Below are 127,352 nucleotides of genomic sequence, written 5' to 3' on the forward strand. Positions count from 1 at the left end.
TACCGGCTAAATACCTGATCTTTGTAATGTGTGTAATACTACCATTCATCTTCATGCCGATTTATAAACCCAAACAAACTATTGGCAGTCTAAAAGTTTGAAGTGTAGCTACGGTTATTCTAAATGATCTAAATAACCTAATAATATTTACCTGAAATGTTACGTAAATAATGAATAATTACGGTCCTCGCAAACAGTAACAATTTACCACCATCAATCAAAATATTCTAGCTAACAATTATCAATCTTATAAATGCGTACCTTCATGAGGATACTGCGTTCTGACTTAAGTGTATTCACATTGCGGAATTTGTAGAATATTAATATTAAGGAAAATAGTGACTTTATTCAATGCGGAGCACATGTCTTGCACACAGGCGCCGGGACTGTCAGAGTACCGTATTTAATCGTACGTGCTTTGTAGCATTATTATCAGACTAGCTGTTGCCCGCAACTTCGTCTGCGTGGGCAATATAGAATCGTCAAAATACTACTTATCCCGTAGGTGCATTCTTTCACGTGACAGTATAATTAGGATTAGCACTTAGCAGTCGCATAGATTCAATGATCAAGGTTGTGTTGTGGATGTGACCATTTATCTAAACAAAAGAAGTAAAGTTTGTGACGTTGTGAATATCTCTGGATCTAGTCAGCCAATTTGGAAAATTATTACGTATAGTGCGTAAGTAATTTTCACAGGAAACAGCTATAATCTATGTCTATATGCTTTGAGTCTGACAAAGCTGTCATTTGTACATTTTCTGCAGCTGCTGTGACTAATCAGAAGCCAGAAAGTCTGTCAGTCTTACCATGGATAATGTCTTGTAATGTGACTGGATTGAAGAGATCAGATAGGTAGTCGCTCCAAGCAAAATATTGGTACTCGAACAGATTCGGCGACTGGAAGCCAACACCAACATAGTTGGGGAATAGCTGGATGGATGATGAAATGAGTCATCATCATCAGCAGGCGCATAGGGTAGGATAGTTTCACTTACTCACTATGGTAAGGCTGACCCCACATTAGGCGTGCGCGATCCTCGGGCGTGTGAGTAGCGCGGGCGTCGCGAGCGCGCTGCGTGAACATCGCGTTTTGCTGCCCTACGGCATGTGTGAAGAGTGCAAGCGACGCGCTCGAGGCGAACACGCGGCGCTCGAGTTGCGTTCTTACCCCTTCGCCCGCTATCCCCGCCGCCCGCTAAACGCCTTAGCAGTTAAACGTCAAGGAGAGCGGCGCGTGCGCGCCGCGAGCGCGCTACAAATGCCGCAGGGCAGCAAAACGCGACGCTCACGCAACGCGCTCGCGACGCACGCGCGGCGCCCGCGCTACTCACACGCCCGAGGATTGCGCACGCCTAATGTGGTGGCCTAAGCCGGGACTCCACCGAAATGTTTGCATTAGTTCACGAATAGGCAAAATGTACGTATCTGAGAGAGTCCACTTCATGTGTTCGTACTTGAAACCTGCAGTTTTGCCAAGATTTTCAAAATGTACGCTCGCAATTTGTCATTTCTTGGTGGAGCCAGCAAATCAAAAGAAACATAAGTGTTGTATACTGTGCGTCACTACCGCACACTGGGAAAATTTCGCTCTTGCGGAGGACGTTTATATACCATATTTTGTGTCACACGTAAACAGGACGACAGTAAGTATCCACCGAAACACTTTCTGATCTGATGAACGAACAAATCAGACCTGACTTGGTCACCTGGGGCCAATCAGGGCTCTATGAAGCGATAATACGCTTTGGCTCCTACTGTTATTGTGGTTTCTGAAAATTTATTCACCTCATTCAACGATGAATGTAATTCTGATGGTACTATTAAGAACACTTGCTTAGCGCAGAAGCTGACGTTGGCAGGTCAACTCTTTTGACTTCTCGAATAGGATACCATTGGTTTTTGTGCAATGCACACCTGCAATACATTCTGGATTAGGATAGGATATAGGTGGATAGGATTTGCAACAGAGAACAATTCTGTCTTTGTAATTGAATGATATCAAACGTAGTTTTATATAAAAGGTGTTTTTTTAGACTTGGCTCGGGTCTAACTGAGACTGTTCGTAATCGTGAACAGTATATTAATTGCGATCGGAAGTTGAAAGTAAGCATGTCTCTGGTATGCGACGCGTATTTTGTACGTTTTCAGACGCGATAAGGCAGCTCCCATTACTTATCTGCACTTTGTATCTGGGCTGGTTTTTAAAGCTACAGAAGCCTACATTACCTCACGCTTAGCAGCGCTTGCGAGAGATAGATCCTGATTTCTTCTAGGATTAAGTTTTCATATTTTGCATCAGAAAAAATAATTAAGGTCTACTTAATACTACTCACTCAAAGTAATTTGTTTTAAGGCCACCACATTAGTGGAAGATAAGCTAAACTATGTTTATGAAAAAATCCTGATATGAACTCCATCTGTAACTTTAAATTATAATTAATTGTTCCACTAAAGTCATCATTTTTGACATAATGTTCAAAAAATAATTTAGATGGCACCGTTTTAAATTTGACTGAGATCTATTAATTTTCCTTTCATCAAGGTAATAATTATAGTTGGATTTTGATGTGGCACGGCAAACTGACAAACACTATTGAAATGTCTATCAAAAAATTACACTACGTGTTAAAATATGGTGAATTACGGAATATACACAACTCCATCTAATCTAATCTAATTGAAATAATAGTATATAAAGAATGTAAATGGTAATTCATTGTTATTTACCACCTCGCTTCTTGATGTATTTTATTTACCACAGATGGAGCTACTTTAACATGTACTGTTTTGTCAAACAGATTGCGTGTCGTAATATTTTACATCTTGAATTCACTAAATTAATCATATATTTTGATAGAGTGAACCGATTTCGATGAAACAAAGCCTAAGTAATACCCCAAGTTACGTAGAACTTTTGTATATAAGCATTGTCTGCATTAAATTCGTAGATTTTACGTGAATCCCGAACAAACAATCACTTTCTACAGATTTATTATATGTATAGATACTCGTACCTTCGTAACACCAGGAAAACTTTGTTTGTTTGTAATCGATAAACTCGATAAAAAGCTAAAATAAACATAGGTATATATACAATATGCGAATAACATAGGCTATAGTTCATCCCGCTACGAGCAGTAGGTCCCTCGGGACGCGGGTGAAATCGCGGGAAAACGGCTAGTAGGTAATAAAGATACAAAGATATTGTATGAACTTTATTTGCTAAGGTGTTAGGTAATATATGTTAGGTAATGCTTTCAAATAGCTCTCTGCATATGGCGGCTAAGCTTAAGACTAGATCTTAGCAGAGAAATAAAGTAGGAAATAAGATTCCTAAAAATATAAAATACCACATGAGTTTTGCGAATAGCCTTTTCTCAATTGTTGTAACGGACATGTAAAAAAAATATATTGATTATAGATGTGTATTATAATTGATTATAAATAATGCTTTTATTTAGTTTGGAGTGCGATTAACAGTTACGCAACGTAGGAAAGTACTTATCAAATGAAATACCTAACATTGACATGGTAAAATAATTTATTTGGCACATTAAAATAATTAATTAATTAATATCTGTTTGTACATAGGTATCTACACACAAATGTGTACCTAATTAATTTAGCAGAATTTCGAAACATATTTTAATTAATTACGAGTTTGTTGGTAGATTTCGTGTCCTGTGCCAATCACGCCAATTGCACTCAGCCCATGTTTCTGAAAATAATTGAAATTGAAAATTATTAAACATCCCTGTTTTGAAAATGGCAACTACTAGGTACTTATACTTAGAAAATTAAACCTCACTCGGTTTGAAAAGTTCTTAGTACTAAAGCAACGAGAGTCAACGTAAGTAAACTGTTTTGAGTTAAACTTAAGAGATCCATTAGGTAAATGTACGTTTAAATCTACATATAAAGAAATTCCTACAATCTGTCAAATCCATGCAACTGAAAGATTTCCTAACTAAATATCCTCTACATAACCCGTATAAGATGATTTTAATATTAATAAAATTACAAATGAAATCGGTACTCACAATAACTTTGCCGCCCTTCTTGAGCGCGCCTCCGATGCCCTTAGGACTGGCGCTGGCTCCCGACAGCAGCGCGAGCACGGCCATCATCAGCACCAACATACCGAACAGCTTCATGATGAGGAGAAACGATTGAAGATCGCGTGCTTAAAAAAACTGTGGTTGATGTCTCGAGGACCAGAAACAAGTGACGATCCTTCTTTGACACTTAACGCTTATATAAGGAATTATATTCATGTGGGAAAGTCGCTGCTGATCGTTCTCCATACGCCTACCGGGTTTTTTCGTACTACGTCACTGCAGCATTAGTTTCCTAGTAAGCACAATTTAATATACGTTGTGCGTGATAAAGCTCAACGAACAACGTAAACATTCGAAATAAGACCATTTAAATATGTAATCTATAGTCTGTTCTTTAATCTCGTAGACTAAACTGACATTACGAGTGTTGTTAGTTTATTGCAAATTCTTAAATAGTGATGTGGCACGACCGAAACTTAGCGTTAATAAAATCAGGTATCGTTTTTTTACAATAAGTCATCCTGAAATAATGGGCTTATTCTTGATGATTACGCATGGCATTGCGTGGTCAGGTATCCCTGGCAGTTTGTAACACGTCATGCAGCCGTGTATACGTACGTGAATTGTAAATATAAAACTTTGAATGAATATCTAATTCGTCTATTGGAGATAAAAACTTACGATTCAACAAACCGGTATCATAAATACAACACTGCACAAAAAAGCTTGCAACATTATTTGTATGTTTGACATTTTGCAAGTGTCAATTTAGTCTACGAGATTAAAAAACAGACTATATGTTTTTGGCGTTGTGGATGACGAGTGACACCCTAAAAATAAATTACCTACTATCTACTACTCCAAAAATAATGTGTACTTACTTTTATTTACCTAATGATTTACGTCGATGACATATTTTAGCCTAAGCGACATGCAATAAAATTCTCAATTTCAGTTCTTTTTCCCAGACCAAAACAATTATGGACACCGTTTCGTGACCCGGTATCGATGAACAATTGTGTTAAAATAATGCAAAGATTGATTGCTGAAAATCGATCTCAGTGGCGTGCACTTGGAGAGGCCTATGTCCAGCAGTGGACTGCGATAGGCTGATGATGATGATGATGAATGCAAAGATTTAAAATAAATAAGTAGGCACATATTCTAGGTAGAACATCTCAAATATTCTACCTAGAACCGTTTACTGATTGTTTTATCCGCTGCGTTTTATGAAATGCAGATTGTTTCCACAGATAATATTATCTTGGGAAGTAAAACAAAGTCCGAAAAAACGGAAAAAAATATTAATTATAAACAAACAACCCCTCTAACGTTGCATGAATATAAACATAAACCTTCTTGGCAGTCGAGTAAAAAAGGTACTTATGCCTCTCGTTATGAAAAATATATGTAAATTTTAAATATACAGCTCAATTTACGTGGCATTTTCGTGCAGAGGGGTTTTATTAGACCATCTGCTGAACCGGGTATGTTATTGTAATAGATTATTTTTTGATTTAAGGATATGCACTAGTATCTATAATAAATTACTTGTGTGAAATCAACAAATTGTGATTTAAAAGAACAATAACAATTTTGTGGTATTAATGGTAAGTACGCGTGACGTAAAACGTTCTGCGAAACTCCCGTAGCATTCTATTTTGATTATCCCTATTGTCCACGTGCTTCTTCATACACAGTTTTCTAAGCTTAGGTAAATGACTAAGACGAAAAACCCTCTCGCGACACTACAGACTGTGATATACTCGTATTAGTTTGATGACTATATAAAGGGAATTCGAATGTCAATCATACATCATTCGAAGTTTAAACTTCTTCTATTAAGCAATAGTCAATTGTTTTGATATTTTGTCATCATCATGAAGCTGTTCGGTATTTTGGTGCTGATGATGGCAGTGCTCGCGCTGCTGTCGGGAGCCAGCGCCAGTCCTAAGGGCATCGGAGGCGCGCTCAAGAAGGGCGGCAAAGTTATTGTGAGTACAAATGTTTATTATGCTGACGAACCTTGTTCTGATCAAGCTTGTTTCTTTTATGTAAAAATGAAGTCTTCAGGAAAACTTTGTAATAACACTTTTAATACTCCCAATTACGGAACAAATATTTAAGACATTAATTCGTCCCAACAGAACTGAAGCTTAGGAAAACTTTTCGACACTAATGAAAATTGGCTTTATTTACAGAAACATGGACTGGGCGTGATCGGCGTTATTGGAACTGGTCACGAGATCTACCAGCAAAACCACCAATAGAGAAGCTTCCAACTAGGTTTAACTTAACATAAGTGCAGTCCGTCGCGCCTGCCTCCATATTACCTCAAATATTCATTAAAATTGTGACTATTAATAAATTTTTAAATAAATGTTAATCCAAACACATTATGTTTCAACTTGAACAACAACATCTTCCTTTATATATAAGATAAACTTTCCGGCTTAGAAGCATATTTTACACAATTTATTGTTCCCTATTAGTGAGCACAGACATACTTATTATATACCTAGTTGCACTCAGCTAGGCTCATACTCATAAAATTGGTTTGTTATAATCTATACTAATATTATAAAGCTGAAGAGTTTGTTTGTTTGTTTGTTTGAACGCGCTAATCTCAGGAACTACTGGTCCGATTTGAAAATTTCTTTCAGTGTTAGATAGCCCATTTATCGAGGAAGGCTATGGGCTACTTATCCCGGCTTTTATCCCGGTACGGGAAGTAGTTCCCACGGGATGCGGGTGAAACCGCTGGTATATGATATGCGTAGTAAAGATTTTCTGAAAATCGATATTCCAGAAATACTTTCAATTTCTTTAAAGGAACACTTTGCTTATGAACTAGGTGATAGTATTTGCTTTATTTTCACTTAGCTGCACTGGATGCTTGGAGTAGTACCTAGAAGATTTTGAGAAGTTCATAAGTAGGTATTGTAGGATTACCCTATCTATTTTCGTGCTTGCCAAAATAAAGTGATGAAAAACGTAATCCAATAATCAGAATGTGAACAGTTTCAGTGGCTGATTCGTTTAGCTTCAGGCGTGCTGACCAACGCTGAACGTTCACATACAGTAATGGTATGACTACTAAGTAGCGCCTCCCCATAGCACTAACCAAGAAATTGAAAGAATTTCTGGAATATCGATTTTCTGAAAATCTGACACGTCCTGACAGGTGTTTCGTATTTCTGAACTAGATACCCATAATATAATATATTATATTAAAGCTATATCAAACGACCTTGAACTTAGGTACTTAAAACGACGTTGCGATGCATGCTTCAGAGACTTCCACTTTCACGTGGCTTTGCTCTAAACGTTAACACGATTTTAGAACTGATGAATATGGAAATATAACAAGCCCAGGTTTACCGAATGATTTTAAGAGCACACTGCAGTTTTTAGGCCGATAGTTTGTTTGGGCTCATAAATGAAGATGAATGGTACCTAATGCGCAGATAACAACGATCAGATTTGGCCGGTATCAGACTGACTAAAAACTTTGATTGATTGACGATTTTCTCATCGACCATGGGGCCAACCGTCGTTGGCCGACTGTTTAAGGGTACTCTAAAACTCAATGTAAAATAATATGAGTACAATAAAATCAATATGAATAACCAGGGTAGTCTACTCTCTTTTTGAATTCGAATCTGGTCTCAAATCCAGAATCCTGAAAATGTTGATATGAAATATGCTGCCTTGTTTGATTGTATATCAATAACATATAAAATTAAACTCCTCAGTGCGCAGTGTTAAGTTAGTGAATTCACTAACTTGAGGATAAATAACTAAGCATAATAATTACTATCAATTACAAGAATTCGTACCGGACAATATGGGAATTCCTTTATTTACAAACATTGCAGCTAGGTATGCCACATATTTATACATACTAAGTAGGACGGTCTAAAAACACAGATGCTTTGTTTCAATTTAACGGAAACGAACCCGGTGGGACTATCGGTCGGGTTGAGATAATCACCTACAGCTATCGTTTGATGCATGGCACAAAGGTAGGTAGGTACGTACGAGTAGGTAAAGGTACCCAAGTATCGACGTTTTACTTTGTGCGTTTGGATACAATTTGTAAATGCCAGTAGCAACATACTCACCTTATACCTATCCAACCAGTATTTTTTTACATATTCTCTGTTGGTTAGTCGTCCATCTATCTATCTACCAGCCTGCTCCTGACAAAACTAATGAACGCCCGACATGATGATGACAACTGATCGAGAGCTCGTATGTTATCTACATCTCAGCCGTCGCACTATTGATGTGAATCCAAGAATACATATAGGGAAATATAACCATAAGGAAAGAAAATTATTCAAACCAATTTTTTTTTTAAATAAATTAGGGTAAGAGATAAGTTAATGTCATTGTGTGTCTATTGATATTATGTAAGAAAAATAATGATTGAGTTTAAAATCAAAATCTTTTAGTAATTGTTTTTAAGTTATTCAATGTTGCAAAATTTAGCATGCCGACATTACGGCGGAAAATTGAAAACGACACCAATATGCAACACCTACATAAAAAATACCATGGAATTATAATTCATAGTTTATTTATTAAAAGAGGTAGATTCGCTGTACATAATAAGATGGTTTTTATTACACAATAAATGTAAAAATAATATATGTATAAATTACACAATAAATATGTAGGTTGTGGAGTAACATGGCTGTTAGTTTTGTCCATTTTCACTGCTGTTGGGACTGCTGATATATTTGATGGCCGGTTCCCACGACACCAATTGCGCTGAGGCCGTGTTTCTGAAAAGAAATATAAAGTATAAAGAAAAGTCTGTTACATTCTTAACACAAAATTATATTAACTTTATGCTTTGTATGGTACCTATATAAAAAACTTTGAAAAATATATTTGGCAAAAGTTAACATGCAAATTACTCACAATAACTTTGCCGCCCTTCCTGAGCGCGCCTCCGATGCCCTTAGGACTGGCGCTGGCTCCTGACAGCAGCGCGAGCACTGCCATCATCAGCACCAACATACCGAACAGCTTCATGATGATGAGAAGCAATTGAAGAGACAGTAGTCGATGTCTTGAAGACCAAGAACAAGTGACGATCCTCCTTTGACACTCTATGCTTATATAAGGAATTATATTCTATGGGAATGTCAGTCCTCAAACATCTTCAAATGCCTATAGGGTTTTTTCGTGCTTCGTCACTTTAGCAAGAGTTTCCTAGTAGCTAATCTCAATGAACCGCGCGTAGTAAACACGTTGAATGAATCGTTGTACTTATGTATTATTATTCTTTAGTGACGGGAGTAGAATATCTAATAATAAACTATTTTGTACTCATCATCATCTCCCGAGCCTTTTTCCCAACTATTTTGGGGCCGGCCTCCGGTCTAACCGGATTCAGCTGAGTATTTTGTACTCGTAAAATTTTATTTTTTATTTTTTCATAAGTTGTCATCTGAGGTACCGCTTGATTTTATTTACATACTTAATTAATGGGTTTCCATAATTAATGGTAGGTATAATTATACCGTTATAAACAAAACCACAACGTGTGGTGTTACAAGAATGGATAAAGTGAGGAATGATTACATTAGAGGAAGTCTGAAAGTAGCGCCAGTTACAGAAAAGATGAGAAGTAGAAGATTGTCGTGGTATGGACATGTAATGAGGAGGGATGATACGCATGCAACAAAGTGTGTGCTAAGTATGAATGTAGATGGATGGAGAGGAAGAGGAAGACCTAAGAAAAGATGGATGGATTGCCTGAAAGATGATATGAATAGGAAGGGAGTGAGTGTCAGTATGACGAGTGACAGGGGAAAATGGAAGAAAATGACATATTGCGCCGACCCCAAGTAATATTTGGGAACAGGGCAGGAGAAAGAAAAGATAAACAAAAAAAAAAATTTAGATTTTACAACTGAATAACATTTTACCCAAAAGTATTCAAAACACTGTGATGGGTAGGATTATCTCCGAACTTACCTACGAAATTCATGAAACTTTTATCACGGCTTTTACCCATTCCAATTAATAGATTTTTAATACAATTTTATAATACACTAGCCATTTTCCCGCGGTTTCACCCGCGTCCCGTGGGAGCTACTGCCCGCACTGGGATAAAATATAGCCTATGTTACTCGCGAATAATATAGCTTTCTAATAGTGAAAGAATATTTAAAATCGGTCCAGTAGTTTTTGAGTTTATCCATTTCAATCAAACAAACAAAGTTTTCTTCTTTATAATATTAGTATAGATAAACACACCTAGACAGAGAAAGAGACTACAAATTAAAATACTATGTACATATAAATAAGTAGTCCTGAGTTGATAGACTAAACATAGGTAGGAATTTTGAAAGTTGTGACTACAATATTCCCCCCTACCCGTTTAATTATCTCGCACATGCTGCGTGTTGTCGCAGTTGACGAAATTTCTACTGCAAATTAATTAATACAGCTCTATGTATTGCAAATAGGATGCAGACAGGGTTCTCGCCAAGTTCTATCGTTTGTAATTAACCGCATGAAGATAGCTTGCTAGAGTTGCAAGTTAACACCAAATTGCACGCAGCTGCAGCTGTATGCAACCACTGCCTACATACTTACATAGGTGCAGATCTACACAGGCGACTTACTGCCTTAGACAAAAATTCAAAAAACTGCGAGCCGATTGAAACCCATAATTTATGGATATCATGTCATTCTCAAGGTAATATATCCTTTTTATGCAGCGGGACCAGTCAGACTTTTACTAACTGGAAAATATACCTACTTAGAAAAATCTCAATGATAGGTATTGTAGACAATACCGCGGCCCTGGTACATAAACGGCCTATGACGGAACACGACGGTTTTTAGTCAGTAAGAGTCTGACACTCCCTCACTGCTGCTAACCCACAGCGGGAGGGGTCATTTGATGATTTTTGACGTCAGAAAAAAAAAAGGTATAGTAGGTAGGTACATTGTGATACTTTTTTATGTCTATCTTGGCAAATATTGGCAAATACTTGAAAATACTGCCTACCTATAAATTCTATGGGTAAAGAAAAGGATTGATAAGCAGTATATTTTAGTATTCATTATTATCATTTCTTTTCAAAAAAATATTTACAAAAATAAACAAATACTTAGGTTCAGTTGTTCCCGTACGTTAGAAGCTTTGAATTTTCCGCAAGTTTCACCAGAAGGCCATAAAATCGCAAGGGCCATGATGTTGGTCAGGAATACCCAACAGTTTCATGATGACACATTTTATTGTGACCTTTCCATTTATTAACCGCGTCACGCACTAAGAAATAATAAATTATTATTCTTTAGATATAGAATATGAGGAAAAAGACATAGACGAAGGAATTCAATCATTTGAGGGGTTTTTCACTGTGGTTTTTTAGAATTGTACCTCATATTATTTAATATCGGTTGTATTGATGAGCTTTAAGTATACTTAACTAAGAAATTTATATCGTCAATATGATAAGGAAATCGTGGCGTTTTTTAAAGATTTTATTAATTTAAAAAACACGCTTTTTGAAATCTATTAAAACGAGAAAATATTTTTGGATTTAAATTAAAAAGAAACCAATGACAAATGTAACAAAATTATTATAATAGGGTAAACTGTGGCCAATATTTGGCCATTATTTAACTGTGTGTAATTATTTTATTCAGGTGTTTGGTCTTTGTATGAAAGCCCACAAATCGAAACCTTCACGTTTACCTGCGATGGGACATTCGTGCGATGTAATCTATCAATGTAATGTCAAGCAAACACAGGTGCTTATATACGTAGTCATATTAAAGTTAATATAATAAAGAAGAAACATTTTTTATCTTTGTTTGTGCATATGGCATGGTCCGTGTACGGGTAGAAGGTGAAACCGCGGCAAACAGCCAGTGTTAAAGAAAATACTATGAAAATCTCGAAGGTGCATTCTCAGACCTACCTACGTTATAAACTGTAGGTACAAAGGACTCGAAAACATAAAATTCTTTTGTTATTTGCATGGCGCTGGCTTTTAGAATAAAATCAAATCTCACAAAAGGAACTACGGCTGCGAAAAGGTTTCTTTAGTCGCTGTTGGTTGAATAAGAATGAATGATGTAGGTTGTACTAAGTAGAATGCTTCCATTTATTTTATTCCACGTTCACAGCTTCGAGCGACGACGCTGGTACTCTGTATTTTGATATTTTAATTTATTATGACGAGTTTTTTCGATTCACATTTTCGGGTGCGAACTCACTTTTTCGTTCCCTCCGTTGTCAGCTTATCCACAAAATTATATCGTAGACTAACTTTGTTTGAACTACTTACTTCTCACACCCGAATTAAAAGTAGCTTAAATTACCTACTCTTAGTTAGGCACGTGTTTACTAAGTCCAGTCTTTGTCCAGTCCGATTACGTAAAAAATACCTAAGTATTTAAGAACCGAAGATTCGTGTTCCCATCTATAGCAGGGAATATACTTGGCAACGGACCAAAAAGTTCCTATACTCGTTTCAACATTCACAACTCGTTTGTCCACAAAAGCTTAAGTTTGAGGTAAACATCATGGGTTTTACAGCGGGCAAAATGATAATCATTGAAGCTTAGTCATCTGCGCGCTCTGTGGTATATAAGCTAGCTTAGGGAAGCGTAAGTTATCATTCGTTCATAGAGAAGAAGCAAGGCATCTCCATCAACATGAAACTGTTCGGCTTAGTTGTTCTTGTGCTGGCGGTTTTCGCCATGCTGATGGGCGGCGCGAGCGCAGCACCCAAGGGAACCGGCAGTGCACTCAGGAAGGGAGCTAAGGCTATTGTAAGTATTGTGAAATTTCCTATTATTTACTTAAAACTTACCTACGATGGAAACATCACTTTGATGAGCTTTATTCAAATGTATTAATTATTTTTTATTTTGTTTTACAGAAAGCTGGATTCGGAGCTATTAGTGCGATCGGCACTGGCCACGAAATCTACCAGCACGTGAAGAACAGGGGTTAATTAAACCACCAATTAGACAATTATGCCATTGTAAATCCATTCCATATTAAATTAATGTAAAACCGTATCACGTTTACCATTGTTATATAGAAAAATAAGCATCTCCTGTGATAAAAGTCAGTACAGTAAGTTTTAGCTCCTAATAAAAACATAAACATCAAACAACATAATTTTAATTTTTCATCCCTTGAATCGCTTACCTCTCGGTACGAAGTTCTACCGAGAGGTAAGCGATTAGGAATTTCATCAATAAACCAAACCTATTGCCGAGTTAGGTCGATACAGCAATAGAGTTATTTGCTACAGATAGTTACCTAATTGCTTAAGTTTACTAATACATTGTTGAAGTGAAGCCAGCAATGACTGAAAATAAATAAGTCTAGGAACTAAGGTCTAAGGTACTATCTTACTTTTCTCATACATACATTCAAAACCGATGTATAGTTTACCTATTGTACCAACCTAACTATTCATCGTCAAGGCACCAACCAATACTTACTGATATTATATATATATTATTCTTTATTGCACACATAAATACATTTGACACACTGAAAACGGAGACATTATGTACAACGGCGAGCTTAACCCAGTGTTGGGTTCTCTTACAGCCAACCTTAGAGTGAAAGAGTGATTTGATGGGGTAGGGCGAATGTGCAACGTTATACTAATAACAATAATATATATGTATAATATCTTAATAAATTAAATATATACCTTTTATAATTATATAAAATATATACAATATAATATATACAAATATATACACAGGTCATAATGATAAATAATGTTCCTTAACTCGTCTCTTAAACATATCCAATGATGAGCTCTCGCGTATAGAATGCGGAAGGGTATTCCACAGCCTAACAGCACGAACAGTGAATGATCCATCATAGCGACTTGAAGTGTGGGATGGGACACGAAGCAGAAGAGATAAGGAAGAGCGACAAGGTTTGCCTCTGGGAACGAGGAACTCAAAGCGTTCACGAAGGTAACTTGGAGTGACAGGATTGTGAAGAACAGAGTAAAGAAAAGAAAGAACGTGAGCGTCTCTACGCCGCCGAATAGGCAGCCACTTCAACTGGTTCCGAAATTCCGACACATGATCGTACTTTCGGAGGCCAAAAATGAAGCGGATGCACAAATTCTGCAGACCTAGACAAAAGATCCTAGACAAACGTGCGAAAATGGCACATATGTACCTACCTACACACAAATACGACCCTAATAACTAATCATCCCACCTTCAACCATCTGAAGACCGTTTAATCAGATACCGCTGAACCTGAAATTGGAAAACTACAGAGTGTGGCTATAACATATCAACTTTATATACCAACATATGTATTTGCTATGAAGACTCTTCGCAAAGAAATTTCATTCAGAACTAATGCAGCCCGCTTCCAACTGCAACTCGCCACATTCTTCAAATCGTTGATCCGCCGTGCCGCAAGGCGTTCCACACATGTCTATAAAGTACGTATGATGTTGATAGACGTACTATGTAGTAGTTATTGATAGTATAGGTATGTAGGTCTTGACTACGAAACTTACTGTTTGTGTTTGATAATTACCTATACCAGTCAAAGAGGAGTTTGTGGCGAAGTTACATCCGCACGGGTACATTGTAAAATACCATAATTCCCTACAACTGTGTTACTGTGTTAGATAGCCGATCAATTGAGAATGGCTACAATTATATAAGTTTTTATTCAGATGCAGGATTTCCTCGAGACGCAACTGAAACCACGGGAAACAGCTATCCAATCTCACTGACATCAATCACAATCATAAACACTACACCAATAGAAAAGTCAAAGCACTAGCTAAACAATCGATCAATTCACCAAAAGCTGATCATGACATCGATAGTGTGATCAACGCGAAGCTGATCGGATCAGCTCTCGACAATAAACATGAATCGTTCTAATCGACACTGATTGATGACGCCAATAACAACATTGATTAGCGTCATCAATAATGTCGATCGCACGATTGTAATATGATCCGAAGGCATTTCCTCGTCGACAAAAATGGGAATCAGTATGGAACACCATGAACGATATTAAGTTAAGAAGCTGCTAATTCTTACTGATATTGTAAATGCGAAAGAAACGATATTGCGATTTGACATTAGCTGTCATTTGTAAGGGAAGAATTTTTATTTAATTGAGAAATAGTATCGTGAAGAATTCCTCCACTAGCTGCTTGCCGAGGAATCCGTAGCCGCCTGTCACGAACACGCTGGCGCCGCAGTAGAACTGCTGCACGGCCGAGTCTCCGTGGTACTGAATGCATACGTGTCCGATTTTAACAGCCTCAGAATCATAAGCATCGGACCTTCTATATAAAACGCAGGCTACCGCCTGAGAAGCCGGGGCGCGGCACTGGCCGGCCGGGGCTGGCCAGTGAGTCCCGCGCCGAAATGTGCCGAAACCAGCGCGACTGCGTCAAATTGACATTTTGATTATTTGTGTTTTTGAGTGCTATTTTGATTTGTTACTTTTATTATTGTAAATATTCTTTTGTGGAAAATCAATAGTTATAAGTGTATACAAATAAGTAGCGAGGCACCCAGATGTACAGTAATGGTGATGGGAGTGTAAGTGCTTGTCAATCTTCAACATCTCTGGATGCCCTGAGATGTCCGCTGTGCCCCCAAGCACGTTTTTTTAAAGGTAAGCGGGGTTTGAACGTGCACATTGGGAAGACACATAAATCCCAAAGTGCAGTTCCTCCCACACTAACCCCGACAAACCCAGATACCGACACACCTTTGGAACCGTTTTGGAAAAGACTTTCAAAATTCAAAAACACAATTCCAATCCTAAAGCGGGTTCCCCGAGACGCCAGGACTTTAGTAGCTCAACATTTGGCAGGTTGTGTCCGCCTGGCTGCACGGGAGAACTCGCAACGTGCTTGGGAGAACTTACTCACTTTCCCTTATAGAATCTTACATATTCAAAAAAATTTGGCATCCAAAAAGTCCTTAACGACCCAAATTAAAGATAATTGTAATGTTTCGGTCAGAGATTTCGACACTAAATCACCGACAACAGGATCTACCTATTCGAGGAGCATCCCCCACCTGGTAGAATCCAAGTTAAGTGAAGGTGACATAAGTGGTGCAGCGAGGATCCTCTTCAGCAGTGATGTGGTGGCTCCGTGTTCTCCAGAAACACTTTCCGCTTTGGAGAGCAAACACCCTGCCCCATCCGATGACCTTTCTTTTCCCGACCCCCCTGATCCGGATTTACATACCCTCATCGTTACAGGTCGACAATTGATCACGGCAATAGGCTCCTTCAGGAGCGGTTCCGCAGGCGGCCTCGACGGCTTGAGTCCGCAACACCTTAAGGACCTTACCTGCCCAAGCGCCGGGGAAGCTGGTGAGTCACTCTTGAAGGAGCTTACAGCCCTGGTCAACCTAATGCTATCCGGCAAGGTGGACGAGGCCGTCATCGACGTCTTGTATGGAGCAAACCTCTGCGCTCTACGCAAGAGGGACGGCGGCATTCGTCCAATCGCCGTAGGCACTACTTACCGTCGTATGGCAGCCAAGATTTGCTGTAAATTTTATAACGAGGGTTGTTCGGAAAAATTTCAGCCCCTTCAGCTGGGTTACGGCTCAAAAGGGGGCTGCGAGGCTGCTGTACACGCGTTGTCGACCTATTTAAATTGTGGCAAAGGAGAGGTCATAATGAAGGTTGACATAAAGAATGCATTCAACTCAGTTAACAGGGACACCCTACTAGCAGAAACTAAAAAAGAGCTACCCCAAATTTATAGTTTTCTTTACCAATGCTACAGGCACCCATCTAAATTACTTTATCGGGACAACCTTTTAGAATCTTCTGTTGGCTGTCAGCAGGGTGACCCACTCGGGCCCGTGATTTTCAGTTTAGCCATAAACCCAATAATTCGGCAGCTAAATTCTAAATTCAATGTTTGGTACCTTGATGACGGAACCTTGGAGGGCAAAGTAGATACTGTTCTTAAAGACCTATCCTTTCTTCAAAATAAATTCCAAGCAATAGGACTTAATCTAAATTATTCCAAATGTGAACTCTTTGTAACGGACAATACAGACAGACAAGACATATTTTCCAATGTGCAATAGCCCCGGATATCAAATTAATTGACAAGAGTTCTCTTTGTCTCCTCGGTTCCCCAATATTTGAAAATTCATTCTCGAATTTTATTCATGATAAAATACAAAATTTCAATCATATTTCGGACAGGCTACTCCAAATTAAAATGCACTCAGCTATCACAATCATTAGATATTGTTGTTTTGGCCCAAAATTAACGTACTATTTGCGTGCTTCCAGTCTATGGAAGCACACAAATCTTTTGGAAAAACTTGACAAAATTATTAGACACACATTAACATCAATTTTAAATGTGGCCTTGGACGACCGAGCCTGGATTCAGGCTACTCTTCCCGTTCGCATGGGAGGGCTTGGCGTCCGCAAAATTTCAAGTATTAGCCTACCGGCCTTTATATCCTCCGTCCATGGTACTGAGCAATTGACCAGGAAAATTCTTCCTATCACACTGGCCAATTGCGAGGTACCATGTCTGACTGAGGCTGTAGAGGCTTGGAAAATCACCTGCCCGAATACTGATCCACCCGTCAACCCGTCCTCCCAGAGACAGTGGGATGAGCCGCTCTGCAGAGTTATACGGAATAATCTGCTAAATACGTCAATTTCTTCTGCAGAGCGAGCGCGCCTTCTGGCTGTGGGCGAATGGGAGTCGGGTCTATGGCTTCTGGCACTTCCGTCGTCAAACATAGGCACATTGTTTGACGACACCACTTTCCGGCTTGCTGTTTGCTTGCGTTTGGGTGCTCCGTGCTGCTCTCCTCACCGCTGCCACTGTGGTGAAGCTGTCAGCAGCCTTGGACACCACGGCTTGTCGTGCAGCCGCAGCGCGGGACGATTTGTACGGCATGCGAATATCAATGACATAATCCGTCGTGCTCTTGTTGCCGTAGGCGTTCCAGCCATATTAGAACCCAGTGGTCTGGCACGCGACGATGGCAAGAGACCAGACGGTATGTCGTTGTTCCCGTGGAAGATGGGTAGGTCTTTAGTATGGGACGCGACTTGTGTCGATACTCTTGCACCATCTCACCTTCCTAGCTCGGCGCGATGTGCTGGTTCCGCTGCTGCGGCTGCAGAGAACCTCAAACGGCGCAAATATAGCACCCTGGTTGGTAACTATACCTTTGAGCCGTTTGGGGTTGAAACCCTCGGGCCGTGGGGTCCAAGTGCTCATCTGCTTTTTAAAGATCTGGCAAAGCGACTTGCTGACACTTCAAGTGACCCAAAGGCTGGTTTTTATTTTGGTCAAAAATTAAGCATTGCCATCCAACGTGGCAATGCTGCCAGCCTCTTGGGTACACTCCCGGTGGGCAGCGATGAGGAGTTTTTTGATGCCATTTTTTAGTTGTATATATGTATAAATAAGGCTTTTTTTTACGTCATGTAAATATTTACATAAACTGAACCCGAAAGAAACTGTATGTCTGTCGCGTTTTCACATAAAATCTTGATCATTTTGATACCCTGACTGAAAAATGCGTTGGCTACTCTTTATCCGGCTGCAGGACGTAGAAGTAAAATACTTGCTGGATATAATAAGAACTCTATTTGCAAGTTCAATTACAGCGCACGGAGTACAGAGACCGATGTCCTGCATGCCTAGAAAATAGTTGGGTTTTTTATGAAGGCTTTTCTCGGAAGCACAGACGCTTGTTGTAAATACATATAACGCAAGTGGTATCCTTTGTACGTATATAGAATTATCCCCACTAAATTGTGGTGTGACTTGCTTTAGAGCACACAGGAAATCGTAAAGAAAATTTCACCAGAACTGAAAGCTCAGTACCCCAAAAGATAGATAGATAGAATAGATAGAATATTCTTTATTGTACCCCAAAACAAACAGACAAGGATATTACAAACAAATACATGTGAGTACAATAGGCGGTCTTATCGCTCAAAAGCAATCTCTTACAGACAACCTTTGGATGGAGTCGATTTTAAATAGATAGATTACGAAAGATTATCATTTCTTAAATTATTTGAATACCTAATTCGTAATTAAGTACCTACATGTTTTCATTGTGTATTCAAAAGAAATTTCGGCAGCTAACAAACAGTTGTAATTTTGTAATACAGACGCAATCACAAACGGGCAATGTTAAACAAGAAGGAAAATGTCTTATGGTATTCCACAAAGCACAGGATTAACCCCAAAGGTTAGTCATCATCATCATATTGGTATATAAGCCAGCTTAGGGAAGCGTAAGTTATCATTCGTTCGTAGAGAAGTAGCAACGCATCTCCATCAACATGAAACTGTTCGGCTTAGTAGTTCTCGCGCTGGCAGTGTTCGCTATGCTGATGGGCGGCACCAGCGCAGCGCCTAAGGGAACCGGCAGCGCGCTAAGGAAGGGAGCTAAGGCTATTGTAAGTATTGTTAATTTTCCTATTTCCTATCAATTTCCTTTACATACTTTACACTTTCGTCTTAACTTAAAAAAAAAGTAGTGGTTAAAGAACCAACCAACCTCTCTGACACCAGTCTAACCAAGGAGTATTGGGTTGCCCGGGTAACTAAGTTAAGGAGGTCAGATAAGCAGTAACCCTTGTAAAACACTGGTACTCAGGTGGTTAGACTCGAAGCCGACCCCACCATAGTTGGGTAATGGGTCGGGAGATCATGACACTTACCTACGATGGAAACATCACTTTGGTGAGTTTTATCCAAAAATAATTATTTTATATTTTGTTTTACAGAAAGCTGGATTCGGAGCTATTAGTGCGATCGGCACTGGCCACGAAATCTACCAGCACGTGAAGTACAGGGGTTAAATTAAAGCATTGTAAAATCATTCCATATTAAACTAATGTAAAATCATACCATGTTTACCTACCATTGTTAAAAAATAAGCATCTCCTGTGATAAAACAGTCATACCTACCTAAGTTTTAGCTCCTAATAAAAATATAAACATCAAACAACGTAATTTTAATTTTTCATCCCTTGAATAGCTTACCTGGAGGCAGAACTTCGACTAAGGAATTTCATCAATAAACCAAACCTATTGCCGAGGTAGTTCGATACAGATAGTTACCAAATTGCTTTAGTTTACTAATAAGTACATTGTTGAAGTGAAGCCAGCAATTACTGAAAATAAATAAGTCTAGGAACAGCACTAAGGTACTATCTTACTTTTCTCATACATAGGACATTCAAAACCGATGTAGTTTACCCAATGTGCCAATGTGACAGGTTACATACCTACTCCTAGGTAAGTGGAAGAAAATGGCACATAAGTATGTACATACAAATACGAGCCTAATAACTAATAATAATCAGACGTTCAACCATCTGGAGATCCTATAATCGGACACCGCTGAACCTGAAATTAGAAAACAAGAGGAGTTGGCTGTGGCAATAACTTAGGAACTTTATATACCAACATATGTATTTGCTATGGAGATTCTTCAAAAAGAAACATTCAGAACTAATGCAGCCCGCTTCCATCTGCAACTCGCCACATTCTTCAAATCGTCGATACGTCGTGCCGCAAGGCGTTCCACACATGTCTATAAAGTAGGTATGAGGTACATAGTCGTAGTATGTAGTAGTGCCTAGTTGATAATATTGTACGATACTTTTACCAGTCAAAGAGGAGCTTGTAGCTGAGTTCCATCCGTACGAGTCAATTGACCATAAGACCCCATTAGAAAAATACTGTTAATGAGTTAGGTAGTTAGTGATGATACCATGAATTAACCCATTCATTAAGAATGGCTTTAGTTGTATCGATTTATGTTCAATGCTCGCAGTAGTTTCGACAAGAATTAAACGAAACCACTAGAACCAGGGGCCCGATTCTCCTAAGTTAGTAATGTCAAAATCGAATAGAAATTGAATCGCAATATGATTGCAATAGCAGTTTTAACCATATCGGGCATTCTGCTACTAATATAAGACCAATCGTATTCCAACGACATTCGATTGGTTTGCGATTGGTCTGCTATTTTGGTGATTTTGGTCTATAGGTACGGTAGTTTGCTCTACAATCATATTGCAATCGTAAATCATTTGCAGACAAAATGATTCATTATTGAATGACAGAAAAGGATAAAAACGTTTATTTCAAAGAAAAAATAGCGGAATGCCATGAAATATGATCCGAAGGAATTTCCTCGTCGAATAAAGTGGGAATCAGCAAGAAACACCATGTACGCTATTAAGTTCAGAAGCTGCTAATTCTTATTAATATTAGTAATGCGAAAGTAACTGTGTCTGTCAGTTGCACTCTCATCTCTGAAACTACTAGACCGCTTGAAGTGAAAAGTAGGTACTCTAACAGCCTAAGAAAGGGCATAGTTTACTTTTCATTTTGGTGCGGAAAGTATGTAGATAATTCGCTCAGTAAGTGAGTAGAACTGTGGGGAAAATCTAGTCACACAATAAAAAATATACATAGGTATTATGTAGTAGAATATTCAATACACATACTGTTCAAATACAGGTACTAAGATTCTAGCATAGAGTACCTACCAGTGTTTTCATGCCTAGAAAACAGTTGTTCGTTCTTGGAAGCACAGATACCTACCTACGTTTTTAATTACTCATATTGTAGGAGAATTTTCGTCCCATGCCACATCCTGTTATATGTGTTAGAATGGTACCTTTCATAGGTAGGTAGTTTTCCTGACTAAAAATTCCCATCGCGACTTGCTGTAAAACACAGGAAATCGGAAAGAAAATTTCACCAAAACTGAAGCTCCACGAGATTATTATTTCCTAAATTATTTGCATACCTAATTTGTAAAAATGTAGGTACATGTTGTCATTGTGTATTCAAAAGAAGACGTCCGTTAAATTTCCATTACAGATCCCGCATTATTAAAGTTAATTACGACTCAAATTAGAAGTTACCCACGATTTGCATTTCGGCAGCCAACAAACAGTTCTAATACAGACATGCTTGGACTGTTTGTGAACAAAAACAAACGGGCTATGTTACACAAGAGCTTAAGGAAAATGTCTTATGGTGTTCCACAATGCGCAGGATTTGCACCAATGGTTAGTCATTATGTGTGGTATATAAGTTAGGTACCTTAGCGGTGCATGAGTTATCATTCGTTCGTAGAGAAGTAGCAAAGCATCTCTATCAACATGAAACTGTTCGGCTTAGTAGTTCTTGCTCTGGCGGTGTTCGCTATGCTGATGGGCGGCGTGAGCGCAAGCCCTAAGGGAGGCGGCAGTGCGCTCAGGACCGGAGCTAAGGTTGCTGTATTTCTTTTAATAATTATTCAATGGAGAATATAGTTCGAAGTAGGTATTTTATGTTTCTGCGACTTACTTGAAAATCTGTTTTCAGTATAGATATTTAAAAAAAATAATAATGTAATATTACTTCTCTACAAGAATCAGGGCCGGTGCCTGAACACCTAAGCTTTTTTTATCCTAGGGAAAATGAATAGATAAACATAAAGGTGCTCAGAAAACGGCCCTTATAATACAGTTCCTTTTATCTCATCAAAAAATCTTTCCAAATTTCTACTCCTCGCCCTGATCCACTTTTTGTTCACAATCATAAGCCCTCCTGAGTACCGCAGTTTTCAACTCTTTTATTTTTCCTATTCATCCCAGGAAGCCAAGGGGATATCACCTAATCTTGATTGACCCCAAAGTTAATAAAACACCCTTTCATGAAAATGTTTCTGTAGGTACATTTCCTTGTTAAAATCTACATTTATTTTTTGTTAAAAATACATGAAGGTATATACTTCGACAAAAAGTTCTTTCTTACAGTCAGTCAATCTATCAGTTTTGTGCATGAAAGGTCTCCTTTGTGATGGCCCGTACATTCTCGAGCCAATTACTCTTTACACACATCAGACCCATGCTGTTCACCGAAAAGGGTAGACAGGAGGTTCAAAACAGACTGTTGTACGCTTATGTACGTTGTTCCCATTATTTGAATTCACAATATTTTGTTACAGAAAGGCGGACTTGGAGCCGGGGCCGCCGCCGCGACCGCTCGCGAACTCTACGAAAAATTTAAGAACAGGAAAGGTTGATTCTTAACTTTTAAATAAACTCTTTATTTACATATTTTATTTTGTAAATGTATTAAATTGTTAATAAACAATCAATAAAATCGAATAAACTTTTTTCCTCAATACAAATGATAGCAGTCTGCTACATTATCCTGATTATAAAAATAATTAATTAAATTTTCGAGACCATTCTAGTAAACTGAATACCGAGAAACCTCTAAAGACACTCTCTCAAACTAAAAGAAATTCTTCGCACAAGAAACTCATTTTGCATTTCTTATTCGGATCGTAACAGCTGGGTATAGACTCCCTGAAAATCTGACTGCCTCAAAAATGTCATAGATGAGCAATGGGTAACATAAACTTCTTATCGGAAAGCTAGTCTGTATTGTAAAATGCAGTTCCATCGAGAGGGGACAGGTGAAACTGCGGGACCCAGCTTAAATTAAAAGTTTATGGTATTTGCTGGCAATGTTTGCTATTTTTTACATTAAATACAAGAAAATGCCACTCGTCTTAATTTTATTAGTATTTACATCGAATTTCCTCAATAATAAATTGTTTACCTGTTAATGTAATTATGTAACTTAAGACGTGCTCGCGTTAAAAACCCAGCATTGGCATAATCAATACCTACCTATAACGCTATACCGTTGGTCAACTGAACTAAAGCCTGAGTAGATGATTGATAGATATATAACCTACCTACTACAATTGCTGAGAATTGCTTGACATTTCGTGAGCAATAGCTACTTTTACAAGGAAAATATAAACATAATGGCGGCATATAAAATACTGTCAAGACTATATTTGTAGTAACCTACTTAAATTATTTTTATGAATCTCATCATATCAATGCGTGGATTCATTTACATATTTCAAAGATATAGCTAAAAAGAGAATAGAAAGCTATTGTCTAAAATGTGTCAAATTATTTTCTACTAGCTGTTGCCCGCAACTTCGTCTGCGTGGGCAATATAGAATAGTCAAAATACTACTTATCCCGTAGGTGCATTCTTTCACGTGACAGTATAATTAGGATTAGCACTTAGCAGTCGCAAAGATTCATTGATCAAGGTTGTGTTGTGGATGTGACCATTTATCTAAACAAAAGAAGTAAAGTTTGTGACGTTGTGAATATCTCTGGATCTAGTCAGCCAATTTGGAAAATTATTACGTAGGTATGGTGCGTAAGTAATTTTCACAGGAAACAGCTATAATCTATGTCTATATGTTTTGAGTCTGACAAAGCTGTCATTTGTACATTTTCTGCAGCTGCTGCGACTAACCAGAAGCCAGAAAGTCTGTCAGTCTTACCATGGATATCGTCTTGTGTAGTTGACTGGATTGAAGATAGGTAAATAGGTAGTCGCTCCAAGCAAAATATTGGTACTCAAACAGATTCGGTGACTGGAAGCCAACACCAACATAGTTGGGGAATAGCTGGATGGATAGGGTAGGATAGTTTCACTTACTCACTATGGTAAGGCTGACCCCACATTAGGCGTGCGCGATCCTCGGGCGTGTGAGTAGCGCGAGCGTCGCGAGCGCGCTGCGTGAACGTCGCGTTTTGCTGCCCTGCGGCATGTGTGAAGAGTGCAAGCGACGCGCTCGCGGCGAGCACGCGGCGCTCGAGTTGCGTTCTTACCCCTTCGCCCGCTATCCCCGCCGCCCGCTAAACACCTTAGCAGTTAAACATCAAGGAGAGCGGCGCGTGCGCGCCGCGAGCGCGCTGCAAATGCCGCAGGGCAGCAAAACGCGACGCTCACGCAACGCGCTCGCGACGCACGCGCGGCGCCCGCGCTACTCACACGCCCGAGGATCGCGCACGCCTAATATGGGGGAGGCCTAAGCCGGGACTCCACCGAAATGTTTGCATTAGTTCACGAATAGGCAAAATGTACGTATCTGTGAGAGTCCACTTCATGTGTTCGTACTTGAAACCTGCAGTTTTGCCAAGATTTTCAGAATGTACGCTCGCAATTTGTCATTTCTTGGTGGAGCCAGCAAATCAAAAGAAACATAAGTGTTGTATACTGTGCGTCACTACCGCACACCGGGAAATTTTCGCTCTTGCGGAGGACGTTTATATACCATATTTTGTGTCACACGTAAACAGGACGACAGTAAGTATCCACCGAAACACTTTCAAAGATCTGATGAACGAACAAATCAGACCTACCTGGGGCCAATCAGAGCTCTATGAAGCGATAATACGCTTTGGCTGGCCAATCAGAGCTCTATGAAGCGATAATACGCTTTGGCTCCTACTGTTATTGTGGTTTCTGAAAATTTATTCACCTCATTCAACGATGAATGTAATTCTGATGGTACTATTAAGAACACTTGCTTAGCGCAGAAGCTGACGTTGGCAGGTCAACTCTTTTGACTTCTCGAATAGGATACCATTGGTTTTTGAGCAATGCACACCTGCAATGCATTCTGGATTAGGATAGGATATAGGTGGATAGGATTTGCAACAGAGAACAATTCTGTCTTTGTGATTAAATTACATCAAACGGAGTTTTATATAAAAGGTGTTTTTTTAGACTTGGCTCGGGTCTTACTGAGACTGTTCGTAATCGTGAACAATGTATTTGCGATCAGAAGTTGAAAGTAAGCATGTCTCTGGTATGCGGCGCGTAATTTGTACGTTTTCAGACGCATAATAAAGCATTTTACGTGTGTATGGTATTAAATAGAGAAAGCTCCCATTTCTTATCTGCACTTTGTATCTGGGCTTGTTTTTAAAGCTACAGAATCCTACATTACCTACCTCACGCTTAGCAGCGCTTGCGAGAGATAGATCCTCATTTCTTCTAGGATTAAGTTTACATATTTTGCATCAGAAAAAAAAATTAAGGTCTACTTAATACTACTCACTCAAAGTAATTAGTAGTAAAATTTGTTTTAAGGCCAATTAGTGGAAGATAAGCTAAACTATGTTTATGAAAAAATCCTGATATGAACTCCATCTGTAACTTTAAATGATAATTAATTGTTCCACTAAAGCAGTGGTTCTTAACCTTTTTGACATGAGGGACCACTTTAACTAAAGTTTGTCTTGCCGGGGACCACCTCATCGGTTTACCTAAAATAGCACTCATTTCTTTATTATTAATCAAAAAAAAAAACTGAATTTTTTGGTAAGTTCTACTCGAAAGCAAAATAATGCAAATAAAGAAAATCTTGCCTATGTAGTTTCCAAATGCGCGAGCGAAGCGAGCGCGAAATTTTTATCGGACTTAAACCAAATATTACGTAAAATGTAGCCCAAACGTACTTAAGTTTTTGTTTGTTGACAAATGCAAAAATAAGGGCGTATAGTTTCTGAATACGCGAGCGAAGCGAGCGCGAAATTTTTATCGGACTTAAAACAAAAATTACGTAAAATTTAGCCCAAACGTACTTAACGTTTTGTTGGTTGACAAATGCAAAAACAAGGGCATATGGTTTCTGAATACGCGAGCGAAACGAGCGCGAAATTTTAATAATTTTTTACGACTCACATCCAAAATTACGTAAAACTAGGTACGACACACCCGATATACGTCCATGCCAAAACCCCCGCTCGCAATTATAAGTCGATAAAAATTAAGTTAGATAACGTATCGAACCGTCGCGAAGCTAAGCTTCGCGGACCTCTTGGAATGCCTCCAGGGACCACCAGTGGTCCGCGGACCACCGGTTAAGAACCACTGCACTAAAGTCATCATTTTTGACATAATGTTCAAAAAATAATTTAGATGGCACCGTTTTAAATTTGGCTGAGAACTATTAATTTTCTTTTCATCAAGGTAATAATTATAGTTGGATTTTGATGTGGCACGGCAAACTGACAAACACTATTGAAATGTCTATCGAAAAATTACACTACGTGTTAAAATATGGTGAATTACGGAAAATACACAACTCCATCTGTTGAAATAATAATCCTCTATAAAGAATGTGGTAATATTGTCATTTACCACCTCGCTCCTTTGACAAATTTGATGTATTTTATTTACCACAGATGGAGGTACTTTAACCTTGGCTAAACAAAATTTTCATTTTTTTTTCTTCCGAAGTTACTTATAAAGGTGTGATTTTCTGTGTAAAGATTGATAATAATAGGCCGATCAACTAATATAAGTACAACATTCAAATGTACAGTTTTGACAAATAGATTGCGTGTCGTAATATTTTACATCATAAAATTAATCATATCTTTTGATAGAGTGAATCGATTTCGATGAAACAAAAACTAAGTAATACCCCAAGTTACGTAGAATTTTTGTATATAAGCATTGTCTGCATTTAATTCGTAGATTTTACGTGAATCGCGAACAAACAAACAGATAAACAGACAAACAGACAAAAATGATGGAAATGGGTTCTGTTAGTTATCCTTTAAAATGCTGGCTATTTTTTTTGTCAATTTCTTCAATGTACAAAAATTACTTTTCTACAGATTTATTATAAGTATAGAGTATAGATTACGGAATGTAGTCACGATTACGGAAGACAGGTTCTTATATTATGTTATAGATTTTATTGTAGATCAATAAGTTGCGGTCCAAATAACACCTTAGTCTTCTATGAAGTTAATTACTCGTGGGATTTTGACAAAGATCCTCCCGATACTCAATAAGATCTTAGATCACTTTACAAGTTTTGAGTAGGTACCTATTTAAGTAGCGTGTGCGATCCACTTCGGCTACGTGACAACGAAAGGGTGCGTAACCCGATACGAACTCGTATTTTCCTCTTACTTCAACTTCAATACAATAAGATAAACGCGATTGGTAATACGGGTTATCTAATAATCATAAACTTTACGTAGGTACCAGTGATGATAAATGAAACTTTTTTATTTCGTTAAATATTTTATTTCAGGTGTAGAAAATGCAAAAAATATTTGATTGTAAGCTGACGTCTATGTATGTACCTATCCCTTATGAGAATGTTTACTTGGGAAAGCCTCAATGAGTCAGTGTATTGGCATTAACCATTTCATGGTACTGAATGAATGAATATGTCAAACATCGCAGTACCTATCCATATCTAGACATAAAATCTAAAGGTGGTCGTATTGAATCAATGAAATCTTGTAAACACAAACAATTGACACTAGGTGTTTTCGTTGTTATTTCAATGTGGCCCTGATACTCTGAGTCCTGGAAAGTAACTCTTTCAGAGTGTCGTTTGCGATGGTTGCTCAATGACCCGACATTGTGTATATTGATGTCGCTCGTGTTGTCGCATTGATCACAAGTCAAGTTGAAATCTTCTGAAAATGGTTTACTTTCTACTGACGTAGTTTTCTCTTGTAAGCAGGTTTCTTTCTCTGTTGATTTATCAGAGCTGAACATTGATGCCAACGTTTCCGATTCTTCGTCTTTAAGAACTTTGACAGTGCCGCCACGTAGCATATTAAAAGTCATGCAGCAAGAAGGGCAAACAGTATTGTTGAAGTTATTCTCTGGAATGTGCGATTGTGCGTCAATTGGATATCGGTCAGCTTGCACTTCGATATCCTTGGTGTGTTTCAGCTTTTCGCACAACGGTCTACAGGAAATGTAATTACAACTTCTGCATTGACAGTTCACATTAGCTAACTGTTCCTTCAACTTGCGAAGCTCTATAGGCTCTGTACAGTACTGAGGAGATAATATGGTCTGCCACATCATTTCCTGTATGCAGGTTGCTTGGTGCGCTTTTTTAAAACTCATATGGTGAAATGCCAGTACACGGATTCATCTTAATTTAATTGCAACTTATCAATTCATTATTACCAATTGAGCCAAATGTCGAACATCTGATGTGGCTTTTGTAGCCACTACAATTTCGCCAACTTTAAGATCACATTTCGTTTAAATATTGTTATAACAGCTATCAAGCTGACTTTTAACGACGTCTATTACAATTGTTTGTTAATGTCAGTGCGACAACTGAAACTCAACTTTACAAAACACAGAAGTGATGGGGCCATGCGGCCATGCAAGAACTTTGTTCCAAACTTCTTGGAGTCGTGGGCTCATGGAAGTCTCACTGTTGTACTCGCTTAAAATAACACTGAGCAAAAAAACAAATGCAAAAAACTGTTATCTACTTATACATTTTTTAAAATCAGTTTATAACACTTCTTAGAAGTCAAGTAAAAAATATAGGTAGGTAGTCGAATTGAGGATTTCCTCTATGATGTCCTCCTAGCCGATTATCGGCTACGGCGGCTGTTCTCAAGGAAGGAGATTAGGAGATTAGCCAACTGCGCAGGACATAATTATAGTGCACAAGCATTTACGCAGACACAGGTGCACTCACTATTTCTTCTCCGTCATAACCCGATGGGACGGTAATCCGAAACGACCGGAGAGAGATAAGGCGCAGGACCGACATTTACATGCTCTCCGATGCATGGGTGTATCAATCACAACTTCCAGGCTCCGGGCTGCTTTGCGAGTCTTCTAAAACCCACAAAGCGATTTCGGCCTGATTCGGGAATCGAACCCGAGACCTCGTGCTCAGCCGCGCTTGCAACAGCTAGACCAACGAGACAAACTAAACTAAGTATTGGTCCCTCGTTTTCTCGAAGACACCTCGATGGTATTTCTCATAGTGTTGCTGGCCGCTGGCATAAAATTTCTGTTTATGGTTTTAAAACGGTCTAGAAATAGTTTTTTTTTTCTATATGGTTCTACGGGTTCTCTGGTCTTTGCCATTTTGGACCTGTCACAAAGTTCAGCAAAGTCTGCCATTTTCTGTAAAATCAAGAAATATGTATTTCACCAATGCCATGATAATAGATTAAAATAAAGAATGTCGAAATATCACCAAGGCTGCACCGATTCCTGCGCATATAGGACGAAAACGAAAGAAAGGGATGTTGATACGACTCTGACGTCTAACGTGGGTAACCATATGAAATATCTTTAAATATTCAGTCTTGGTAAATAAAACTTAGAAAATATTAAAATTTTAGCCATTCTGCGATTGCCATAATTGTGCATGCAGTGAATGTCCAGACATTTTGGGAATGCTGGCTATTACTGTAACGGAAACAACGTGTGTGTTTGGTACAACAACCCCTAAAATAAGCGAAGAAGAGACGTACCGGTGCACCTCCATTCATAAAACCGCCGCCTGCATTCCAAAGCCAAGCAACCCTAATAAGAAAGAAAAAAAATGAAAGTGTTATTGATTCGTGAGAACAGCAACCCACAACCGACGAGTAAGATCGAATACAGAATTATAGCAGGTGAAATGATCGCGCGATCCTATGTTGGATCAGGAGGAAAATCTAGATTTATATGTGAATCAGACGTAGACATGTACTTGTGTACATGTATATACTAAGATACATTATCAGTCCACAGCACTAAAAAGTACACGGAATCAACGACTTTATTAGAACTCTCTAAAAGTTATGTATGTTGATTCATAGAAGCGGTCAAAACAGCCTCTAGAACTTCCCAGTTCATCTGAATTATAACTTCGTAAAGAAACTGCTGATATCAGATATACCTACCTACACTAAAACCCGAAACCTATTCATTTCAACATTCGAAATTACAAATATGTCAAAATTGCATTTGAATTGCGCAAACTGCAAACCGGAGGAAAAACAAAGCAAGGTACAAAATATATTTTTTTTGTTTGTTAGGTACCTATATCTTACACACTATGCTTATAACTTAGGTACCTAGTGGTTTTCTAGTGAGTAAAACACAAACCATTCAAGCGTTGGGTTCGATTCTAGGTCAGGCAAGTACCTACCAATGCAACTTTTATAACATTGTGTACTTTCTAAGTAGAGTTATAGTATATCGTGGACACCAACAATAAAAGATTTTTTTTAATTATCTCAGTCGGGCCCGACCCCATAAGGGGGTACAAACTAGCAAACAAAATTTCATCTTATAATATTAGATTAGATTGTGAATTGTAATAATTTTTGAGCATTATCTTTGAACGCTGTAAAGCTGAAAATCTGAAAAACTAGTAACACTAGCAGATATTTTGTTGTTTTTTTTTTAAGATTTGATTGACGCTGCTTTAAGTTTAATCACTGGTTGGTAAGTCGTTAGCAAGGCATTTTCTAGCCGTACCTGGCCGAGGCGACGATTTTTATTTTTATTTTTAGGATCAGGTTATGAAGTACCTCTTTTGATCTGTTCGCAGCAACCTGAAACAACTCCATGTAAGCATTGTCCGATAGAACCAGACCTGGAAACAGCCCGAACGTGTAAATGTGAAGCAACTGCGCGCGCCCTAAGCGATGATGTGCCCAGGTTTCTGGGTTTGAAAAACATACGCGATACAGTGCTGAGAGACCAGGAAAACGAAATTGTGCTCAGTCCAAGCGTGCTTAAACAGCGCAAAGACTCGAAGAAGACCAAAGACCTCAAGGAGACGAAAGAGCTCAAAAACCCCAAAGAGCCCAAAGCTCCTAAAGAGCCCAAAGACCCCAAATTCTGCAAACATCCATAAACCCTACCAGAAAATACAGAAATCTCAAACCCAGTGAAAGATGGTGGAAACACAGGCAGTGAAAAAATGCAGCCTGATATAGCAAAGTCCAAATAAAAAATACCAACATCTTTTACGTTCTTTTATTATGATGAAAATGTTAAATAATTACACAAAATATATAAAAGATATTTATAAAGACATCGTCTTTTGGTGTAAAGTATTTTTTAGAGGCAGATCCTTTTGGTATCGAGTGTTCAAACGATTAAAACGTAACAGGTTCGACGTTCGTTGGTTACGACTCTTCAAAACGGTAAACGATAACAGAAATAATGCTGAATGGTTTATCTATTTAATCATTATACTTTTTTTATCGGCTGTTACTTACAGTTTGTACAGATATACTTCATCAAACAGTGTTCGATAAAATAATACCACAGATTAAATTCATTGTAATATTTAACATAAAACATAAGCTTTTCCTTATTAAAATCATTCGTCAACGGTTTTCTCCTTATCTTTATTGCTTTCTTCCTGTTGAATCTTTTTGAATTTTTCAGCCATGTAATTCCAATATTTGCTACGAATTTTGTCGTATTTCCCCGCCAGCGCTTGACAAAGTTCTATGGCTCTAGTCGCATTATGTAAACAGCTGGTCTCCTCTTTTTTGATGGCTTCATTACAAATATCTATGAGGAATGCTAGCAAGTATGGAGAACGACACTTATTCTTGTAAAGTTCTTCACAGAACGAAGTGACGACGCCATTCCCGCTTACACCTTCACCTCTTTTGTCATGTATTAATACACCTCTAAGATAATTCCACGCACTTTCATTGTTTTTAATAAATTTAATTTTCTCCAATGCATAGCAAATTTCTTTCTGTACATTCAGGTCTGACCAGCCTAAGTAATTATTCATGACAAAGTACCTTTGGTTCCATGCGGAATTGTTACGCACGTCATCTGTGATAAGGTGATCAACAAAGTCCATTTCCTTTTCATAGAGCCTGTGAAAAATAACATCATAATAAATCACCTTGCTAAGACAATATTTAACTCTTTTTACAACCTCTAAAATTATGGACTGGAAAGGCACTAACATTTAGGGTTCTCTCGGTTCCAAGCATTTGAGGCTTTTGCGTGATTATTTATATAAAGTGGTGTTCATGGTGATCATAACTCACCAAACTGTAGTAACTCCAAATTGTCATGGCCATAAGAAACATGCAATATGAAAACAGCCTAAGCTGACAGTATTTAGTCAAGATGTTGATCAATATATTGATTTCATGATGATGTAATTTCAAAAATGCAAATTATCAAGTCAAGCTAGCACAGCACTCGTTGGCTGTTCATAATTCAATATTTAAATAACAAACCAAATATCTAAATAAACAGGCAAAGTTTTTATAAAGTATAGTAGATATTTACCCAAAAGTTTTGATGGCCCATTGTCTGTGCTGCCATGCATGATAGTTTTTAGGGTCTTGCATCAGAGCGTCTCTAGTTAACTCTAGCTCCTGTGAGGGATCTTGCAGCCACTCTACAAGGACTCTCCGGTGATGCCAAACCTGTGGGCACAATGTTAAGGTTTTAATTTTTCTATTGAGAAGAAAATAAGGCAAATACGTGAAACTGTTTTGGATAATGTGTAATTTATATTGCTTGTGTTGTTTTTGTATAGTACGTGTTCGTTTCCCAAATAAAATAAATAAAACCTGTTCAACAAGGAAAATACTATTTTGTGTTGTTTTTTTTTTTCTCAGCTTTAACAAGTTTTTTCATAACATAAACAATTTTGTTTAGTACAAAACCTTATTATTTATCTATTAAAGTTGATGATTCATACCTGATAGTTTTTGGGTGAGTTTTTAATGACAACTTCTACATAATCTAACTCTTGTCTTAAGTCAGTCCCCAAAGCTTTCAGCAGATCTCTCCTGTAATAAATTAAACAAATTATATGATTAAATATTTATTCATCTAGCTAGATCAACAAATAAATAGATAGTGACCAAATGGTTCACTGATAAGCTATTGAACTACGTGTTTTTATTTAAGATTTCAAGAGAATATGTAATTAGTAGATTGTGCAAGGTTTTGTCAGTAATCATTAGGTATATCTTGTGTCTTATTAAATTGGCAAACCCTGACATATATGCAATATGTTTCTTAGGCCTTTATAAGTCCTTGTCGTGTCCAATTTATAGGACAGGTGCTTTTAATAGTTCTTTGAAGAGATCATATTCTTGTTTATTAGAAGTAAAAATTATACTATCAAACTAAATATTCTATTAGGCAATCAACATAATCAAAACTGATTTAATATGGCATTATCTGCTGACACAGCATGACAATTGAAAACAAATTATGATAAGCCCATTTTCAGCCATATAAAGGCTTACATACACACTCAAAAATGAAATTTTACATCTCATAAACATATTTATTTTTAACCCAGATCATCATATATCACCTTTACAATGCAAAACAATAGGCGTATAACAAGATGTTATTTTTGATCTAATTGGTATCATTGGCAGTCATCCAGTCATTATAAATTTACAGGTTCATTATAGTGTTTAGCTGATAAATATATTCCTGCCAGTGCTAATGAAGACAGGCATTATCTTTATGTTATTTTAAACCCACCTGTATTGCCACACTGTGTAGTTAGCTGGATTTAGTTCCACAGCATCTTTAGTAAGATGTAAAGCTCGTTCAGACCTCTCATTGTTTTTAAGTACAGCTCGGAAGTAATCATACACATCCACAACTGGAATTAAAAATGCATTTAGTTAGAGACTTTTGAACATTTATCAAGGGAACATATATTCAGTAATAGTTTTTTTGGTGATGGAACTTCTCAAAAGTTATACCAAGTGAAATATAGCAGTCAAAGGGTCATTCTAGGGTCATCAGCATGATATTGGAAAACATAATCAAGTTATGGAAATGAATGCATTGAGCTTTAATGACTTAGTGTCCTTTCTAAACTGAAGGTTAAAATTTAATGATGTAATTAAATATAGGAATATTAACTCAATTTTAAGAACAAACTGTAGAACCGTAGTTACCGTATACGTACATTTCTCAGAATGAGCAATGACAACGACTAGGTTAGGACCTTCATCCTCCGGCACGGGAGTCACGTCGCTCCATTCTGGGCGATCCTTGTAGTACGTCCACGCAACGTCGCTGTCCCCGCTATCAGACATACTCACTACGATTCAAGACTACAACTAAACCTGCCAGACAATTTACACAAGTACAATGTGAATGTTTACGACCACTATCACTCACTCACTGGCTATAAAGATAATACATGTGCACACAGGAGTAACGCGACGTGAACAAACAAGCGCAGGTATCTAGGCCGAAGGTATTACTGACTTAAAAGTAGGTAAGTCCCGTATCTTTATTTATACACAAGTAATTTTTGTTTTATTTATTCAGATTCCACTTGGCAAATGAAAAATGGCAACTAGAACTACGTCAACAAAACTGACAATCGCCTGCTGCTGCCACAGAACTGCAAAGGATCCCTTGACATTTGTGACGTTAATTTGACGTATCAAATGTGACTGAGTGCTGAAATACCTTTACTCTTTTTTTTTTTTTTTTTTTTTTTTTAATCTTCTTTATTAAGGGATTTTTGTACACAATAAGCGACGATGTCAATCCCATCGTACTTCTATAAACATATGGACTTACTTTCTAAACTAATAAGAAACCTAAATAACACAAAAATTTAAGCTCCAAATATTTGTTAACTAAATTACTATAGTAAAAAAGTATACAGCAATTTTGCTGCTTTTGATGCAGGGTTAGCCAAAATGCCATGGAACACACCAACATCCATTGCAGACAACTTCATCCATTTGAGAAGTGCATTTCTTTTATCCGCGTATCGGACACATTCCACCAACACATGCTGTATGTCCTCTTTCTTGCCACAAACCTCACAGTTAGGAGAGTTTAATTTTCGCATCAAGTACGCAAAATTGTTTAGTGGAACATGTCCTGATCGCATTCGATGTGCCACGACAACTTGTCTACGATTTAGGTGCGCCTCGGCGAACCAAGGTATATGAGGAGGCTCACATTGTATACTTTTATACCAGATTCCTTTCCATTTCGATCTTTCATTAAAATGTTCCTTCCAAGACAAATAGTTTATTTTTTTATATTTACTTAATATTTCCGAGTAACTAGGTAAAATGTTAGGTGTTTGTTTGCCTGACAGAATGGCATCTTTGGCTAATTTGTCAGCCTCCTCATTACCCACAAGGCCAACATGAGATGGTACCCACTGCAAAATTACTTTTCTACCTGTTTGTTGAAAGTATTGTATCTGTTCCAGAATTGTATACGCAATCGCTAACCCCTTACATCCATTGCGTACACATTTAGCAATATGCTGAAGGGCGCTTCTGCTATCTGTACATATCACCACTTTCATCAAACTTAACTCAAGCACATATTTCAGAGCCTCAGAAATGGCAAATAGTTCAGCTGTCATGATGGAGATGTGTTTATTCATACTATAAGTTCCATGACACTTGTTTAGTAAATCACAAAAAGCTGCACCTACTCCATCTGGTGTTTTGGACCCATCTGTATAAATGACATTCCAGCCAGTGTATCCCTCCCGTAATTCATTAAGGGTATTATATTTTAAAGAGTTATTATCATAATGTGATTTTGGACCAGTTACACTAGCTAGATTACATTTTATAGAATCATTAACATCTATATTGGACACCCATGTCTTCACAGTAAACATAAAGCCTGGATAGGAAGACGAAATCTCTTCAGTTTTTGTCATATTATGTGAAGTAACCAGTAAAGGTTTCCTCTTTCCATTCCAGTAACTATATTCCATCATACTATTAAGTTCTGTAATCAATCTTATAGAACTATCGTTTGACCTAGACTCTAGCTTTAAACAAAATTTATAAGAGAGGAATTGTCTTCTATGTTGTAGAGGAGGTATGCTCAACTCACTCTCCATTACGTGTACCGGAGTAGACTTAATAAAACCACCGATTATTCTTAATCCTAGATTTTGTAGTTTATCCAATTTGAATGTGTGACTATTTGCAGAATTATCGTACAAAAAACATCCGTAATCAATTCTACTTCTAATAAGAGCCATATAAAGTCTACGCATATGGATAGGGTGAATACCCCATGACGATCCCGCCAGAACTTTAAGCAGCTGTATTTTCTTTTGAGAACTCTCGTACAACTCGTTAACATGCTTCCCCCATCTTAAACATTTGTCCAACCACATTCCTAGATATTTGATGCAATCGACTATTTCTAACGTATTTTTGTTTACTTTAATATCGACTGAAAGCCTTTTACGTCCTCTGGTAAATATGCATAATTTTGACTTATTGCAAGATAATTCCAATCCTAGCACGTCTATTGCTGATACAAAGAAATCTAACGCTTGATGCATATTATCAACGCTGTCATCTAATTTATTGTTATTACAGTATAGCACAAAGTCGTCAGCGTATTGACTGACGCACACGTTATTGATTCCTTGACAAATATTAGCCGTAATTATATTAAAGAGAAGGGGGGATAGAGGATCACCCTGAGCAATTCCTTTACCAGTCCATCTTATATATAGCCTGTCGCTTTCATCAGCTTTAATAGTCAGATGTCTTTCTTTTAAAAATTCCCAAATATAAGAACAAATATATTTCCCCACTTTCAAATCATTCAGAATGTGTACAACTCTATCAATAAGAACGTTATTATAAGCCCCTTCAATATCCAAAAAGCAGCTACAGTTGGGATATTTTTGGTAAATCCAATTTGTATTTTAGTTACCAATCTTGCAAGACTATCATGACATGAGTGATTTCGTCTGAAACCAGTTGTATTAGGAGATAGAATTTTATTATATTCTGTAAACCATTCCAGTCGTTTCAGGATCATGGAATGAAATATTTTGCACAGACAAGACATTAAAGCGATTGGACGGAGCTTACTACCGGAAGCACTGCCAGTTTTCGGAATCGATATAATATAAATATCTCGCCATTGAGACGGGATTGATGATGTTTTAAAAATTAAATTATATACGTCTAGTAAATATTTTTTAGCAACAATAGGCAAATTAAAAATCATGGAGTATGTTATATTATCTGAACCTGGAGATGTATCTTTAGCTTTCAAGCATGATTCTAATTCTTGTTTAGAGAATTCACAGTTTAGCGGGGACTCCCCATTATCAAATGAAGGTTTTGGGGCCATTACAAAGTCTGGGGCCAATGAATTCAGTAATTCTTCCTTTTTTCGGTCCGATGAATAAGATCTCGTCTGCCTGTAACCCTTCATCCAGCGCATTTTCCTCCACATGGTTGATGACGTTGTATTTTCATCAATACTGTCACAGAAATTATGAAAAGATTTAGACCTAGCTTGCCTTATGATCTTTTGACTTTCACCCTCTTATTATAAAAACTGCCACAAGTAGTGGTTTAAACCAGACTGAAGACGTCTTGGTTTGTTACGGTACTTACGATAGTCTTTACATCCTTATTACAAAACGTAGACTAAGAGAAGACTGTTTGGTACTTCGATTTGTCTGTGGTTCAAATAATATCCACAGATTATAAGCAACAAATATTTAAATCATTCGTTCAATCGTTCCGAATTCTATGCGCCGTTCCTTTTTACATTACTTTATTAAGTGCATTTTGATGAAAAATAAATAACTATGATAATAAAACAAATGTCTATGCGGTTGAAAATATTACGTTTTATTATTTAAAGGTAATTTTATATTTCTAGTATCTTTTAACGATATACACGATCCAATTATTCTCTTTTAAACAACTATCGAGTTTGCGCGTATAACGGAACGTCAGTTTGTTATGTTTTGTTTTTAGGTTAGGAATAACTTGGAATACTTTCATCCCGATTTAAATGATTAAATAAGACGTTGTGCATCTCATTAGAACCTCTTCAAAATTAAATGCACAATAACTTATAAGTACACAGTATATCGCGTGCATTAAATTACCAAAAAAAGGAAACAACATAAAAGTAGAAAACTATCTTTTATTCCGATGTCTATTTATACAGTCAAACGCACTGATACATGTTGGAAACACAATCACACAATCTTGATCCGAATCTTGTTCGTATTATTTCGAAAAACGTAAATCGATATTTATATCGAAAATTGTCGTCAGGTAATTTGAAGAGATTTTCTCGATGACGCACTCTGTTGGGTCTCCGGACACTCTCAATAGTATTCTAACACATCCAAGTATTCCAAATCACACATATTTATATCCACTTTCGTTTTTTTCATCACAAAACAAATAACCTCAAAAGTAAATAATGTCGGAATTTGACGTTTGTCGACTAAGTACTGCAGTTAAACTAGGGGGCTCGATGGTTTATCTTTTGTACTACAGATAGTAATAGGACTTGCGATAAACTGCGTTTTGTAATAACGTTTTTTCAAGGTCGTACTTAAAGCTGGATTAAAGGTAGTACAAAAGCCGATACTTATTTGTTACCGCGTTTTATAATAAGAGGGTCAGAGATTTTAACATTAAGTATATCCAGATTTTGAGGTATGGGGTTTTTTCTAAAGTTAGTTAAGGCTAAACGACGTTCGGCTACGACTTTGGAAATTTGTTGATTCCAGTATATTTTTGGTTTAAATTTACGGGCTGGATTATTGCATATTTTTATAAATGGAATAGTTTTATCAGCAGCTTTATTAACTAAGTTATTAAAATAGCTATACATATTTTGAACGTTTTCTGATGGAGGCGGAAATTCCACAATATTTTCGGAGATAATTTGACGATAGCTAGCCCAGTCAGCTTTTTTAAAATTTCGCCTTAAAGTAATATTAATTACGTCAGGATATTTGAAACTCATTATTATAATGAGGTGGTCACTACCAAGGCTTTCGTTACTAACGCTCCAAGAACTATTGACAGCTATGTCTGTGGTACAGAAAGAAACATCGGGGGAAGTTTTTTGTAAAAAACCACTTACGAGCTTCATTCTAGTGGGATCGCCATTATTTAATGAGATGAAATTATTTTCCATTGCAGCTTCGAACAATTGTTTACCTCTAGAATCGTTTTTGTTCGACCAGCAGGTGTGGTGGCCATTAAAGTCACCGGCAATAATAGTTTTATTGGAAAACATAGAAAAAATTTGTTCCCAATCTAATTGGGAGGTTCTGACAGAAGATGGACAATAGACTGAAATTATGTTATGAACTAATTTACAGTTAAGAATTTTAATGTGTAATAGTTCTATACCTGAGTTACTCACATTCATGGGGACAATCAACGTCTTCAAAGATTTATGTGTAATAACCGACACTCCTCCATATGAGTCATGCCTGTCTTTTCTATAAACATTATATTCACTTATATTTATGCGGCTATCTGCATCGAGCCAAGTTTCGCTTAAAATAGCGACATGGATGTTTCCTCTGTTTAGTAATAACTCTAAATCAATTAATTTCGGCTTCAGGCTCTGTGCATTCCACTGATAAATGTTGATACTAGTGGTAATAGTTTGGACACTATCCATCAATTATAGATTTAAAAAGTCTACTTACAATGTCAAAATCCTTAAAATACGCAAAAACATATACCACAATTTCTTCTACTAATACTTTTATGACCTTCTTCATCTTCTGTTCCAAAGAACAATCGTCCAAAACGATATCTTTAACCTTGTTATAAAGCTTTCTCAGTGTAGATTTGTTTTCATCTTTATTGGGAGTTTCTTCGATTGTTTTTTCATTCTTCCTTCCTTGCTGGCCTGGTTGTTCATGTTGTTCCGTGCAGCCCTTAGATTGTTCTTTTTTATTCTCATTCTGTTTTTTCTTTTTCTTCTTCTTATTCGATTTGGGTGTCGTTCTATTTTCGTAACCTTCTTCCCCTTCACTTTCTATAGAAACACTCGAATCCATGCAAGTATTTATTAGATTAATTGTAGGTTCTACGGGTATCAGAGCATCCTTGTATGTTCAGACTTCTTGGTCGTTTCCTCATTTCTTTATTTTTAATTTTTCTTCCTGCCATGACGGGTTTCGCTTTTGTTTTCACTTCTCTTTGGGAAAGTCAAAAAATTGGTATCGCCCGCGGCTCGTCGCGCGATAAAAATAAGAAAAACCCATAAAAGCCTCGCTAGAAGTGCTGTCTGTTAGTGCCTCGATCACCCGGACTCGTGAAAAGACAATACGAAGCAAGTGCAGAGAAAGTGTCCCGCTGGCCGGCCGGCATTCGAGTGTTCCGTCGTCGGCAGACTGCCTTCCTGTCCACTTCCCTGTTTCCCAGGTAAGTTTGCCTTTTTCACCTACATTGAGGGTCACGGGGTTTCAACGGGGACTTCAACGGAGTTTGCAGTAACGCCAGCAATTTCTCCAGCGAGGCCCATCCATTCTTCTTTTGGTGCCTCCTGTGAGGTACGAATTTCCTCATAAAATCTCGTAAATACTAATATTTCTCAGTAATATTTTCTCAAAATAATATTTCCTATCGAGTTTTCGATCTGTTCCACTCGCAAAACTTCTTATACCTAAGAGTATTGTTGCTGCATTCGCCGGTGATCTCTTATAAGTAGTTCGTAGTGACAGTTGTGCTCGAAGGATTTTATTTTAACTATAAACCAATCAGTTAACTTTTTCTTTCTTCATTCAGTAGTCTCTGAGCAAGATGGAAGTAGAATTGAAATCGTTGATTAAAGAACGCGAGTATGCGTTCAAAAACATGCAAATTATTTACGACTTAGTTAAAAGTTGCCAAGAAAGTAAAGCAAAAATATCTACTTTCAAGACCAGATATAAGTCAATAGAAAAAATTCGCGATACTTATGTTGAAGTCTGTAAACAAATTAATAAAATACAATTAAAAATTAATCCGCAGTTCGTAATTGATGATCACGTTTTGTTGTCGTTTGACGAGTTATATTACGCGGCCGTTGAGTTTGCCGATTCGCTTGACTCTAGTACGTGTGCGCCATTGGCAGTAGCATCTTGTACACAATCATCGATTGCTGCTGTAAAGCTACCTAAGTTGCAAATTCCAAAATTCGATGGCCAGATCGAAAACTGGCAGACGTTTAAAGATAGCTACGAGCCATTAGTGCATAATAACGCCTCGTTATCCGATATAGAAAAATTTCACTATCTAATTCCATGTTTGTCCGGCAGTGCGTTGTCGCTCACGAAAGGCGTTCCTATTACATCAGCGAAGTACGCTGTCGTATATAACGCGCTCATCGATAGGTTCGACAGCAAGCGCATTCTCGCGACAACTTATTTAGAGAAATTATTTAAATTATCCCCAATTCAAAAACCATCGCTATCGAATCTATCCGAATTAACTAATACACTGTATGAAAGTGTCAATGCACTTCGTGCTCTAAATATTAACGATTTAAGTGAATTTATTTTATTTTACATTGCGTCTCGACCTCTTGACTTTGACACTAGGCGAAGGTTCGAGTTGGAGAATAAGGACGAAATTCCTACGTTCAATAACTTTCTGGCTTATTTACAAAATTATATAAAAGTTCTGGAAGTAAGTCAGCCACCCGCGTTAGCTGGCTCTTCCAACATTAATAAATCTAACGTTCGGACTAACAAAGCCGAAAATCATGGTCGCCAGCGAACGTCATTAATTTCCTTAAATATTAAGCAACCTACCTCAAATAATACCAAGTCAGACCAGATAATATGCGCTTGTTGCAATGAAAGTCATTCTGTGTACCGTTGCGGAAAGATGCATTCAATGTCGGTTGATCAACGCAGAACATTAGTTAAAGATTTGCGTCTGTGTACTAACTGTTTGCGTCCTGGTCACGATAATGTTAACTGCAAATCAAAGTTGTCTTGCTATATTTGTAACGAGAGACATAATACACTGCTGCATATCGAACGTCAAAGTAAAGAAACACAGGCGGGTGATTCAAAGGTGACTGTGAGAGCGGGTTCAAGCACCACGCTTACCTGCTCATCTACAACAGCTGAACCGTTCAAGAGTACAAAGATCTTAGGTACTGCTGTAGTGCGCTTGCGTCACTCAGATGGTTCTATGCAGTATGCTCGTGCGCTCATCGACAGCGGGTCGATGGATTCGTTGATCACAAATGAGTGCGCACGCAGATTAGGTTTGCGGATTAGAAAATGCAACTTAACCGTGTCTGGGCTTGGTCAAAATTTCGTTAATATCAAGGGTCACACTGTTGGTTCGATAATACCTCGGTTGAGTGAGTCACCACAGTTTGACATCTCTTTGGTAGTTTTACCAAAGATTGCGGGAATGATGCCTTCGTCATCGCTGCCGATGTACGTCAAGGATCATTTCGCACACTTAGATCTCGCCGACTGCGATTTCTATAAATCGGGTCCGATCGATCTTTTATTAGGAGTTGAGTGTTTTGACCAGATATATACTGGCTCTCGTTACACTCCCGGTCCCGGGTTACCCTGCGCGTTATCGAGTGTATTCGGCTGGGTGATAACAGGTCAGTTTCTTCATAACACGTCAACTCTGACACCAGATCAATCCGTTACGTCACTCGTCGCGTCATCCAGTGCGCTCGACGATACCGTTCAACGGTTCTGGGAGTCTGAGGAGCCGCCGAAACGTAGAATTTCCGGCCCTGAAGACAAAGTTCACGAAGTTTGTGAACAAAAATACAAATCCGGTACATGTCGTACTCCGGAGGGAAGGTATGTAGTTCCTTTGGTGTTAAAGGATTATGCCTCTTCCCTTGGTGATTCTTATCGCCACGTTTTAAATCGATTTCTCAAACTAGAGAAACGTTTATGTACTCAAACTGAGTCAAAAACGGAATATCAGGATTCCATGGAGCAGTACAAAGACTTGGGACATATGCAGCCTATTGACACTTTGTCTGCTGGTCGGTACCTTATTCTGCATCTCTGCGTCGTGCGTCCAGAAAATACTACGACACGACTGCGTGTAGTCTTCGACGCCAGTAGTCGGACTACAAATAATCACTCGTTGACTAATATTGTTCATGTAGGACCTAAACTTCAAAACGATTTAGTTACCAAGTTTCGTCCTCATAAAACTGTTTTTACTGCTGATGTTTACAGGCAGATTCTGATAAGGCCTGAAGAAAGGTGCTATCAACATATCCTATGGCGAGACAGTCCTACCGAAGCTCTCGTAGAATATGAGCTCAAAATAGTTGCGTATGAAGTAACTAGTTTGCCTTATTTATCTTGGGATGATGATATTTCTCAACATTTAGCCAAACAATGGCATTCGCCTGCCGCGAATTTATTAAGTTTGAAAAGTATAATCTTACCGCGGCTGGTTATTCCTCCAGATCTTATTGATATCCATATAGTAGGATTTTGCGACGGTTCGTCAAAAGGATATGGATGCGGCGTGTATTTATGCGCTGTTACATGTACGAATTCTACTGTAACGCATCTATTTATAGGAAAGTCTAGAGTGGCTCCTACAGTGAATAGGCTCGAGCTAAGCAATGCTTTGCTTCTAGCGCGTGTGCTATCTCACATGTATAATCTGTTAAAGGATAGAACTCCTATTCAAACTAATCGTGCTCATTCTTATAGCAGTAGTACGCTCTCTTGGATTAATACTAATCCTCATTTACTAAACATGTATGTAGTTAATTGTGAAATCGTTGGAACGGAAAATTTACATTCTCGTCAAGTTCAAGATGTAATTTCAACTTTAATTTCTAGACATTCCAATTTCATAAAACTTCAAGAAACCTTAGCCTGGTGGTTTCGTATTATATCGAATTTTAAACGTCCCAAACAAAATTGGGACACTTCTCCTCTCTCTAGCACTGAACTTAAAAGGTCATTGAGAGCTTTGGTGCAGTACATTCAAAGTCAACATATGACAATAGTATTCAATCAAGTGTACGATAAGCAACAATGTTCCAAATCTATTCAAAACTTTTCACCGATTATAGATGAGGAAGGTTGTCTGCAAGTGGGGGGACGCATTGATGAGGCTACCTTACTCACATCTACGTCCCACTCTCTTATTTCACCTAAATTAAGTCCTCTATCTCGAATGATAGTTGAATATTTTCATTTAAAGAATCTTCTTTGCGATCCTAGAACCTTGCGAGCGTTAGTTCAACATAACTTCTGGATAATCAGATTTGTTTCTCGTCGCGATATGTGTTATTATGTTCTAACCGCTTGTCGTAAAAATTTCTTAGGCGCGAATAAATATCTCAAAGAGTTCGTTAATGAACTTTATAAAAATAAATCTGCTATAGTATACAATGGCTTAGCTTGTCATCAAATCGTCTTTTGGCGAGCTTGGCAACGTGATTATCTTCACACACTTCAACAATATAACCAATGGTTTCCAGTCGCGCCTAATTTAAAGGTTAACGATTTAGTCATCGTCAACAAACCAAATCTTCCACCTTTGCTCTGGAGATTGGCTCATATAGAACAAGTGCACCCAGGTGCCGATACCATAGTTGGAGTTTTTACTCTCCGAGCTGCTAATGGCAGGACGCTTCGACGACACATCGTCAAGGTCTGCCCTATACCAATTAATTAGTCTATACTAGATAACTTGAGCAATATCGATCTCAGTCCTTTATATCGTATTGCTCATTCTTAGAAGTTAAGTTTTAGTTTAACGTATATTTTTCGAGCTTAGCTTCCGTTGCGTTCGACTTATCCGTGAAACCCATGTGGCTTTCAAGTGGGGGGAAATGTTCAGACTTCTTGGTCGTTTCCTCATTTCTTTATTTTTAATTTTTCTTCCTGCCATGACGGGTTTCGCTTTTGTTTTCACTTCTCTTTGGGAAAGTCAAAAAATTGGTATCGCCCGCGGCTCGTCGCGCGATAAAAATAAGAAAAACCCATAAAAGCCTCGCTAGAAGTGCTGTCTGTTAGTGCCTCGATCACCCGGACTCGTGAAAAGACAATACGAAGCAAGTGCAGAGAAAGTGTCCCGCTGGCCGGCCGGCATTCGAGTGTCCCGTCGTCGGCAGACTGCCCTCCTGTCCACTTCCCTGTTTCCCAGGTAAGTTTGCCTTTTTCACCTACATTGAGGGTCACGGGGTTTCAACGGGGACTTCAACGGAGTTTGCAGTAACGCCAGCAATTTCTCCAGCGAGGCCCATCCATTGTATGTTTTCTTCTGTGAAGAAGAAGTAGAGGAATAAAGTAGTTCCCCAGCTTCAACGCTCATACGAGGGGTTTGATTAGTTTTTTTCAGTTCTTTTAAGTATAACTCCAGCGCTATCTTGTAAGAACATTTATCTTTACTCATTATGTCCCGAATCATTCTCTCTTTCAGATATACTGGACATTTTTTATTTAATGCCATATGCGGGCCTTTACAATTGATACAGGATAACTTCTCAGTTTCGCAATTGTCATGTCCTTTGCCACATTTGGGGCAAATAATTTTCTGGGTAGGACAGAACCGTTTCATATGGCCATATTTCCAACATCCTGAACACTGGGTAACCGGGAAAATATATGATTCAACCTTAAAACGACATCCATATCCATATATATATGAAGGTAACGTTGCTCCTTTAAAAGCAATTCTAATAGCCTCACTATCGATCCACTGCCCATCTTCAGTTAACCTTTTCAATCTTTTGAACGAATAAATGTCTACTTCACTTTTAAATATTTCCGCAAATTCCTTCTCCTCTATATCCAAGTCAATATTTCTGACAATGCCATAAATCATACTTAATTGGTCTGTTCTTTGACACCTAAAATCTAATTCTTGAAATTTTTTGCAATTAAGTAATTTGTTTGTTTCTTCAATGTATTTTAATGTAATAAACATTCTGTAGGGACTTTTATATTTGATTTTAAGAATGTTATTTATACACACATCAAAAGTGTCTAGGGATCAAGCATTTTTATGCGGATTTCTTGAGATTGAGATGTGGCTTTGTAATAAATTTATGATTTTATAAATTTATATGGATCCTTTTTGGTGCATTTCATAATTTGAATCAGGAACTGTGAATCAAATTCGAGTAAAAGATGAAAATCAGCTGTCAATATTTTCCCTATAAACACATACAACGCATTGAAGACATTATTAGTGCTACTGTTTCCCTACTACTGATTAAAACCAACGTTATTATGGAGCGGCGACGTCATTTAAGCAGGGAAGAAATGCTCAGAGCCGTGGGAATGATAGAAGCTGGTTCCCGGCAACGTACTGTGGCTTTAGCTCTGAATACAAGTCAGAGTGTTATCAGTCGACTTTGGACACGTTACCGAAGCACTGGTACCGTAGCTGAGCGCCATGGAGGACGGTATCGCTGCACCACACGGAGACAAGACCGATACATTCAAATCTTAACTCGAAGAGCTCCAACAATAACCGCCATGATGTTAGCCGTGAGGCTTCATCACTCTTCAGGGAACTTAATTAGCGACCAAACAGTCAGAAACCGCTTGCATGAAGTGAACCTTCATTCCCGAAGACCGCTACGGGTACCACCTATAGCAATGCACAATCGTAGGATTCGATATCAATGGGCTCTTGAACACAGAAATTGGGCAGAAGAACAATGGCGTTTCGTGTGCTTTTCTGATGAGTCTCGTTTTGGTATGAGACCGGATACAAGACGTATACGACACTGGAGAACCCCTGGACGCCAACAGCGATTAAAATCCTGCCAGGAAGTCCATCCTTATAGTGGTGGAACCATCATGGTATGGGCGGGTATTTGGATCGGCGGAAGAACTGAGTTGATTTGGATCAGAAGCAACCTCAACGCTCAAATTTATGCTGAGACGATTGTATCAGACGTCATCGTTCCTCTACAAGTGCAAATCGGTCCCTTATTTCAGTTAATGCATGATAATGCACGACCGCACACCGCAAGAGTTGTAAGACAGACTCTCGCGGCAGCTAACATCAATGTCCTGCCCTGGCCTGCTCAGTCGCCAGACTTGAACCCGATTGAGCATGCATGGGATATGCTACAGAGAAGAGCTCTGCCGAATATGGAGGGTATCCAGTCGCAAGAAGACCTTTTTTTGTTGTTGCAACGAACATGGGCGGCCATTCCACATCGTGATTTGGATGAACTCATTTTGAGTATGCCAAACCGATGTTCTTGTGTTGTTAGTGTTCGCGGTAGAAACACGGATTATTAATTGTTTAAGTTACCCAATAAACTTTTAAAGAAAACTGTTATTTCAGTCTTTTTTTTCGAACTTTTGTGTTAGTGTTTCAAATGTCAAAAATCCCTTTATTAGGAAAATGGCAAATTTCTTTATTAGTGCAAAGGTGACTTGGTTTATCGTTACTGTGACAAACGAAAACACTTTATTTGATGAATCCTTAAAGAAAATTTTAATTAATATCAATCAGGAGAAAAGTTATTGCAAAAATATATGTTGATCCCTAGACACTTTTGATGTGTGTATTTTGAGACTTCAATAATTTGGCCATTCCAACCATTTTTGGCAGCATCGTCTTGGATGTAAGACAAACCTCAAAAAAATTTGATTCTCGTAAATTATTTTCACAAGTACCCTCATTCTCCATATTATTGTTATTATTTGAATTACTTCGTAGTAATCTTTTCGGCTTTCTGATCACGGTGGTAAAACCATCCTCCTCCTCGATAATTTCGTCACTATCTTCTCTCACTCTTTTCTCAACAATTCTCTGATTCTCCACTTCTTCATTCATCGTAACATCAGTAATTATTTCTTCCCTAGTATACTCAATCAACTCTTCATTTATAGTATTTTCTTCTTGTGTACACGACTCCATACTCAAAGATCTTCCAAATCTATCCATTCTCTAAATTATAACACAACATGAAGGTAGGTGAATTAAAAAATAAGCGTCACGACAGTATAAACAAGACGTCCGTACGTCTCTAAGAAATAGATTTGAATGTACCTTTACTCTCGTGGAATATCAGTATTTTGAGCCAGTGCATATTGAGAGTTTAATTCTGTCTTATATTTCAAGAAAGATAACATAAGATGGCGGTTTTAGTTCCTTCTAGTTTTATTAGTATTGCGAATCAGTGAGTTTCAAAATGTATAAACCCATGTTGAAGGAACCACCCCTACGAAATCTTGGCCCGTGTTCCGTTCGTTAAACAAATCTTACCAGAATAATCAGAAGCTCAAGGAAATTTTATTAAATGATGTGTGTGTAGTAAAAAACTGATTATTTTTGAAAATAATATATTCATAAAAATACTACCACGAAGGTAAATAATTTATGTTAACAACTAACAGGTAACAAATTAAGAGGAATCATCTATGCATTTACAATTTAAAAATAAACTTTCTAACAACCGTTATCATACTGGTTATTACCAGCCGTAGGCGAGGCCAAGTCCGTTGGTGTAAGTCATGTGGGAGACTGTAGGTGCGGCTGAATATGCTACGCCTAGAAGACCAGCCGTAGTAGCGACCTTTGAGAAAAAAAACAAACGATTAAAATTGAATCGGCAAATAATCAGGTAATATCGAATCACATTTTATTAAGTAAGCTTACCTTGGCGACGGGAGCTACGCCAACATGGGAAACCAGCGGTGAAGCAAAACCGTGCGAGTACGCAGGAGAAATAGCGACACCGGGGTTGCTCACGCGGACATCAGCTTTCCGGACACTTGAGAAAGGAGTGTCAATCGATTTCGTGTATGTGGATACCTATTTAAAAGATTTAAAAAACATACGTTAGAAAAGACATAGGTAAGTAGGTACATAAGAAGACAAAGTCGCAAGAAACCCTCAGAGACACAAATTTCCTTAGGGTGGAATCAAACAGCAATGATATACCTGGCCAAGATTGAACGGTGACCTCAGAATATTAGAATGCTGAGAAGCCACTGCTGGTTGAGCAGGGTAGGAGCTGTATGGGTTCCAGCCTCCATAGGCATAGGGAGAACTGTAGACAGGAGACACGAGCCCAGCGTGGGCGGCGGCAGCCAGGCACACCAAAAGTAATAACTAGAAAGGAAAACAAACACGAATTCAGTAAGTAGGTATACATATTATACTTAAAGCTTAGCATTCTGAAATTTTCAAGCGTTTCCACGAAACTTTTAACTGTCTATCCCAAATACTTATATGGCTTCACTTATTATGTGAGCCAAAGAAGGGATTGCTATTGACATGATAGAATATATTTAATTACCTACACCATAAGCATAAATTAATATGTATCGAGGTACTTACTTTTAAAAGCATATTTAGTGTTCAACCCCTCAAAGCTCAGACCAATATGTTTGAATCGGCAGGCGCGTCAGCCTTTTATACTGGCCCAGTATGTTAGAATGAAGGGACACATGTGTGATAAGGCATACGCAACATAATGTATGACAGCATTCATTGTATGCGTGTCTGTAGAGCTTTGGAAAAAGCGCGTGCGCAGGGCGTGGCAAGTAAACAAGGACAATACATAGCTGGCCTGACCAGCCGGCCAGCGACTCAATAACGTGCTGAAATGTTTAGATACTAATTACTTATGTTTAAGTAGCTATTCCATGTCGAATTCCACATTGGGCTGTTTAAACGGCACCCGAGTGCATATCAAGTAGGTAATTATTAAAGTATCCCTCACTGCGATTCACTCGCGTGCAATTTAACCTGGAGCCCCGTTCATATTATATTTATTTGGCCAGCTTTATAATTTAAGATGCGTTGCTGTAGAACTTTGTAACACACAAAATACATATAACAAATAGATACGTAAGTAGTTAGTCCCTTATTTGGTTTTTAATGCCACTGAGTGCATAGAGATAAGTCGATAAATGAAAGTAGGTATGTACCTACCTGAGCATAAAAAAATAATGCAAATACCTTTGTAGTAGGTAGTGTATATGAACTTACTGACCCACCTCGGTTGTAGGTACCTACCAACAATACCTACCTAGTACCTATGATAATAACAATAATCTCCGTTTATATCTAGACCAAGTTCGTCAAGTTTCATACGTAGGTGACATAGGTGAATTACTTATAATAGGACTGATTGCTGTACTGGCCCAGTTTGGTGTCTACATTATTATTAAACTTATCTAGAACTTCTTACCTCAAACTCAACAAGTTTGTTTCTTGGGCCTTACCTAATTACCTACGTCGTATTACTCAAATAATAAAATAGTCATGATAATCAGAAATTACCTACTTTATCGATTTACATATAGGTAGGTAGATATCTACTAAGAATAAAAAGGGAAATTAGTAGATAGGTAGGCAAATACAAAATCCCCTCGACAGACAACTAAAGAGGACATGATGATTACAACATTTAGTAGTTATTAAAATAATGGTTAACCTAGGCGTCCCTTTAACTTGGATGAGTTTCCAGTCTTACCGAACATATAGGTACATTCCGGCTACTGACCACCCGTTATTACAGCCGAAACATCTTGACGATCGATGCTTTCCAAAGCACGAAGGAATTCTGAATGAGCGCTTAACTTTTGATCGAACTCTTGCTTCTAAGCCGATAACTAATCAATAGATAAATATACGAGAACTGAATATTTCATTTGCCTAATATTTAATACAATTAGCATATTATCAGCACGTGTTAGATTGTCAGACAGGGTGCGGTTCGCCTTGTCTTTTATTCATGACAAACTGATCTGTATGACCTAAACTTGTCAGCCCAGACTATTATGTGTACCTACGTTAAATTGGTTAGTTTGATATGGCACAATTCTAAACGATGTAGTCGGACAAATTTGTACCTAACCATGGTACATGGACCTACCTACATAGGTACATCATTCCGTTATTCAGTAAATGGGACAAATAAGCAAACCAGAACGATTTCTAGGCAATAATTACATTCGTCACGCTGTCCCCACGGGGCAAGCCAAGTGCATCGTCACACTAACTGCAATTCATTTGTACGTGCATTAGTGGTTGGTCTTTGCATTCATTTGTGCTTAAAATGTATTATTTTGATAAACACGTCATTTTAATTCTCTGCGCTATGGTAGTGGCCAAGGCAGAGCGGTGGTATTCCGCGACTATCATTGAAAGGAGAGACTCTTATCACAATTCGTCAAATACAGATTTTAGACCCAGTTACATCCAAAATAATGAGCATAATTTCATGCCTTTAGTGTTAATTGATCCCAAAAAATCTGAATTTAAACGCAACGATTATTTTACGGCATCAGACTCTCATAATGGCGACATAAGGAGTGATAACAATGCCCCTTTAAATCCTTCTGATCGGATACTAAATTTCAATAATTCAATAGAAAATATAAACGTACTGCATAGAATACGACCAAAAAGGAAACTTGTTCGGAAAAAGTGTCCGGCAGTGAAACCGAGACTATCGAAGCAGTTAAATTCAAAACCGAAATCTAAGACGAGGTTTTTAGAAGTGTTTCAGGTAGTGGAATTCGATCATGTGTCGTGTGTATCCAGCAGTGGTTTAGAAGGAACGTGTCTGCCTGAAGCTGAGTGCATCGAATCTGGCGGATCTACAATGGGGACTTGTGCTGACGGATATGGAACGTGTTGTGTTAGTAAGTGCTAATCAAACAAAACCAGTATTTTTCAAATGAAAAGCACAGTACCTAACTTCATTGACTACGTAAAAGTTTGTCACTTTTCTTCTTCTCACACATAATATCTAGCTAGATAAAATATGAAAGGTAATGTCAATATTCCAGCTCAATTTGCGTGTGATGATCGATCAGCGGCAGAATCGGGCTGGTTCACTAATCCGGACTTCCCTTCACCAAGCACTGAACGGTTGTCTTGTGCTTTCGCCTTGGACAAAGCTTCTGAAGACGTAAAACAGATACGTTTAGACTTCTCTAATTTCGAGGTAGGTAAGGTTTAATTTGGGTACTATTGATTGATATATTATGATACTTAGGGACCGTCTACGCGGCAATAAATAGAACTGCGCTTTCTGTAACAAGGGCGACCTTTTACCTCAGGGCCTCAAGTTTTACATTAGGTTAACCTCAATCGGTAATCCACGTAAGTACTACCTAACATAGGGCACGCCACCATCATGGCGGTAAGTCCCCTCTTTGGGGAGTGGCTCGGGAGGAGTCACGGCGCCCTCACGTACCGCATGACGCAGGTCCTCACCGGACACGGTTGTTTCGGGAGGTACCTGCACCGCATCGGTCGTGAGGAGGCGCCCGGGTGTCACCATTGTGCGGACAGCCCCGAGGACACGGTGGACCACACAGTCCAGGTGTGCCCCGCATGGGAAGGGCACCGCCGGGTCCTCGTCGAGGCTTTGGGCGGCGGCGACCTCTCGCGTCCGGCCCTGGTTCAGGCCATGGTCCGGGGCGAGAGGGAATGGGATGCCGTCGCCTCCTTCTGCGAAGCGGTCATGCTCGAGAAGGAGGACGCGGAACGCCAGAGAGTTCGCACCTCTCATCCCGGCCGCCGCGCTGGACCAGGTAGACACCATGGGCGCCGGGTGTCGCGAGATGACTCCCGGCCACCGTAGGCGTGGGTCTGTGGGCGGTGAGTTCGGGTGGCTCATCGTCCCTCTGTCTACTTAGACGACAGACCCGTGTCGACGGCGCGCGTTGTTCCACGCGCTCCTCAAAGAGATGTCAGCAACCCCAGCGGGGCCCAGCAGGGCCAAGGCCTGCCGGGGCTGCGGGTTGTTCGAAAGAGATACCGCGGCCCTGGTACATAAAAGGCCTATGACGGAACACGACGGTTTTTAGTCAGTAAGAGTCTGACACTCCCTCACCGCTGCTAACCCACAGCGGGAGGGGTCATTTGATGATTTTTGACGTCGGAAAAAAAAAGTACTACCTAACATACCTACTAATATAACATTGTTTTTTTTTCAGCTACTTCCACCAACAGATGGATCATGTCAATATGACCAGTTCATTGTTTCAGGACAAAATATCAATAACATAATACCCATACTTTGCGGAATCAATTCCGGTCAACATGGTAATAAACTCAATAATTCAATCGATATTTGTTAAACAAGTGTAGATTTTTTACATCGCTTTGTTTTTCAGTGTATATTGAAGTCGGTGACGTCGAAGGGCCAATTTATTTAACATTCCAAACCGTATCTTCCGACAGCAGACTTTTTTCTATAAAGGTACCTACCAATCAACGCAGATTTTTTCAAAAACGTTAACAGATAGAGGTGAACAAATCTTAATTAATGACTTTTACTTAGGTAACGCAATTGACGTCGTCCGATGAGCTCGCGGCGCCTTCAGGCTGCTTACAATATTACACAGAACCTCAAGGCTACTTGGAATCTTTCAACTATCGAGATAAATCTGACATCGTCATTGCAAAAACACCAAGTTATTTAGTACGTATATCGAAATACCTACCGAATATTTTTAAGAAAAGCCTATGAGGCAGTAACATAATGAAAAATTGATATTCTTTTAATATATTGTCACGTTTCAGAACAATCTCAATTACGCTATGTGCATTGAGCGTAAGGCAGAAACTTGCAGCGTGACATACACCAACACGGGTACCATGGAGATAGTCAATTACGACACATGTAAGTTCACGTAATAAACCCATATTAGTGTCATTAGGCACCATAATGAATCATTATGCTTGTAATCTGCGTTATAATAGTGAACCTTATAGGTACAACGACTTAGGCATCGTTCAGACCAAACGTATTGTCGGCCGCTGACTGTGAGCGCGCGTTACGCAGTTTATTGCTTTTCCATATATATTGAAATTGTCGTTCACACCGAACCGACTATACGCTATTACGTCGTCTGTTGTCGCTGACTCTCAGTGGCCGATTATTTTACTACGCGACTATGCACGGCGGACGCGGATTGGCTACGCGGACTCAGTTGCCGAATAGCGCCGCTCCGCCGCTCGAGAAACAAACTTCAATGAGGACAGACGTGACACGTGACACCTCGCGATGTTCGACACCGAAAAGTTTATTGCAGAAGTACATTCTAGAGAATGTATTTGGAATGCGAATTCAGAAGAATCTAGTGATAGAAACTTACGAAGATGCGCTTGGGAAGACACAGCATCTGTTATGTATGAAGATTGGGGGGTTCAAATACTGAGCTCTTTTATGTGTAGAATAGTCAGCCGCTCAGCGTACGCATCTAGTGTGAACCTACACGAGCCTATTCTTTTGTTCACACATGTAGCGCATCGTACGCTATAGCTTATTGTCGGTTTGGTGAGTACGATTACTGCAGATTGAGTCGACGTTCACACTGGGGCAGACAGTGAGTATACTCACAGTAAGCGGCGGACAATACGTTTGGTGTGAACAATCCCTTAATAGCAAAATTACTAAATTAGTCCTCTAAACTAATTCACGTCCTACATCCAGAATACTGACGGAAAGATCACGCCAATATTTCAATGGATAGGGATCGAACTCGTGATCTTTCTGCGGCCAGCGACAGGCCTCAAGAAGTGTTGCGAAAACACAGTTTATTTTTAATTGGGCACTTGAATTTCGTTCTGCTTTCGATTAGTTAATCCAAAGATGGAGTAGCGATTTACAAATTAAATCTTAGCCAACTAATTGCGGGTTTACTTCCAGATGGATTACCAGTTATTCCTCCGGGACAGGCAGGAGTGGAAATCCTAAACTGTCCCAATGACTGGTTGCTCATAACTGCTACGAGGCTTTGCGGAGACCGCCTCAATGACGGATCCGTGTTTCAGGATTTTACTGTAGATGCACCTATTACAGGTAACTTAATATTCTCATTATTATTGCCCGATCTATTTAACTGTGTACCTAGCGAAAATTTTGAAGAGACAAATTAAAAAAAAAAGCTTTTATATGCAGTAACATTCAATCATTTCTCGCTAATTAAGAAGAAAATTGGATATATCTCCTCTACATTACAAAGCTTTAGAAATAGCTAGTAATCTGAATTTCTACGTCCAAACAAACAAAAAGAATTTCTTTCATCTCTTTTGTTTTCAGATAATAATGCAGGACCTATTGTAGTATGGTTTCATTCTGATGAATCCTATGTTGGCGATGGCTTCAAGCTGATGTATCAACAGAATCCATGCAATACTTAACATTAAAATAATAACAAAATAATTATAATCCCAAAAATGCATTTATTGATCCCTTAATAAAATATTTGTGTACTTAATACTGTTATGAATATGACTTAGTTCAATTATGAATATTGTTATCTCTTGAAAAATAAAAGTGAAAAAAAAACTTATAAAAATATCATTTTTGATTATTAGAAATTGTATAGAACAAGTATTTTGTTCATACCAATTAGTAATATTTTCCGGTGGTTAGATTTTTTGGCATTACTACAATTTATTATTTATTAATCTGTTTAAATTTCATAAGATATTATTGCAATTATATTGCAGTTTCTAAGCCACATATGACATATCGAACATCCAAATTAAAATTATTGCTCATCATAAAAAAATGATTACTCTTAGAGACTGACAAAAATAATAAGTACTATAATTATGATCTTGATTAACTAAGATTATCCATAATGTACTTTTAATAATGTAAGGCATAGTTTATTAACAATATTATTATACATATGTTGATTGTTTATATAAAACATTTATTTATTAACCCACTGTATGTTGGAGTGCAGATATATGCAAGACAGATTGATTTTATTGTTTTATAACTAGCAACATACAAGAGGTTAAACAAAAAATATGTGGCTTACATAAATATTAAGAACATAAATTGTACAAATATATTGCATTACATTTCATTTGCTTTTAACATCAGTCTTCTTTTTAAGACCATCTCTTACAATTTTGTTAAAAGAGAGTAAGATACCAACCATGATGATTCTTAAAAATCCCATTGAGAACACTTGCAGTGCTACTTGGGAACCATTCTCTATGGAACCACCAAACAAAGTTGTTAGAAGTGTACCAGAAAGGCTGTACACGGAATAGGTCTTGCCAACCTGAAACCAAAATTATCAATGCATAGAAAAATATAAAATATAAAATTACCCTTTTATAAAGAGAGACCATTTTCTGCCAAACAATTTTCTAGACTGACTGCAAATATTGAATTTCCTCATCCACCCATTTAACTAAGAAACATTTACCATTAACCCATTGTGTGCCAGAGAGCAGATTACTTTATGATTAGTGACATACAAGGAGTTAACAATATGAATTTAAAACTTTTTAATATTAAGCTACACTTACAAGAGAATCATGAATCATTTGTTTGCCAACATCCTCAGCTGAGTGCAGGCCAGCAGTTCCAGATATAAGTTTGGTCTCCTCTGGTTTGGTCAATTCTTCATTCTTCAAGCCAGGGGTGTCAGTGTCAGGTGGGAAAGCTATTGTCAACCTTACGCCGGTGCCCACAAGCTCCATAATCACAGACTCTGCTAAGCCACGGACTGCCCATTTGCCAGCACTGTAGGCGCTGTATCCGTATATACCTGGAAAGTTAGAATTTATTTGTCAGAGAAAGTAATGGACTGATGATCTAGGCATTTTCTTTTACTTAACAATAATTTTATTATTTTAAGTACATAGAGTCAGTGGCGGCCCTAGGGGTGTGCGAACTGTGCCATCGCACAGGGCCTCGCGCTTGGGCCCTCGCGCTACAACCCACACTAATATAAAAAAAATATAATTAAAAAATATATATCTGGTCCAAGAAAAAAAAATGTGCATTTTTTCTTTATTTCTAATTCATTCTGCGTTTACTTTTTGAGTCCTCAATTCAACAAAAAGTTGGAACACCAAAGTAACAAAAACAACTGGCTCTCGATCCAGTCACGGATTCTCTTTATTTGTCCTTAATTCCGAGTTTAATTTGAGAGTCCTTTAAACAAACAAGAAACAAACAATTTTAAAAAATTCGCGCTCGCTATGCTCGCGACTGTTCACTTGACAGTACCTTTCCTTCTAACTTGATTAGAGCACTTTTATGTCCGAAAACTCAAAAATTTTCGCGCTCGCTGCGCTGGCGACTTCACCTTGCACTGTTGTTTGTTATACAAATTTAGGTGCTTTAGTCAAAAGGTCAAAAATTTTTGCACTCGCTACGCTCGCGGGTGCTTTACTTTCCACGTGTTTTATTTTTTTCATCCCTTTTTTCTCGAACTTTGAAGGTAGCGCCGCTTTTAAGTCCTTTTATTAACCGTATTTAAGTCCGTTTATATTGTATTTCCGTATGAACTTTCTTATTTACGACGTTCGAACTACTCCAGTCCCAATCTTTCAATACATAGGGGGCACTTGGGTCATGATTGCACCCGGGCGCTACATGAGCTAGAGACGGCCCCGAATCTGTTATATGAAGAGCTGAATATTATCTCGGTGCTTTTTTTTTTAACGACGTCAAAAATCATCAAATGACCCCTCCCGCAGTGGGTTAGCAGCGGTGAGGGAGTGTCAGACTCTTACTGACTAAAAACCGTCGTGTTCCGTCATAGGCCTTTTATGTACCAGGGCCGCGGTACCTCTTTTGAACAACCCGCATCCCCGGCAGGCCTTGGCCCTGCTGGGCCCCGCTGCGGTTGCTGACATCTCTTTGAGGAGCGCGTGGAACAACGCGCGCCGTCGACACGGGTCTGTCGTCTAAGTAGACAGAGGGACGATGAGCCACCCGAACTCACCGCCCACAGACCCACGCCTACGGTGGCCGGGAGTCATCTCGCGACACCCGGCGCCCATGGTGTCTACCTGGTCCAGCGCGGCGGCCGGGATGAGAGGTGCGAACTCTCTGGCGTTCCGCGTCCTCCTTCTCGAGCATGACCGCTTCGCAGAAGGAGGCGACGGCATCCCATTCCCTCTCGCCCCGGACCATGGCCTGAACCAGGGCCGGACGCGAGAGGTCGCCGCCGCCCAAAGCCTCGACGAGGACCTGGCGGTGCCCTTCCCACGCAGGGCACTCCTGGACTGTGTGGTCCACCGTGTCCTCGGAGCTGTCCGCACAATGGTGACACCCGGGCGCTCCTCACGACCGATTCGATGCAGGTACCTCCCGAAACAACCGTGTCTGGTGAGGACCTGCGTCATGCGGTACGTGAGGGCGCCATGACTCCTCCCGAGCCACTCCTCAAAGAGGAGACTTACCGCCACTATGGTAGCGTGCCCTATATTATCTCGGTGCTGAAATATATATTAGAAAATAATTTAACTGAAATTTATCCCACTACCAAAATAGTCTTGAGAATTCGAATAATAATATTGAAAAAGCAGTTTTTCGAGGCTTAAAATTATTAAAACATGTTTAAGGAATTCGATAACACAAGATCGACTTTCAGCCCTTACTATTTTTTCGATCAAAAATGACGTTGCTCATTCATTCGATTATTCTGCTTTAATTAAAGATTTTAGTCTTAAGAAAAGTTGCAAGCATCAGATCATTTTAATATTTGTTAATTTTATGATTCTTTAAATATAAAGCATAGTAAAAAATAAATTTTATTAATTTGTTTAACTTGAGCATTTCTCCTCAAACATGATGATTAGCTAAATCAAAACACCAGCTTACTCTCGCAACACATACTTTTCACGTAGGACAAAGGGCCTCGCATAGACCTGCCGCACGTAGCCTCGCAATGGCTAGGGCCGCCGCTGCAGAGTTTTCAACCTCTCATCCTACATGGATGTGATAATTTTACACTTACCAACCAATGCAGCTTCTGAGCTCACAAAAACAATCAGACCTTCATTTCTTTTCTTCATTCCTGGTAAAACATACCGGGTAGGGTAGGCGGTGCCAAAGTAGTTCAAGTCAATCATTTGTTTTATGGCATCAATTTCCATTTTCTCAAACTGGCCACATATGCACATGCCAGCACAGTTAACCAACATGAATATAGGACCTTGTTTTTCCTCTATCGAAGCAAAGCATTGTTCTATAGCTTTATAATCAGAGGTTACATCTAGAGCCGCATACTGAATTTTTTGTTTAGTTTTATCGGTGCAGTTGGCAGTTATCTCGGCTACGGCTGCAGTAAGTTTTGCTACATCACGACCGATAACTGTTACATGAGCTCCCAGTCTGGCTGCTTCCACTGCAGCAGCTTTGCCTATTCCACTTGATCCACCAGTTACGACTACATGTTTACCTCTCAAATCCTTGTAAACAACTTTTTTATCTAATGAAAAATGTACAACAAGTCCTAAGGCACATACGACAAACAGGAACAACGCAATATAAATAAGCATGATTAAGGTTTGTCACACAATCTAGACGAAACGTGGAGGCCGAAACAAACAAATTACGATACGAAAAAGGCGGTGCCGCCGGAATTTGGATTGAAATGACATAAACGTCTGTTGACATTGACACTTACAAATTAACGTATGGGCTCCGTTTCAAGCATACATTGTCGTAATCTTAATAGCTAAACAAATCGATATTAGTACACTTAATTATTTTTTTCTTGGTCATTATAATCTTAATAATATGATTCTAATAGATAAATTAAAACTAAAATGAAATACGGAAATAAATGTTTCAACAAAGGACTCTAATTTCATCTTTATTGTCTATCTTTCTTTATGGCAAAAATAGTCTATTCCCGTCATTCTTTCATTTTTTTTCTGTGTTTCTCTATTGATTTGATTGATTCGTGTGTTTATTCGTCATTCGTGAGATTATTTATTTTTATGGTGTATCTAATGATAAAATCATCCATCAGGCATTTTAGTTGTGCATTTCTTTCACTAAACCAATAACACAGTAAGAGTAAGAATCAAGTTTGCATAAGTACTTGTAGCTTATAGTCTATCATTTCAGTCCGTGCAGTTGTGTTCACATTAATATTAAAATGAATTATGAGACAAATAGACTTAATACATTTACCGATTGGCCTTCATCAACACCCGTAGATCCTATAAGGATCGCTAAAGCAGGGTTTTTCTATACGGGCGAAGGTACAGAAGTGAAGTGCTTTTGTTGTGGTAGTAAGATATCGCAGTGGAATTATGGAGACCAGGTGATGTGGAGGCATCGGCAATTGCAGCCAAACTGCCCGTTCGTTGTGCATCCTGAATTCTCGGGCAATGTGCCTTTAGTCCTGGGGCCAGACTGCCCACCATCCATATACACTCGTAGACCGTCCGTGCCTCCTGACGATGTGCAGAATGACCATACATACACTGCACCTGATTACGGTCTCACAGAAGAAGATGAAACATATAAGAATGATGCTTTGAGACTTCTGTCTTTTATTAATTGGGATGTAAGAACAAAATCTCTCTTTTTGTAATTTTAAAGGTTGAATTGTACATAGTAATATTTTATAAATAACTGGTATCTACTCCCTAAAACGCTGAGATTTCCTTGTGGCGTTCAGATCATCAAGGTCACACCATGCATAAGCAATAAAAAAAATATATTAATTGCAGATGGGGAAATTTTAGTTTTATTTTTTAAAGATTATTTATTTGAATTATGTAGATGTAGGGGGAAAACCTACTCCAAGTTTTATAGTATGGCCCTATTAGTATTGATGTAACTGGTTCCCCTTGGTCAATCATTGAATTAAATTATGTATGAAAACATTACTTTTTCAGCACAGTATGTAATGAAACTGTGTAAATAATAGCTAACAAGATTGTGCATGAAGAAAGATAAAGTTCTATTTTTAAACACTTAGACTGAACATTTGTAAGCATATGAGCAGTAACTGAATGATGTCTTAACAATATCATGACATTGTCATAAAACGTATTTACATAAATGCACTGAATGATGACATGCATTTAAACTTCATAATTGCTTGGCAACGCTTTTTCTAATTTAAAATTGTTATGTTGTTGTTTGAATGTGTGAGTTACACCATTTAACTATAATGATAACCAAACCAAAATCAGCCATGAAATTACCACAGATTTGCAAAAAGATGATTTGACAACTGAAAATAGTTTTTGTAATGTGATAGTTAAATGGTGCAACTCATCATTAGGAATGGGATCTTTTGTTATTTTGTTTTTCATAGCTGTTGATTGCAAACTGTTAAGCTTTATACAATTTTTATATCTTTTTAAGATCCCATTCATAAGAAGACTATCAGCTTCACAAGTATTTAAATCATCCTCCGAGCCTTTTCCCAAACTATGTTGGGGTCGGCTTCCAGTCTAACCGGATTCAGCTGAGTACCAGTGCTTTCCAAGAAACGACTGCCTATCTGACCTCCTCAACCCAGTTACCCGGGCAACCCGATACCCCTTGGTTAGACTGGTGTCAGACTTACTGGCTTCTGACTACCCGTAACGACTGCCAAGGATGTTCAATGACAGTCGGGACCTACAGTTTAACGTGCCATCCGAAACACAGTCATTGGTGTCTAAGATATACTTAGAAAGTACATACAAACTTAGAAAAGTTGCATTGGTACTTGCCTGACCTGGAATCGAACCTGCGCCCTCATACTCGAGAGGTTGGTTCTTTGCCCAATAGGCCACCACGACTTCACAAATATTTAAATGTAGAGCTTTTAGATTTCATCATAGGTTATTGATGTGTGTAATATTTAATTCTTATTATAGGATACATCAGTATCCCGCCAGGCTCTGGTTAATGCTGGTTTCTACCACGCTGGGGAAGGTAGATTGCGGTGCGCCTGGTGCGGTGGAGAATTGGCCCCATATAACCACTTTAGCTCCGTTTCACCTCTTGAAGTGCACCGAATGTAAGTAAAATATAATACTTCTTTTTTTTATAAGTATTGTTATTTGCTCCTCTTGTTCTAAAACACCAGAATTCAAATTTGTAATATAGCAGATAAATTGTTAAGGTTTTGAATATTTTTTATCGTGATGCAGTATCTCACAAATCTGTGCAAGGAATATGATGCAATTTTAAAAGATATTTCTCATTTATATCACTTGATGTTGGTATCTGATTGTAAGGTAAATTCAGGAATAAGACTGCAAAAAAGTCATCTCAAATTCTTTCCTGTTGAGCTATGCTATTTATACATATATTTTCTAGTCATTAAGTGACGAAAAGACACCACATTAATTTTTTTCATTTACCTCTATTGTATCTCTATCAGGTATTCCCATTGTGTCTTGCGTAATGCTGTGATTATAAGAAAACTCATGACACATACATAGCTCCATTAATTGTTTTTGCAGCTTCAACCACATCAATTTTGTCAGGGATTATTCTAAGATTAGAAATAATAAAAAACCTTTTCAATTGTATGACTAATCGTATTTAATATAGATTAACAAACTCAAGCATGTGCCAATAAAAATATTTATCTTTAGAAACACCTGTTAACACTGAAGGTTCGTAAACAAATATCGCGTGGTCATTGTAACCTCGTGGTTTGCAGGTATTTCTCTCGGTGCCAGCACGCGGCAGGTCTGGAGGCAGCTCAGCAGGCTCAGGCCGGGAACATCTCTACGTCTTCGTCACCGTCGCTCTCGCCATCACCGCCCAACGATACCCCACGTGCGCAGTCGCCTCCTACCAATCCCAACAACTTACCGCAGTCGTACGTATTTTTGTTTACATGTAATCTATGTATATCTATACCCCCGTGTCCCCCTATATCCCCGGGTGATATAGGCCATATTTTATCCGGGTAGGTACTTACTGGAACTAATGAAACTGTGGGAATCGCTATGCTGCTGATATTTACTTCTTTTGTCATATTTTGATTGAATGTGACCACAAATGATTGCATTCCAATATTATGGTATGGTTATCGGCAATTTGATATGCAGATAAGTACATCTAACAAACTGAAAATGAAACGGCGGTAAACAGAAAAATAACATAAATAAAAGTTGTTAACAAGATGATTGTGCATAAACTAAACATAAAATTATATAGGTAATATGTAATTGTCGCATTCACAATAAATAAGGAAGTAAGCTTCATACAGTTATGTGTTCCCCATAAAAGATTTAAAATAAATAGAAGCCTAAAATCTGACATTGAAACTAAACAACGTTTTAGAAGGTAAACTAATCGAAGGGCAAGCGTTCAACTGCTAACTACGTAAATGGTAGTTCTGTAACAAAAGATTTACATTGAAACCTCGGTCATAAGTCGCTTCCGAATAGTAGGAAAATATTTGCATTATTCGGAAGCAACCTACATTGCCACTTAGTCATTTAGCAGTCAAATAACACAATAGGTAGTTCCCGATATCACAATTAGTAGTTAGTAAGGCTCTTGAGTGTGCGCTCGCTTCGTTCGCGTTGAAATAAATTAGTTTTTCAAGTTAATAGTATTTACTAAATATTTATAAGCTTAGCATACGGACTTCAGTGTCTAATACATGGCTGTTTTGTCGGTGATACTGCAAGAGTGTTCATTGTTATTGAACTGTGAATGTCTGTGTACTAATTTCGAAGAAAATCTTATTACCGGATCAATTCGGAATTTCTGAAGTGACCTGAATCTCTTAGAAGAAAGTTCATTGAACCATATCACCACGCCGACCTGGAAATATATCAATGATTCGAATTAGGTGAGCGCTTTTATCATATGATTTGTTTTTTTTTTGCGTTATCAAATCAAAGAAAAAATCTTCGAGTTGGGTGTAAGAATACCAAAATGTTTAAGAAACTACATAAAATCTTCATGAAGAGGTAAAGTCATTGTTATTGAGACTCCATTACTTATTATGGAACGTTTTTTATCTATGCTAGGTGATCCAAAAAATATGTGTATAAAAAAATGGTTATGTTGAACATCTTAATAATCATGTACGTAGACATAGGTACTGTATAATTATAGTTTTAGTTCATTCATAGTCGCACTGGTCAACAAATTATTATTACAATTTCTTGTAGAATATTTGATACCTACGTAATCGAAGTCCAGAACATAAAGTTGCCTAGTGCAACTACAAACTACAAATAAACGCGTTTTTGGTACTTTAGGAGGGGTATATCTCTAAATCCCTACGAGCTAATGCAACTTTATGTTCTGGACTTCGATTACGTATCAAATAATCTATAAGAAATTATATATTTCACCTTTGCAACAAAAATGCTGTTGACCAGTGTAGTTAACTCTTTTTTCTTCGTTAAACTGACTGTAACTAAATCAGATCGCGCGATCTACAAGATAAATCATTGTTGTTGCGGTCATCGACCCCTGCTTCGGACACCGCACAGCCTCACGGGTAGTTACGGGTACTTGCTCTTTAGGTAGACAAACTTTTTATGCTAATCTAGTATACAAAACATATAATCGGTTATTTTCTACACGGATTAAATCACAGATTTAAGGCTCTAAATACACAATATTAGAAGATTAACAGGAATACCGGTTTTGCGATAGCTGTTATCGTATTACGTTGATGAGATTGCAGTATTTCCCCTGATTAAAAACTACTTATCGCATGAATGTGCTGGTTAGAAATCCTACAAGTGCTAAAAACAAAACCAATGCGACTTAGACTATGTAGGACTTTATGAAGACTGAAAACTGACAGACTAGATGAAATAACCAGTATAAAACCAGTTGACATCCATCTTTAGCTACCAAGAAGCATTGCTCAGCTTTTTGAACCATTGGTACCATATTATTTGTTCTTCTACCAATGCTAGCATGTGGCAACATATTGACCAAAGAGACAAATGTGTTTTCTCTACGCTGTCTCCATGTGCCCTCTAATAAATAGCCTTTTCTAACATTTTCAGGATCTATCGTTTTGCTTATAAGAGACACGTATTTGACATTACTCGCATTGGATTACATGTTTTCTTTAGTAAGCAAATCAAATCAATTTTATTTGTTAACACAGATATAGGTAAAGGACAAATCAACTGATAGGCAGAATATTGGAAACGACCGTAAGATTCATGGCATCCTATTAACCGTACTTACTAAGATTTTTGACACAGGTCGGGTGCAGCTCACAACGAGCGCGTACTAAGCCAAGGCGGTACTTGGCGCACTCTAGGCGTTGTTGGTGGAGGTGCGAGACACCCACAGTACGCATCGTTAGCTGCTCGCCTCGCCAGCTTCGACCGCTGGCCAGCGGACCGACATCAAGCGCCGAGAGCACTCGCTGAAGCTGGATTTTTCCATACCGGGACTGATGATCAGGTAATCCACACTTTAGAATTTTATAGCACATCTAAAATAACTGAAAATGGAACTGAAAGGCCCCCAGGAAACCAGGGTTCTTGGGTTGCTAGGAAACGATACCATACACAAAAACATACAATACCTACCCTTAAACATTAGATAGTACACTTAAAGATTATATAAATAAAATAACAAATAAACATGACCTAATAAAATGTGCCTAACTATGACGGGTTATGTTAACACTATACTTAAATGGAAGGTAGATAAACACTTAATCTAATGAATAGGATCCTTCCAATTCATTCCAAGTCGCGGGACAGTATACAAAATAACTATTCATGTTGCTCTTATATGTTACATATGTCCTTAAAAACTTAAAACATATCTTTTTAATTTTTATATATTGTCACCCAATTAACCGCTCATTCGCACAAATTAGATTTTTATAACTCTTAAAAATAGCTCTTTGCGTACTTATTTTGTTTTGGTATTTCTAGGTCCGTTGTTTCTACTGCGACGGCGGCTTAGGCAAGTGGGAAGCCGGTGACACTCCGTGGTCGGAGCACGCGCACTGGTTCCCTCACTGCGGTTACGTGTTGCTTGTGAAAGGACAAGAATATGTGGACAACTGCAAGAATCGGACTTCTGTGCAACGGACTGTTAGCGTGAGTGTTCGTTGATTCTTGTTATAAATTAATTACAGGCAATGTCTTTATAATCTGTTAACTGAGTACATGTGTAACTGTGTACATGGCTTATATGGTCTCCACATCGTAGTTGTCAGACTTTTGCATATCCCGAACTAAAATATAATTATGGTTTGAGGAAGTTGATCTTTCATACAGATGTTGCAATACAACCAGAAATAACACCAAACTCTTACAGTTATTACTTACTAGCTTTTGCCCGCAACTTCGTTCGCGTGGAATAGTGACTACCAGCAGATTTTTGATTTGACCAATAGATGGCGCTATATGTCCGGAATTTTTTTTTTTTTTGTAATAAAAACTATCCTATGTCTTTTCTCAAGTTTCAAACTATGTCTGTACCAAATTTCACACAAATAGGTTCAGTAGTTTAGGCGTGAAGAAAAGACAGACAGACAGACAGAAAGACAGACAGACAGACAGACAGAGTTACTTTCGCATTTATAATATTAGTTTGGATTTACAGTTTTCTGAGGGCGGCCGCAATGCTAGAAGAAGTAACGGTGACAACTTTCCTATCACAGAAAGTCAGGTACATAAATAAAATAATATTAACACTGAAAAACAATGTTTAGATATTAACACTGAAAAACTACAATGTATCATATAATTTTATAATGCTAAATAATATAAATAATAGTATTTCCGACTACCTTTGAATTCTAAGAAACTTTGGAGTTAAACAAATACAATTTGACTATAAGATTATGTCTTGACTATGTCTCGATTCCGTAATCGACTGTTAAATTAGGTAAAACATTATACATTTGAACATTAACCTCAAAATAAACACGGTGTTTTACGTACTTCCAGGTAGAAGAATGTATGGAGAGTACGATGGCAGCCGCGGCGCTGGGCGCTGGGCTCGACGCGGCTCGTGTGCGACGGGCGATAGCCAATAGATTGAGATCCGTTGGTATGTCTAGCTTTTGTTATCACAATAATGTTATTTAAATCTCAGAGAAAATCTCAAATTAATATCTCAGAGTTATACTAATCGCCTGAAGAGACACGACATACTGAAGCTACAGTCTAGATTGTAGCAATACTGCATAGGAGAGTAGCTATCTCACTGGAGACGGCACTCCACATAACAACATCCAGACATCTCATCTGATTTAGTTAACGAAGACTGATTGCAGATTGAACCACAAAAAAATATTATTTAGTTTGTGGGTACATTTGTTATTTATTGAAGCGTTAACGGCTGTACGGATTTTGATGATACTTTTAGCAGTATTGTAGCTTATTACATCAGAATAGGCTGCTTTTTATGCGGGTATGATTTCGCCAGGAAGTGGGTGAAACCGCTGGCGGATATTAGTAACCAATAGTTTGGCAACATAAGTAGAAAATAATAATCGTGCATCTATTTAAATATATAATTTAGTTCTGTTTTTTTACATGTAGCAGGTGAGCTCTTTGCACGAATGTTTTCCTCGTTTGTACCGGTTCGGTTGCCCTTGATTTTGTCGAAAATGCTGACGGATTTTAAATTATTATGGTCAATTTTCCAGTATTAGAAACAAAACACGACTAAAAATATGGTATGCAGAAAATTTTAGACATTGGACAATAACAATTGTAGTGTTCTAATCGAATTTTAAAGCAGCTGCAAACCAGCTTAACTCCGGTAGCGACGGTTAATCAGCTACATTTACGTACTTAAAGCATAACGTTGTCTCCACGTGCCTGCAATACTTAGTTGGAAAAACATTTTCATAGAAAGCCAATAACGAGCTAATAGTGATTCTCTAATGAATTCCCGTATTAATTATTACCTGAACTGTGATTTTATGAATATTTAATATGGACTTACGGTCTCAAGAGGCATTGTGACTATTCAAACAGAAGGTGGTGATCAGTAGGACGAATTGGTTGCCTAACAAAAACTCTCATCCATTAATTAATTGAGCTGGTACTGGCAGATAAGTTTTCGTTCTTACAAAAACGTAATATGGCAGCATTGCAGAACAATTTTCAATCGCCTTTTTTTGAATGTATATGTATATTTTATTCTGATAATTTCATCATTTGAATCTAATGTTTTTATCTAAGGGATATGAGGCCACCTCGTGGCTTGGTAAAAGCCGCGTGGACCGATTGATCATAAGGTTAGGTAAAGCCTGGCGTGGTCTCTTTACGTTCTTCTTGTTAGTAGAGTTTCACCAAAAATAATACCAACATTGTCAATGAAGATATGACATATTTACTTTATATCGGGTGTGTCGTTCATAATCACATTAAATGAAATGCGTTAATATACTGGTTAATATATGTCGATTTACACAAAGATAAAAGAAAAATACGTAAAAATAAAAAAATGTTTTTTTCAAACAAAGTAAATGGAATAAAAATGTGCAAAAATTAGAACACCTAAAAGTCAGTCATTACAAACAACTGAAATTCTCCCTTGAAAACTGACAGCTGTCAACTGATCAAAACATACGATACTCCTAACTTTGTCTCTGCTTTACACATGATGTTGTAAATTATAATAACGAAAAATGACTCCTGTGGTTAAACCACACACGTTATTTTTTTTACAATTCGCCATATCATAAAGTATATGTGATATGATTTAATGTGATTGTGAACGACACACCCGATATACTAATACATTTTTGTTACAGCCTTTTTATCGTCCCACTGCTGGGCACAGGCCTCCTCTCACACGGAGAAGGATTGAGCATTAATATTACACACATACATATACATTTTTATTTCAATTTATTTCCAGGTACTCCATTCACATCATCGGAGGCACTGATCGACGCCGTCCTTGATGACCAACTGAATGAAGAGCCGTGGTCTATGACGCCGCAAAGCCGATTAGCTAGAGATATCTTGTCGGAAACATTTAGAGAATTTGCACCAAGAGCCGGGTAATTATAACATGATATAGTCTGATGTTAACTATCTATTTTTATCAGGAGTTCTAGTATAATAAAAAAATACATAGCTACATTTTTAAACCCAAACATCGAGTATTTACCAATGATCTACCGTTACCTTCGTAAATACATACGTAATTGCATCACATGGCTCAGCGCCGGGGGGAAACCCCGTTGCCGCGGCAAGTTGTCGCGCAGCGGGCGGAGCTCCGGCGCGATCTCATGGTGGCCTGGAGGGAGCGACTGTCGCAACCCAGTGCAGGGCACGCCACCATCGTGGCGGTAAGTCCCCTCTGAGGAGTGGCTCGGGAGGAGTCACGGCGCCCTCACGTACCGCATGACGCAGGTCCTCACCGGACACGGTTGTTTCGGGAGGTACCTGCACCGCATCGGTCGTGAGGAGGCGCCCGGGTGTCACCATTGTGCGGACAGCCCCGAGGACACGGTGGACCACACAGTCCAGGTGTGCCCCGCATGGGAGGGGCACCGCCGGATCCTCGTCGAGGCTTTGGGCGGCGGCGACCTCTCGCGTCCGGCCCTGGTTCAGGCCATGGTCCGGGGCGAGAGGGAATGGGATGCCGTCGCCTCCTTCTGCGAAGCGGTCATGCTCGAGAAGGAGGAGGCAGAACGCCAGAGAGTTCGCACCTCTCATCCCGGCCGCCGCGTTGGACCAGGTAGACACCACGGGCGCCGGGTGTCGCGAGATGACTCCCGGCCACCGTAGGCGTGGGTCTGTGGGCGGTGAGTTCGGGTGGCTCATCGTCCCTCTGTCTACTTAGACGACAGACCCGTGTCGACGGCGCGCGTTGTTCCACGCGCTCCTCAAAGAGATGTCAGCAACCGCAGCGGGGCCCAGCAGGGCCAAGGCCTGCCGGGGCTGCGGGTTGTTCGAAAGAGATACCGCGACCCTGGTACATAAAAGGCCTAGGACGGAACACGACGGTTTTTAGTCAGTAAGAGTCTGACACTCCCTCACCGCTGCTAACCCACAGCGGGAGGGGTCATTTGATGATTTTTGACGTCGGAAAAAAAAAAAAATTGCATCACATACTATAATATAGTTGACGCCTTCTTGTTATGTCAAACAGTAACTGAAAACAGATTCAGAATGCTGAAATCTTAATATATGAACTTACATTTTCCGACTTATGCCAGCAAGCAATCTCAACAAAATCTTTTCTTTTTTACCGACTTTCCAAGAAGGAGGATGTTCTTAAGTAAGAACAATATTTAGCCGAAACGAAAGCTAATTTCTCTCTATCCAACATTGCAGAATCCCGCCACAGCAAGTCGCAGCCTTAACGCGACCATACGGCAGTGACCAAGGCAGCATGACGCCAGATGACGACGAAAACGACGAAGACGGGGACGACGAGGATGACGCGTATACCATAGACGTGACAGCCCGTAGACAATCACCCACCACAGAGACTGAAAGCCGTACCACAGATAATACAGTACAAGCTGAAGTTAAGAGTGAGGATAAACAAGACACTCCTGAGCCTGAAGGAAAGAAGTTGTCTTTAGAAGAAGAGAATAGACAGTTGAAGGAAGCTAGGTTATGTAAAGTGTGTATGGATTGTGAGGTTAGTATATTTTTTTGTTGTTAGAATAAAACAGACATATAATATAAGCCTTGCTCATCTGAGGCGTATGTCTCTGAAAGGGATTCAACGATTCAAAAACGGTTATTATTAAAGGAATTCATGATTCATCGTTGATGAATCTTCGATTAAGTTTTGTCATTCAACAATGCTAAACATCATTTAACTAAATATTAATCTAAAGTAATGATTTTTTTAAGTCCAACTTTACAATCGCCAGATAACAAGATTAGGCTATGTTCAAATGACAAGCGCACAACACGCGTTAGCATGTGTACAGCCTGAATAAAATGTACGTAGTTGTAAACGCACGTAAGTAAAATGCGCGTTGTGCGCCTGTCATCTGAACGTAGCCTTAGTGATGAAACTTAAACAATCGGCCCTAACTGAAATAACTTAATCTGTAAACTGACACCAATTTGTTAACAAGCAATTTTTTTCTATAACATCATTGACATAGAAATGCCAATAATGTTCGATGCAATATATTAATTGCAATTTGTCGCGCCAGACAGGAAATGTACGCGTACTTGGGAAGTAACATGACTCATAGTGCGTGACTCATATACGGCTAATGTTGGCACACGCTTGCCAATGAATAAGTCGTTACAATGCAATAAGACATTCAAAGGGCTTTATTCTAGGAGCTCCCGAGCTATTCTGGGTACTATGATTAATACAGAATATTCCTCCAGAAAGCTATAATGTCAATTTCATCGTCATCTGCCTAGCACTTGGAGTCGGCTTCAAGTCTAACCGGATCAAAAAATCAGAAATCATTTATTCAAAGTAGGCTGGAAACAGCACTTTTCGAATGTCAGGATTACATGAGACAGCCCCAAAAACGCTTTTTTGATATATTTTTTTCTTCAAGCTCTATGTAAAATTATCGACACTAAAATTAGGTAGCTAAATATAAAAGACTACATTCTAAGAAAATTGATAAATTTCCATTTGATCCATCCTTTCTTCTTACTTTCTTTCTTCTTTCTAACTTATGACTTGTCTGAATAAGTACTCATTGTTCTTGTTCGTAAGATCGTTCCTTGACGTGATGACTTTTGCTTTTGAATGACGGCCTCCGATTGGTCAACGAACCTGCACGCCCCGCGACCACGCACGCTCTAACGAAAACTGCACGCGTGCGTGCTGGACGCGGCGCTGCGCGTCAAGCGGGAAGTGTCCGCTATTCTGAATTTGCAGCCTGGTTAATTTATCCTCGCGGCTTTGTCGGTCACATGCTCTTCTTGCCTTTGACTATTTACAATAATATGTGGTATTTTGTCTCAGGTGAGCGTGGTGTTCCTGCCGTGCGGTCACCTGGTGTCGTGTGCGCGGTGCGGCGCGGCGCTGGGCGCGTGTCCGCTGTGCCGCGCTAGTGTGCGAGCGCTGGTACGCGCCTACCTCGCCTGACCCGCTACACGCGCTACTGCCAGGTGAGCGTGGTGTTGTCGCCGTGCGGTCACCTGGTGTCGTGTGCGCGGTGCGGCGCGGCGCTGGGCGCGTGTCCGCTGTGCCGCGCTAGTGTGCGAGCGCTGGTACGCGCCTACCTCGCCTGACCCGCTACACGCGCTACTGCCAGGTGAGCGTGGTGTTGTCGCCGTGCGGTCACCTGGTGTCGTGTGCGCGGTGCGGCGCGGCGCTGGGCGCGTGTCCGCTGTGCCGCGCTAGTGTGCGAGCGCTGGTACGCGCCTACCTCGCCTGACCCGCTACACGCGCTACTGCCAGGTGAGCGTGGTGTTGTCGCCGTGCGGTCACCTGGTGTCGTGTGCGCGGTGCGGCGCGGCGCTGGGCGCGTGTCCGCTGTGCCGCGCTAGTGTGCGAGCGCTGGTACGCGCCTACCTCGCCTGACCCGCTACACGCGCTACTGCCAGGTGAGCGTGGTGTTGTCGCCGTGCGGTCACCTGGTGTCGTGTGCGCGGTGCGGCGCGGCGCTGGGCGCGTGTCCGCTGTGCCGCGCTAGTGTGCGAGCGCTGGTACGCGCCTACCTCGCCTGACCCGCTACACGCGCTACTGCCAGGTGAGCGTGGTGTTGTCGCCGTGCGGTCACCTGGTGTCGTGTGCGCGGTGCGGCGCGGCGCTGGGCGCGTGTCCGCTGTGCCGCGCTAGTGTGCGAGCGCTGGTACGCGCCTACCTCGCCTGACCCGCTACACGCGCTACTGCCAGGTGAGCGTGGTGTTGTCGCCGTGCGGTCACCTGGTGTCGTGTGCGCGGTGCGGCGCGGCGCTGGGCGCGTGTCCGCTGTGCCGCGCTAGTGTGCGAGCGCTGGTACGCGCCTACCTCGCCTGACCCGCTACACGCGCTACTGCCAGGTGAGCGTGGTGTTGTCGCCGTGCGGTCACCTGGTGTCGTGTGCGCGATCAAACTCATTTTAGGTCTCAGAAGGTGATTGAAGTGAGTATAGACCACATGCGAGTACTGCTCGGATCGGAGTTTAAGATCCATATAGATCTGACCAGTTGTCTGGATGGATTTTAAATTTCTGCACCAATAACTTATCTGAACTAAACAGTACCTATGTTTGTGCCCACATTCTATGGTGCGAACGATTAGTATAGCTTTGCGAAGTAAGGACCCTAGTGGTCAAATCGTTTCTTCAACTGCCCGGCATTGCGATCAGCTGTGATGCTCGGAGAATACCTAATACTTAACAACCCTGTATATAAGATTAAAACAGGCAGCGTTATAAATGAAATATAACTAAGATTTTATTTTCAGATCAAACGTCGTGCTATCGAAAACATGGTACTACACACTCTCGACCATTATTACATCTTTATACATAAGCTGCGGGTGACTAGCTCATTAGTGCTATCGAATAAGTTTGGGTAAGCATGCTGTAAATATCCGTTACTTTAATACTGGGCCTACATTAGATGTATCCATTAAAATGAATAAAAACAAAAAAATATCACGAAATAGAAAAAAAAATGAAAAAAACGTACTGACATATAAATAATATTTGCAATAGAAAAAAGAAAACATCGAGTTTAAGATACTCAAATTAAATTCTAAGTCTGTATAAATCTATAGCTGAAATGTTGCTTTGATAAATCTGCCTCTGAATACTATGGTCTAAAAGCTAAATAAATTGATAATATTCCCCGTATATACTTACGCATTTAATTATGCTAGTAAATCTTACATAATTAAATTAATCTATTCCACGTCATTAAATCTTCAGAAAAAAATCTAACAAAAAAATATTGGACTTATTTTTTGTCAATGTCCAAAGATTAATTATCGGTTGCAACAATTTTAGTATCAATTTCGTAGTATAACTACACTTTTACTTATGTTACTTGTTAAACTAATGCTAAAACTAAAATTGAATAAAAATCATTGGTATGATCGAAAAGTATGGAAATTATGTCTTCAAGGGCCGATTTTTAAATCATCAGTAAACTTCTATCTGAGGTATAATATGGCGGTTTGACATAAATATATAAAACCTCTATAGACAACCCGTCAAACTGTCGAAACATTCCACAGATAAAATTTATTTAGCGATTAAAAAATCGGCCTTAAATTAAACATAGTCAATCAATAACTATGTGTCTTTTAAGCTGAATTTGTATAAATAAACTTGTCTTTTTATAGATTAAAAAACAATAATAGCTTTATAATACCCCGTGCCCCAATTTCTGTGATCATAAAGTTATGGTACCTACATCAACACTATACCTATTTACTTAAAATGTAATTTTATGTTTGTTAGATGCGTGTGAACGATTTTGAATTGGTAAAATATGTAATTGATAAGTGATATTATAAAACAATAAACTGTTAACTAAAATGATCAAAATTTTAATCTTTTAATGAGAATTATCAAAAATGACTTGTATTGTTTTACTTACAAGGAGTAAGTCAGCAATTACCTAAATACTACATTGTTACAATGTAAAGAACATACAGATGCCTAGGAATCATACATATTTGCGTTGCGCAACTTTAAAATGTTAATGAGAATAGGCAAAATTCGTTTGAATTGCGAAAAATCCGCAGAATCTATATAAGTTTCCCTAACCGTCAAACGCGGAAATTATTATTGGCGTAGGGGTCTTGTGTGGTCCATATGTATAATCTATCTATATGTGTAATATTACGTTATTTACATATAGGTTTACTTAATTTATTATTGATGTGTATAGTTTTATTGTAGGCTGTGGTAAAAAGAGAAGGCTGAACTAATATTTGTCATACTGTTAACGTTTTGCCTTCTCGAAGTGAACATAATGTCGTATAGAAGTTTAGTGTTATAAGATGATCTGATATTACAACAACAATGACTTGCTTTATACCAACGGAAAAAGGGGGTTTTGTTTTTCGAGAAATGACAGTTTACGTTCCTGAGATGTTCTCTTGTTTTAATATAACATCTTTTATTGTAGGTGGGTTTGTTATCGGTCCAACAATTATATAAAAAGGGGCCTTTATGCCTGTAATGTTTAAGCCCTCCTTTGGCCTTAGATAAAGTGCAATTTGACTGTTCTACATGTAAGTAAGTGTACTTGGTGTGAAGCAAGCCAATAAAATGGTGCCTACAGAACGTCGTTTGTTACGGATCTGTCTTGTTAGGGTGATATCGCACTGGCGTATGTCAAGTTAATACTCAAACGCTTGCTTGGCACGATGTGACCCTAACGATAAAAGTAAGATCTATGGCCTTAGTATACACAGCCTATCTTGAGAATAACGTGTAAGCGCCATTTATGATAATACGATTGTACGTCAAGTAAGTAATTGGTATTGTTACGTTGTAGGTACGTAGGATAGTTTGTAAAACAGTGTCATTTTTTAATATCATGGTACTCAAATACACTGGTTTGAAACCTCACCAATGGTTTAATGTGCGTTTTCTTTACTCTTTGATCTCGTCATACCCTGATTTCGAACTGGGTCGTTGCGAATTCCAGATAATATCTATGACGCAGTTGCTTTACAAACAACTGTTCTAAATTGGTAGCTGTTCTATAAAATGGCTCCAAGAGGAAGACGGTTCCGAGTGACAAAATTTAGAACTAAAATTTATAATCAGATGTTGCACCTGTTGTATAAATGTGAAGGCTGATTCGGCATTCTATCTTTGACAACCATATAGCTTGGCATCGTTTCGTTTCAAAATGCTCTTATGAAATAGCTTTCCTCATTCCGAAGCCCAGTTATATTTTGCCTTGAAATGAAGCAAATGCTATAAAACTCGTATCTACGAGGGCGATTCCAGCTTATAAAGCGTGTTCAAATATTCGCATAATGTTATAAAGCAGCATTCCCGAGCAAACGGCAGATGCAATACAATAAGAACGGATGCGCTACAGGCCGGTTTAGTCTTTGTTTTGTTAGATCAAAGGCGAGTTTTTTTGGAATAAAGGTGAAGTGCGTGTTAAGAAGTTCGCTATGCATGATCCGGCGCCGCGGCGGGCGTCTGGCCGGGAATAGCGCGGCTGTGCGCACACAAATAGCGCAGACGACGCCAGCCGACGACACGACGCATTTGGAACAATATTAATATGCGAATGTCGCGCACCTTCACCGCGCCCTGCACTCTGATTCACGGGAGAGCTATGCTCATCCTGGAGAAATGTATTTAGGTAATTATCTATAGGTAAACGTGGTGATTACCGCTCAATCTTTCTCTGTGTGAGAGGAGGTCGTTCCCAGCAGTGGGACGACTGATGAATCATCAGTGATGATGGATTATCTATACCTAGGTGTAATTGTATCCTAATGAATATGTAATTAGTTGATTATAAGCTTTCGCTTAAATGTGGTAGTAGCCTGAACGGATTAGTTATCCCGCTGCACGAATACTTAAGTTCAGCTAAATATTTTTAAACGTAAGGTGAGTTAGGAGTGAGAAGTTACCGCCACTGGCTTTTGCTATTTGTGGATGGATATTTTTAAATGAATATTTGGTACTTAAGGGTTCATTAGTATTTTGTAACTTGGGACATTATGTCGATGATTTTGTAGTTTCATATTAGGTACTAGAGTATAACTGAATAACGTAAATAGTTTCTATAAACTTTCCCACGGATGTTATGGTGATTCGCGAAAATTTAATACGCCACATCATGTGTCAAATAGGACGATTCATCAGGGCGCTAAGTAGAAAAGATAATGTTTCTTATCCTACGTAATGGACAATAACACCGTTATATCACACAAAATGCCCGATTGTAATCTATGACTTATGGATTATTTTTAGTCTTTTATTGATATTAGTCATTTTATTTTTGTGGATAAAATTAAATTTTAACCGGGTTTCTGATCAAGTCGCACAGTCACATTCACATCCGTAAGAATAATAGCGGAATACCAAAAAGTTCTTTACATGAGTTTCTGATTTTTTTTATTATCCTAAAAGCTAAAATGAGTTTGTTTGACACGCTTTCACTGAAGGCATGGACATATGTAGTGACTCTGCAAACTGAGGTAGACTAATTTTTATACATAGGTGAAATAACTAAAGTGTGAGATTATATTTTGCCCAGAGACGTACAAATATTAAAAAGGAGTAACATAAAACTGGTAACAGTCATCAGCGGTAGATCAACAGTACCTTTCGCTTACATAACTGCTAAATGAGTTAACCGAATGACATCAAAATCTTTGTCCATTTACTACTTCACTAAAAGAAATCACGTACCCAACACAATTTCGAACAAAGTTCTCAGAAATCTGAACATAAAATAATATACTGAATACCAAAACGGTTGAGTAACTAGAGTTGCATAGCAATCGGTACCTAACTAGTTGAGTCAACGTTTCGCAGAAGCACCATATGTGAACGACTCCTTTTGAGCTTTGACCAGGAAAACGTTATCGAGTCGGTATGTCCCCGTTATGTAGTAGGCATATGTACTTGCCACGAGTCTTAAAATAAAACTTTATTTATTAAGGCTCGTACTCATTGGAGAAGTGTAGGTATCGTATTTAGTATTCAAAACTCTTTATAAATCTGAAATAATAATATTTTTCGATTTAATAAAATTGTTTCTATTAAAACATAGATGTCGCTGCAATACGTGATTAATTCATCTACAAAGATTTTCAACCTATAAGTACTTAGTGATGTTTGCGAGTGAGTCAGCATGAAGGTAGAATTAATTAACGATAGTTGCCGGTGCATAGACGCAACGTCCTTGCAAGGCTGCTGCGCTGGCGATCACGTGCCGTGCGCCTGCGCACCGCGCCGCTCGGCTCCGTCCCGCCCTCTCGCGCGTATAACCTGAATCAGTGCTTCAACATAGCCTTTTTTGGACCCTAAGGTTCGAGAAATACCTACAATCCTGTTTCTTGTAAACCTAATTTCCACTTTTTACGTTATCGATTATTTTTTCTTTTTAATGTTTTTTACCTTTGTCTCTACGCTACCTGTTTTACTTAAATGCTGCACTTAGTCGCGCTACAATTTTCCTGTTTCTAAGTTTAGATAATAATCACTCTTTTAATAGCAGTTTAGGTACTTAAATGAGTCCGACACCTTCAACTCGTGGCGAAGGCTCAAAATTAATTTCTCAACAGAGACATTTAACTGCAGATTTACGAGTTCACTTAAAATCAAGATGTTCAGTATTTTGGCCACAGACGAGTTGCTGAGCAAGGTTCCTTTGGCTCACAATTATAGAGGAGATGTGGGCGCGTGGCGAATCGCCGGCGCCGGCGCAACCATAACCGTCTTTGAATTAAGAAAGGAAACTAATACACTCGGTTTATGTGGATGACTTGTAGGGAAGTGCATGAATTGGCGTGACAAAGCCATAAATTGCAAACGTAACGGGTTTTTCTTTACTATTTACCTATGTGGATAAAACCTATGAATGTACATACCTACTAGTTTCTGATTTTTAAGGGAATCAAACTTAAGTAGTCTTTCCATGGCTTTTCGTGTAGGAGGGTACGATTAGTAAGGATAAATGCAATTTGCATAAACTCCACCTACATATAAGAAACGGTAACGCCCACGCTCAACATTGGAAAAATCCAGTTGTAGGTAAAACAAACTATTAAAGTAAGGCTACGACATGAACTACATACAATGGTCGATATTACCTTATAGAAACGAGGTAAACTTGATACAATCTTGACAATCAATTGCGATAATGTAGCAATACACAGGAGTAATATGGCTCCATCTGTCTTGTAGAATTTAAGTTTAAAAGGCGTGGGCGCCACTGACGTGAGTCATAGGCACTCCTTCCTTGGCCTACCCGCCTTAAGTCGCGACTCAAGCCGCGGCCCACTCACATTGTATACTTTGCCTTTCGTCACTCCAAACTAAACTTTATTTACAAAACATTTTCTCATGTGAGGCGTGCTTAAGTATAAGCAAGCACGGATTTCACATGTTCCCAAGAATTCTATATTTATCTGCTGTTTTTAATTTGTTTTTTATCTCAATAAAATTAATGCGCACTTAAGTTGTTATTCTGATATCAAACGAATTAACCTTGTTTATTTGAATTAACATCAATTTCGTTCAACGGCGGATCCAGGGGGTAGGTCACAAGGTCATGACCCCCCCCTGGGCCAGGTTCAGGACCTAAGGGGACCAATAATTGAAATGGTTAAACACGATGTTTTCAGTTTTTGTTATAAGTATAAGATAATTTTTATTCCGAGTGAATAGGTAGATACCTACATAGTTACAGGTAGAGTAGTTTTGCTGAAGAATTCGTGCTCGCAACGCTCACTCTCTATTCTTTATTTACTCTTTATCCGTACCCAAAAGGAGGAAACGGGATCCTGTTACTAAGAATCCGCTGTCCGGGTTGTCTACATTACATGCTGTATCTCATGCAGGGTCGTCTTAACCTATGGTGCAGGGTGTGCGAATAACCCGGGCGCCTCGGTCTCAGGGGCGCCGCGGGACGCCCCACCACCAGGAAATTTCGAAGAAATTACACCCGTTCGATAAGGAAGTTCCACATTGTATCATGATACTGACAAAAAAGTCGCCTTCGCTTTGTTGGATCGATCATTTTGATTATTTTTAACTTTTAACATCCTCCAACTAAGTGAAAAAATTCTAGCTCGCTACGCTCGCGAGTAAATGACTATGTCTGTACTGTATTTCTGATTATTTATTATTTTTAATGACGCACCGAATCAACGAACACAAATGGCACTCTCTCTAATCACGGTTCCTTTTTATTTGTACGTAATTCCCAGTCTGATTTGTGAGTCTTCAAACAAATAATTCAAAAAAGTTCGCGCTCGCTGCGCTCGCGGCTACTTGTTGCTTTACAATGTATTTAATCAGGTGCTTTTGTGTCGTAGGTTCAAAAAATTTCGCGCTCGCTTCGCTCGCGCAATATCATATGTACCTTGCTTTGATAACTTCATAAGTCAAATATAACAAAAAAAAATATTAATGGAGTCCTCAAAAACAAAACAGTTTGCGCTTCCGACTGCTTGTTACTTTACAGCGCTTTTTAAAACTTATGAACTTTTTGTGTCCCAAAATTAAAAAAATTTGCGCGCTCGCTTCGCTCGCGCTCATCGTCGCGCCATAACGTAGTCCTGTCTCGACTTTCATAACTTAAATCTGGCCAACAGTTTGAGCCTACAATGATTCGGAAACATTTTTATAAGTCCTTTACCTACCAAAAAAGTGACTTTCGTTCGAACGTTCTTATTTATATTCCTTTTGATTTTGAGTAGTACATATTGTATGTACTACTCAAAATCTTTCAATAGATACATAAGTGGCGCTTGGGTGATGATTGCACCGAGGCGCTACATGAGCTAGAGACGGCCCTGATCTCATGAACCCTTACCATTACCCTTACTTAAGACAATTGAAGTTTTCACAGAAAATGTTTTACTGTTGCTGCAATAAAAAAAACGTACGCGCCCTTTTCTACGTACACAATACTTTTCAAACGTTTAGTCTTCAACCTGAAAAAATTCTCGCGCTTGCTATGATCGCACTTTCTTGTATTTGTGCTGTCTATTTGTTATACAGCAAGAAAGCGTTTTCATCTACTTTTAGTCCTCGAACTGAAAAAAATTTTTCGCGCTCGCTTCGCTCGCGCTTTTTCAATTTCACGTCTGTGATTCTGTCCAAGAAATCGCGTTCGCTCAGCTCGGACCATTTTCTACATAAAAACACTTTTTTAACCTTAGTCCTCGACCTGAACAAAAATTTTCGCGGTCGCTTAGCGCGCGCTTTTTTTTTTGGCACGTGTGTGTAGTATAAATACGAGAAATTGCGCTCACTCTGCTCGGGCCATTTTCTACATGAAAACACTTTTCTTCACATTCGTAAAAATTTCGAGCTCGCTACGATCGCGCTTATTGTATTTATACTACTACTTTTAATATTAACAGATCTATACGCTACAATATAATATTTTTTGTGACTTGACCACGACTTTGTGACCCCTCCCTGGTGCCGAAGCTGGATCCGCCCTTGATTTCGTTTTAGATTCGTTTGCTATGAGCGAAGGCGGCAATAAAATAGAACAAAAGAACTGTATTTAGGACAGAGCAATTGACCTGGTCTGCCCTGACCTAGATGAGGACATAAGTTATACATTACCAAGAATGCCGTGACCTAAGAAACTAGCTGACTACTCCAGTTTGGTCTGCCCTTTATGCTCAATGTGTCCCACAGACCCACGACATGAATGACCCGTGTAGGTGCCACTGATACAATCATTAATTGCAATCAACGCACAACCGTAGGTACGTGTTATTAGCATGCACAGCCAATTAACATAAATAGGTACTTTCAATTGTTTTTATCAATAAAGTAAAAAAAAAAACATCTGCTGGGTTCCATTCGAAACTTCAAATAAAGAATCTCCAAATAAAATATTCGCGCGCAATTGTTGGGTACTTAATATAATAAAATTAGCACATACTTACTGGAATAATACAAGAGGACAAGTGTTCGGGCTAATATAAGGAGTGCTCGCCGACGTTGACAATCTAATCAACGTTGTTGAGATGACGCCATCAACACGACCACTTACATTCAAGTGCTTGTTTATATCATAAAGTGTTAAAGGAGTAAGTAGATGCGACGGGACAGATCTGTAGCAAGCATCATCGCCTTAAAAGAAGTACAGTTTGAGTAGTTTAGACTACCCGTTAATGCAGATGATGCAGTGACCACATGAATACTAATGTCTCCATAAATAGCTAAACTAAAATTTGTGACATATTTTAGAGTTTAGTATTATTTTGATAAAAGATCATAAATTATGGTTAGGATATGTTTTACTTCTATATTTTTCCAAGACCTGCATTTATTCATTCGCCACCAAACCAGTCTTAGTTTGGAGTTTGACTGCCAAGCCCGCATCAACAGGGTATGTTTTAACCACAGCTTACACGTAAAAGAAAACGCTTAAAAGTTTTAATGACATTCTGGACATTCATGGTGCGAAGTCACATTTAGAAAGCCACATTTTAGATTCTAATTTATTTTTTTATATGTCGGAACATAAGGCATATCATAGAGACCAACTGCGGTCTAAAGGGATCGTCTTGATAAACCTTTACACATCAGCCCGGAAAAATAGAGAAAGTTGACTGTTGTTCTTAGTGCCACGATAGATGTCGCTACCTACACTATTGAGCGCGTGAAAACTAAACTGAAAATAATAAAAACAATGAATTTATGCACCTAACAATAGAAACTTGAAAAAAATGTACTAATATAATGTAATATACACTAATAGGTAGTTCAGTACCAACTACTATCTTGCGTAGACCACAAATATTACCACGGAGGTGATACATATTAGTTGCTAACTGCAAAAGGATAAAGATACCTACCTAACACTAAATTAAGCATTTTCTTTTTATCAGAATGACTAGAAGTCAATAATTGTCAATGAATTCTCAGGTCGTTAATTATCAGAAGCACTATTTTGAACTGAAAATAAATTGAAAACAGGGGATTTGATTTTATAATCGCATTGACAATAAATTCAGTACGAATTGGTTCACTAAACAGGGCGGGCGTGGTGCGTATTATTTTTTCATTAACATAATGTATTTTATATCCGCACAGCTTATTAACGGCATGACTGTATCAATCTACTTATATCTGAGGAGTAACTAAAACTGAGAACCTGTAAACAGACGAAGATTTTGAAAATCAGAAGAATACGGAACCTTAAAAAACTTTTTACAAAAAAATAAAACCGACTCCCAAAAACACTGAAAAGCAAAAAAAAACTATTCTTAGGTGCATCGGCCTAGAAGTCAGTGTCTAATGGATGTTCTTGAGTTTATACGCCACCGACTTCTAGGCTTTTTATTTTTGGCTTTTCAGTGACAAGCATAGTTGTCACTATCCGCATTTGTGGAAAGTTCTCATCAATACGAATAATATAAGCCCAAACACGAGGTAGTTTACATATTCAGTTGTCGAGTTCCCTCGACCTTCTCCGGTCTCCATCATCAGGTCAGCTCCAAACCTTCACAGTTGCAAAGGTCTCGTCAATACAAATAATATAAGCCCAAACACGAGGTAGTTAGAGAGTGTTATCAGACGTACACCTCATTCTTAAGTTTTTAATCTATGCACGCTTACAATTTTTGAAAGTTGCCCTCCATTTCTGAGGGTTTCCATCATCAGATCCTGACCTGGTGATTATGGGACCACCTGGAAGGTATACCCTATGAAACAAAAAAAAATTTTGCAAATCGGTCCAGGCGTCTTCGAGTAATCGGTGAACATACATAAAAAAAAAAGATCCCGACGAATTGAGAACCTCCTCCTTTTCGGGAAGTCGGTTAAAAAGTTAAGTACATGATGTTTACTCTATATCTAGTGATGTTTGTAAGGGGTATTGTTTGCATTCTGCAGCTATCTCCGAGTCACAGTAGGTCACTCGATAACCGCGCCGCCGCGCTATCGAATGAATACATACATACAAGTTCCTTTGGCTACATGTCATAATTTACTAGGTATAGTTAAACAATGGTGAAGTTCGTTAGGTCATACATACTGCGGCATTAAATCGTTTTGATTGTTCTAGAAACCACTGTTTATTCCCGGGTATTTGCAACTTTTCCGCAAGGAAAGGCTGGTCACATAAAACAGCCATTTATTTTAATTCTGTAGTTTCCTTGTTGTTTTGATAGGTATCATTTATTTTTGTAGGTGTTCTAGAATTGTTGCGTTGGATTTTTGCTTTGGCAGCTACATTTACCTAGAAGGTATTTTTTGCTAACGTTTTGCTAATTTGCTTTTTCTATTGAATTGGAATTCAGATGAGGTCCAATTCAGTGTCCAGACATGCAACGCTTTTTAATAATTTTGGCTTACGTTATTACTTTATTAGGTTCCTTCATTAACTTATAGGTATACTTACTTAGGTACTCAACATTAGCAGCTTTGATGTGTGGGCAAGCAGCAGGAAGATGTGTTGTGAGGTAAGTTCCCTCAGAACGCCGATACCCCCTTAGCCTTGCCAGTTATCATAGGAAATAACGTAATAAAACAGTGGATGTCTGAAAAAAATATATATCTGGATCATGGTTATCATTTCAACAAGTTGGTCATGCACACAAGCTCTAGGCTCCACCATGAGTTGTGAGTATAAGGCACCGAAATGTCATTAGCTGCTTACGCATAAAGCTTTTTGTACTTATGTAGGACTTATTTTGTAGGTGATCACGACTCAGTACCACGATTTCTTTAAGAAACAATAAAATACCCTATAAGATTTCTGTGTGCTCTTAAAACGCATCACGTTATTGTATGACATCAGCCATTGTATTTTAGTTGGAACAATGTGTAGTGTTCTGCGCACACGCAGTGCCGGGGCAGTCACGCGCTGATTCACAGACACGTACCAACAAGGGATGTACCAAGTCCAGCCACTTATGGACTCGGCCCGACGTATTACTAGTCACGATCCTCTTTACTTCATTAACATTGCTCCACAGTGTTGGTGAGGCTACCAAGTTATAAACCTTTTTTGTCGAACCCAAAAATTCTTATAGGCAGAAGTTCGACTGCATATTTCGTTTTTAATATTTCACATGTTAAATCTTCTCATATGTATCAGACGATCAAGGACACTGAGACTGAAGAAAAATCAGGATCATGTAGGTACCAAGATTTCGTTGTCTGGACTCCTGAAACCTTAACAGAAACATATTTCATGTTGAAAAACTAATATGGGACGGTGCTATATAAGTAGTATGTGCTTCACACTATCTCCCACAGACGGACCAAACGCGGATGTAAGTAACTGATATCAAACTTGGTTAACCAGCTGTGTTGGTAATCGTCGTTTCATTCATACAATTATTATCATACCAGAGTGATATTTTATTAAAAATAGAATCAACTTCTTTTTCATTGTGATGAGTTATAGCAATTTTATCGAATTAAGCTATAGAAATAAAATCTGAATTGTGCGACGAGGAATACGATAACCTTCGATGTGAATTGAAGAAGGTTCTTCCTTAGAGCAAAGTGAATGAAAGATTTTCAATTGCCACTATGATTGGTGATTCCCTTGGAACAATACTTATCGAACACGCTTTACAAACAAAAGCTGTGAAGAACGTCTGTCATTGCAACACAAACCGAGATTGCTGAAATGCTTCATGAAGATCTATTTCAAAAGACATGCAGACGAAATCGTTGTGATATTCTGATTTGAATTCTAAATTGAGAGTCATTGCCCGTTGATCAGAATAAGAAGCATTTCATGAGCAAGCACTCAGATACTTCATACTAAATTGGAACGAATGGCGCCATCAGGCAACGGTGACGTAATCTGGGTACGTTCCTACTGGGTGCATTTAATCGAACTGAGCATTTGGCAAGCAGTGAACAAGTCGGTCGGTTTTGCTTCCGCGCTAACACTGATGTTGCAAGCACAAGCCACAATATGCGGCTTTCACTGCGAATAAGAACAAACAACGTATAACCACATGTACCTTGTGCTCGTATTAGGCACTTGATGAAGTTTTTGTTAATAACTTGGTAGGTACCAGTAAAAATCATCATTACATAGCTATATGTATTAAAAACACATATATGTATATCTGCAACCACGTTTTATACCACGTTTCTTGTTAGTCAAGTGAACATGTGCGAATGGCTTGTATCGGGGTTTTACCATCCACCACAGTTTCCCACTATGGTATACGTACGCCATAACCGATATTTACATATGTATTAACACCCATATAAAGTCACACTTTCAAATAAAGTGCTGAAAAATGATCTGATCGTACTACTTTACCAACATTAGGTAGGTTAGGCACCTCTAGTTTGGAAAAGGTATCTAGCCGAAGAGTTCATTGGTGTAATCGTTTGCAAGGAATCTATGCACGTACATTTGTTTTAGCCTCCAACTTAATATGTTTATTTAAATAGATAGATAAAAACACAGACAGCTGACTCCTCGGTACATTACTGTATGTCCATAATAACTTGCTTTATACTCACGTTCGTTGAGTAACTCCATTGGAATTTTAAAGCTATAAGTATAATATTGTCTATGACGTTGAATGTTAGTACTGACAGGCTATAGGTGTACTTCTGTTTATGTTTGATGATCGTTATGGTTTTTTAAAGGGTCTCATTTAATGACTGTCTCCCTTCGGAGCGAGGCGCAAACCTTTACTTACTGGAATCTGATGGTACCCTGCCCTTTCCTTTGACCTTTATGTTTCAGGACCACGTTAACTAAATATTTCGGATAGTCCGGTAAAGTATGTCCAAGGAATTGTCTAAACAAATCTTCTATAGTCACAAATAGGTATGTAGGTAGTGAGTATTACTAATACTGGCGCCAATGACAGAGCATACCTATAGGGTTATCAAGACCATATTTTTTTGCAAACATGTTGTCTTTTAATAATAAAAAGAATATGACGCATTGTAAAACAAAACCATCTTTATACAATATAGAAAATTAAGTATGAAGATGAGGAGTTCTATATGATAGTGGGAAGCAATTAATTATATTTTAATTAAAGTCGCCGCGTATAATGAAACACTTATCGTTTCCTGAGGCAGTCACAGTCTACTGAGGAAATGAGCTCACAGTCGATGGCTAATATCCTGTCGATATTGCTGCAGCAATGCGACCTTTGGGAAGTTAGTTACGTAAACAAAATAAAGTTACTGACTAAAACCAATACGATATTTTTTCATCTTACACAAGGAGAATACGCTAAGGAAAAACTAGCTTTGCGTCCCACAAATCATCTAGGTAAACCCCATTTTTTGTTTTAGTACTTGAGACTGATAATGCTAAGCTGGGAAGCTGGTGAATATAGGTAGCCTAATTATGAATATCGAGTCATTGTGTTGAAGATACATTTATTTAAATCTTCACTACAGTCGATTCTCTTCAACCAATTTTAGCAACCATGCCTCATCATCCTGCCATTGCATCTAAGAAGTTAGGTATGTGTTGCATGTGAGTAGTTTTCTCAGGAAGTTTTAATTAAATGTGAAATATCTGAGTCTTAATAAACTAGTTGAAGTTGAATCAGCAGATCAATTTAGCTACAGCTGTTACTTTGTAAACGTTCTTAATAGAGGGCAAGCTTTGATCACGTTGTTTATACAACTCCAGTTGTAATATTCTGAACAAGATTTTTACCTTACCTGGCGGGTACCTAGCTACAGCTTATGTCATTATATATGCGAATAGCTCTGATTATAAGACCATCAATAAAAGGTCCGCATTCCGTCATGAATGTAACTTTGTGTGACAATGCATTCTATGATAAACGTGACCAATTTCCTTAGCTGCAGTCTAATCATGATGTTGTAATCATACTTTGATTGCTTAATTACTTTTATCAGAATTCCAGCTACAAATCATAGATAGCTGTTGGAGATAGCTTTCACTAAGTCAGTCTTATCCGTAATTTCCTTTTAAAATTGTAGGTAGGTACTCTTTCTTTCATAGCTCGAAATAAGCTGACAAAATCTTGCTTCAAAACGGGTTTTCCGTTGTTAGACAAATCCGGATGCAGTTTTTTCTTTTTCTTCGCTTGAGATCTTATTAAAGCTTTGTACGTTTACTTACTGACCTTCTGTTGGCCCTTCGCTTCAGAACAAGAGCGCCTTGAGACGGACCACGGAAATGTTACTGTCTACTTATACGATAAAGACTTGCATAACAATTCACTTTTGTCTTTGTATGCATGGTACTCTTTTAAGCATAATGCTACCTTTATTTGAAGCTGGCTACAGGAGATCGAGTGTCTGTTTGAGGTAAATTCGAATTATATTTCTTATAAAGCATTTTTAAAGCTAGGAGAGGTTCATTGATTCACACAAACAAATACCTACTTTCCTACATTGCAAAGAACACACAGAATCATTGAGTACTTAGTAAGTGGTACCATCGAATATGCAGCTCATTTATGTAATATGTATGCTGATACATAATTATTTTCTATCCTCCGCCGCGGCTGTAACACAAAGAGTTAGACGAGTATCATGACAGGGATGAATGATTCCCGCGAGAGCTATGAATGGCGACGCAAGCGCAGTCAATGGCGGCAGGAGCGGCTAATTGGTGCCCTGTGTCGTGGACGGTGGACTCGGCCGCGTAATTATCACCGGCCGGCGCTCGACTAAATGCCATCTCACGTGATACACGACCGAGCTACATTAGCATACACCATCATTTGTTTGTTCAGTGTATATTATCGTCTGTAGCTTGGTTTTAGTGTTGCTTGGGATTGGGATTTTGGGTATGGGGAAGCTATTCGAAATCAATTAATGCCGGTGCGTATGTACCTACACATTCAGCAGTATCCAAATACTTAAATGCCCGACCTTGCAAGTGGAGCCACCATCAGATGAAGATTTGCAAGTTTCCTCAACCACGCCCCAATGTCTCAACTGCTACGCATAGTGCTGTAGCAAAGCAGGCAGCTAATCATATGTCCTGCTCTTACTGCGTTACAAAAAACATAAAAATACCTGGCAAGAAAAAAACTCATTGATCACTAACAAAAAAATGCATCGTAGACAATACAAGGTTAACATTGCACAATTTATCTCCTATTTAATTAAGTACGTAGATTGAAGGAAGATGACGAATGGGGGGCAATGAAAACCCAGTGACATAAACCGTATTGAGCACAAATCGCAATACCTAATATGATGCATCATCAGTTACTTGTTCCAATGGCCACCAGCTGACGACTGGAAAGAATTGAATGCTGGAAATACAGCATTATTTTTTTTTTGTAGGAATTGTACTAGTTGTAGTAGGTATATATAACGACAACAGACCCGTGTCGGCGGCGCGCGTTGTTCCACGCGCTCCTCAAAGAGATGTCAGCAACCCCAGCGGGGCCCAATAGGGCCAAGGCCTGCCGGGGCTGCGGGTTGTTCGAAAGAGGTACCGCGGCCCCAGCACATAAGAAGGCCTACGACGGAACACGACGGCTTTTAGTCAGTAAGAGTCTGACACTCCCTCACCGCTGCTAACCCACAGCGGGAGGGGTCATTTGATGATTTTTTACGTCGTTAAAAAAAAAAAAAAAGTAGGTATATATAACAGGCATACCTACCTGGTATCTACCACGGATGAATAATAACGAATCTTCTGTGCTCTTTTTTAGGGTTCCGTTTACATTTTCGCCATGTCTGTCTGTCGGTCCGTCCCACTTAATCTCAGTGACTGTATCTAAAGCTGAGGTACCAATATGTATTTCAATTACGACAAAGTACAAAAATAAAAAGTGAAAACTATGTTTTATTAGGGGCCTCCCCCTACACGTAAAGGTGGGGAGTGTTTTTTTTTTCATTCCAACCATAACGTGTGGTATATCGTTGAATAGATATTTAAAAATACATAGGAGTTTACTGAAATAATCACTTTTCAAAAGTTTTTCTATAACTTAAAAAAATATATTTAAAAAATCTCTATAAAGACTTCTTAGGACTTTTTTTTGAACTTCACTGGTTCAACAGTTATTGATTTAACATAATAATTTCTGAATTGTAATTTTACCGTAATAGCAAGCATTTTTAATTTTACTTACATATTTTATTTTTCTGAATGTATTTTCTTCAAATAAAAAAGAAGAATTTAATAAAATTTATTTTGGACTATTTCGCGCTGATAAGATTTTTCTGAGGTTGAAGGTCCGGGATAGGTATGAGCTATATATAATTCGGAAACTACGGAACCCTACACTTTTTTAAGTATGTGGGTTAGAAATAGTTAAAGTTAATAAATTAAAAATCTGGGTCAAAAAGATAACATTTATTTTTTATTATTGTTGCTACTTTGTAAGCTAACAATTGCATGCAATAGATCGACAGGTTGAAAAAATACTTCTGAAAGAACCTCTGAACTATTGTGATTGTTCTGTCCAAATCATTCTTGGGTTTTCTTTTTCTTGGTTAATTCTTTCAAACGAATATTAAGTTTTCTTTTTCTTGGTGTGTTGGTTGAAACCGTGGCTGTGGTTGGTTCTGACTCTGATTGGGCTGCAGGAGCTTTTAATGTTTCAGCAGTGGAGTATTCAGTCTGAGTAGATGCTTCCTGGGTAGGTCTTTTCATTAATGTACAATTATAAGATGCTGTTCCAGGTTCAGGATGTAAATCTTCCTTTTGAGCCTCAGACGGAAGACAACGTGACGGCAAAGCATCAGGATGTAATTTTGGTATATTTATAATCACAGAAGGGTCAAAATGTAGTGAACACACAAAAGTAGTTTTTGCTTTTGAAGTATCTAAATCAGGTCTGCCAATCAATTCTGTCCATTTTTTGCGTCTGCAAAAAAGAGATATTTACCCAACATAATATATTATTGCTTACGAACTTCGAACGAAAACGAACGCGACCCGACGCCGGTCGTCAGCGACAGTCGATCGATACCATTGCCACAGATTACATACCTACATAAATAAGATAGGTATCTACTAACCATACCTAGTTTTAAAAACTCAATAATCTTAAAAAAACTCCAAACATATTGAATGTGTATTTTCTACACAAATCAGGGGCCCGATTCTCCTAAGTTAATAATGTCAAAATTGAATCGCAATATGATCGCAATAGCAGTTTTAACCATATCGGGCATTCTGCTACTAATTAGGACCAATCATATTCCAACGACATTCGATTGGTTTGCGACTGGTCTGCTATTTTGGTGATTTTGGTCTATACGGTAGTTTGCTCTACAATCATATTGCAATCGTAAATCATTTGCAGACAAAATGATTCATTATTGAATGACAGAAAAGGATAAAAACGTTTATTTCAAAGAAAAAATTACGCATGCGCATACGCTTCAATCGTAATTGAGTCGGGATTGGATCTCAGTCGGATGTGAATCGTATATCGCTTAAGAGGACGAATTGGAATTTTTGGCGCCAAGGATGTCAATTTTTCTCAGTAAATACAAAACGGATCAAAATACAACTTGGTTACCTGAAAGTTCATGATATAAGCCTTATTTTGTTAGTTGTAGAAACATGATTAGGTAACTTTTATAACAGAGAAAAATATATCAAACATACCTCTTTTTAAAAAGAGATTCACATATTATGGGCAAACGGGACCGATTTAAGCCTCTTAACTTTTTTAGTAGTTGAGTATATACATACTCTTTAAAATGGTAGTAGGAATTTTTATTAAATTATCATTTCTAAATATTAAAATTACAAAACCATTTTGTCGCTTACGACTTTTAGTTATAAGCTAGCGCGCGTATTGTTATCCTCGCCCCGCTCAGACGCTCCGACCCCTTTTGGCGCCTTAGATGCGCGTGCCGGTTATGGAATTATTGTTGACCACTTCCTCGCCTTAAGTAAAATAGCGGAATCGTACCCCAGAATTTTGATATTTTTTTAATTTTTGAACTAAACTAAAAATAAACAATGCCACACACCTGTCTTCTTCTTTAGGTAATGAGAAAAACGAAAGATTTAGTTTGTTGTTTCTTTTACTTGATCTGCATCCATGTACAGCACACAACTGGCCAGATGTTGACTTCTTAATACACATCATGTTACACAACAAAAAAAATATATTAACGCGCACGACAGTAATGACTGTTGAAAACCCTCTGCGTTTAGGAACTCCGAAGACCCAGCGGCGCGGCGGCGAGCGGTAGGCACGGAGGGGGGACGGACAGTTACCAGGCCACTGGCACTCGACGTACTTGCGCGCGATAACTGCCTACCGCTCGCCCGCGCCGCCCGCCGCCGCCGGGCCGCTGTCGGCCCGAAGCGAAGCGGCACACAGTCACACGCGCCGCGCGCGTTTCAACGCGCTGTCAACTTTTTTATGCACATAAAACTAACGTGGTAGTGGTACTCGTATCTAATTATTTAATTTATTGTTGAGAATAAAACAGGAAAAAATGAAATATAAACCAATAATAATAAAATATTTTAATGTGATTGTCATGTTTTACAATTACAAATGCTTCACAGAAAATATTTTGCGACGATTTCGACATTGGCGGAATGCACGATTATTATATTTAAGAGTGTAATAAATTCTCATTCTTATGTATAATTTTTTACAATACGCTAGAGGAAAGCAACTGCAAGGCATATTAAAAGTTAGAGTCTTTACTTCATCTAAAAGATCTTTTAATACGGTGCAGCTCAAATGGTTCCTCTTGAAAACGTTGCAGAATCGTTCCTCTATTGATCGGACAAATTCCACAAAACTGTCTGGTGGTATGGCTAGTAAAGTTGTGGAACCGTCTTTACAATAATCTTTATAACAGGTAAATGTAGTGTCTTGTGAAAAGTTTTGTGCATTACCTTTTGTATAAGTCATAAGGCCATTACATTTCTTGTGGTGATCTACACATTTCCTCAACAAATACCCACTGACGTAAATCAACGCGTTTTCTTCAGGTAAATTAAGTGTGTTATAATCCGAAGTTGATATTAAATCAACTTTGGCAAAACTTTCATCTTCTTTTCTTTCCGATACCGTCGAAGTTGTGTCTGAATTACCTGCCTCATTGGCTAATGCAGCATATGATTTTTCACTATCGATTAAAAATTTAGTTAAGTATTCTGTACAGTTACCACTTTTAGGCAACTTTAAAATATTAATGAAAAATATTTTTCTGAACGCTAAAATCAGCTGCCAGGATGTTGGTTCCGTAGAATTTCCATTCTTTGTCCTAATTTGACCAAAAAAGTTTTCTAAGCAGTCTTGATTTAATCGTCTGGTCAGTATATAAGAGAAACCTTCAATTCTCAAATCATCAAACAACATTAATAAAGATTTTAAGGTTATTTGGAAACCTTCAATAAACTTTACTTTAGATGTAACATTTTGACCAGTATTGGGGTTAATTAATTTCAACGACGCAAAGAAATTCAACATGCTATTAATATAAGCAATTTGGTAATCTTCGCCACAAAATGCGTTCTGATATTGTTTGTTTCCATAGCGAGATGATGTATTCAAAAAATCAAACAAATCATTCATAGCCTCAATCAGTTTAATTGTGCCTTCTGCAGAATCTTCTATTACACCAAAATCCCTGTATGCAGATAAGCCGGCTGCAACGGTAGCACTAAGAACTTGCACAGCGTACTTCACTTTCATCCTTTCAAAATTTGTGGGTTTAATATGGCTATCCGTGAGCTTCGGGGCAAGTTTTAATCGTTTCAACTTATCCATCTCATAAAACTGAAGTATGTGATGCCATTTGGCCACATTGTTTTGAAAATGAAAGTCATACTTAATCAAGTTATTTCGCACTAATTTTATTAAGTCAGGTGGATCAAATATATAGTATATCTTTCTGTCACCAATGAAAAAATAGGGACTTTCTGCAGATACTGATCTTCTTTTGGCGCTGTTCAAGAAATCTAATCCCATATCTGACACTAAACATCGGACATGGAAACCAATTGAAAAAAGTTCTAAGATTAGTTTATCAATCCAATCTGTTACGCTTGAATAATTTTCAAGCTCAGCTAAGAATGCAAAACCTACTGGCTGTTTATAATTTTCAAATAAGCCATGGATCATTGCTACTAAAGCGTATTTCGCGGGCTCAGGAGATTGCACACCGTCAACTTCATGGAAACCATAAATTCTGTCTTCTTTAATGTTATAAAATAAATTTGCTTTGAGACTCATAGCGTCAACCACAAGTGTACAATTTCTATCCATTTCACTCATATATTGTGCTTTGGTTTTAAGAACATTCATGAGATGGCTATCAATTTTAGTAGTTACAGGTATAAACATTTTCGTTAGTGTTTGTTTACTCGGTAAACATAAAGTGTTTTTCAATAGATTATATGCTTGTGGAGATACGTAGTATAAATTCAAACAGAAAATTTTATACTGCAAATTATACCTGTTCCCTTTTCCCTGATGAGTTTTAATTTTGGTCTGCTGTTTAACAACATGCGCTAAGTTTGGGGTCAAAAATTTGTCACATAACTTAAGAAACGTGTTAGCTTCAGACTGCTTATTGTTTGTCACTTTCGGCATCTTTTGGCATCTATGAACCTCACTTAAAAGTTTTCTTTTTCGAGGAGTGTCGTTTGAAAGATATAATGGAGTTTGTACTTGAGCATTCATTTGAAAATTATAATCATATTGTACATTTACATGGGCTGTTTCAATAACTGTTTGAGTTTCTTTATTCGCAAAATTATTAATTGGTAATGGTAAGAGCAGTTGTGGAGCAGAATTTCTTTTTAACAACTTTCGATTTGATCTTAGTATAATGGAGTTGGGACAAAAATGAGCTTCACACACACGAGCACGCAAGCAAGTTTTATCTTTTAAATCTTCTCTATGCATCAATCTTAACCACTCGGTTTTTCTGAAACAAGGTAAATATATCAATATTGTAAAAAACACTTAGTACCGCAACGTCAAAAAAAACCGGCTAAGTGTGAGTCGGATTCGCACAGAAAGGCTTCTGTAGAAGCAAGCATAAGTCAGGGACAGTACCTACCTACCCATTGCCTACAAAATTTTTTTCGCTAACAAAAATTAACTTTGTTTTTCATAGTACTTGTATGAATAACAAAGTTATAATATGCGGTTTCCGAAAAAGTGCTATATCTGAAAAACTGTACCTATACCTACCTATTTAGATCTTAATAAACACTTTCAACGGAAATTCGTTTGAACGAGATACCGAACTTTTTCAGAAACCGCAATTTAGAAAATAAGTAGGTACATACTGTAGGTAGGTACTTACCTCTCTGAATCAACCGGCAGGCTAAAAAACGACAGTTCACTGTTTATTGTTGAATTAAAACAACCGTCCACTGAACAATTATAATACGTCTTTTTTTGTTGCTCCATTACTCAGATCATATTACTTTTTCGTGATTAAAATTAAAAATATTACAGTTAGGTATCACAACGCGTGCACATTTATCTACCTTGTGTGTGACGCGCGTATCTCAAGCGGCAGCCGCGCTCGCAGTGTTTTGATTCGTTTTGGGACAGCGCGTCTGCGCGTCTGTGAACACGCACACATAGACACCTATGTCTGCATAACTCGAACGCGCTTTGTATGTAGATTGACTTCTGTACCTACCTATGTATTTTAGGTCCGCGTCGTCTGGCCAGCTATGTGCCGTAATTGTTTTTAGGTATTAGTTTTTTAAAACTATCTAACAAACTGATGGACTATTTTGATTTTTGTTAGTTTATACGTGACTATTGTAAAAAAATATTTATAGCTACTTACCTACCTATTTAGAAACATTTTATATAGGTAGGTACCTAGGGTCATTTCGCCTGTTCGCGTCCATTTAGTGCAGTCGGCAAGTTTGACGGCGATAATAAAAATGCCCCAGCACTCATTTCTATGACAAATTTGTGTAATGTATTCATTATATACTCTATTTTAAGATTAACTTTCAGTTGTATTAGAAATATCTTTCGTTTTCTATTTAAACCCACCCAAAACAAAAATGTGAAAGACTGCCAAGTTCGATAATATGGGAATGCTTCGCCTATAAAAGAAGTGAGATCTGAATAAGTACCAAGTTCCATACACATACCTCAGTTAAAAATAGTTACTTTTTAATGATGTTACTTGGCAAGTTTTCATACACCGTTATAAACCTACTAAACGCAATGAATCAAGTATCTAATTTTCTATTAAAACTTGCCAAGTTTTTGCTCTTTCACATTTTTGTTTTGGGTGGGATTTCATTTATTTTTGTAAGGTTGTTTATTTTATTTTTTTCTTATGATGAAGTTAGTTAAAGAAATGTCTCATTTATACTATCTTTCAGATTTTTTAATATGCACTATGTTTCTTGCAAAGAAATGAACTAGATTAACTAAATGGACTAGATTTACCAACTGACTGACATGACATGTTATCATATATTATGTTCGTGGATCAAAGTTACACATTCGTTATTTTCGAAAGTGATTCACACTTGGCCGTTTTCAGATTTTTACTTTACTTTGACTAAATACAAACCTTTGTACCATTCGAAGATATATTATATAAATATAGATAAATTTAGTAGTTTTAGTTCCTTAGGGGTATAAATTTACACCGGATATAAAACACCTTCATTATTTTGAAACCGACTCACACTTGGCCATTTTCAGATTTTTCCCTTTACCTTGACATAAAGACCTACCTCCATGCCAAATTTCAAGTCAATACGACCATTGGAAGTGGTCTAGGTTTTTGATGAGTGAGTCAGTGAATCAGTCAGTCAGTGAGTGTATAGTAAAAATAGCGATTTTCTGACGTCAATATCTCAAGACCTACAATAGGTATATTAATGAAATTTTGTATTTTAGATAAGTGAGGGGGTCTCAACAGATACTAGAAATTTGATATGCATAAATAAAATAGATTTTGAGTTACAGGGGGGTCGAATTTGGCCCGAAATGGTTCGTGTAATATAACCCACGGCCGGTGTGTCGCTTTTTTTGCTCGAACTTGGCGGACACACTGCCGTGTGTCTAGATAGGTAAACCTCAGAATTAGGCGTTTTACCCAGTTTGCGTCCACAAAATCCAAATCGCGTCCACCCATGGTCCAGTTCGCGTCCAGCCCTAAAATCACAGGGAAAGACCCGCGTTGATTATAGTAAGTTTTTGGCCATATTAAATTAAAAAAAAATAAATAAAAGAAAAGTTGTAAAATTAATTGCCTAATTTTAAGTTACTTAAACCAATGTTGAGAATAATTATTTTTATTTTTTAAAGTGAATTTTAAATGATGATAATGTTGATTTTTAATTTAAAAAAATTAAAAAATGTACTGTTTAATCTTAATATATTAAACAGTACCTATGTTTTAATTATTTTTTATAAGCAAGTATTTAACGAAAACAGTGGACGCAATTTGGTTTATTATTAAAGAGGATAGTTTTAGTTCGCGTCCATTGTGGACGCAAAGTGGAAGTTTTGTAAAATTCGATGTAGTAATTCGCGTCCACCTTATTTTATTCGTTAAATATAAAAACATTACCAAATTCTTAAAAAAAACATTATACCTTTATTCATCATTAAACTGTAGAAATAGCTATCTATCCTAAAATGCACATAAAACAATATAAAACTTACCATCAAACACGCCGCACACTAATTTTTATCTAAAATTCAGCGTGTTTGCGCTTTCTTGTTGAAGAAACCTGTTTGTCCTGAACCGATGTCTTCGAGCAAAAATGCACGTCACTGGTTTCTGTTTCATCCACACGTCAGGCTGACGCTTAGGAAAGTTAGAAACATTCATTTGTCATTAATTTCCTGGTAAACCCTCATGTTGTTAGAGGAAATGGCAAACTATTAATTAATAAAGTAAAATCCTATAATGGAAACAAAGTTAACGCCAGACTGTGGCCAGACGCTTAGGTACCATTCCACAATTTGTTTTTACGACACAGAAAGGAGATTGGGCAAGAATTTATGAAGTTTGGTGAAGTTTGGTCCAAATGTCCACCACGAACGAGACCTATGTAATTAAATAGTCCACTTAATTTAGAGTAACTTTTACTAAGAAAGTAAAAGAAAACAAGGGCGGATCCACCGTTATGGGCACGATGGGCATGCCCACAACCTTATTACCTAGACTTGTGACATCACACTTTTACGGTTTTTTTAAATCGATAGGCTGATGATAACACTAGGGAACAAAATAATACTTTTTTTTGTTGCATTTAATTTTATGACTGTTGTTTACTAATTCGAGATCACCATATTTTTTTTCTAACAGCTTTAGTTTTTGAGGTACTTTTGTGTCCCAAAACTCAAAAAATCTCGCGCTCGCTACGCTCACGGTTTTTTCACTTAGCAGTGGCTTTTTTTTTACTTGTTTCTGTGATTTCGTGTCCCAAGACTCCAAAATTTTGCGCTCGCTACGCTCACAATTTCTTAATTTCACAGTGCTTTTTCTATAATTTCTATAGGTATTTTTGTGGCACAGAACTCAAAAATTTCGCGCTCGCTCAGCTCGCGCAAATTTATACGGTTTTATACCACGTCTTCGCTTTTGGTTTTATAACTACCAAGTTATAAAAGCAAAAGCGAACTACGACTACGACGAAATCTAAAAATGTTCCGGCTTGCTACGCTCGCGCAAAAAACAAAACTACTCACAATCTTTCCATACAAAGGGGTGCTTTAGTAATGATTGCACCCGGTACATAAGCTAGAGACGGAACTGATAGTGAGCATAATATGAGTTTAGATATATTTAAAAAAAAAAAACGTTTTTTTTTAGCATTATTAGATTGGTAATTTTATTTTGTCGTTTTTTTTTGGGGTGCTCAATAGGTAGCAGCCCGGGGTGCCACCCGATGCTATGCCGCCACTGGTAGTTGAGAAGTGTACCAAATGCGTCAAACCCTCCCTATATTGGCTTACTGGCTACAAGAAGTTATTGATTGAAATAGGTTTGGATCGAAACTATTTTTTTTATCGGGTCCAACTTCCTCCTAAGTTTATTTTCATTCCTAATGCCAAAGTCCTGATGCTCAGAAAAAAGGAAATAATTTCATTCAAAAGTTCATAAACGACTTGCATCATTTTTAATGAGCATGTTCATGCTCCGACTTTTACTTTTCTAGTAGCCGCTTCTGGTTCCGATTTTCTAGTAGCTGTGACCACAACCTTTTTTGAGGGCTGGATCCGCGCTTGAAAGAAAAAACAATGCCAAAAAAAAGTTATAGCCAAAAATGTATTCTTAATTTTCGGTAGCTTTTCTATGTTATCATTATTATTTTTATTTTATTCCACTTCCATTTCCGCACTTTATCTAAAACTAAGATGAGTATGACACATTTGCATATAAACAGCCCATATTTTTTTGCTCGATGGATGTACGAATCACTAACCAATCAAGGCGCCAGAAGTGCTTGAATATACTCAGCGGTTCCTGGATCTTAGAAAGTTCGATGTAACTGGTGGTGTCTTCTCTCTAATAAATGAACAATCCTATTTTGTCAGAAGTTACAGAAAGTACGAAAATCGAACATCACGAAAAGTAATTGAAAAACTTTTTACAAAAAAATAAAACCGACTCCCAAAAACACTGAAAAGCAAAAAAAAAACTATTCTTAGGTGCATCGGCCTAGAAGTCGGTGTCTAATGGATGTAACTAAGTTTATAACGCCACCGACTTCTAGGCCGATGCACCTAAGAATTGTTTTTTTTTGCTTTTCAGTGTTTTTGGGAGTCGGTTTTATTTTTTTGTAAAAAGTTTTTTATTTTTAGCTTTTCAGTGACAAGCATAGTTGTCACTATCCGCATGTCATATCCGCAGTGGAAAGTTCTCATCAATACGAACAATATAAGCCCAAGCACGAGGTAGTTTACATATTCAATTGTCGAGTTCCCTCGACCTTCGCTGGTCTCCATCATCAGGTCAGCTTCAAACCTTCACTGTTGCAAAGGTCTCGTCAATACGAACAAAATAAGCCCAAACACGAGGTAGTTTTTTACACATTCATTGTTCAAGTTCCCTCGACCTTCTCTGGTCTTCATCATCAGGTCAGCACCAAGCCTTCACCATTGCATAGTGTTATCAGACATGCGCCTTAGTGTCAAGTTTTTACCCTACGTATGCCTACGATTTTCGAAAGTTGCCCTCGATTTCTCAGGGTTTCCATCATCAGATCCTGACCTGGTGACTATGGGACCACCTGGGAGGTAAACCCTATCAAACAAAAAAAAAATATTGCAAATCGGTCGAGGCGTCTCGGAGTAATCGGTGATCATACATAAAAAAAAAAAAAAAAAAGATCCCGACGAATTGAGAACCTCCTCCTTTTTGGGAAGTCGGTTAAAAAATGAAATTGAAAGAATCTATAAAATGTTTTATTTGATTTTACTATAACTTTTTTCTGGCATTATATTTTTTTTACTTTCATAACAAAAAATATTCTATATTTAACGGGCTATTTAGCCATATAGGTCTCGTTCGTGGTGGGCATTTGGACTGGAATCGCCCATTGTCCTTTAAGTCAATTTGGTTTTTGCTCTATAAATCGTCTCAAATATGTTGATTGTTCGTGATAAACATTTTTCTAAACCATTTTCTAAGTTTAAGCCGATAGTAAAAAGGTGGTGAAATCCTATCTGACTTTCATTCTACCATTAGGAATTTAGGAGATAGAATGAAAGATACCTACTGTAATAAGGAGTAACTTAACAGAAGCCCTTCTATTGTCATTCGTACAGTAAAGTTACAGTTTCAAACACATGTCAGATGTACTGAGCGGTTACTGCAGGCAAGAAGTGCACAGTTAGCGTTGTTAGAATCGCTCGATATTTGGGTCGTGACGAACTGCGCGTTGACAATAACACGACACGTTTACCTAGGGCTGTCATGACTGTCACCTTTCTATTAACTCACACCTCGATGCTATACTAGTTCTATGCCTCTAACCAGTTAACTAAATAGAAATAGTCAAGAATCATAACCAAGCGCAGTAAATTAATAACGGGATATCGAAGCAAGTGCATATTCTATCAAGCTCAGAATTACTTATAGGAAAAAACGTTTTTTTTTTTTTAATAAATATACTTTAATGAGCAGAATATAAAGCGATAAAAGCTATTGCATAAATGAGGCAAAAGCTTTTGATACCCAATAAGTAGTATAGTGATAGGTAACTCTCTAATAATCCGTTATCTAACGCCTCCTCCCCACTAAGAGGACGACTTTTGGTGGTAAGAGATAAATATCAGACTCACTGCGTCAATTTTATCCATTTTCCTTAACTGCCCTTTGCGTTTCAGTGCTGCAAGCACTTCCAAATATCCGCCAACCCTTACTCTAAGACCTGATGTTTTGCTCGTGCTTACTTCAAAAATAATTTACGACATAACAGCCCTACGTCAGACCTGCAAGTGCAGCTATTGATGCACGCTGACGACGCATTTCCGTCAGCAACACTGCATATCCGGCTTGGGTGCGCCTGCGCCGCCGCGCTCCGTTGCTGATAAACAAAGGGTCAAAGGAGCTTCCGCTCCTAGCAATAAACACTGGTCGTTGCTCTGTATGTGCCGTTTTATATTTAGTGCTGTAGTGTTACTTTATAAGAAGCTTATTTATTACCTACTTACTTTCTCACTGTTCTCGCTAAAACCAAAAACTACCTATGATGATGGCTGTTTTGACTCGGCGAATAGATTTAAGTCTGCGGGGTTTGCGATCAAATATGGCCATTAAAATTATATTAGGATTTTTTACAATAGGTAAAAGGTTTTTTACAATAGCTATGAACAATGATGTATTTAATGACTTCAAATTACCTATTCTTTTCAGTTTATTTATGTACAAAACGCACACGCTATTTATATTATACAGTCACATATTTACATGACGGCCCACCACTTGTTTTTAAAGTTAAATGGCTAGAGTTCTCAGAAAGTTGCATTTTCATGCGACTTGTTGTATAAATTAATACATTAAATTAGCAACATTTACTTGGCAAACATCGGCTGTGTACGATTCCATGCGTTTGGTTTGACGTCATTCAGTAACCGACATTGCATCACGCAAACGCGAACAATTAATGTTACAGAAACGTTAGGTCGATGAACTGAAACAATGCCACTGCATCAAAGTATTCTTATGCCTTTGTGGAAGACCTAATTCTTCCTTAATCTACATTTTATAAGTCTGAAAGATCTTCTTGACTCCATAGAAACTGGGAATCGCTCCGTTACAAGTAGGATCCATGGAAACACGGGACTTAGGTATGTATCAGCAATTTCACCCGTAAACCCAAAGCTACTTTGTGAAATAGTGCCCGAAATAAATCAGTAAAGGCTTATATAGGTACAAATAAAACAATCTTGACCCTTCCACCTTTGACGTCCCTTTCGAAACACTAAAGAGTCTAACTATAACAAAGCTGCTCACAAAACCGAAAGTTTTACGAGCAATTTTAGCTTAGCAACACTTTGATCAGCCGCCTCATTGTTACATACGTGAACTGAACCTTTTGACTGACAAAGGTATCAGCCGATTATCGTTCAAGTGCCTGTCAGGTCATCAGTCAGAGGCGAGATGAAAGCTGCTCCGTCCGGCGGTGAGCAGATAATGAAAGATCGAGCCATGTGACAAATGAGCCCCTCTATATTGTTGTATCAGTTTTGTTAATGAAGATCATGGACGTGCCGGCTAAGCAGACTGTGAAGATGACCAGTAACAAATTAGAGGAATTTTCTACTTTCCTGTCGTTTCCTTTTCTTTGTCACATGGTGGGTCAACTTTCCTGAATTTACTTCTCCTCTTCGAATTTTCTTATATCTTCCTTGGAGGAATTTCCAACTGAAATCTACCTTTAACTGAAAACTTAACTGAAATTCTATCTTTAACTGGAATGACTGCCAAGTTTATAGAATTCATAGTGCTGTAGGTAGATATATAATGGGTTCCCAGATTTTTCTGTGTTTCAGTTAGGCTGCCTATGAATAATATGCCTAACTTAGGAATAATATGCCTAACTTAGGCATATTATTCATACATATAAGCATTGCAAATCCATAAATGTTTTGATGAACATACTCGATCGAGTTCAAATGTATCAATAATTTATATTAAAAATTTTCCTTTGCGTTATTTATTCATGATTTCAGTATTTCAATAAGGACAGAGGCAAATGCCCTATCATTATGCACCTCGGTCGCTGTAATGTCTGGTTTCATGATGGCTATGATAATGTTGTTTTGTATTTTAAATCAACCTCTGTGTTGTTATTTGAAAAATAAATAAATTATTCAAAATACAATATGCAATACATAACTAAAATTTTGTGTGTACCAACTTTAATTAGAAACCAGTTAATTGGGTACTACCAAGATTAAGTCAAAAAGGATTGCATTAAAAAATATTATGTTGTTTTACCAGGTGTAACTTAATGCATTTAGAAGCGGCTTAGGCAGTTAGTCAATAATTTGAACAAAACATGAACCAGCTATTCATATTTGCCTAGTTCGCAGTAATTGTATTTGCGTTTCTCTTAAGTACCATAGACAAACCTCGTTGTATATTTTGTATTTGTAGAATATTTAAGTATCACCTACGTATACCTACTTAGTTACCTACATATTCAAAGTGAGTTTAGTGATAATAAGCCACATGTGTCCCAGTTAATGTGAGGTAAACGTAACGATAATGTAAAGTACCCACATGAGTATAAACTCGTTTCTATTCTGTGTCATGGAAACCCGACTCATAATACTTACTTTAATTAAATTCTTTCAAAAGCATTTCTTGAAAGTATTTGCTGTTCCACAAAAAATATGGACGGCATATGTGGAATATTTGACCCGTTATTGCATGAATTTGCTGAATAATTATTGCACCTCGCAAGCAGAATGTGAACACGTTTTTCCGAAAGTCTTAAGGGCTTATTACACTTGACTAAATTCAGTCGTCTAATGAGGTTTGTCTAATTAGGTTTCTAAATTATTTAATGAAACCTACCTCCTAAATGGATTACATTTGTCTGAATTTAGTGACTGAATCATTTCATCATCCTCAGAGCCTTTTTCCCAACTATGTTGGGGTCGGCTTCCAGTCTAACCGGATGTAGCTGAGTACCAGTACTTTACAAGAAGCGACTGCCCTGCCTGACCTCCTCAACCCAGTTACCCGGGCAACCCAATACCCCTTGGTTAGACTGGTGTCAGACTTACTGGCTTCTGACTACCAGTAACGACTGCCAAGTGAGTGAATCATTTAAACGACTGAATTTAGTCAAGTGTAATTAAGCCCATTACAACTGTGTCTAGATTTTTAGGCCACCATCACTGTATCGAGCGATGTCTGAAGTTATAAGTATTTGTTATAATATAGCTGATAATAACCTTAAAATCTATTATCTCCCTTTAACCCGATAGTTGACTGTAGAGAATGCCTCGCGGCATTAAGTCAATGTACCATTTTTTTTATATAAAGTAAATAAATAAAAAAAAAATGTTACAATTAGTTAATATTTCCGTTTATATCAACAACAAATTCAAATAGTTACGAAACCACGGACGTTTTTGGGGCATATAAAAGTACCGCGACCGCCGAGCTTAGACAGAAAAAGTGAAATACCATGCATAGATAATACACTACATACAATACATATATTGAGAATACCATGTACCTATGTACTTTAGCTTGACTTCTAATGTATTTATTTCGTGCTAATTCTCCTTAATTTTATTGAAGTTTCGTGTCTACCACGCCTTCTACTAGGTAGGTAACACAAACATGTGTTTAGACTTAGACACAACCATGTAAGTAAAGTAAGTAATAGAACAAGGCTTTGCGGTTTAGAGCCGTCCTTGCCCTCAAGAAATGGAATCAACCGGACCTTGTAGACTTTGAAGTTCTCAAGTGGTTAGGTTAACCTACATCAGTGGCTTACTTCATTGAAATGATATCCATAGCAGACTGTCTATTAGGTTCTTTATTTGAATTTAAAATGGGCTGATGTCATCGTTAACATTTATGAATACCATTCGTTTAATTATTGGGTAATTAAGAAGCTTTAAAATAGTATTTTTTATTGCGTAAAATAATAAGATCATTAATCGACGTATAGGGAAAATATGCGTTTTTTTAAATACTGAGAAATGAAGCAACTTGGTGTTTTTTATTTTCATTGGGAAATGCAATAATAAATAAAAAGGCCACATTGAAAATAGCAGCGTTTTACCTGAAATAAAACGCATATTAAATACTTACCTTATTTGAAGCTTACTAGTTTGAGATAGGCACCTACGTGTTTTCCGCTTTTATCTCCGTCCTTTTCTACCCCATATCTTGCATCTCTCTCGCACACCGACCAGTTTCACTCCCCACCAGGCAGGAGGCGACGAGTGTTCTCGGCGGCCACAGTTCGTCATTGAGTCGAAAACACCAGGCAGAAATTAAAATGTAAGCTTCAAATAAGGTAAGTATTTAATATGCGTTTTATTTCAGGTAAAACGCTGCTATTAAATTCTTGACCGTTATTTGAAGCTTACTAGTTTGAGACGTGTTTGTTATCGCCTGGTGGAAGTGGACGCCAATGTGAGCAAAAGCACAATGAAATTGTGTATGTAAATAGGTACTTAGGTACACGAGTAATCACATGTAAGTATGTGTATTGCGTCCTGGAATACTAATGTAATCAAAGTTAACTGGTACTGGTACTCAGCTACATCCTGTTAGACTGGAAGCCGACCCCAACATAGTTGGGAAATGGGCTCGAAGGATGAGTAATAAAAATTAAAAGAGAGATGCAAGAACAAAAGCAAAAATGATTTCATTTTCTAATAGTAATTAACAAAAACATTGCGATACTTCTTAATTACAATAGTAACAAAAATATAGACATTAATCAGCTGGATTAATTAAATAATCGAGATAACTTGCTACTTCTATTTAGTGGGTATCTTTCCCTTCTGTAAAAATGGGCAAATGTATTGCCTGATCGCCAATTACCCTTTGCTAATATATCGTCCAAAAGTATATTGTCAACGCAGATTTTGACGCTACCGCCGAGTGGAAGCTTCCTGGGGTTGTAGTTATTCCTGCCTCTTTTAACAATGTCTTAATCCACCCGCATCATCGTTCGGGTGCCTGCCTTTGGTTGGCCTCTAACGGATATAAATAAATTTAAGGAATTAGCCGATGTCCGTCTATCTTCTAACAAGGCTTTAGTCTTTCTGACCCAATACACTGGACTTAGATTTATATTTTCCTGATTATCCATCAAACAACAACCCGACTGCCTATGACTAGAACTGTCGGTCTTAGAGCCAAAGACTGGCCATAAGATTAAATTATCTTTGTTGTTTTTGAAATGTTCTGGGTCTATTGCAAGCAAGGAAAGATCATGGACTCGCCTTTCCGAAACAAGCTAGCAAAAGAAAGAGCAGCAGTGTGCCTGGAAGTTGCAAATGGATTATTCTCGTCTACGTTTACTGCACTTAAGTAGGTTACCAATTGGTCATTATTCCAGATGGACGGCTTCCCGGGGAACAGGTTTGCTCAGCGCTATTGATTTTAAATTGTGTCCGACTAGAACGTGTGAACCTAGCTCTCCAGTGGTTTCTGCATTGCATAGTGTAGCTATAACTGACTTGTGTAATAAAATAGTATTGTATGTTAGTTTATTTACTATGTGTAAGTCTGCTAAAAATTGGGTAAGTATAGGTCCAAATAGGGATTCAAGGATTCATAGGATCCAATTTCATACTTTTCGCCCCAATTTAACCATCGACTCCAAGCTGATTGATAAGTGTTGCGTGTGGATTGAAGAAGACTTCAGTCGGAGAGACTCCTTGTCCCTCCCCCCCCCCATTTCCCTGACCTTGGCAGGGGGTATCCCCGTTGCTGTGTCTATCGGTTTCTGCTCGAGGTTCATCAGTGTGTAGGGTACTGCTAATGATCGGGACTTCAAATCTGCTCGCCAAAATACCTGGTGCCACCGAAGGAACTACTATGAGATTAACTCCCGTTCCTGAATTGAGATGACTGAGGACCTACGGTATAAGGTAAGGTGGCGGTAATACCCATGCTAGCGGGTAAGTCAAAACTTGAGAAAAAGGTATCGTGGAACCCCGCTTTCGGGTCCTTCAGATCTAGGGGCACGTAGTACACAACTATGTGTCCCTGGGCTCGCTTCGAGGCAAGTAGGTCCACTGCTGATACAAGATGCCACTCCGGTGGAGGTTTGTGTCGGGAGAGATGGTCTGCCTGACTGTTGAATAGGGCTGGTATATGATTCACGACGTGATAGATTTGATACAGCTCAAGATAACTGAATACTCTGTACGTCAAGTTCGGTAGGCTCCTTGATCGGGTGCCACCTTGATTTCTTAGATATGACACCACAGTCCCATTTTTGCATTGAAAAATGGCTGTTGATCTCTTTAGCAACTTGCCGTGATTTTCCAGTTAATACTGCAAGCATCTCTTTCAGATCGCAGTGAAAGCCTTTTTCTCTCTCGTTCCATGAACCCATTACGGGAGTTCCGTTCAGTTGTGCCCCCATCCTACATCGGAGGCGTCCGTGGTTATAAGGTGACAGGGAAGTGGCGAATGAATATCCAAGGTTTGGTGGCAGCTGACCAGCCACCACTTTAGATCTGCTAAGGCATCTGCTGGTAGGTTCAACATTGCTATACTCCATTCACCGAGCCGTGAGCCCACAATGTAACCAAAGAATGACACTTTTTCAAAATGGTGGGTATAACCCGACCGATGACAAAAACGTCACATTTTTATGTAAAATGTTCTTAGTATCGTGGTCTTCAATTAAGTAGGGTTCTATGTATGACAGTCAAGACTTCTAGGTTCATTTTACATGTAAACGATTTACTACATATTTCATTAAAATTAAGAAAATAATTTACGGCCTTTATTATACATATTTGATTTCAAATAAGTTTGAAAAGATTGCATAAGTTCCACAGACATCGTTCTAAAATATCATTTCTAATGTTGTCAGTATATTACTTTCGTAGTTATTTTTATAAAATATGATCATTACTTCAATCGTGACTTATAAGAACCCTTTTTATGGTTTGTTCACCGTTTGGCTCACGGTTCCATGAATAGGGTAGGTATAGATTGCTGTTCAACACTGCATTGAGGAAAGTGAGGAGAGCCCGGTAATGCAGTCTGCCGTATGGAACAACGAAAACTTGCGAAGTTTAAAAGTCCTATCAAGCTATGCAGGTCTTCTAAGTTTGTCGTGCTGTTTGTCACGTAGTGCGTTTTGTCATTATCTTGTTGATAATGCTTGCGATTTATTCACTTGCCATCCAAAACGTGGTGCAAATGATCCCAAAGTAGGCAAATATATCTTGGTGAGCCACCAGAAAATCGAGATACACAATTATAAGTAACCCTTGAGTTTTCAAAGTTTGAGCCACCCAAATTGGTCACTGTGGCGAAGGTCTTGGGTGCCGTGCTTAAGCCAAATGGTAGGCACGTAATCTGAAGCAGTCTTCTTCTGTATACTAGTCGAAGAACATGTCTGTGACCTCCGGCTACCGGAAGGTAGAAGTAAGCCTGGGCGAGATCCACTTGCACAGCCATTCGTCTTTCTGAAGAAACTCTAGCACCCGAAAAACATTTATTAAACTGAAGGGTTCCGTAATTATGAACTTGTTGAGAACCTTGAGATTGAGTATTGGACGGTTCTTTCCGTCGCCTTTTGGGCACAAGAAACATATTGGAAAGAAAGCTGGCAGAATTTGCAGCTATCAATAGAACTTTTTGTTTTATCATTTGGGATATGACGACATCCATCTCTTTGGACTCTCTGGTCAAATCTGGCATTATCTATCAAAGGTGGCTCTTGGCCAATGGTATGCGATACCCAGTTATTATTTTTGACAAGAAAGGCGGAGCTCCCATTTCTTTCCATTGGTCTTGATATAATGTTAGGCAACCCGCCTGGAAAGTCATAACTTACGTGCCTTGTTGGACGCATCAAAGTCCGCCTGCGGTCCTGGACGCTTTCTGTTTCCTCTGTTGGACATGGTTCCTATTGTAATTTACTCGTGATATCCCAAGGGAGCTTTTAGAGTTTTGCGTCACACGCCATTCAGCGTGAGTGTGATTACCATTTCCCTTCGAGGGAAGGTTATAATGGCGACTCTTCGAAAGTCGATCCAAAAAGCCACCCTGCGAGGGTAGATTGCAATGATGGTACGACCCGCAACATGCATGATTGGTACCCTGCGAGGGTCCGTGATAATGAGCCGACCCCTGCGGGGGGTGGCTAGTATACTTACTGGTCCCTGCTTTGTAATGATGCTGCGACTCGCAAAATGCAAGATTGGTACCCTGCGCGGGTCCGTGATAATGAAACGACCCCTGTGGGGGGTGGCTAGTATACTTACTGGTCCCCACTTTGTAATGATGCTGCGTCTCGCAACATGCAAGATTGGTACCCTGCGCGGGTCCGTGAAAATGAGCCAACCCCTGTGGGGGGTGGCTAACATACTTACTGGCAGTCCTAGGCGGAGCGTACCAAGTCTTTCAAGGCCGAAAAGCATCACACGCCGAGATAATGAGCCGACCCCTACGGGGGGTGGCTAACAGACTTACTGGCAGTCCGAGGGGAGCGTACCAAGTCTTTCAAGGCCGAAAAGCATCACACGCCGAGATAATGAGCCGACCCCTACGGGGGGTGGCTAACAGACTTACTGGCAGTCCGAGGGGAGCGTACCAAGTCTTTCAAGGCCGAAAACCATCACACGCCGTGATAATGAGCCGACCCCCATGGGAGGTGGCTAACAGACTTACTGGTAGTCCGAGGGGAGCGTACCAAGTCTTTCAAGGCCGAAAAGCTTTCTTGACACCATCAGCCCTCTTCAAGTGCGGTAGTGATCAGTCCGAACTAAGGAGATGCTGGTTGGACCGCACCTCACACCATTCTTTTTTGTCAAACCGTTGAACGCCTTGCAGGATTGAACTAGGGCCACAGGTGCCTTAGGAACTTCGGGCTTGCTTTCTTTTCCATAGTCACGTGCACGGGCTGTGGTAGCTTTATTATTTACCGCATCTGTATTTGCTTTATAAGTCACTCATTCTGAAAACAAATTACTGAAAAAAAAGTACACGGAAGAAACTCGTGACAAAAAAGGGGTAGATGTACAAAATATTAACACTTGATTTCGCAAAATCGAATATCGAACGGTAAAACCGTTAACAAATTGTATAAAATATTATAAACTCACCTGTGTTCTGCGAGAGCACTGAGTTTATTTTTCAACGAAATACTACAGCGGTTGGTTAGACAACCTTCTCGGGCGGAAAACAAGACGCCAATGACGAACTGTGGCCGCCGAGAACACTCGTCGCCTCCTGCCTGGTGGGGAGTGAAACTGGTCGGTGTGCGAGAGAGATGCAAGATATGGGGTAGAAAAGGACGGAGATAAAAGCGGAAAACACGTAGGTGCCTATCTCAAACTAGTAAGCTTCAAATAACGGTCAAGAATTTAATACGCAATAATTTGAAATAGGTAGTAAGTCCCTATAATTTGCATTAGGCAACACTTGACAAACTACGACGTTTTCTGATTGAATATACTCAGGTATCTTGTTGATTACAATTACAACTGTAGTGGACGTCTCTTACATATAAAACAATGGGCTTCACCTACTTACAGCTAGTAGAAACTACTACGCAGCAATCTTACTACCTACTTAATTGACAATTGACACCTATCTTGGTAATTAGCTGATATCAATGTTCCATTGAATTTAAAAATTCCTTATTATTTTTGAATGTACTTACTGGAAAACTGACAAGTCCTTCTGGAACATTTTTAAGTTCTAAGGCAAAGATATTTTTTCTCAAAATCCTTTACAATATGCACCCATTGCAGCCGATTTGTGGACATTTTCCCTCTGATTCCTATGTATTTATAACTGCCAGCGGTTTCACCCGCATCCCGTGGGAACTACTTCCCGTACCGGGATAAAAAGTAGCCTTTAGCCTTCCTCGATAAATGGGCTATCTAACACTGAAAGAATTTTTCAAATCGGACCAGTAGTTCCTGAGATTAGCGCGTTCAAACAAACAAACAAACTCTTCAGCTTTATAATGGTATAGATTTAGTTTTTTACTTTCTAAATAACGAAATATTAATCCGATAACTTATTGCTCACAAGTAGATAAGCAACTTATCTTTCCATTTCTGTGGCAACACTAAAATTATTTGCCACTAATGAAAAACAACTGTTTATGTAATCAATTAGGTACTGCGGTAAAATTGACTCATTAACTCTGTTAGGTACATAGTAGATTTATGAGTATTGTGTTTTTCCCAGTAAATAGGGATATTTCAGAAATCATGTAAAGCATTTATTAACAAACAGTCATTCGAGGATACTAGAGCTCCGAAGTCCCCTTTAAGAGTTGTGCAAGTAATTTATTTATTTATTTACGAGAGGTAGCTCACCAAGATCTCTCAATACACCAGAAAAGAAAAATATAGGGATACATTTATTAGTAAGGCAATAACTAGGTGCACGAATTTCATATCCATGATTGGTAATCGTTTACGTTATTGGTATGTTTGTTCCTATTTAAGGGCTGTATTAGAATATAAATCATTGCGTTCTAGAATAGTGACGTGCTTACGGATTTTCATTTTTTTTTTTGACTTCAATATACTCGAATATGTTTTTTGTTCAAAGAAAGGAAAGAATGAATGTATTCACAATCCGCACCTACTTTTCGCCCAAAGGGAAAATAACAATGAAATCATTCTGAGGAAAAAATCATTATTTTTCTTAATAAATTTTCCTGTGGTCGTAGACTTTACTTTGACAGTATATTATTTAGTTTTGTATGTATTTAATTAATAAGTATATAAAATAAATTATATATTAACGTGAAAATAATGCTATATTATTATTCTTTATTGCACACATAAATACAATTTGACACACTTAAAATAGAGACATTATGCACAACGGCGAGGTTAACCCAGGACATTAGAAAATATTTAAACGTAAAAATGAGAAGATAATTAATCGGATTAATTTTTATTCCATTACTAAACCACAAATTGATATTAATTTTACTGCCGTTCATGACTAATCTAACCTAACCTTACCTATGAATAGTAATAATTGTAACAAGAAGTTGCCATAAGTAAGTAATACCTACAATAATAAATGCAACAATCTTTATTGCTCAAACACCAACAACCTACTATCAGTGGCCTTATTGTGACCCTCGTGTATACTTATTGATACCAGTCTGGCTGGGATACGCTAGGCAATGACAGTTGCAATCACACCTGGTAAAACCTCAGACAGTTTATTTAACCATATTTAGCGAAACGGCGCTTAAGCTTAATTAAATAAACACCAAAAAACATATAATTTGGGCTGGACTGAATATTTATGCCTAACCTTTTCCGAAATTTATTGGGATCGGATTCCAGTTTTACCTGATGCAGCTGGGTATCTTGGGGTGCTTTAGAAGGAGCGACTGCTTATCTGACTTCCTCAATCCAGTTACCTGGGCAAGCCAATACCCCTAAGTAATAGGTAAGTCCGATTGTCGGAATTACTGGCTTCTGTTCTGACTTCCCGCAATAACTGCCAAAGATGTTCAAATGACACCCGTATTAGAATCATCATAGTCAAAATTGAGCTGACTAACATTCACGAAACTATTTCGATTCTATTAATAAAGCACACCTGTTTAATACTTTATCGAAAGTGATGTTGCCCAAAAACGAAGCACATGGCGTCCTAAATTTAGTTAATCGTTTCCTGTTTAATGCAGACGTAAACTGAGATGTATAGCTGGGTACTCACTTAGAAGTGTAGCACGTAACGTATCAGATACGGTATCAACCTGCAAGTGGGTACGGCTCGTCCACGGTCCTCACGAACACACTGCGAGCCGCCTTTGTGTTCGCAGTGAAACCGCCACTCGGCGGGTCACTGCGAGCTTACAGCGCTCCACGCGCGAGCGGTTCGCAGCGGGCTCGTGCCTACGTACTCACTTGATACCATATCTGATACGTTACGTGCTACACTGCTAAGTGAGTACCCAGCTTATGCTGAACAACAGTAAGTTTAGCGAGCCGTTTTAAAATGTTTTAGGCATTTTCATGCATTCTTCTTTCTTCTATCTGCTGTTGCAGGCCTATGACTGCCTGAGTAATAAATTCACTGAAGACAGCAAAGTCAGCAGTCAAGCTTGATTTGACCGATGGATCCACTGGTGCCGTCTGCTGCAGTTATAATTTTAAATTCTGTCTTCTTTTTTCTTCTATCTGATATTGCAGGGCAATGACTTCCTGAGTAACGAATTCCATAGAAACAGCAAAGTCGGCAGTTAAGCTTGATGTGACCTATGGATCTAACGGTGCTGTCTGCTCTGCAGTTTTAATTTAAATTCTGCCATCCGCATTTGCAGATTGATCTGATCAATCTCTAGGACCTACTAATATTAGATCATAATGAGCTAAAAGGTATTCATAGACCACATGTTATTTTGGTGGTAAATAACCTACGTCAATAATCGCGGAAAATGTATTGTTTAAACTACTTACGAGTTACGAATCCTAAAAATTTATAAATATGGAAGGTTAACCACCCATGTGAATAAGCGTTTAGGTAGGTACATAAATGAGTACGAAACCATTATCTTCCTCATTCGTTGACTAAACGTTTGAGCCTGAGGAGGTATTTTTCGAGGTTTACGTTGAAATAATTGACATTTAATTTTATGTAAGTAAAAATGTTCTGTAAGTACATTTCCATATTTGAAACTGTTGGGATTTCGTTTCTTTTATTACTATTTTTGCCAAAATGCATATACATAAAGGACATACATAAGCAACAAAAGAGGCGCTTATAGCTAACAGTACATACTATACACGAGGCGGCCATTGTTATCTTATCTTGATAATCCCTGATATCACTGAACAACGTCAACTACTCATAGATAGGCAAATGTTAATGTGTTCAAGAGCACTCCAAATACGAGAGTGCCATTTGCAGCGTATATTCTAGTTTTTAGACCCTGCTTTGACCTACATTAGAAACTGTAGCTTTGTATATGCAAGCTGCAATATTGTCGCCCAACGTGGGACTCATTTTTGTTTCAGTATCTCCGCCATTTTTACTGCGATTTTAAAATCAAATTAAGAATGAACACAATTGGATAATTTTGGAGAAATATTTTTCGAAAACGAAATGTTTAATGCCAGAGTTCTGAATTTGTTTATTCTCGCAATCAGTGCTTGAATGTAGGCATATATTGTTATCTTCCGGGAGGTCCCACAACTATTCCGGGAAATTGTACTCATTCATCAGTACATATGGTTATCTTAACACAGAATTGCAGTTAATCAAATAACATGGTGCAATAATACCTAATGATGTTTTCATGGGGTTCGCCAAGGTCTTTCTATTTAAGCGTAATCAACAGGAAACGGATACACACAGATGGAAGACTTATTACTCATTAGCAGATTCAGGAGATATGTTCGATAGTTTGAGTCTGTAAATAGTCGATGATCTACAAGGCGATCTAGGTATAATTCTAGCTTAATAAGTACTTCATCACGTTGTTCAAGAGGTATGACCAACGTGATCACATTGAATAACACTCATAAAATCACCTCCTACGTACCATATTATGTGAAACCAATTAAACTATCAGTCTATTATCAGCGGCATAAGAATAAATAAATATTGTTTATGCAGGTAATGAAAATAACATCGCAGTTATTTTCGAATTAGCGAGAAATGGTCTCATTACGGATAAAAAAACTGATAAAGTTGTGGAACACAACAATCATGGAGTGACGTCACGGCGTCGGCGTCCACCCGCGGCGCCAGGCGTTGGTATTCGATACCACAGCTTATCTCCATGCATTCTAAGCCTGATAAACTCGATAACAACTTCAACATTTCAATAAAAATGGCCTTCCCTTTCAATATTTCGTTTAAAAACGTCCTCTTTCACAATTAACGTAACTTAAGTAGATAATATCAGTTAACGACTATTTATAAGGTCATTAAGAACATATTTCTAAGACTGCATATAGTCAGAAGGGTACAAATGTCCAGCTATTAAACGCTGTTATTGATGTCGGCATTCTATAAAACGTTGGAAAACTTGTCTGTGTATAAATAGCCGGTGACAACGACTGCTGATGGCGACTGAGCTGCCATCGATAATGCAATCTTCAAGGTGTGTCGCAGATTAGCTATCATCATATTCTTCCATCCATCTTAAACGGAGTTATCTTGACGCATCTTCATGATAATACTGAAGGGTATTTCTGAGAATTGTTTGCGTAAAGTGAGTGTGGGTGAAATATGCCAAGGGCTCGCTTATTATGAATATGAGAAATCATATTTTATTAAGATTCAATGAATGACGTAACTTGCAGTCTAGACAAGGTTTTGTGACAAGAATTCATTGAATAGGAGTAGTTACTACAATGCAACAGACTAAGATCTTAAGATAAAGTCTCTCTCGTAGTGTCTACACTACACTATGAGAAAATTGTTACAGGGTTTTTCCATGAGGTAATTTTGAGCAACAATACGGAAATTCGTTTTGTACCTATTGAGGGGATTAGATTCCATACTCCATCACATCCGTATCAGTTGACATGTAAATGTACAATAGATTGGAAGAGTAGATTGACACAATCAAATTATTTGGAAAACAGACCTACCGAACATAAAACCACAACATAACATGATCCCTAAAGAAATACTTGACAGAGAATTCTAGTTTTCCATAGGCAAAGTACCTATATATATATATTTTATTGCAAAACTTCAACCTTCGAAGAAATTCAATAGTGTGTAGTCACACCTAGGTAGAAATTATGACACAGGAAGTCATTTTCGTAACTGCTATTAAAAATTCGAAGACCTAACACTAGTTGGTTGCTGCTGGGGCATAAGAACACCAACAATTGGACTTCCTTGGTAACTGGCTGTATGTACCAAAAGCCAGGAATGTTGTTGGAAATGTGCTCAAGGATATAATAATTCTGAGATGAAACTGATGAGAAAGAGGAGGGAGATGATAGGGTGCACGTAATTCTAACCAACATTAAAGTAGGTAGTAATTACAAAGCGGAAAGTACATCATTAAATAATTACATTCGGATCCAATACTTGATTGCCTACTACTGTTATGATGCATAAATTAATTAAGATTATTTACTTGGGGAAATACACGAGCCATTGCCAGCCATCAATACATATAAAAAAGAGGTACCTATGTATGTTTTGTTGTTGATTTCCATGAAGTCTTCGCTTTGGTTGTGTGACAGCCTTTGCTAAACTTAGCTGTATGCTGTGTTTAACATTTACTTTTTTTAAGTAAGCGTGTGTCGTGTCCCTTAACCCTACCAAGGATGAAGTCACGACATGACTGAATCTGAATGTGTGTCATGTGAAAAACGAAAACAAACACATTCATTCCTTTTTTGGACGTAAATATAAATAAATTCCAGCATGCAGTGTGCATAACGGCAACACAAAAGGAAACATTCATCAACAATTCACATTGCCTCGCTTCAATTAAGATTCATGTTCATTGAGCATGAGTCAAATAGCTCTTGGGCCAGTCATTGAGAGCAGTCATGGAATAAGGCCGCGGGTGCACGGACGCGGCGTAAGTTATTCCATGCAAATTGTCGTTATTTCATTAAACTAATGCCTCACGTCCGGCGGGACCCGTGTCGCCTTCGCGTGCCGACGCCGCTCATTGTAAATAATGTCAATTGATACTGTTTGCTTATAAATACTTATGCCAGTTTTTATTGCATTTTTCCTCTAGTATAAGTGCAAAATTTTAAAAACTTTATTATGAACCCTTCATTCCCTTTTGCTTTCTGTTTTCCAGGCTCAATAGTAAGATGCCTTGTATGGAGGATTTAAAGTCCATAACAATGCCATCCTATAGGTACTTTGTGCAGTGACTACCTACCTCAGGAGCGTATTCGTAATTTAGGTGTCCTTATGTCCAATTTGGGTAAAACTCAGCGGATTATAATCAAGCCCTTGTTGTTTTTGTGATTTGACATTAATTTATTTTCTTGCAAAAAGGTTATTCCTCCGTCCAAACAAAGCGGCGCTTGAGTCAGCAGTGGCTGCGTAAATATTTTTATTTCGGCCGCGTTCTGCGGTCTTTGTTTTGCAAATGACTTGGTACATCCAGTGTTTACAGTGGTGGAGAGTCTTGAGCCGATCCACATGTTCCTCTTTGACACATCGCATGTCATAAGCGGCCGAGTCACGACTACTGCACCAGCCATTGTCTCAAACTCAAACGACAGATGCATATGGATATCCTTGCTAATGAGATGCGTCCTGCCAATACAAACCTGACAATCACGTTTTACATAATTCTCGAATAAGAGAACCCTTTCAATGCTGAAAAATGTCGGCAGTTAAAAATGAAGCGATAAGGGATTCTGTCGATAGGAATCATAAGTTGGGTAAAAATTGTGGATACGACTCTAATGTCTGGTTCTAATGTAAAACGAAGCTGGAAGAAACCACATGTTTATTTATTTGTAGATCAGAGACCACTGGGGATGACGCACGGATGTTTACCACCAGGGAGAGCAGAAATAAAGCAACATGGACAAAGCAGGGTTATCGCAACAAGTGTTACTCAGCGGTCAACGCTCGCATCGACATTTCACTTTGCAATAGTATGTCGATAACAACCCTATTGTTCTAGCATTGATATCGTTCATACTGCAATGCCTTATTGTTTGTTACTAACAATGAGCAATCATTATCAGAAATAATATTGGAATTTGATAAGGTTTATGTGCACCAATTCACTGGAATACGGAAGAGTAATGAGGAAAACTTAATAGCAAATAGTTCTTGCCAGGAAAAGAAAACAGTGGTGTAATGTAAACAATCGCAGTGCACGTTGCATTGCGTGTGAAGGAACTGCGTTCTAGTTCATTTTTATTGCTAGAAGAAACTGCTACTGTTACTGACCATAATGTACATAATGTTACTGACCCATAGGCCAGGTTCCCACTGCGCCGGATCGGCAGATCTGCCGAAAACCGGACACCGGACAGAGTGTTCACATTACATCGGATACCGGAAGAAATTCAGACAGTACCTCAGTTGAATTTGGACCTGCGTGCGCGTAAAATGGACGACGAAATTGTTGTGTTGTGGTGGTATCTTAATAGAAGGCAAAATAAAAGAAAACATTGGGTACACCCTATTTTACGGGAAAGATTTTCACTTGGAACACTAATGGGTAAACTTAGAAGAGACGAATGAAAGTTCTTCAATTATTTTCGAATGACAGCAACCACTTTTGACGATTTACTGGGACGACTAGACATAAGAGTACGAGATACAAGTGTCAGACAATGTATTTGCCCAGAACAAATATTTGGCCCGGTCGCTCTGCCGGCAATTCGTAGTGACAAAACGCTCGGTAAAAATGCCGGGCCCCGCAAAAATGCCGGACCCGGGATAATGTGAATAGCTTCATATAAATTGTACAGCCACTAGCTCTTCCGGCAGATTTACCGGCGCGTCAGATCTGCCGGTCCGGCGTAGTGGGAACCTGGCCTTAGGAACAAAAAGCTAAGGGCCTTACTACAAAAACTTTAAACCCTGTTTTAGACTTGTCTAATAAAATTTTGGCTGCAAAATGAACCATATGTCAACGTCATAATTTGACATTTTTTTAGACAAGGCATAAACTGACGTTTAAAAGTTTTTGTGGTAAGACGGTAAATGGCCTTATTGAGGATGTCAAACGGATGTTATTCGATTGACATTTCAAAATGGAAATGGAACTGAACACAATATCGTGCCCCTAAATTCTGCATAATTTGGAACTTTTGGCACGACGAGCCTTTCTTCCATTATTTCCAGATCAGTCTTGAGGAAATATTACTTAGGCTTTTCTTTGTTAAATGGTGGAATGACTCAATACATATGAAAACATCTGCCCCACAACAGAAATACATAAATATTCAGAATGCAAGCCTGAAAGTGGTGCGACATAAACTAAATATTTAGCAAAAAGCAAAACATGTTGAACATGATGCATGAGTGTAGAATGAATGTGTCGCAGACCTCCAGTGCGGCGCTCTCGAGACGACGGGAAATAAATTGCTGTCATTTACACACATAACAAGTGCAGTCTATTCAATAAAAGATTGATACCACGACGCAGGCTGCAACGTGACCGATGGCCGTTCTTATAAGTCATCTCGTTGGTTTAAGATCAAAGTACGCGGCTAAGTACCTATGTATTGAAACGTTTCTTTTGCTTTGCAGTTTTTGCATTTCAGCTACCTAGTAGCTATAGGACAAAACTCTTCTCCTTGCCAAGATTTTTAATTACTCACGCTAATGAATATAAGTCCAACACATGGATTGACTTTGTGTCCAGTGGGTGTGACTTTGTTCGCTGTTCAAACAGTGACAAATTAACACGTATGACGTTATTATGAAATCATCATATTCTATTCATCTATCTATCATATGTTAAGGAAGTGACTATCCGGTTAAATGCCTAAGTTAAAAGGATAAGATAACATTTTAATTCTCAAAAAAGTATGAATACCCTGGAGTCAGTCACAGCACAATGGATGACTGAGTGCTTATCGATGATCATGTTTTTGTCAAGCTCGCTGACATTTGGCAAAGTGATTTCGACGAAAGCTCTTTTGAAATGGATTCGATGATTCAACGGATCTCAACGCCGGGTCAGGAACAGTAATTATTTCTATTTAAGATTGCGTAGGATTGCCAGCTCCACTTATATCCTAGCTACTCATACGTTTGTTCTTGCTAAATACGTTCCCAATCGATTGGCCGCATTTCAGCACGCGCCGTTCAATCTGAAACCGTTACTATTTAACACAATACGTAAACAACCACGTAACAGTGTTTACGAGGTAGAAATGTTATTACTTGCGAAGTTTGTTTGATGAATACATGGGCTTGCAAACCGCAAGATTGTGGAGAGCGAGTTTATGATCAACGGGGAGATGTATTGAAGTGGATCCACATATCGTATCGACATTTCAATCTACAGGATTCGACGTTACCCGCATCAGTTGTCCACATTGTACGTACAGGCTCGCGAAGGCAAGGACTTCGCATGCACTTACTTCTTTGAGCGTGTCCGAAACGCCGCAACCGGCCCTCCGCCGTCACTTAGCAACCTAAATATGTATATCTTCAGAGAATATCAGCTTTGTACATAACATTTACATGTTTTTAAGTTGATAGGTACAGTGGGTACTTGTATATATTCACAGTTAGCTGACTAGGTTCATGCTCAGTGTAATGGTAAAATATTTGAGCGTGGCACCGTTAGCCGGCGGCGGGCACTGTGTGGGCCTGATACACTCTTAGATGGTCGTTCGTCGGCACCTTTGTGCATTGACCCGTACATGGCTTGTACACCAAACGACTTCCTAGTTCCCTGCACTTGTTAATGATACAATTTATATGTCTTTACATGATTTGTTAGTCAGCTCGAGACAAATTGAATGTCTTTATTTCATTACGTAGGCTAGCATTGTAACATTTAGTTATTCAGCAATCAAAATAAATACCTAAGTCTTAGCAAGCATTTAAAACAAATAAGTTTGAGTGTCATTTAAGCATGTAGTTGGCAAGCATGCATTCTCGCGGTTGTCGAGTCATTTTGTAATTTGGCGTAAGTGACAAGAGACAGCTACGCAGGCAAATCGTGGAACTTAACAATGTAAAAATATCACCACATGCACCTTCGGAAGAGTTGAGGAAGAAAAATATTTTTTAGCAATAGATTTCATAAGGTAAAGTAATTTCATTACCTCAAAGTTTTGGAATGTCCAACGTGGTTTAATCAGTGGTTTCATGTTGATTTCTTCCTTCCTGATAAAATTCAGAGGTACTTTTTGGTTTTGTTAACCTAACCTACTGTTACAGTATGTTATTTTCGTCTGGGTTCCCGGGCCCTCTGTCCACTCGTGACATGTGGCGCGGCTATGGAAGAGCAGACCACATTCCTTCGCGATCGTCCTCGCCGTAAACGGTCGTCTGTCGCCGATCGCCACAAGTGCCATCGTTTGAGGCACTGGGAATGTTGCGGTCGCACGTTTCGCACACACCGATTATGGATGTGCCAGCTTTTTTAGTTAAATTCTACTAACTTCAGCTGTTAGAGAACACAATTATCTACAAGATGACAGCTAAGGCATATTAATTCAGGACCCGGCGAATGAACATAACGGATAGTGCCATAAACTTCTGAAAGTAACTATTCTTTTAAGGCGTGAGAACACAAATCAACAGACTTAAATGGACCTCGCTCTCAACGCCAATTGCTATAAATCTAATATTGGATTTATGAATATTGAACTCTATTCCAATCAGCAGAGAGTTTATGATGTTAGAGTGTAAAATAAAGTGAAGTTTAAATTGCCACGAGAGTAGCAATCTAAAGCTCTTACTGGCAACCATTTACGTGAAACTACAAATATTACCATTTCGCAAGAGGTATGAACAACAATAATCTCTACTTTATCTAGATTTGCAATTAAAATTATAGAACTGCATGGAATAGGTACGTAGGTCTGAAATGACATTACAAAAAATAAATAAACACGACTTATCACAGCTGAGATGACGTTATTTTTTGTCTTCATTCATAATACAATTTATAAATAGAACACGTAATTATCAATATAACATAACATACATTTGATCACCGGAACTTAGTGGTAGATGCACAGTTTGCAAGCGGCCGTTGGTACCGTTATCGCAGTGGAATGGGACCATCCGCTCTATCGGTACACCACTAGGTTGCAGTAATGCGTTTCCTATCATTTCGGACATACATCATGCAGAATGACATTCACCAGTTTTGCAATTCGCTATACGTTAAATAACTTGGCGAACATATTGTGAAACACGTAAATCACTATATGTTGTGACTGTACCAAGTTTTTGCTAGTCACAAGGTTCGTTTGGAAATCGCGAGTTAATAATCTTATAAATGCCACTTCTCACTAGTTTTCACATCTATTGAGTGTTTCAAAAACTTCGTTGTGGTTGATTATGATTGCTCTATAATCTATATCATGAGTCAATGTAAAATCATAGGTACATATTATTATTGTTTTTGAGTAACTTCCTCAAAGTTTTTGTACGGCTTAACTATATCAGCACCACACTAGTCATATTCAACCGAATTCTGATTAATGATTTTTTGATTGATTTGGACATGGCTGTGGGTAACACCCACTTATATTATACCTACATTTTCCTTTTGTAATAAAAATGACGCAATTTCAAACGTCAAAGCATTGAAAATCAATTCATAAGCCGATTGGAAAATCGCATAATTTTGGTTTTTAAATTGCGTCAGAATATTGCACAATCGAAGTAAAAGCGACAAAATAGCGTAATAATAAAAATCTACGTGGACTCTATTAGGTACCTACGTATCTACTTTGGAAGCTAATTAGTATTTTACTAAGCTATTTGAAGTCACGGAACAGGGAACAATAGTCAATGATGTAAATGACAATAGTTAGGTCGTGCGCACGCGCGCATAACCAGCCAGCATTATGTCCGAGCAAAAGTCATTAAATCGAAGGATTTATTACACAACACATCACTAGCGACTCCCAAAATAAAATGGGTATACCTGCTAGAATAGATCATGCGGCATCTATTAACGGAATAGGAGTTCACTCCAAAATAAAAGTGTCCATTGATGAACTTTTACAAACTGCTGAAATCATCGCTTAGAAAAACTTTAAATCATTTGAATGATGTCAGGTTTTTTTTGACATAATCAAACATGATATAGTTTTAAACTGGCATAAACGATCATGCTTCGTTACACTTTTAAAACTGTCTGCTGCTTTCTAGTTTTTACAAGCAAATAAAAGCCCTGAACCATGCGGATTCATTGTTATTACTTATTCATGAACGTTATTATTTGTAAAGATCGCACCAAGTTTTTATTTAAATTTCTCAATCCAGCGCCCATCTGCGACCCAGTTCTTGCTCTAAAAAGCTTACAAAAACATTGAATTACATATGAATAGAAACTGGATTGAATACATTAATACGTAATTTGGTACGGGCCCAGTATTAGGGAGAGAATAATGGATGGCGAAAATTTTAAATAATATCTGATTTTATTTGTGTGACCCCCTCTAATTGCACGTGTGTTGAACAAGTTTCGACATGTAGCCAGACGAGATGCTGGCCCCAAAGATAATATTAAAATAAGTATAAATTTTGTCTCGATCGAAGCAAAAGCAACCGAGAACGATCTAGTTTTCAAGTTGTCTCAGGTAATGATAATAGCAATGAAATTATTTAAATATAAACCGGTTTGCAAAATAAGAAAATAATAATAACAATATCAGTCATTTTTAGGATAGAAGATCAAGATACGTAGGAAATTTATAGATTTTTGCACGTCGACAAAGATTCGGCGTTCTTAAGCTTTGTTATCGTTTTTTTAGGGATTCTGTACCCAGAAATTTTAAAATGTACTTAATAATTTGATTGAGGCTTTTAATAGCTTAATAAAAAGTAATAAGTGTACTTTTGAACTTGCCTTATTATAACTGTCAATATACATATATCTCGTTCGTTACTGTTTTAAAAGTAGCGCTATGTTCGCGGTGGTCTGTTTTTATAATCAGTGGGGGAATACACTCTTAACTTAGAAAATATGGTTAGTAATTATCTTAAAACACGTTTTTATGAAACGCCAATACAAATATCATTTAAAAAACAAATTCTTTATCAAGCGATCGTTTGAAATGTTTAGAATTAGAAGGCAAATTAATAAAACACGTTAAGTGATTTGACGGTTTGTTCTTGTGACTGTTTTTTTACCAGTTCGGGCTTCTCAATTGGTCGAAAATGAGAACTGGTGATCTCATTCTGGTGCTCCGTCATGTTTCGAGTCATGTGACCAAAATAAACAGCCGCCCTGATGCAACTCCCGAATTGGACCTGTCGATCCATGTGGGTGTAATGTGGGCCATTATTTCATTTGCGGCTGCTGATATGCATTACCATAAATCGTTTTGGCTTAACACAGATACATTGGAAGTATGGCTCGCTAGATCCTGTTGTGTTCCTTGATAATCACACTCGCCTGTAGGAAATACTTTGATTATGTCCAGATACAACTTCTTAAAACCGAGGTGTGCTTTCGTTACCTTGGATTATACTTGCTGGCTTGTCGGCTGACTGGCTTGGTTAAATCACTCGTAAATAATTAAAAATGTCACTTATATAAAATTTTAAATGTCAGTTATTCAGAAACGACTTCATATTGTGTTACACATTAAATTTCAAGAAACAGACTGGAAATCGGTCAACTTGTGGTCAAAAATTCGTTGGAGCTTTTTTGTCTTACCTGAGGCCTTTAAGGAAAATAATTTGACTTGGAGGCCAGTTTACTCATAAAGTTTAATTTAGCTGACTTCCCATGTGATTCACCGATTCCTAGATAAAGTGGCCGTTTGAAGGTCATCGACCGTATTGTTGTTTTTGGCCAGTTTTTGGCAGTAGCATGGCAATCGAACCGCAACGAGGCCATCCGTTACTTTCGAAACTTCATGCTCTATGAAGTAGGTTTGTTTTTCTTAGAAAATTAGGATGTGCGAATTTTTGACTTTCAAATAGTAAGTGGATGATTATGTTCCACCTATTAATCATAATTAAATGAATGGCTTTTAAAGGGGACTGAGATCTAAATGTGTATTTCCTTTCTTAAAATTTTCTCATATTTGCTTCCTGAAGTATTTCTGCAAATGTAGATATTTGTCGGCAAGCGACAGTTACGGCCTGCACTTATGAACTAGGTCGTGAATATAGTTGTGCTTGATACCGCAGCGGTGACCGTTGGCTGGCCACGATAACCTGATAACGATAATGTGTTAATATATAAAAATAACCCATATTTTTATATAAAATGTATCAACTAGTGAAGGACGTTTAAACGAGAATAATATGAAAAAAAAATTGCGTGATGAAATATATTCCTTCTTTGACTTTGTTTACTATTCTTTCAGTCTTTCTACGACATTTGTCGGCAAAAGAGTAATTTCATTTTAGAGCTTTGATTAAATGTAACTCTCAGAAGAAACTATAAAATATTATTTTTAAGTTTACAGGAAATATACAGCAACAATGCAAAGCGAATAAGGAAAATGCCTGTTCCAGACGTTCGTTATACTAAGTTGGTAGTTTTATGAATGTCATTTAGGGCAACGAGTCTATTCACTTGTTTGTTTGTTACCTGGACAAATTACTATTAATAAAATGTTTGTTTGATAAGCAATGGATACTGAAGATAATCCTAGAAGTCAACATACGACAAGACAATAACAGGTTGTAAATAAAACACATTGTTCCAACGAATGGTTGAATCGTCTTCTTGGTTTGGTAATTCTATTCGACTTCGCTGAAATCAAAGTGCAGAAACAAAGACTAAATGGTAAGGAATACAATTACTAATCATATCTATAGACTTCTAGGTTGAGTGCTTAGAAAGTGGGCTATAAGGCGTGGCAAAGGTTTCGTATTCCAAGCTCAACAACAACTGAACCAGGCAAACAAGATACATAATCACGACTGATTATCTCATCTCAGTAACAGAATTAGAGCGAAAAGTCACCTCTCACCATATCAACTGAACAACATGATAAACATTTACTAAATAATCTTATCGTTGCTATAACGATATCAAAGTATATTTAGATGTTAAAAGCAAGTGTCGACGCGTGGGCGCATCAGCTCTGACTCATAGGACCAATAACATTATTCTAATGCACCAAGCTACCGAAGGACCAGCCTTCAATTAGCTTATTGCGTATCACAAGTTTAAGGCAGCCATTGCTCAATGTTCCATTAATAACCATGTCTTAATAGCGCAGTTGCATTAAATATTTGACAGTGAACTGCATTGATGGAAAGACCACAGTTCCTTCTTTATTTTTTAAATCGTAGCCTTTCGATTTGTTCCGATGTCAGTTTAAATGTTGTTTTTCAAGATTGGATTGCATAAATTATACCAACCAAATAAGATAAATGCTAATGGTAAGGGTGACAAAGCAAAATCGAAGTTTACATAGCATCATCATCATCAGCGTTTTCAACAACCCACAGTTTTACATGCTCCGCGTTTTAAGGCCTTTGCTAGCATACGGCGCATTGTCGTGGTCTTAGTTAACAACTTGGGTTAACACCGATTTGTTTATTAAATATTTCACAAGTAACGCTTTCATCATTGTATTCACTGGCATTAGTAAATACGTAATCACTCAAAAAACCCTTGGAGTTATATCACCGCAAAATCAATAGATGGCATACCTACATAATAACATCGTCACTGACGCAAATGGTTGTGTCATGTCTGAAACTTCAATACTTCAGTAGGTAAATACTGTGTCTACCTACTGATTATTTACTAGGTATATTTTCCTTTAATATTATGTAATAGTTTTAGTCTGTTTTGTCAGTTAATAAATATTGGAGTAAGTCAGGTACAGCTGGAGAAAAGATTGAGTTTAAAATCGTTCACAAGACTTGTCACCTAATGAGAAGACTTCAAGTTGACCACAGACAACAAATTCTTTAGATAAAAACATATTGTACCGTTTAGCCTTAACAACTAAGTTAACTACACAGCGGTACTAACATAGCTGCCTCATGTCATAACCACAGCGTTCTTTTCAAGATGAGAAATGTACAGCCATTATATATTAATTTACAAGATCCACCACTTCTCGACACTCGTCAAATACCAAAAGCTACTTAGGAATAACAGTTAAGGTAATCTAAGGTCCTTGTTTCCAATTGAGTTAACACGGACTGGATAAAAACTTGATCTTCCCGTGCGCGAGAGCAGTTGCTCCGGCGCAGACCAAAAAGTCGACGCATTCCATTGTTGATTGGAAACAAGTCGCGGTCGCGCGCTCCAATGGGAAAAGTCGCACAGCACTGAATTTATGAAGCGATGAACGCAATGCGAGTGGAGTCGGTATCTTGGGTTCTAACTCACACAAGGGACGGTGCAAGGTTATCTCAAATGTAACTAAGTAAACGCAATGGTTTTGGGGTTTAAGATTTTTGAAGTTAAATGTGGTTTTTCTTTTTTTCTGATATAGTTTTTTAATATATTTTTAGGTATCAAATCTTCTTGCAGGCTTCCTCCGACTGTTCCCATAAACTGAGGAAATTGCATTTTTGAACGTACAAAAGTTCACTCAGTAAGTAGTCATGTAGTCATGTAGTTGATATTAAAGTTACATAATCAAAATATTTTTATTAAATGCGCCAGACACTTATTTCTGCACTTATCGATAGTAGTCGATAAAGAGGGGATTCCCCTTTTTATCGGTTAAATAATTGGTTGAAGCGGCGCCGTCTACGAACTTATACAATGTCTCCACGATATATAAAAGTTTACAATCGAATTATTTGTATAAAATGCGTCAGACACTGATTTCTGCACTTATCGATAGTAGTCGATAAAGAGGGGATTCCCCTTTTTATCGGTTAAATAATTGGTTGAAGCGGCGCCGTCTACGAACTTAT

General features: G+C 38.3%; 8 protein-coding genes and 2 long non-coding RNA genes across 12 annotated transcripts; 4 read left to right on the forward strand and 6 right to left on the reverse strand.

Annotated features, from left to right (window-relative positions):
* Window positions 1-8,626: 8,626 nt before the first annotated feature.
* LOC124633837 lies at window positions 8,627-9,152 on the reverse strand. The gene is made up of 2 exons (XR_006984785.1): window positions 8,991-9,152; window positions 8,627-8,851 (listed from the first exon to the last, which is right to left on the reverse strand). It is a non-coding gene; the product is annotated as an uncharacterized LOC124633837 (long non-coding RNA).
* A 13,076-nt stretch (window positions 9,153-22,228) lies between these two features.
* Window positions 22,229-23,253, forward strand: LOC124634048. Its single transcript, XR_006984813.1, has 2 exons — window positions 22,229-22,377; window positions 23,091-23,253. It is a non-coding gene; the product is annotated as an uncharacterized LOC124634048 (long non-coding RNA).
* A 4,746-nt stretch (window positions 23,254-27,999) lies between these two features.
* On the reverse strand, window positions 28,000-29,269 carry LOC124633878. The gene has a single exon (XM_047169250.1). The coding sequence runs from the start codon at window positions 28,856-28,858 to the stop codon at window positions 28,181-28,183; it is 678 nt and encodes a 225-aa protein (XP_047025206.1). The 5' UTR covers window positions 28,859-29,269; the 3' UTR covers window positions 28,000-28,180.
* Window positions 29,270-30,703: 1,434 nt separating this feature from the next.
* On the forward strand, window positions 30,704-31,616 carry LOC124633906. The gene is made up of 2 exons (XM_047169275.1): window positions 30,704-30,760; window positions 31,308-31,616. The coding sequence occupies exons 1-2, from the start codon at window positions 30,704-30,706 to the stop codon at window positions 31,614-31,616; spliced, it is 366 nt and encodes a 121-aa protein (XP_047025231.1).
* A 108-nt stretch (window positions 31,617-31,724) lies between these two features.
* Window positions 31,725-35,141, reverse strand: LOC124633905 (protein farnesyltransferase/geranylgeranyltransferase type-1 subunit alpha). Its single transcript, XM_047169274.1, has 5 exons — window positions 34,686-35,141; window positions 34,250-34,373; window positions 33,447-33,537; window positions 33,029-33,168; window positions 31,725-32,604 (listed from the first exon to the last, which is right to left on the reverse strand). Exons 1-5 carry the CDS (start codon window positions 34,813-34,815, stop codon window positions 32,088-32,090), a joined length of 1,002 nt encoding a protein of 333 aa, XP_047025230.1. The 5' UTR covers window positions 34,816-35,141; the 3' UTR covers window positions 31,725-32,087.
* Window positions 35,142-48,810: 13,669 nt separating this feature from the next.
* Window positions 48,811-49,955, reverse strand: LOC124633833 (pupal cuticle protein C1B-like). Its single transcript, XM_047169196.1, has 4 exons — window positions 49,828-49,955; window positions 49,429-49,599; window positions 49,144-49,299; window positions 48,811-49,060 (listed from the first exon to the last, which is right to left on the reverse strand). The coding sequence occupies exons 1-4, from the start codon at window positions 49,837-49,839 to the stop codon at window positions 48,959-48,961; spliced, it is 441 nt and encodes a 146-aa protein (XP_047025152.1). The 5' UTR covers window positions 49,840-49,955; the 3' UTR covers window positions 48,811-48,958.
* On the forward strand, window positions 49,009-55,814 carry LOC124633831. Of its 2 annotated transcripts, XM_047169194.1 has the most exons (9): window positions 49,009-49,108; window positions 51,996-52,142; window positions 52,290-52,447; window positions 53,445-53,553; window positions 53,625-53,710; window positions 53,792-53,932; window positions 54,034-54,133; window positions 55,163-55,315; window positions 55,556-55,814. In XM_047169194.1, the coding sequence occupies exons 2-9, from the start codon at window positions 52,103-52,105 to the stop codon at window positions 55,654-55,656; spliced, it is 888 nt and encodes a 295-aa protein (XP_047025150.1). In that variant the 5' UTR covers window positions 49,009-49,108; window positions 51,996-52,102; the 3' UTR covers window positions 55,657-55,814. The 2 variants fall into 2 exon arrangements, with proteins under 2 accessions (XP_047025150.1, XP_047025149.1); XM_047169193.1 differs by lacking the exon at window positions 49,009-49,108 and having other exon boundaries at window positions 50,783-52,142.
* Window positions 55,679-59,880, reverse strand: LOC124633832 (3-ketodihydrosphingosine reductase). Its single transcript, XM_047169195.1, has 3 exons — window positions 59,232-59,880; window positions 56,788-57,029; window positions 55,679-56,537 (listed from the first exon to the last, which is right to left on the reverse strand). The coding sequence occupies exons 1-3, from the start codon at window positions 59,773-59,775 to the stop codon at window positions 56,334-56,336; spliced, it is 990 nt and encodes a 329-aa protein (XP_047025151.1). The 5' UTR covers window positions 59,776-59,880; the 3' UTR covers window positions 55,679-56,333.
* A 278-nt stretch (window positions 59,881-60,158) lies between these two features.
* On the forward strand, window positions 60,159-75,671 carry LOC124633798 (baculoviral IAP repeat-containing protein 3). Of its 2 annotated transcripts, none has more exons than XM_047169136.1 (11): window positions 60,159-60,794; window positions 62,104-62,246; window positions 62,898-63,059; window positions 65,428-65,632; window positions 66,115-66,282; window positions 66,791-66,856; window positions 67,138-67,240; window positions 69,065-69,209; window positions 70,492-70,804; window positions 72,113-72,258; window positions 73,528-75,671. In XM_047169136.1, exons 1-10 carry the CDS (start codon window positions 60,381-60,383, stop codon window positions 72,233-72,235), a joined length of 1,842 nt encoding a protein of 613 aa, XP_047025092.1. In that variant the 5' UTR covers window positions 60,159-60,380; the 3' UTR covers window positions 72,236-72,258; window positions 73,528-75,671. The 2 variants fall into 2 exon arrangements, with proteins under 2 accessions (XP_047025092.1, XP_047025091.1); XM_047169135.1 differs by having other exon boundaries at window positions 73,541-75,671.
* A 14,365-nt stretch (window positions 75,672-90,036) lies between these two features.
* LOC124633800 lies at window positions 90,037-92,016 on the reverse strand. Its single transcript, XM_047169141.1, has 2 exons — window positions 91,686-92,016; window positions 90,037-90,565 (listed from the first exon to the last, which is right to left on the reverse strand). Exons 1-2 carry the CDS (start codon window positions 91,802-91,804, stop codon window positions 90,166-90,168), a joined length of 519 nt encoding a protein of 172 aa, XP_047025097.1. The 5' UTR covers window positions 91,805-92,016; the 3' UTR covers window positions 90,037-90,165.
* Window positions 92,017-127,352: the final 35,336 nt, after the last annotated feature.

This window comes from Helicoverpa zea, chromosome 10 (assembly GCF_022581195.2).
Source record: "Helicoverpa zea isolate HzStark_Cry1AcR chromosome 10, ilHelZeax1.1, whole genome shotgun sequence".
Lineage (NCBI taxonomy): Eukaryota > Metazoa > Arthropoda > Insecta > Lepidoptera > Noctuidae > Helicoverpa > Helicoverpa zea.

Excerpts from the sequence above, each read along its gene's own strand:
- LOC124633878 (XM_047169250.1), bottom strand. The coding sequence starts at position 28,858 with ATGAGTTTTAAAAAAGCGCACCAAGCAACCTGCATACAGGAAATGATG.
- LOC124633906 (XM_047169275.1), top strand. The coding sequence starts at position 30,704 with ATGTCAAAATTGCATTTGAATTGCGCAAACTGCAAACCGGAGGAAAAA. Across the intron at positions 30,761-31,307 it reads CGGAGGAAAAACAAAGCAAG|CAACCTGAAACAACTCCATG; the intron begins GTACAAAATATA and ends ATCTGTTCGCAG.
- LOC124633905 (XM_047169274.1), bottom strand. The coding sequence starts at position 34,815 with ATGTCTGATAGCGGGGACAGCGACGTTGCGTGGACGTACTACAAGGAT. Across the intron at positions 34,374-34,685 it reads CATTGCTCATTCTGAGAAAT|TTGTGGATGTGTATGATTAC; the intron begins GTACGTATACGG and ends TTTTAATTCCAG. Across the intron at positions 33,538-34,249 it reads TACACAGTGTGGCAATACAG|GAGAGATCTGCTGAAAGCTT; the intron begins GTGGGTTTAAAA and ends AATTTATTACAG.
- LOC124633833 (XM_047169196.1), bottom strand. Across the intron at positions 49,300-49,428 it reads CACCGTTCAATCTTGGCCAG|GTATCCACATACACGAAATC; the intron begins GTATATCATTGC and ends TCTTTTAAATAG. Across the intron at positions 49,061-49,143 it reads GCGTAGCTCCCGTCGCCAAG|GTCGCTACTACGGCTGGTCT; the intron begins GTAAGCTTACTT and ends TTTTTCTCAAAG.
- LOC124633831 (XM_047169193.1), top strand. The coding sequence starts at position 51,554 with ATGTATTATTTTGATAAACACGTCATTTTAATTCTCTGCGCTATGGTA. Across the intron at positions 54,134-55,162 it reads GATAGTCAATTACGACACAT|ATGGATTACCAGTTATTCCT; the intron begins GTAAGTTCACGT and ends GTTTACTTCCAG. Across the intron at positions 55,316-55,555 it reads TGTAGATGCACCTATTACAG|ATAATAATGCAGGACCTATT; the intron begins GTAACTTAATAT and ends TTTTGTTTTCAG.
- LOC124633832 (XM_047169195.1), bottom strand. The coding sequence starts at position 59,775 with ATGCTTATTTATATTGCGTTGTTCCTGTTTGTCGTATGTGCCTTAGGA. Across the intron at positions 57,030-59,231 it reads CTCAGAAGCTGCATTGGTTG|GTATATACGGATACAGCGCC; the intron begins GTAAGTGTAAAA and ends CTAACTTTCCAG. Across the intron at positions 56,538-56,787 it reads AAATGATTCATGATTCTCTT|GTTGGCAAGACCTATTCCGT; the intron begins GTAAGTGTAGCT and ends TTTTGGTTTCAG.
- LOC124633798 (XM_047169136.1), top strand. The coding sequence starts at position 60,381 with ATGAATTATGAGACAAATAGACTTAATACATTTACCGATTGGCCTTCA. Across the intron at positions 63,060-65,427 it reads CCCAACAACTTACCGCAGTC|GTCGGGTGCAGCTCACAACG; the intron begins GTACGTATTTTT and ends TTTTTGACACAG. Across the intron at positions 66,857-67,137 it reads TTCCTATCACAGAAAGTCAG|GTAGAAGAATGTATGGAGAG; the intron begins GTACATAAATAA and ends ACGTACTTCCAG.
- LOC124633800 (XM_047169141.1), bottom strand. The coding sequence starts at position 91,804 with ATGATGTGTATTAAGAAGTCAACATCTGGCCAGTTGTGTGCTGTACAT. Across the intron at positions 90,566-91,685 it reads TTACCTAAAGAAGAAGACAG|ACGCAAAAAATGGACAGAAT; the intron begins GTGTGTGGCATT and ends TCTTTTTTGCAG.